We start from the raw sequence: 144,179 nt of genomic DNA on the forward strand, positions 1-144,179 counted from the left end.
TAACCCTTGTGCAGCAGCATATTATGGGGGGTATTTATGGGGCATCTTATGGGGCTGCATTAACCCTTGTGCAGCGCATATTATGGGGGGAATTTATGGAGCATCTTATGGAGCAGCATTAACCCTTGTGCAGCAGCATATGGGGGTATTTATGGAGCATCTTATGGGGCAACATTAACCCTTGTGCAGCAGCATATGGGGGGTATTTATGGAGCATCTTATGGGGCAGCATTAACCCTTGTGCAGCAGCATATTATGGGGGTATTTATGGAGCATCTTATGGGGCAGCATTAACTCTTGTGCAGCAGCATATGGGGGTATTTATAGAGCATCTCAGGCTACCTCTGGCGAGCACATGGAGGGCTGTGTGGCCCTCCAAAGAAATGCCACCCTACACCATTACTGACCCACTGCCAAACCTGTCATGCTGAAGGATGTTGCAGGCAGCAGGTTCACACTTAGCACATGTGACAGACGTGACAGAGTCTGGAGACGCCGTGGAGAGCGATCTGCTGCCTGCAACATCATTCAGCATGACCGGTTTGGCAGTGGGTCAGTAATGGTGTGGGGTGGCATTTCTTTGGAGGGCCACACAACCCTCCATATGCTCGCCAGAGGTAGCCTGACTGCCATTAGGTACCGAGATGTGATCCTCAGACCCCTTGTGAGACCATATGCTGGTGTGATTGGCCCTGGGTTCCTCCTAATGCAGGACAATGCCAAACCTCTTGTGGCTGGAGAGTGTCAGCAGTTCCTGCAAGATGAAGGCATTGAAGCTAGGGCCTGGTCTGCCCATTCCCCAGACCTGAATCCGATTGAGCACATCTGGGACAGCATGTCTCGCTCCATCCACCAACGTCACGTTGCACCACAGACTGTCCAGGAACTGACGGATGCTTTAGTCCAGGTTTGGGAGGAGACTCCTCAGGAGAACATCCGCAACCTCATCAGGAGCATGCCCAGGCGTTGTAGGGAGTTCATACAGGCACGTGGAGGCCACGCACAATACTGAGTATCATTTTGACTTGTTTCCACTTTAATTTTGTCTTGTTTTGATTTTCATTTTGACTTGTTTCTACTTTCATTTTATGGGTCTCTCCAAATCCAGGCCTCCATTGGTTCAAAAATTTGATTTCCATTGATGATTTTTGTGTGATTATGTTGAGAGCACATTCAACTTTGTACAGAACAAAGTATTCAATGAGAATATTTCATTCATTTAGATTTAGGATGTGTTATTTGAGTGTTCCCTTTATTTTTTTGAGCAGTGTATATACACTGCTCAAAAAAGTAAAGGGAACACTCAAATACCACATCCTAGATGTCACTGAATGAAATATTCCAGTTATAAATCTTTATTCATTACATAGTGGAATGCATTGAGAATGATAAAACATAAAAATGATCAATGTAAATCAAAATTAATATTCCTTGGAGGTCTGGATTTGGAATGATACTCAAAATCAAAGTGGAAAATCAAATTACAGGCTGATCCAACTTCAGTGGAAATGCCTCAAGACAAATAAATGAAGCTCAGTAGTGTGTGTGGCCTCCACATGCCTGTATGACCTTTCAATGCCTGGGCATGGTCCTGATGAGGCAGCGGATGTTCTCCTGAAAGATCTCCTCCCAGACCTGGATTAAAGCAACAACTCCTGGACAGTCTGTGGTGCACAGTGGCGTTAGTGGATGGAACGAGTCATGATGTGCTCGATTGGATTCAGGTCTGGGGAAAGGGCAGGCCAGTCCATAGCATCAATGCCTTCATCATGCAGGAACTGCTGACACACTTCAGCCACATGATGGTTAGCATTGTCATGCATCAGAAGGAACCCAGAGCCCAGTGCACCTGCATGTGGTTTCAAAATGGGTCTGAAAATCTCATCCTGGTACCTAATGCAGCCAGGGTACCTCTGGCTAGGGCATGGAGGGCTGTGGTGCCCTTCAAAGAAATGCCTCCTCACACCATTACTGACCCACTGCCAAACCAGTCATGCTGGAGGATGTTGCAGGCAGCAGAACATTCTCCGCAGTGTCTCCGGACTTTGTCATGTCTATCACAAGTGTTCAGTGTGAACCTGCTCTTATCTGTGAAGAGAACAGGGCGTCAATTTCAAATCTATCAAACACGGTTTTCTCTGACAAACGCCAATCATCCAGCACGATGTTGGGCTGTGAGCACAACCCCCATCTGTGGACGTTGGGCACTCAGACCATCCTCATGGAGTCGGTTTCTATCCATTTGTGCAGACACATGCACATTTGTGGCCTTATGGAGGTCATTTTGCAGGGCTCCACCTGTTCCTCCTTGCACAAAGGCTGAGGTAGCGGTCCTGCTGCTGGGTTGTTGCCCTCCTACAGCCCCCTCCACATCTCCTGGTGTACTGGCCTGTCTCCTGGTAGCGCCTCCAGCCTCTGGACACTACGCTGACAGACACAGCAAACCTTCTTGCCACAGCTCGCATTGATGTGCTATCCTGGATGAGCTGCACTACCCGAGCTACTTGTGTGGGTTGTAGAGTCCATCTCAGGCTACCATGAGTGTGAAAGCACATTCAACATTCAAAAGCGACCAAAACATCAGCCAGAAAGCATTGGTACTGAGATGTGGTCTGTGGTCCCCCCCTGCAGAACCACTCCTTTATTGAGCGTGTCTTGATAATTGCCAATAATTTCCATCTGTGTCTATTCCATTTGCACAACAGCATGTGAAATTGATTGTTAATCAGTGTTGCCTCCAAAGTGAAGTTTGATTTCACAGAAGTTTGATTTACTTGGAGTTATATTCTGTTGTTTAAGTGTTCCCTTTATTTTTTTTCAGCAGTGTTTATATATATTTTTTTTTCCATATTGTGACATTTAACCAAAACGCAGCATTACTTGCAAACTCCGTTTGGAACAGTAGGATTTGTAATTTTCTGTGGCTTTATTTAGCTTTAGTGCCTATACATTTTGATTATTATCTCCAGTACTTTGCAACTTTTCTTACCTTTGTTATTGAATTTTGCACTTAGCACTTTAATTTGAGAAAATGGATTAGTTTATTCCTAACAGTTGCATCTGCTACATTATTCTTTTTCTTATTGGTGTGGATCCACTGTATGCACTTTTTTCTTCTTGCAGTTTGTACCAGTTAGCTCAATGGAGCAGTTTAGTTTTAATTTTTGAACTACATGATTTTATAACAGGTTGGTGTCATGCCGCCAATGTATACTCACCCGGCCTCTGCTACTACGCCAGAGGCCCCCGCCCCACAGCTGCGGCGGTCCCTTCTGACAGGTCCACGGCCGACGGCGTCTCTGCATGCAATGCGCCTGTGCTATAGGCCGCGGCCGCGCCTCCCTCCTGTCACTTGTGCTCCAGCAATGCCCTGATCTGAAAGCACTGTCGGACCAATGGCAGACCAGACAGGGGTATATCAGGCCGTTCCCCTTTCAGGGAGGCGCCTGATCGTCGTGTTTGCTGGCACACTGGGCCCTGCTCCCTCGTGTACTCACTGGTCTCCCGCAGTCCGGTATTCCGTGGTTCCTGCTGCAGTCTCGCAGTCCTGTATTCCGTGGTTCCTGCTGTCTATGTTCCAGGCCCGCAGTCCTACTCCAGTCCTGCCTCCCGTGTTCCTGCTCCTTCCTGCTGTCTATGTTCCAGTCCCGCAGTCCTACTCCTGTCCTGCCTCCCGTGTTCCTGCTCCGTCCTCATGTCTATGCTCCAGTCCCGCAGTCCTACTCCAGTCCTGCCTCCTGTGTTCCTGCTCAGTCCTCCTGTCTATGCTCCAGGCCAGCAGTCCTACTCCAGTCCTGCCTCCCGTGTTCCTGCTCCGTCCTGCTGTCTATGCTCCAGTCCCGCAGTCCTACTCCTGTCCTGCCTCCCGTGTTCCTGCTCCGTCCTCATGTCTATGCTCCAGTCCCGCAGTCCTACTCCAGTCCTGTCTCCTGTGTTCCTGCTCTGTCCTGCTGTCTATGCTCCAGTCCCGCAGTCCTACTCCAGTCCTGCCTCCTGTGTTCCTGCTCAGTCCTGCTGTCTATGCTCCAGTCCCGCAGTCCTACTCCAGTCCTGTCTCCTGTGTTCTTGCTCAGTCCTGCTGTCTATGCTCCAGTCCCGCAGTCCTACTCCAGACCTGACTCCCGTGTTCCTGCTCCGTCCTGCTGTGTATGCTCCAGTCCCGCAGTCCTACTCCAGTCCTGCCTTCTGTGTTCCTGCTCAGTCCTGCTGTCTATGCTCCAGTCCCGCAGTCCTACTCCAGTCCTGCCTCCCGTGTTCCTGCTCTGTCTTGCTGTCTATGCTCCAGTCCTGCAGTCCTACTCCGGTCCTATCTCCAGTGATCCTGCTGTTTCCTGCTGTCTATGCTCCAGTCCCGCAGTCCTACTCCAGTCCTGCCTCCTGTGTTCCTGCTCTGTATGCTTCAGTCCCGCAGTCCTACTCCAGTCCTGCCTCCTGTGTTCCTGCTCTGTCATGCTGTCTATGCTCCAGTCCCGCAGTCCTACTCCAGTCCTGCCTCCTGTGTTCCTGCTCTGTCCTGCTGTCTATGCTCCAGTCCCGCAGTCCTACTCCAGTCCTGCCTCCTGTGTTCCTGCTCCGTCTTGCTGTCTATGCTCCAGTCCCGCAGTCCTACTCCAGTCCTGACTCCTGTGTTCCTGCTCTGTCCTGCTGTCCGTGGTCCGGCCCTGCAATCTTACTCTGGTCCTACCTTCTACAGTCTCGTGCTCCTACTCCAGTCTGTTCTGAGCCGTCCCTTTCGGGTTTTCAATGGGTTTAATTATTTTGATGATGGCAACTTGCTGATTAATTCCCTGTTGCATTACCCTGAGCATTAATTTTAATTTTGTTATCTACTATTTCTCTACATAGAGTTCAACCATTATACTAATCTTGAATTTTAGTGCAATACCCTGTGCCTGCAGCGTTTTTTTTTATCTGTGTCCCCATCATTTTAAAATGTATTGTATCTTAAATGTTTAATAAAATATATTCAAGTTTTTTTCTAATCATTTGGCATATGCTTCCATTATTTGTAGGATTTTGTTGATTGGAAGTGCCAGATATCTAGGCCTATTAATTGGTTATACCATCTTTCTCTATCGCTTCATTGGGGGACACAGGCACCATGGGGTGCATGCTGCTGCCACTAGGAGGCTGACACTATGTAGAAGTTAGCTCCTCCTCCGCAGTGTACACCCCACCGCCCGGAACTAGGATATGCAGTTTAGCTTGGTGTCAGTAGGCGGTGGACCCGGGTCTTTCCCTAGACCCATAGCTACCTCAGTGTGCGTCGTTTCTTTTCAGGTACACGGAGGGATACAGTGTGAACAGTCACTACTGTACGCCCACGCAGAGACTCTTTGTATGGCGTGTACTGCCACCTCGTATCCTCATAAGTCTGGCCGGCAGGACCCCAACCCCTAACACAGAAGCGTGGTCAGGTGATCCGGACCCGGTCCTGCCTCCGTCCCCTATCCACTCATCCACCAAAGCCTGTCAGTCTGAGGAGACGTGGACGTCCCACAGCAAGTGTTTAATGGCGTCCGATCGTTCCTGGATGGGGAGGTAAATTTCTGTCCTCTCCCCTAGGTGCGAGAAGCGACATGGAGAAGACCCGAAGGAAGAATATAGGGAAGAAGAGGGAAGAACCAGGGGAGAGAGATGGAGGGAAAAAATCTCCTTCTTACTTTACAGCTTCGCTGCATTAGTCCTAGGATCATTGAGGGCCTTTCTCCTTTATGTCCATTGGATCGGGGGCACTGGACCTACATTCTGCTGCATTTTTAGGCCTTACGCACCTCTCCCCCATGCTCCAGCGGTTACATTTACTCTAGCTCCCGGATTCTCCCGGGCCTAGTTTCATGGCTGGCTCCGCCCCTTCTTCCTGCACTTCAAGCGGGCTTTTTCCCTCCGGTCACTTATCTCCTCCCTCCCTGGGTAGCTCCACCTCCGCCCTGGGTAACCCCGCCCCTAGCCTGATATAGCTCCGCCCCCTTCTTTCTGCACTTTGAGCGGGCTTTTTCCCTCCGGTCACTTAGCTCCTCCCTCCCTGGGTAGCTCCACCTCCACCCTGGGTAGCCCCGCCCCTGGCCTGATATAGCTCCGCCCCTTGGCTTAATCTCTCTGCCTCTGAACCGGCACCATTTTAGCCTCCTGAACCCGGCGCTTGGCTCCGCCCCCTTCTTCCTGCACTTCAAGCGGGCTTTTTCCCTCCGGTCACTTAGCTCCTCCCTCCCTGGGTAGCTCCACCTCTGCCCTGGGTAGCCCCGCCCCGGTCTGTTATGGCCCCGCCCCGATATAGCTCCGCCCCTTGGCTTAATCTCTCTCTGCCCCTGACCCGGGCACCATCTTTAGCCTCCTGCACCCGGCGCTAGGCTCCGCCCCCTTCCAGCCTGTCAGCCTCCTAGCGGAGAGCGGGGTTTTTCAGCATACGTCCTTGCAGCACACGCTTTTTAACCTCCGGAGCCAAGGCGTCCTCTGACGGCTGCCATTTTTCTGCCTCCTGGGGCCGAATAGTACCTTTTCCTGCGGGACCTTCCTCTTCTGAGAAGTCCTGCAGCCTGGAAACTGACACCATGACGACTACTGTGAGGAGCTGTGCTGCAGACCCTCTGTATCTCCTGTCCCCTAGCCTTCTGGCACCTGTTTACTGCACAAGCCACGCACAGCAAAATAAGGCTCAGAGGGGCAGCAGTACCTGCAGGCTCAATGATTGGTGATCCATCATTCCCAGTGGTGCTGGCGTAATATCTGCTCTAGAGCCGCGCAGTGACCGGTGTAATAAATGCTCTAGAGCCGTGCAGTGACCAGTGTAATAAATGCTCTAGAGCAGTCAGTGACCAGTGTAATAAATGCTCTAGAGCAGTCAGTGACCAGTGTAATAAATGCTCTAGAGCAGTCAGTGACCAGTGTAATAAATGCTCTAGAGCAGTGCAGTGACCGGCGTAATAAATGCTCTAGAGCCGCGCAGTGACCGGCGTAATAAATGCTCTAGAGCCGCGCAGTGACCGGCATAATAAATGCTCTAGAGCCGCGCAGTGACCGGCGTAATAAATGCTCTAGAGCAGTGCAGTGACCGGTGTAATAAATGCTCTAGAACAGTGCAGTGACCGGTGTAATAAATGCTCTAAAACAGTGCAGTGACCGGTGTAATAAATGCTCTAGAGCCGTGCAGTGACCGGTGTAATAAATACTCTAGAGCCGTACAGGGACCGGTGTAATATCTGCTCTAGAGCCGTGCAGTGACCAGTGTAATAAATGCTCTAGAGCCGTGCAGTGACAGGTGTAATATCTGCTGTAGAGCCGTGCAGTGACCAGTGTAATAAATACTCTAGAGCCGTGCAGTTACCGGCGTAGTAAATACTCTAGAGCCGCACAGTTACCGGTGTAATAAATGCTCTAGAGCCGTGCAGTGACCGGTGTAATAAATGCTCTAGAGCCGCGCAGTGACCGGCGTAATAAATGCTCTAAAGCCGCGCAGTGACCGGCGTAATAAATGCTCTAGAGCAGTGCAGTGACCGGTGTAATAAATGCTCTAGAGCAGTGCAGTGACCGGTGTAATAAATGCTCTAGAGCAGTGACCGATGTAAAAAAAAAAAGAAAATGCTCTAGAGCAGTGCATTGACTGGTGTAATAAATGCTCTAGAGCAGTGCAGTGACTGGTGTAATAAATACTCTAGAACAGTGCAGTGACCGGTGTAATAAATACTCTAGAGCAGTGCAGTGACCGGTGTAATAAATGCTCTAGAGCAGTGCAGTGACCGGTGTAATAAATGCTGCAGTGCAGTGACTGGTGTAATAAATGCTCTAGAGCAGTCAGTGACCAGTGTAGTAAATGCTCTAGAGCCGTGCAGTCACTGGTGTAATAAATGCTCTAGAACAGTGCAGGGAACAGTGTAATAAATGCTCTAGAGCAGTCAGTGACCAGTGTAATAAATGCTCTAGAGCCGTGCGGTCACTGGTGTAATTTATGGTCTAGAGCAGCGCAGTCATTGGTGTATTATGTGCTCTGGAGCAGTGCAGTCAACAGCAATGGGTATTGCAGTACACCCCACGCTGCCGTCATCTGCACCACTGCCCACTCTGCGCCCTCCACTGGGAGATGGGTCGTTATAAAACCTGCCGTACACTCTTTTGCTCTGTAGGATTCTTCACTTACACGTTTCCACTCAGATTCCGTTACATCACACCGCTGAATATCTGTGCCGTGATCTCAGCAGAGCAAGGCTCGGCCATTACTCTAAACATACAGATTCTAGAGCTCTGGCATATCATACGCGTATATATCTCCTGCTCACAGGCACCCCCTACATCTCTCTGCAGCCCCTCTCCTGTTGTTAGCATTACTCTGCGCTAAGCAGAGAGCGGAGCTGCAACTTCCCCTTCACTTCTGCAGTGCTAGGACCAACTTCCAGCTGGGTAAAGTCTGTATTTTCCTGCAAGCTCTGCTGTGGCTCAGTGGACAAAGAAGGTGACCATAGATCACAGGCCCAAGGGTCTGTACCCAGGTGCACAACAGGGAGTAGAGCTTAGTCTCTCTCTGATTCCAAGCCTACTGTTCTACCTTCAGGAGAAATGACTGGTCAGGACAGACTTCGTGGGGCGGCTTACTACAGATGAGACTGTTAATCTGCCTAATGCCATCAGGTATCAGACCTAGACCACAACACAGATTTGGCTCTCTCCTATACCCTTCTCCAGGGTTCTCTCCTCGCCAATTTAGTAGCAGGATACTGAGAGCCGATTGCAGCAGTACTCTCTCCGCTATCCAGGTTTCAGGCGCACCACCTACCAGGTACAGTAAGGTATTTTGAAACTGCCATATTGTCAGTGGATCAGACGTCTTGGATGGACGGCTGCAGTGGTACTGGTGTTCTGTACTGTACTGTACTCAGGTGAGTCAGACGCACTCTCCTTTACGTTTCTCACGTTCGATTGCAGCAGTACTCTATCCGCTATCCAGAATTTAGATGTGTCATCTACCAGACACATTTTAGTTGATACCTTCCGTCTTTCCAGTAGTTCAGACGTCGATTGCTGCATCGGTCCTGCTCTTCTGTCCCAGAGTCGGTAAGTCAGAAGCGCCCTCTATCACGTACTTCAGGGTCTTTTGCAGCTTCTGCCCAGGTTCCCTTCTACTCACCACTCAGTGAGAAGTGCCCGGTATTCATCACTTCAGGTTGTCTGCCGCAGCGGTTACAGTCTGCTTTCAAGCGAGTCAGAGGCGCACCTTCTGCCGCATGTTTCATGGTCAATAACATCTGTGGTCTATTAGCAGCTAATCAGATAATCTGCCACGTACCACATGGTGGATCTAAGTATCACAGGGTGGATCTCAGCGGCAGTATAAGTGGCCAGTCCACTTTCAGGTAGGTCAGACACGCTGGTGTCAGGCACCGGATGGTTGCAATTTATTTTCTTCGGGCAGGCACTGGGCTCCGATTGCGGTTGGTCCCCGGGGGCCTTATTTTTTTGGAATCCTTATTCCAGCCGCTTCCAAAGAGAGAAGCATCTCGGTATCCTATATCTCTTCTCTCCTGGGTTCACTGCGAACTGGACCACTTCTCCGCCTATAGACCCTCCGTTTTTGAAATTTTCCTTCAATACAGCCCTTCATCTCCCAGAGTTAGCATCCCTTAATGATACCAATGGTGGACTAATAGAGTCCTTGGCAACATCAACCTTTGAAGTGACCACCGCTACATTGTGCCCTGCCTTTGCCTCCACCTGGGTAGCAAAGTTTATTGACGCGTGGGCTAAGCTGCTCCATCAGGGCATTCTTTCTGGAGAACGATGGGAGGAATCGTCCGTTGTTATGATTGGGTCATCGAGGAGCAAGCTAAGCCACAAGAAACCAGAGAGATTGGTAACTGTCATGATCCAGGTTGGATATGACAGGCTTTGAATAAGTAACCTTTTTTTTCCTTTGAGCTGGTTGCTTAGAGTTGGTTTTGCCCCCGGTGGCCATTAGGGTTATTACACAGTGGTGTCTTTTGTTCTAGTTTGCCCCCGATGGTGGTGAGTGTTATTGCACAGGAATCTCTAACAGGTGTGAGACTCTGGCTCCTAACTATAAAGGTGTGTCAGGTGTTCTCACTCACTGTTGGTGATATTGGTGTTTTCCAACCAACCTTGGTGAAGGAAGGAGCTAGAGAGAGTTCCTGGCAGCTCAGTCAGAATCCTGGAGTGGCAGCAATGTTGTCAGCGAGGAGTTCTGGCAAAGCTTGGAGGAGTGGCAGCTATGGTGTCAGTGAGGAGTTCTTGTAAAGCATGGTGGAGTGGCAGCTATGGTGTCAGTGAGGAGTTCTTGCAAAGCTTGGTGGAGTGGCAGCTATGGTGTCAGCGAGGAGATCTTGCAAAGCTTGGTGGAGTGTCAGTTATGGTGAAAGCTGCACTCAGATGCTGGACTGTTGGATTTGTGTTATAGTCTGCGGGGCTCACGCCAAACCTTCTATACCACCGAAGAAGCCGCCCCCTCCTGGTCGTGTGGAGGATGGCGACCAGGGAGTGTATACTTCCTCCATGTCCCCGTCCCCTTCTCCTCCAGTTGTTGGAAGAGAGCTGCACTCAGATGCTGGACTCTGTTGCTGGAAAGCTGCACTCAGATGCTGGACTCTGTTGGTGGAAAGCTGCACTCAGATGCTGGACTGTTGGTGGAAAGCTGCACTCGGATGCTGGACTCTGTTGCTGGAAAGCTGCACTCAGGTGTTGGATCCGGTTGGAGAAAAAGATGCACTCAGGTGTCGGACTCTGTTGCTTGGAGCATGAGCAACAGTGCAAAGCTAAGTGGTGTTTCCATGTTTGTCACTTTCCTCAATGTGTGTTTTAGAGCAGTTGTGGGATTAGTTTCTGCACTGTCCACTTCACTAGTAAGGGATTGTGTTGTGAGTTCATTTTCTGGTCTACCAGTTGTGAGTTTTCCTTCCAGGCTCCCTCTGGTGGTAACAGGAGGTAGTGAGGCTGATTTAATCAGTAGAGATCTGCCACCTGATAATGAGGATGACGATTGGACCTCAGGAATCTCAGATTGGATTTAAGACAGCCGACACCCTACTCTGGTGCTGGTGATTCCTTCTGCTTGTCAGGTCTTGGTTCTCAGCTCTGTTCCAGTCAGCTCAAGCTAAGTTTTTCTGCTAATGTTCGCACTTGATTTTTTCCACTCTTATTTATCTGTATTTGCCAATTTGCTTTTTGTCCCTTATTAGATTGGCCTCTTTTTGCTCTGTCTCAGAATATTTCAGAGTGCTGACACAGTGGGAGAAGTCTAGTGACTTCAGGGTTAATTTTGTTATCAGAAGTGTTGGACATTATTTTGTAGGGTTTTGGGCAGATTGCAGGCAGTGTCTTTCCTTTCCTCTCCTTTCTAGTTAGTTTGGGCCCCATCGTTTGCTCAGCCTATTTTCCTGCCTGTGTTTGTGTTTTCATCTTGTTTCACCATCAATACATGTGTGGGGGCTGTCTATTCCTTTGGGGTCTGCTCTGGGGCAGTTAGTTTTCCCCTTTCCTTGCTTTAAGTTCATCGTAGGTACGCTCCACGGCTGCTGCTAGTTGTGTGGTTAGGATCAGGGATCTGCAATCTGCATACTTACCAATCTCTGGTTTTTCTGGGGCTTAGCTTGTTTAGGTTTTTTCCTCCTTGGTGACCCATTCATAACAGGATTGGTTCAGGGCAAGCTAGGGATTTCAGGTATCCTGATCGGCGCCCGATGCGGAACCAGCCTAGGGATCATTAGGATTGTAGAGACACTGACTCAGGAGAGTGCAGGAGGTCTCCACGTCCCCGTTCCCTATCGCAGGGCCACCATTGTAATTGTTTTTCTGGTTTTCCCCTTTATTCTGAAATTTGCCCTGCTGGAGGCGGTGTATCCAGAAATACGTGTACTTCTGAAATTCGCCTGCTGGAGGCGGTGTATCTGGCTGCACGTTCTATTATTTAAATACGCCCTTCTGGAGGCGGTGTATCCAGGGTCACGCGAGTCATATAAATTCGCCCTGCTGGAGGCGGTGTGTCCAGTCACACGTGACCATGACAGTAACTAAGTGGATTGCAGACCCCTGATCCACACAACTATATTTTGCACATCGCACACTGCACTTTTTATGATTGTGATTTATTTTGTCATAATTATAATTAATTTTATGTATTTGCTCTTTTTATATATTATATAACCCCTTTTGAAAAATGGTCACTTTATAATATATGAGGTATGCATATTTTATATGTAATTGGGTCCAATTTTATTTTACAACAGTGAATCTTGATAGCCTCTCTGTTTTATTATACACTGTATTACATCACACTGCTCATTAGTAGTACAGATACGCTTTGCTCTCACCATTTCACCATATAGGATCACCATAATTGTATGCTTAGGATGACATCTATCTGCCCTGAGTATGGTATTACCGGTAGTTGTATTAACCCTTCCTATACCAGAATTTGCTATTAATAAAATGTCCAAATGCCTATATACCCACATACACTTCCTGCCTACCTAGTACTGCAATCTATATACCCTGTAATTAGTCCTTAAAAGGACTGTCGATTTTGCTGGGTTTGTGTATTGTATTATAGTATACCCCCACTAACTTATAAATCCACAAATCTGACCCTATCTCGGCAGCAGCTCTCCCTACAGTAGCGGATTCCGGAGCTGAGTGTGACGAGCAGGGCGGTGCCAGGTCACTTATAGACCTGATGACGCTGTGCAGCCAGCCAATCACTGTAATACCACATCCAAAATGGCTGCGGAATTACTGCGAGTATTAGGCTGTGCCCACGTTGCGCTTTTTTTTAAGCATTTTCGCAGCGTTTGTGCCGGCTCAGACGCTGCAGAAATGCTTAAAAGCTTCACATTAATTTGCATGCGTCTTTGGCTTTTTGTGCCAATGCATGTGTTTTTAAACACTCAGGAATCGCTTAGCGGCTAAAAACGCAGCATGCTCATTAATTTCTGAATTGCTGAGCGTTTTTAGCCTTCCCCAATGTTCCCAGAAAACGTGCGTCAGAAACGCGTCAAAAACGCGCATATTTTGTGCAAAAAACGTGCAAGAAACGTGCGGAAAAAAGACGCGCGTTTTCTGGGAAGGGGATCAGTTTCCTGAGCGTTTAAAAACGCTAACGTGGGCACATAGCCTCAGTGCGTATGCTTGCTCATCACTAATAATTACTCAAAATAAGACACATGTAGAATTAATCACAATCCAGACTCACCCCATCGGTAATGCATGTTACATTCATACATCACCGCCGCCGGCGTCTAACAAACTTTGTTTCGCATGTCCGTGAAATTATCACTCCCAGTAAGAAACACCATGCATGTGTATGGCCGCACTGAAGCGACCAGCGCCATATTGGTAAATGTTTGATCCATGATTCTGTGATAAGGGAACATTATTTATTCCAACATTAGATTATATGTAACACACAAATCACTTTATATCTTTAGATTTTGGCGTATTGTTAACGATTCTTCATGTAACTGATGTGCCTATATACAGTCATATGTTAAAGTTTGGGCACCCCTATTAATGTTAACCTTTTTTCTTTATAACAATTTTGGTTTTTGCAATAGCTATTTCAGTTTCATATATCTAATAACTGATGGACTCAGTTATATTTCTGGATTCAAATGAGGTTTATTGTACTAACAGAAAATGTGCAATCTGCATTTTAACAAAATTTGACCGGTGCAAAAGTATGGGCACCTCAACATAAAAGTGACATCAATATTTCGTAGATCCTCCTTTTGCAAAAATAACAGCCTCTAGTCACTTCCTGTAGCTATTAATGAGTTCCTGGATCCTGGATGAAGGTATTTGTGACCACTCCTGTTTACAAAACAATTCCAGTTCAGTTAAGTTTGATGGTCGTCAAGCATGGACAGCCCGCTTCAAACATCCCACAGATGTTCAATGATATTCAGGTCTGGGGACTGGGATGGCCATTCCAGAACATTGCAATTGTTCCTCTGCATGAATGCCTGAGTAGATTTGGAGCGGTGTTTTGGATCATTGTCTTGCTGAAATATCCATCCCCTGCGTAACTTCAACTTCGTCACTGATTCTTGCACATTATTGTCAAGAATCTGCTAATACTGAGTTGAATCCATGCGACCCTCAACTTTAACAAGATTCCCGGTGCCTTCATTGACCACACAGCCCCAAAGCATGATGGAACCCCCACCAAATTTTACTGTCGGTAGCAAGTGTTTTTCTTGGAATGCTGTGTTTTTTAGCCTCCATGCATAACGCCTTTTTGTATGACCAAACAACTCAATCTTTGTTTCATCAGTCCACAGGACCTTCTTCCAAAATGGAACTGGCTTGTCCAAATGTGCTTTTGCAGACCTCAGGCGACTCTGTTTGTGGCGTGCTTGCAGAAACGGCTTCTTTCGCATCACTCTCCCATACAGCTTCTCCTTGTGCACAGTGCGCTGTATTGTTGACCGATGCACAATGACACCATCTGCAGCAAGATGATGCTGCAGGTCTTTGGAGGTGGTCTGTGGATTGTCCTTGACAGTTCTCACCATTCTCCTTCTCTGCCTTTCTGATATTTTTCTTGGCCTGCCACCTCTGGGCTTAACAAGAACTGTACCTGTGTTCTTCCATTTCCTTACTATGTTCCTCACAGTGGAAACTGACAGGTTAAATCTCTGAGACAACTTTTTGTATCCTTCCCCTGAAAAGCTATGTTGAATAATCTTTGTTTTCAGATCATCTGAGAGTTGTTTTGAGGAGCCCATGATGCCACTCTTCATAGGAGAATCAAATAGGAAAACTACTTGCAAGTGGCCACCTTAACCCCTTTCTGCCATTAGACGTACTATCCCGTCCATGTGCCCTGGGACTTAATTCCCCAAGGACGGGATAGTACGTCTAATGCGATCAGCGGCGCCCACGTGGTGAGCGCCGCTGATCGCGGCCGGGTGTCAGCTGATTATCACAGCTGACACCCGGCACAATATGTCAGGGGCAGTCACGGGCCGCCCCCGACACGCTAACCCCTTGTACACCGCGATCAAACACGATCGCGGTGTACCGGGAGTTAAAGGGAAGCATCGGCAGGGAGGGGGCTCCCTCCGTGCTTCCCTGAGCCCCCCACGGCAGCGCAATGTGCAGCGCTGCTGCGGGGGACTCTTTCCCTACAGCCCCCGGATCCAAGATGGCGACGGGGGCCTTCGGGGGCCTGTAGGGAGCTGACTTCCTCACTGCCTGCAAAGCGCAGGCATGAGGAAGTCTGCAGAACTGCCTGTGACAGATTACTGATCTGTCACATTGATCTGTGATGTGACAGATCAGCGATCTGTCACAGGACAGTGATGTCCCACCTGGAACTATATAATAAAGTAAAAAAAAGTGTAAAAATAATTTTTAAAAAATCGCTAAATAAATTAGTAAAAAAAAAAATATTCCCCAATAAATTCATTTTTTGAAAATAAAAAACCCAAAAACAATATAAGTACACATATTTGTTATCGCCGCGTCCATAGCGACCCGCCCTAATAAACTGTCCCATTAGTTAACCCCTTTAGCGAACCCCTTAAAAAATAAAAATAAAAAACGAAGTAAAAAAATAATGATTTATCATACCACCGAACAAAAAGTGCAATAACACGCAATCAAAAAGACGCATATAAATATCCATGGTACCGCTGAAAACGTCATCTTGTCCCGCAAAAAATGAGCCGCCATACAGCATCATCCGCAAAAAAATAAAAAAGTTATAGCTCGCAGAATAAAGCGATGCAAAAATAATTATTTTTTATATAAAATTGTTTTCATTGCAAAAATCCAACAAAACATAAAAAAACGACCTAAATGAGGTATCGCTGTAACCGTACTGACCCGAAGAATAAAACCGCTTTATCAATTTTACTGCACGCGGAACGGTGTAAACGCACCCCCCAAAAAGAAATTCATGAAACGCTGGTTTTTGTTCATTCTGCGTCCCAAAAATCGGAATAAAAAGCGATCAAAAAATGTCACGTGCCTAAAAATGGTGCCGATAAAAACGTCAACTCATCCCACAAAGAATAAGACCTCATATGACTCGGTGGGTCAAAATACGGAAAAATTATAGCTCTCAATATGTGGTGATGCAAAAACTATTTTTACAATAAAAAGCGTCTTTTAGCGTGCGACAGCCGCCACATATAAAAACCGCCATAAATAGTAAATCAAACCCCCCGTTATCACCCCCTTAGTTAGGGAAAAATAATAAAATTAAAAAAAGTATTTATTTCCATTTTCCCATTAGGGTTAGGGCTCAGATTAGGGTTAGGGGTGTGTTGGGGTTAGGGCTGGAGTTATAATTGGGGGGTTTCCACTGTTTGGGCACATCAGGGGCTCTCCAAATGCAACATGGTGTCTGATCTCAATTCCAGCCAATTCTGCGTTGAAAAAGTCAAATGGTGCTCCTTCCCTTCCAAGCTCTGCCATGCGCCCAAACAGTGTTTTACCCCCACATATAGGGTATCAGCATACTCAGGACAAATTGCAAAACAACTTTTGGGGTCCAATTTCTCCTGTTACCCTTAGGAAAATAAAAAATTGGGGGCAAAAATATCATTTTTGTGGAAAAAAATGATTTTTTTATTTTCACGCCCAGGCGTTATAAACTTCTGTGAAGCACTTGGGGGTTCAAAGTGCTCACCACACATCTAGATAAGTTCCTTGGGGGGTCTAGTTTCCAAAATGGGGTCACTTGTGGGGAGTTTCAATAGTTTAGGTACATCAGGGGCTCTCCAAACGCACATGACACCCTCAGACCAATCCATCAAAGTCTGCATTCCAAAACGTCACTACTTCCCTTCCGAGCCCCGACGTGTGCCCATACAGTAGTTTTCTCCCACATATGAGGTATCAGCGTACTCAGGACAAATTGGACAACAACTTTTGGGGTCCAATTTATCCTGTTACCCTTGGGAAAATAAAAAAATGGGTACTAAAAGATGATGTTTGTTGAAAAAATACGATATTTTTATTTTCACGCCCGGTCGTTATAAACTTCTGTGAAGCACTGGGGGGTTCAAAGTGCTCACCACACATCTAGTTAAGTTCCTTAAGGGGTCTAGTTTCCAAAATGAGGTCACTAGTGGGGGGTTTCCACTGTTTAGGTACATCAGGGGCTCTCCAAAAGCAACATGACACCCGCAGACCATTCCATCAAAGTCTGCATTCCAAAACATCACTACTTCCCTTCCGAGCCCCGACGTGTGTCCATACAGTAGTTTTCTCCCACATATGAGGTATCAGCATACTCAGGACAAATTGGACAACAACTTTTGGGGTCCAATTTCTCCTTGTACCCTTGGGAAAATAAAAAAATTGGTGACTAAAAGATCATGTTTGTGGAAAAAATACGATTTTTGTATTTTCACGCACGGGCGTTATAAACTTCTGTGAAGCACTGGGGGGTTCAAAGTACTCACCACACATCTAGATAAGTTCCTTGGGGGGTCTAGTTTCCAAAATGGTGTCATTTATGGGGGGTTTCTACTGTTTTGGTACATCAGGGACTTTCCAAACGCGACATGGTGTCCGATCTCAATTCCAGCCAAAAACGTCAAATGGCGCTGCTTCCCTTCCGAGCTCTGCCATGCGCCCAAATAGTGGTTTACCCCCACATGTGGGGTATCAGCGCACTCAGGACAAATTGCACAATATCTTTTAGGGTCCTGTTACCCTTGGAAAAAAAAGAATTGAGGGTGAAAAGATCATTTTTGTGGAAAAAATATGATTTTTTAATTGTACGGCTGTATGTTATAAACTTCTGTGAAGCCCTTGTGGGTTCAAACTTCTCACCACATATCTAGATAAGTTCCTTGGGGGGTCTAGTTTCCAAAATGGGGTCAGTTGGGGGGGTTTCCACTGTTTAGGTACATCAGGGGCTCTCCAAACACGACATGGCGTCCGATCTGAATTCCAGCCAATTTTGCATTGAAAAAGTCAAATGGCGCTCTTTCCCTGCTGAGGTCTGCCATGCGCCGAAACAGTGGTTCCTCCCCCACATATCAGGTATCGGCGTACTCAGGACAAATTGCACAATAACTTTTGCAGTCCAATTTCTCCTATTACCCTTGGTAAATTAAAAAAAATTGAACCTGAAGTATTTTTTTAGTGAAAAAAAGTTAAATGTTCATTTTTTTTTTAAATATTCAAAAAATTCCTGTGACGCACCTAAAGGGTTAATAAACTTCTTGAATGTGGTTTTGAGCACCTTAAGGGGTGCAGTTTTTAGAATGGCGTCACTTTTGGGTATTTTCTATCATATAGACCCCTCAAAGTGGCTTCAAATGTGATGTGGTCCGTAAAAATAAAATGGTGTTGCAAAAATGAGAAATCGCTGGTCAACTTTTAACCCTTACAACTTCCTAACAAAAAAAAATTTTGGTTTCAAAATTGTGCTGATGTAAAGTAAACATGTGGGAAATGTTACTTATTCAGTTTTTTATGTGCTATATCTCTGTGATTTAAGGGCATAAAAATTCAAAGTTGGAAAATTGCGAAATTTTCAAAATTGTCACCAAATTTCCGTTTTTTTCACAAATAAACGCAAGTTATTTGAAATTTTACCACTATCATGAAGTACAATATGTCACGAAAACAATGTCAGAATCACTGGTATCCATGGAAGCGTTTCAGAGTTATTACCTCATAAAGGGACAGTGGTCAGAATTGTAAAAATTGGCCTGGTCATTAACGTGAAAACCACCCTTGGGGCTTAAGGGGTTAAATACCTTTTCTCCTGATTTGATACACCTGGCTATGAAGTTCAAAGCTAAATGAGGTTACAAAACCAATTTAGTGCTTCAGGAAGTCAGTAAAAAGTAGTTAGGAGTGTTCAAATCAAGAAAATGATAAGGGTGCCCATACTTTTGCACCGGTGAAATTTTGTTTAAATGCAGATTGCACATTTTCTGTTAGTACAATAAACCTCATTTGAATCCAGAAATATAACTGAGTCCATCAGTTATTAGATATATGAAACTGAAATAGCTGTTGCAAAAAACAAAATTGTTAAAAAAAAAGGTTAACATTAATAGGGGTGCCCAAACTTTAACATATGACTGTATCTGATGATATACACTTATACTTTGCTTGAGAAAGGTTCACACATGAACCAAAACTTTGCCATGTCGGGCAAATAAACGCCATCATTGTTTTGGAATTGGAGTGCTGCTATTCCTTTTTTATACATATCTATAGGATTGGGTTTGCCTGGGAAGCTTTGCACCCACACATGATAAGTGAAGTAATAAACTCTGAAGTTTGGGGAGGGGTAAAGTTAATCAGAAATTAACTGGATTAAAAAAAAAAGATCCATCCTATGTTAAAGCTTCCAAATCAATGAAACATAAGGGGCGCTATTCATCATTTGCAATATTTTTAAGTCACTTTTTATTTTTTTGTCCTGTGGTATTTATTGATGATTTTGCATCATATTCTTCAAAATGGGGCACACGGTTCATGGATTTTGCACATAAGCAAAAATGTTCTTTGTTTTCGTCTTTAATGTTTTGGCAACTTTTTAGCACAAAATGTCACACGTTCCTCTACAATGGTGTAGAATTTGTAGAAAGTTTCAGGAATGGACGGGAAAACATTTGTATAAAAATGTAACTTTTTAAAAAGTACCCAAAGCCTTGTTTGTTAAAATGCCGCCCCTCTATAGAGAGGAGAAAGACCAACAAGACCCAAATTTTCCAAATGGCCCTGTAGGAGCCATAAAGGCGGCCTCTATATTCCCCCAAAAAGGTGTTAGATTGGCAGATTGTAAAATATCATAGATTAAAAACACTTATGGCGGCTTTATTCATGCATAGAACTAATGGCAGCTGTAGCATATTTATCGCTTTTATTTTTTTTGATACTTGACCATTTACATTTTAAATAAGTCAAGTTATCAGGTGGCCGTTTTAGCAAATGACTAATCTATCTCAAATGTTTACTAATACCTGAATCCTATTGGCTGCTGGAAGTCCCTCCCCTTTAGAATGTTCGAGTAGGGACCTTGTAATCGTCGTCGTGGAAACAAACTGTTGATGGAGTGAAGGAGGTTGGAGAGACAGCATCTCTTGTTGCGGTTTCTCATATCTTTTACGCTTTTTGGTATTTATTTCTTTTTTTTCTCCTCATTTATTGAGTTGAGGTTTTCTAGAAGAACATTTCTCCTCATTTATTGAGTTGAGATTATATAGGACACTTATCCTCATTTATTGAGTTGAGGTTTTCCAGCAGGACAGAAAGTCATCATGTCAGGTCAGACCATACGGCTAGTAACATAATCTATCACTGTCACTACTTACAGCATATAGCATGAATATTGAATAGGACCTGTCCCTTTATATGTCATACTTGGTTTGGTTTCCTTTACCTAGTGTAAATGGCACCTGTCTCCTTAATCTTGCTCTCTCTTTATTTTGCTCCTGCGTCTCTTGGCTTCTGAGATATGCCCACTTGTCTCTGTATATAAATCCAGTCATTTTTAGCCAAGTAGGCGTGATCCCCAACTCTTGTCTGTGGGCGTGTTCTTGAGAATCATGCCCAGTTGGCTAACAAGACTAGATTAAGAAGAGGGGGTCAAATTTCGGGAACAGGGAGGAGCAGGAAGAAACAAAAAGAACACTGGATTCAGGAGAAGAGCGGCATTTCTATCCGGTAAAACAAGGCATGATGGTGGCAAATGTCTTCTTTAAAAGTATTTTAAAGGCAGGTAAAGCCATGATATATAGCTACCAGGTAACATGTATTTGGTCATAGATGTCTGACATAAGGAGGCAACCAATGGTCGTTGGGCTCTTCCATGACATTTATGAAACTAAAAAAAACAAACAAGTATGACCAATTTTTATTGCCCCAAAATGGCCAATGCAGTTTCTTACGGCCTCCCTCTCTTATTTACAGCTATAATTTTACAAAAAAAGAAACAAATACATTCAGCTGCATGTCCATAGAGCTAGGTTTAACTATTCATCCACATTTTCCATCATTATCTCCTAAAAAGTGACTAGAAATGACCCATTAATATAGATGGATAAGTGAAGGCGCTTAGATAAGGCGTTATCTGAGCATGCTCGCGTGTTAACAGCGTGTATTCGGCGTCCTCAAATAATATGTTCGAGTCCCCACGCCTGCAGCTCTCACAGCTGTTGGACACCCGGAACACTTGCCGAGAATGTCTGTTTGTTAGCCCCTGCATGTGTTGTGGCTGTGGAGCAGCGGAGACTTGAACATATTTTTAGAGCACGCCGAAGACACTCGGTTAGCACCAGAGCATGCTCAGATAACACCTTATTCGAGCACGTTCACACATCACTAATAAGAGTTCAAATCCCACCAAGGACAACATCTGCAAAGAGTTTGTATGTTCTCCCCGTGTTTGCATGGGTTTCCTCCGAATTCTCCATTTTCTTCCAAAGACATACTGATAGGGAATTTAGATTGTGAGCTCCAATGGGGACAGTGATGATGATGATGAGGTCTTTGAAGCACTGTGGAATCATTGATGCTATATACATGGGTAAAATAAATACAAATAAATACACTTGCAGATGATTAAAGATCTAATACAAGCCAATAATTCTTTAGCTTTAGTTGCAGCAGACTGGGATTGGGTACTATAACTTAGAAACCTACTCCTTAAACTGTAATCATTCCCAAAATATCTCAAATGTAAAAAATTGACACCCTGATTTCTCTGTGTATATTCCGTATCTTCCTCCATAAGTAATAATTTTAATATTTATTTTCTATAGGCATTAACATTCTGCTAGGGCAAATCCAGGCACAAGAGAGGGCCGCTATACCATACAGTGCCATGGAACAAAGAAGAATTATTCTCCAAAGGCTGAGAGCTCTTGTGGCGGCCCATCCTTATAGAAGGAACAGGCGACGAGCCATATAGATATGCGGATAAATGGTATGTCAGAGCCTTATACATGACCCCATACCAACGGGCCAATTCTTGAGGATTAGAAGGATATGCTCCGATCATTATAAATTAATTTTTATATTTTTAATTGTTTTAATGTATTTATTGTAGGTAGTTCGTTTGTCCTTGTTTTTATTTACTTGTCCTTATTATCTCTACATCTTTTTTAGTTTAGTAATATTCTATACATATCCATATATACCTACCTGGTGTGGATGGCTCGGATTATGGAGGATGTCGCTTGTTGTGGAATTCGTATCAAGTCATGAATGCGTCATATTGCTGAAAGAAAGAAGATTAATGAAAATTAATGCACAGCACTTTATAGTTATTCATGTATATTTATATATTTAGTTTATTTATTGACACTTGTATTTATTAAAGCTTTTTGGACGCTATATTTTCACCTTTCATTTTTATCAATATTAATTTTTTTACTTTCATTCCAGTCCCCGGTTTGGGGTCACCTATCCCTGTGGGTTATTAATTCACGTTTCTACTCCTTTTCATTATGTGTATTGGTCTATTTTATTTCTATTTTTTATTTTCAGATTTATTTTTTATTTTTTTTTTATCAAATATTATTTATTACAACAGATAACATATTGTAATACAGTCTGACACAAACTCCAGACAGATACAAAATGTAATGTAAAAAGCAGATTAATACATTTTCCTTTTTTAACATAAGAGGTTAGTTAACTCAGTATTACCGTATATACTCGTGTAGAAGCCGAGATTTTCAGCCCATTTTTTGGACTGAAAGTTCCCCCTCTCGGCTTATACGCGAGTCATATACCAGAGATGGGCGGGGGAGGGGGAGCGGAGGTGTCACAGACCATACTCACCCCCTCCTGGCACGTCTCTGCAGCCCCTGCTTCTCCCTCGGTCATCTGCTTCCTGCGTTCAGCGATCACGTGGTACCGCTCATTAAACTCATAAATTTGCGCATATTTATGAGTTTAATGAGCGGTACCATGTGACCGCTGAATGTAGGAAGCAGACAACCGATGGAGAAGCACGGGCTGCAGAGAAGACCGTGCACCAGGAGGGGGGTGAGTATGAGGGGGCAGAGCAATATTCACCTGTCCCCGTTCCATCGCTATGCACCGCTGTGTCTCCGGGGCCTGCTGTGACATTCAGGTCAGAGGGCGCGATGACGTAGTCAGTGCGAGCCCTCTGCTGAACGTCACTGCAGAGACCAGGGAGACTCAGCGGTGGATGGCGAAGGAACAGGGATTGGTAAATATCGCCGGTGCCAGGGGCTCATGACACTGGCACCTGGACCCCAGCGACGGAGAGGTGAGTATGTAATTTTTTTTTTAATTGTAGAAGCAGCGGCAGCAGCAAATAAGGGGTATTTATGGAGCATCTTATGGGGCAGCATTAACCCTTGTGCAGCAGCATATGGGGGGTATTTATGTAGCATCTTATGGGGCAGCATTAACCCTTGTTCAGCAGCATATGGGGGGGTATTTATGGAGCATCTTATGGGGCAGCATTAACCCTTGTGCAGCAGCATATTATGGGGGTATTTATGGAGCATCTTATGGGGCAGCAATTAACCCTTGTGCAGCAGCATATGGGGGTTTTTATGGAGCATCTCAGGCTACCTCTGGTGAGCACATGGAGGGCTGTGTGGCCCTCCAAAGAAATGCCACCTTACACCATTACTGACCCACTGCCAAACCTGTCATGCTGAAGGATGTTGCAGGCAGCAGGTTCACACTCAGCACATGTGACAGAGTCTGGAGACGCTGTGGATAGCGATCTGCTGCATGCAACAACCTTCAGCATGACCGGTTGGGCAGTGGGTCAGTAATGGTGTGGGGTGGCATTTCTTTGGAGGGCCACACAGCCCTCCATATGCTCGCCAGAGGTAGCCTGACTGCCATTAGGTACCGAGATGTGATCCTCAGACCCCTTGTGAGACCATATGCTGGTGTGGTTGGCCCTGGGTTCCTCCTAATGCAAGACAATGCCAAACGTCATGTGGTTGGATTGTGTCAGCAGTTCCTGCAAGATGAAGGCATTGAAGCTATGAACTGGTCTGCCCGTTCCCCAGACCTGAATCCGATTGAGCACATCTGGGACAGCATGTCTCGCTCCATCCACCGTCACGTTGCACCACAGACTGTCCAGGAACTGACGGATGCTTTAGTCCAGGTTTAGGAGGAGACTCCTCAGGAGAACATCCGCAACCTCATCAGGAGCATGCCCAGGCGTTGTAGGGAGTTCATACAGGCACGTGGAGGCCACGCACAATACTGAGCATCATTTTGACTTGTTTCCACTTTAATTTTGTCTTGTTTTGATTTTCATTTTGACTTGTTTCTACTTTCATTTTGGGGGTCTCTCCAAATCCAGGCCTCCATTGATTCAAAAATGTGATTTCCATTGATGATTTTTGTGTGATTATGTTGACAGCACATTCAACTTTGTACAGAACAAAGTATTCAATGAGAATATTTCATTCATTTAGATCTAGGATGTGTTATTTGAGTGTTCCCTTTTATTTTTTTGAGCAGTGTATATACACTGCTCAAAAAAGTAAAGGGAACACTAAAATACCACATCCTGGATGTCACTGAATGAAATATTCCAGTTATAAATCTTTATTCATTACATAGTGGAATTCATTGAGAATGATAAAACATAAAAATGATCAATGTTAATCAAAATTAATATTCCTTGGAGGTCTGGATTTGGAATGATACTCAAAATCAAAGTGGAAAATCAAATTACAGGCTGATCCAACTTCAGTGGAAATGCCTCAAGACAAATAAATAAAGCTCAGTAGTGTGTGTGGCCTCCACATGCCTGTACGACCTCCTTTCAATGCCTGGGCATGGTCCTGATGAGGCAGCGGATGTTCTCCTGAGGGATCTCCCAGACCTGGATTAAAGCAACAACTCCTGGACAGTCTGTGGTGCACAGTGGCGTTAGTGGAAGGAACGAGTCATGATGTGCTCGATTGGATTCAGGTCTGGGGAAAGGGCAGGCCAGTCCATAGCATCAATGCCTTCATCATGCAGGAACTGCTGACACACTTCAGCCACATGATGTCATGCATCAGAAGGAACCCAGAGCCCGGTGCACCTGCATGTGGTTTCAAAATGGGTCTGAGAATCTCATCCTGGTACCTAGTGCAGCCAGGGTACCTCTGGCAAGGGCATGGAGGGCTGTGGTGCCCATCAAAGATATGCCTCCTCACACCATTACTGACCCACTGCCAAACCAGTCATGCTGGAGGATGTTGCAGGCAGCAGAACATTCTCCGCGGTGTCTCCAGATTTTGTCATGTCTATCACAAGTGTTCAGTGTGAACCTGCTCTTATCTGTGAAGAGAACAGGGCATCAATTTCAAATCTATCAAACACTGTGTTCTCTGACAAACGCCAAGCATCCAGCACGATGTTGGGCTGTGAGCACAACCCCCATCTGTGGACGTTGGGCACTCAGACCATCCTCATGGAGTCGGTTTCTAACCATTTGTGCAGACACATGCACATTTGTGGCCTGATGGAGGTCATTTTGCAGGGCTCCTCCTGTTCCTCCTTGCACAAAGGCTGAGGAAGCGGTCCTGCTGCTAGGTTGATGCCCTCCTACGGCCCCCTCCACATCTCCTGGTGTACTGGCCTGTCTCCTGGTAGCGCCTCCAGCCTCTGGACACTACGCTGACAGACACAGCAATCCTTCTTGCCACAGCTCGCATTGATGTGCTATCCTGGATAAGCTGCACTACCCGAGCTACTTGTGTGGGTTGTAGAGTCCGTCTCAGGCTACCACGAGTGTGAAAGCACATTCAACATTCAAAAGCGACCAAAACATCAGCCAGAAAGCATTGGTACTGAGATGTGGTCTGTGGTCCCCACCTGCAGAACCACTCCTTTATTGAGCGTGTCTTGATAATTGCCAATAATTTCCATCTGTTGTCTGTCCCATTTGCACAACAGCATGTGAAATTGATTGTTAATCAGTGTTGCTTCCTAAGTGAAGTTTGATTTCACAGAAGTTTGATTTACTTGGAGTTATATTCTGTTGTTTAAGTGTTCCCTTTATTTTTTTTCAGCAGTGTTTATATATATATATATTTTTTTTTCCATATTGTGACATTTAACCAAAACGCAGCATTACTTGCAAACTCTGTTTGGAACAGTAGGATTTGTAATTTTCTGTGGCTTTATTTAGCTTTAGTGCCTGTACATTTTGATTATCTCCAGTACTTTGCAACTTTTCTTACCTTTGTTATTGAATTTTGCACTTAGTACTTTAATAGGTTTGAGAAAATGGATTAGTTTATTCCTAACAGTTGCATCTGCTGCATTATTCTTTTTCTTATTGGTGTGTATCCACTGTATGCACTTTGGCACTTTTTTCTTCTTGCACTTTGTACCAGTTAGCTCAATGGAGCAGTTTAATTCTAATTTTTGAACTACATGATTTAATAACAGGTTGGTGTCATGCCGCCACTGTATACTCACCCGGCCTCTGCTCCTACGCCAGAGCCCCCCGCCGCCCGGCAGCCACGGCGGTCCCTTCTGACAGGTCCATGGCCGACGGCGTCTCTGCATGCAATGCGCCTGTGCTATAGGCCGCGGCCGCGCCTCCCTCCTGTCACTTGTGCTCCAGCAATGCCCTGATCTGAAAGCACTGTCGGACCAATGGCAGACCAGACAGGGGTATATCAGGCCGTTCCCCTTTCAGGGAGGCGCCTGATCGTCGTGTTTGCTAGCACACTGGGCCCTGCTTCCTCGTGCACTCACTGGTCTCCCGCAGTCCAGTATTCCGTGGTTCCTGCTGCAGTCTCGCAGTCCTGTATTCCGTGGTTCCTGCTGTCCATGTTCCAGGCCCGCAGTCCTACTGCAGTCCTGCCTCCCGTGTTCCTGCTCCGTCCTGCTGTGTATGCTCCAGTCCCGCAGTCCTACTCCTGTCCTGCCTCCCGTGTTCCTGCTCCGTCCTGCTGTCTATGCTCCAGTCCCGCAGTCCTACTCCAGTCCTGCCTCCTGTGTTCCTGCTCTGTCCTGCTGTCTATGCTCCAGTCCCGCAGTCCTACTCCGGTCCTGTCTCCAGTGATCCTGCTGTCCGTGGTCCAGCCCTGCAATCTTACTCTGGTCCTACCTTCTACAGTCTCGTGCTCCTACTCACAGTCCTACTCCAGTCCTGACTCCTGTGTTCCTGCTCTGTCCTGCTGTGTATGCTCCAGTCCCGCAGTCCTACTCCAGTCCTACCTCCCGTGTTCCTGCTCCGTCCTGCTGTCTATGCTCCAGTCCCGCAGTCCTACTCCAGTCCTGCCTCCCGTGTTCCTGCTCCGTCCTCATGTTTATGCTCCAGTCCCTCAGTCCTACTCCAGTCCTGCCTCCCGTGTTCCTGCTCCGTCCTCATGTCTATGCTCCAGTCCCGCAGTCCTACTCCGGTCCTGTCTCCAGTGATCCTGCTTTGTCCTGCTGTCCATGGTCCAGCCTGCAATCTTACTCTGGTCCTACCTTCTACAGTCTCGTGCTCCTACTCGCAGTCCTACTCCAGTCCTGACTCCTGTGTTCCTGCTCTGTCCTGCTGTGTGTGCTCCAGTCCCGCAGTCCTACTCAAGTCCTGTCTCCAGTGATCCTGCTCTGTCCTCATGTCTATGCTCCAGTCCCTCAGTCCTACTCCAGTCCTGCCTCCCGTGTTCCTGCTCCGTCCTCATGTCTATGCTCCAGTCCCGCAGTCCTACTCCGGTCCTGTCTCCAGTGATCCTGCTTTGTCCTGCTGTCCGTGGTCCAGCCCTGCAATCTTACTCTGGTCCTACCTTCTACAGTCTCGTGCTCCTACTCGCAGTCCTACTCCAGTCCTGCCTCCTCTGTTCCTGCTCTGTCCTGCTGTCTATGCTCCAGTCTCGCAGTCCTACTCCAGTCCTGCCTCCTGTGTTCCTACTCTGTCCTGCTGTCTATGCTCCAGTCCCGCAGTCCTACTCCAGTCCTGCCTCCAGTGTTCCTGCTCTGTCCTGCTGTCTATGCTCCAGTCCCGCAGTCCTACTCCAGTTCTGCCTCCTGTGTTCCTGCTGTCCTGCTGTCTATTCTCCAGTCCCGCAGTCCTACTCCAGTCCTGCCTCCGTGTTCCTGCTCTGTCCTGCTGTCTATGCTCCAGTCCCACAGTCCTACTCCAGTCCTGCCTCCCGTGTTCCTGCTCTGTCCTGCTGTCTATGCTCCAGTCCCGCAGTCCTACTCCAGTCCTGCCTCCCGTGTTCCTGCTCTGTCCTGCTGTCTATGCTCCAGTCCCGCAGTCCTACTCCAGTCCTGCCTCCTGTGTTCCTGCTGTCCTGCTGTCTATGCTCCAGTCCCGCAGTCCTACTCCAGTCCTGCCTCCGTGTTCCTGCTCTGTCCTGCTGTCTATGCTCCAGTCGCGCAGTCCTACTCCAGTCCTGCCTCCCGTGTTCCTGCTCTGTCCTGCTGTCTATGCTCCAGTCCCGCAGTCCTACTCCAGTCCTGCCTCCTGTGTTCCTGCTCTGTCATGCTGTCTATGCTCCAGTCCCGCAGTCCTACTCCAGTCCTGCCTCCTGTGTTCCTGCTCTGTCCTGCTGTCTATGCTCCAGTCCCGCAGTCCTACTCCAGTCCTGACTCCGGTGTTCCTGCTCTGTCCTGCTGTCCGTGGTCCGGCCCTGCAATCTTACTCTGGTCCTACCTTCTACAGTCTCGTGCTCCTACTCCAGTCTGTTCTGAGCCGTCTCTCTCGGGTTTTCAATGGGTTTAATTATTTTGATGATGGCAACTTGCTGATTAATTCCCTATTGCATTACCCTGAGTATTAATTTTTATTTTTTTGTGATCTACTATTTCTCTACATAGAGTTCAACCATTATACTAATCTTGAATTATATAGTATTGCAATACCCTGTGCTTGCAGTGCTTTTTTACCTGTGTCCCCATCATTTTTAAATGTATTGTATCTTAAATGTTTAATAAAATATATTCATGTTTTTTTCCAATCATTTGGCATATGCTTCCATTATTTGTAGGATTTTGTTGATTGGAAGTGCCAGATATCTAGGCCTATTAATTGGTTATACCATCTTTCTCTATCGCTTCATTGGGGGACACAGGCACCATGGGGTGCATGCTGCTGCCACTAGGAGGCTGACACTATGTAGAAGTTAGCTCCTCCTCCGCAGTGTACACCCCACCGCCCGGAACTAGGATATGCAGTTTAGCTTGGTGTCAGTAGGCGGTGGACCCGGGTCTTTCCCTAGACCCATAGCTACCTCAGTGTGCGTCGTTTCTTTTCAGGTACACGGAGGGATACAGTGTGAACAGTCACTACTGTACGCCCACGCAGAGACTCTTTGTATGGCGTGTACTGCCACCTCGTATCCTCATAAGTCTGGCCGGCAGGACCCCAACCCCTAACACAGAAGCGTGGTCAGGTGATCCGGACCCGGTCCTGCCTCCGTCCCCTATCCACTCATCCACCAAAGCCTGTCAGTCTGAGGAGACGTGGACGTCCCACAGCAAGTGTTTAATGGCGTCCGATCGTTCCTGGATGGGGAGGTAAATTTCTGTCCTCTCCCCTAGGTGCGAGAAGCGACATGGAGAAGACCCGAAGGAAGAATATAGGGAAGAAGAGGGAAGAACCAGGGGAGAGAGATGGAGGGAAAAAATCTCCTTCTTACTTTACAGCTTCGCTGCATTAGTCCTAGGATCATTGAGGGCCTTTCTCCTTTATGTCCATTGGATCGGGGGCACTGAACCTACATTCTGCTGCATTTTTAGGCCTTACGCACCTCTCCCCCATGCTCCAGCGGTTACATTTACTCTAGCTCCCGGATTCTCCCGGGCCTAGTTTCATGGCTGGCTCCGCCCCTTCTTCCTGCACTTCAAGCGGGCTTTTTCCCTCCGGTCACTTAGCTCCTCCCTCCCTGGGAAGCTCCACCTCCGCCCTGGGTAGCCCCGCCTCCGCCCTGGGTAACCCCGCCCCTGTCTGTTATGGCCCGCCCCTAGCCTGATATAGCTCCGCCCCTTCTTCCTGCACTTCAAGCGGGCTTTTTCCCTCTGGTCACTTAGCTCCTCCCTCCCTGGGTAGCTCCACCTCCGCCCTAGGTAGCCCCGCCTCCGCCCTGGGTAACCCCGCCCCTAGCCTGATATAGCTCCGCCCCCTTTCTGCACTTCAAGCGGGCTTTTTCCCTCCGGTCACTTAGTTCCTCCCTCCCTGGGTAGCTCCACCTCCGCCCTGGGTAGCCCCGCCTCCGCCCTGGGTAACCCCGCCCCTGTCTGTTATGGCCCGCCCCTAGCCTGATATAGCTCCGCCCCTTCTTCCTGCACTTCAAGCGGGCTTTTTCCCTCTGGTCACTTAGCTCCTCCCTCCCTGGGTAGCTCCACCTCCGCCCTAGGTAGCCCCGCCTCCGCCCTGGGTAACCCCGCCCCTAGCCTGATATAGCTCCGCCCCCTTCTTTCTGCACTTCAAGCGGGCTTTTTCCCTCCGGTCACTTAGTTCCTCCCTGCCTGGGTAGCTCCACCTCCGCCCTGGGTAGCTCCACCTCTGCCCTGGGTAGCCCCGCCCCGGTCTGATATAGCTACGCCCCTTCTTCCTGCACTTCAAGCGGGCTTTTTCCCTCCGGTCACTTAGTTCCTCCCTCCCTGGGTAGCTCCACCTCCACCCTGGGTAGCCCCGCCCCTGGCCTGATATAGCTCCGCCCCTTGGCTTAATCTCTCTGCCTCTGAACCGGCACCATTTTAGCCTCCTGAACCCGGCGCTTGGCTCCGCCCCCTTCTTCCTGCACTTCAAGCGGGCTTTTTCCCTCCGGTCACTTAGTTCCTCCCTCCCTGGGTAGCTCCACCTCTGCCCTGGGTAGCCCCACCCCGGTCTGTTATGGCCCCGCCCCGATATAGCTCCGCCCCTTGGCTTAATCTCTCTCTTCCCCTGACCCGGGCACCATCTTTAGCCTCCTGCACCCGGCGCTAGGCTCCGCCCCCTTCCAGCCTGTCAGCCTCCTAGCGGAGAGCGGGGTTTTTCAGCATACGTCCTTGCAGCACACGCTTTTTAACCTCCGGAGCCAAGGCGTCCTCTGACGGCTGCCATTTTTCTGCCTCCTGGGGCCGAATAGTACCTTTTCCTGCGGGACCTTCCTCTTCTGAGAAGTCCTGCAGCCTGGAAACTGACACCATGACGACTACTGTGAGGAGCTGTGCTGCAGACCCTCTGTATCTCCTGTCCCCTAGCCTTCTGGCACCTGTTTACTGCACAAGCCACGCACAGCAAAATAAGGCTCAGAGGGGCAGCAGTACCTGCAGGCTCAATGATTGGTGATCCATCATTCCCAGTGGTGCTGGCGTAATATCTGCTCTAGAGCCGCGCAGTGACCGGTGTAATAAATGCTCTAGAGCCGTGCAGTGACCAGTGTAATAAATGCTCTAGAGCAGTGCAGTGACCAGTGTAATAAATGCTCTAGAGCAGTCAGTGACCAGTGTAATAAATGCTCTAGAGCAGTCAGTGACCAGTGTAATAAATGCTCTAGAGCAGTCAGTGACCAGTGTAATAAATGCTCTAGAGCAGTCAGTGACCAGTGTAATAAATGCTCTAGAGCAGTCAGTGACCAGTGTAATGCTCTAGAGCAGTGCAGTGACCAGTGTAATAAATGCTCTAGAGCAGTCAGTGACCAGTGTAATAAATGCTCTAGAGCAGTCAGTGACCAGTGTAATAAATGCTCTAGAGCAGTCAGTGACGGCGTAATATCTGCTCTAGAGCCGCGCAGTGACCGGCGTAATAAATGTTCTAGAGCCGCGCAGTGACCGGTGTAATAAATGTTCTAGAGCCGTGCAGTGACCGGTGTAATAAATGCTCTAGAGCAGTCAGTGACCGGTGTAATAAATGCTCTAGAGCAGTCAGTGACCGGTGTAATAAATGCTCTAGAGCCGCGCAGTGACCGGTGTAATAAATGCTCTAGAGCCGTGCAGTGACCGGTGTAATAAATGCTCTAGAGCAGTCAGTGACCAGTGTAATAAATGCTCTAGAGCAGTCAGTGACCGGTGTAATAAATGCTCTAGAGCAGTCAGTGACCGGTGTAATAAATGCTCTAGAGCCGCGCAGTGACCGGTGTAATAAATGCTCTAGAGCAGTCAGTGACCGGCGTAATAAATGCTCCAGAGCCGCGCAGTGACGGCGTAATAAATGCTCTAGAGCCGCGCAGTGACCGGCGTAATAAATGCTCTAGAACCGTGCAGTGACCGGCGTAATATCTGCTCTAGAGCCGTGCAGTGACCGGCGTAATAAATGCTCTAGAGCCGTGTAGTGATCGGTGCAGTAAATGCTCTAGAGCAGTCAGTGACCGGCGTAATAAATGCTCTAGAGCCGTGCAGTGACCGGTGTAATAAATGCTCTAGCGCCGCGCACTGACCGGTGTAATAAATGCGTTAGAGCCGCGCAGTGACCGGTGTAATAAATGCTCTAGAGCAGTCAGTGACCGGTGTAATAAATGCTCTAGAGCCGCGCAGTGACCGGTGTAATAAATGCTCTAGAGCCACGCAGTGACCGGCGTAATAAATGCTCTAGAGCCGCGCAGTGACCGGCGTAATAAATGCTCTAGAGCCGCGCAGTGACCGGTGTAATAAATGCTCTAGAGCAGTGCAGTGACCAGTGTAATAAATGCTCTAGAGCCGCGCAGTGACCGGTGTAATAAATGCTCTAGAGCAGTGCAGTGACCGGTGCAATATCTGCTCTAGAGCCGCGCAGTGACCGGTGTAATAAATGCTCTAGAGCAGTCAGTGACCGACGTAATAAATGCTCTAGAGCCGTGCAGTGACCGGTGTAATAAATGCTCTAGAGCCGTGCAGTGACCGGTGTAATAAATGCTCTAGAGCCGTGCAGTGACAGGTGTAATAAATGCTCTAGAGCAGTGCAGTGACCGGCGTAATAAATACTCTAGAGCAGTGCAGTGACCGGTGTAATAAATGCTCTAGAGCAGTCAGTGACCGACGTAATAAATGCTCTAGAGCCGCGCAGTGACCGGTGTAATAAATACTCTAGAGCAGTGCAGTGACCGGTGTAATAAATGCTCTAGAGCCGTGCAGTGACCGGTGTAATAAATACTCTAGAGCACTGCAGTGACCGGTGTAATAAATGCTCTAGAGCCGTGCAGTGACCGGTGTAATAAATACTCTAGAGCACTGCAGTGACCGGTGTAATAAATGCTCTAGAGCAGTCAGTGACCGGTGTAATAAAAGCTCTAGAGCCGTGCAGTGACCGGCGTAATAAATGCTCTAGAGCACCGCAGTGACCGGTGTAATAAATGCTCTAGAGCCGTGCAGCGACTGGTGTAATATCTGCTCTAGAGCCGTGCAGTGACCGGTGTAATAAATGTTCTAGAGCCGTGCAGTGACCGGCGTAATAAATGCTCTAGAGCCTGCACTGACCGGCGTAATAAATGCTCTAGAGCCGTGCACTGACCGGCGTAATAAATGCTCTAGAGCCGTGCAGTGACCGGTGTAATAAATGCTCTAGAGCCGTGCAGTGACCGGTGTAATATCTGCTCTAGAGCCGCGCAGTGACCGGTGTAATAAATGCTCTAGAGCCGCGCAGTGACAGGTGTAATAAATGCTCTAGAGCCGTGCAGTGGCCGGTGTAATAAATGCTCTAGAGCATTCAGTGACCGGTGTAATATCTGCTCTAGAGCCATGCAGTGACTGGTGTAATAAATGCTCTAGAGCCGTGCAGTGACCGGTGTAATAAATGCTCTAGAGCCGCGCAGTAACCGGCGTAATAAATGCTCTAGAGCCGTGCAGTGACCGGTGTAATAAATGCTCTAGAGCAGTGACCGGTGTAATAAATGCTCTAGAGCTGTGCAGTGACCGGTGTAATAAATGCTCTAGAGCCGTGCAGTGACCGGTGTAATAAGTGCTCTAGATCAGTGCAGTGTCCGGTGTGAAAAATGCTCTAGAGCAGTGCACTGACTGGTGTAATAAATGCTCTAGAGCAGTGCAGTGACTGGTGTAATAAATACTCTAGAACAGTGCAGTGACCTGTGTAATAAAAACTCTAGAGCAGTGCAGTGACCGGTGTCATAAATACTCTAGAGCAGTGCAGTGACCGGTGTCATAAATGCTCTAGAGCAGTGCAGTGACTGGTGTAATAAATGCTCTAGTGCAGTGCAGTGACCGGTGTAATAAATGCTGCAGTGCAGTGACTGGTGTAATAAATGCTCTAGAGCAGTCAGTGACCAGTGTAATAAATGCTCTAGAGCCGTGCAGTCACTGGTGTAATTTATGGTCTAGAGCAGCGCAGTCACTGGTGTAATTTATGGTCTAGAGCCGTGCAGTCACTGGTGTAATTTATGGTCTAGAGCAGCGCAGTCACTGGTGTAATTTATGGTCTAGAGCAGCGCAGTCATTGGTGTATTATGTGCTCTGGAGCAGTGCAGTCAACAGCAATGGGTATTGCAGTACACCCCACGCTGCCGTCATCTGCACCACTGCCCACTCTGCGCCCTCCACTGGGAGATGGGTCGTTATAAAACCTGCCGTACACTCTTTTGCTCTGTAGGATTCTTCACTTACACGTTTCCACTCAGATTCCGTTACATCACACCGCTGAATATCTGTGCCGTGATCTCAGCAGAGCAAGGCTCGGCCATTACTCTAAACATACAGATTCTAGAGCTCTGGCATATCATACGCGTATATATCTCCTGCTCACAGGCACCCCCTACATCTCTCTGCAGCCCCTCTCCTGTTGTTAGCATTACTCTGCGCTAAGCAGAGAGCGGAGCTGCAACTTCCCCTTCACTTCTGCAGTGCTAGGACCAACTTCCAGCAGGGTAAAGTCTGTATTTTCCTGCAAGCTCTGCTGTGGCTCAGTGGACAAAGAAGGTGACCATAGATCACAGGCCCAAGGGTCTGTACCCAGGTGCACAACAGGGAGTAGAGTTTAGTCTCTCTCTGATTCCAAGCCTACTGTTCTACCTTCAGGAGAAATGACTGGTCAGGACAGACTTCGTGGGGCGGCTTACTACACATGAGACTGTTAATCTGCCTAATGCCATCAGGTATCCAGACCTAGACCACAACACAGATTTGGCTCTCTCCTATACCCTTCTCCTGGGTTCTCTCCTCGCCAATTTAGTAGCAGGATACTGAGAGCCGATTGCAGCAGTACTCTCTCCGCTATCCAGGTTTCAGACGAACCACCTACCAGGTACAGTAAGGTATTTTGAAACTGCCATATTGTCAGTGGATCAGACGTCTTGGATGGACGGCTGCAGTGGTACTGGTGTTCTGTACTGTACTGTACTCAGGTGAGTCAGACGCACTCTCCTTTACGTTTCTCACGTTCGATTGCAGCAGTACTCTATCCGCTATCCAGAATTTAGATGTGTCATCTACCAGACACATTTTAGTTGATACCTTCCGTCTTTCCAGTAGTTCAGATGTCGATTGCTGCATCGGTCCTGCTCTTCTGTCCCAGAGTCGGTAAGTCAGAAGCGCCCTCTATCACGTACTTCAGGGTCTTTTGCAGCTTCTGCCCAGGTTCCCTTCTACTCACCACTCAGTGAGAAGTGCCCGGTATTCATCACTTCAGGTTGTCTGCCGCAGCGGTTACAGTCTGCTTTCAAGCGAGTCAGAGGCGCACCTTCTGCCGCATGTTTCATGGTCAATAACATCTGTGGTCTATTAGCAGATAATCAGATAATCTGCCACGTACCACATGGTGGATCTAAGTATCACAGGGTGGATCTCAGCGTCAGTATAAGTGGCCAGTCCACTTTCAGGTAGGTCAGACACGCTGGTGTCAGGCACCGGATGGTTGCAATTTTTTTTCTTCGGGCAGGCACTGGGCTCCGATTGCGGTTGGTCCCCGGGGGCCTTATTTTTTTGGAATCCTTATTCCAGCCGCTTCCAAAGAGAGAAGCATCTCGGTATCCTATATCTCTTCTCTCCTGGGTTCACTGCGAACTGGACCACTTCTCCGCCTATAGACCCTCCGTTTTCGAGATTTTCCTTCAATACAGCCCTTCATCTCCCAGAGTTAGCATCCCTTAATGATACCAATGGTGGACTAATAGAGTCCTTGGCAACATCAACCTTTGAAGTGTCCACCGCTACATTGTGCCCTGCCTTTGTCTCCACCTGGGTAGCAAAGTTTATTGACGCGTGGGCTAAGCTGCTCCATCAGGGCATTCTTTCTGGAGAACGATGGGAGGAATCGTCCGTTGTTATGATTGGGTCATCGAGGAGCAAGCTAAGCCACAAGAAACCAGAGAGATTGGTAACTGTCATGATCCAGGTTGGATATGACAGGCTTTGAATAAGTAACCTTTTTTTTTCCTTTGAGCTGGTTGCTTAGAGTTGGTTTTGTCCCCGGTGGCCATTAGGGTTATTACACAGTGGTGTCTTTTGTTCTAGTTTGCCCCCGATGGTGGTGAGTGTTAACTATAAGGGTGTGTCAGGTGTTCTCACTCACTGTTGGTGATATTGGTGTTTTCCAACCAACCTTGGTGAAGGAAGGAGCTAGAGAGAGTTCCTGTCAGCTCAGTCAGAATCCTGGAGTGGCAGCAATGTTGTCAGCGAGGAGTTCTGGCAAAGCTTGGAGGAGTGGCAGCTATGGTGTCAGCAAGGAGTTCTTGTAAAGCATGGTGGAGTGGCAGCTATGGTGTCAGTGAGGAGTTCTTGCAAAGCTTGGTGGAGTGGCAGCTATGGTGTCAGCGAGGAGATCTTGCAAAGCTTGGTGGAGTGTCAGTTATGGTGAAAGCTGCACTCAGATGCTGGACTGTTGGATCTGTGTTATAGTCTGCGGGGCTCACGCCAAACCTTCTATACCACCGAAGAAGCCGCCCCCTCCTGGTCGTGTGGAGGACGGCGACCAGGGAGTGTATACTTCCTCCATGTCCCCGTCCCCTTCTCCTCCAGTTGTTGGAAGAGAGCTGCACTCAGATGCTGGACTCTGTTGGTGGAAAGCTGCACTCAGATGCTGGACTGTTGGTGGAAAGCTGCACTCGGATGCTGGACTCTGTTGCTGGAAAGCTGCACTCAGGTGTTGGATCCGGTTGGAGAAAAAGATGCACTCAGGTGTCGGACTCTGTTGCTTGGAGCATGAGCAACAGTGCAAAGCTAAGTGGCGTTTCCATGTTTGTCACTTTCCTCAATGTGTGTTTTAGAGCAGTTGTGGGATTAGTTTCTGCACTGTCCACTTCACTAGTAAGGGATTGTGTTGTGAGTTCATTTTCTGGTCTACCAGTTGTGAGTTTTCCTTCCAGGCTCCCTCTGGTGGTAACAGGAGGTAGTGAGGCTGATTTAATCAGTAGAGATCTGCCACCTGATAATGAGGATGACGATTGGACCTCAGGAATCTCAGATTGGATTTAAGACAGCCGACACCCAACTCTGGTGCTGGTGATTCCTTCCGCTTGTCAGGTCTTGGTTCTCAGCTCTGTTCCAGTCAGCTCAAGCTAAGTTTTTCTGCTAATGTTCGCACTTGATTTTTTCCACTCTTATTTATCTGTATTTGCCAATTTGCTTTTTCTCCCTTATTAGATTGGCCTCTTTTTGCTCTGTCTCAGAATATTTCAGAGTGCTGACACAGTGGGAGAAGTCTAGTGACTTCAGGGTTAATTTTGTTATCAGAAGTGTTGGACATTATTTTGTAGGGTTTTGGGCAGATTGCAGACAGTGTCTTTCCTTTCCTCTCCTTTCTAGTTAGTTTGGGCCCCATCGTTTTCTCAGCCTATTTTCCTGCCTGTGTTTGTGTTTTCATCTTGTTTCACCGTCAATACATGTGTGGGGGCTGTCTATTCCTTTGGGGTCTGCTCTGGGGCAGTTAGTTTTCCCCTTTCCTTGCTTTAGTTTCATCGTAGGTACGCTCCACGGCTGCTGCTAGTTGTGTGGTTAGGATCAGGGATCTGCAATCTGCATACTTACCAATCTCTGGTTTTTCTGGGGCTTAGCTTGTTTAGGTTTTTTCCTCCTTGGTGACCCATTCATAACAGGATTGGTTCAGGGCGAGCTAGGGATTTCAGGTATCCTGATCGGCGCCCGGTGCGGAACCAGCCTAGGGATCATTAGGATTGTAGAGACACTGACTCAGGAGAGTGCAGAAGGTCTCCACGTCCCCATTCCCTATCGCAGGGCCACCATTGTAATTGTTTTCCTGGTTTTCCCCTTTATTCTGAAATTTGCCTTGCTGGAGGCGGTGTATCCAGAAATACGTGTACTTCTGAAATTCGCCTGCTGGAGGCGGTGTATCCGGCTGCACGTTCTATTATTTAAATACGCCCTTCTGGAGGCGGTGTATCCAGGGTCACGCGAGTCATATAAATTCGCCCTGCTGGAGGCGGTGTGTCCAGTCACACGTGACCATGACAGTAACTAAGTGGATTGCAGACCCCTGATCCACACAACTATATTTTGCACATCGCACACTGCACTTTTTATGATTGTGATTTATTTTGTCATAATTAAAATTAATTTTATGTATTTGCTCTTTTTATATATTATATAACCCCTTTTGAAAAATGGTCACTTTATAATATATGAGGTATGCATATTTTATATGTAATTGGGTCCAATTTTATTTTACAACAGTGAATCTTGATAGCCTCTCTGTTTTATTATACACTGTATTACATCACACTGCTCATTAGTAGTACAGATACGCTTTGCTCTCACCATTTCACCATATAGGATCACCATAATTGTATGCTTAGGATGACATCTATCTGCCCTGAGTATGGTATTACCGGCAGTAGGCTTGCAGTAAATAGTTGTATTAACCCTTCCTATACCAGAATCTGCTATTAATAAAATGTCCAAATGCCTATATACCCACATACACTTCCTGCCTACCTAGTACTGCAATCTATATACCCTGTAATTAGTCCTTAAAAGGACTGTCGATTTTGCTGGGTTTGTGTATTGTATTATAGTATACCCACACTAACTTATAAACCCACAAATCTGACCCTATCTCGGCAGCAGCTCTCCCTACAGTAGCGGATTCCGGAGCTGAGTGTGACGAGCAGGGCGGTGCCAGGTCACTTATAGACCTGATGACGCTGTGCAGCCAGCCAATCACTGTAATACCACATCCAAAAGGGCTGCGGAATTACTGCGAGTATTAGGCTGTGCCCACGTTGCGCTTTTTTTTAAGCATTTTTGCAGCGTTTGTGCCGGCTCAGACGCTGCAGAAACGCTTAAAAGAAGCTTCACATTAATTTGCATGCGTCTTTGGCTTTTTGTGCCAATGCATGCGTTTTTAAATGCTCAGGAATCGCTTAGCGGCTAAAAACGCAGCATGCTCATTAATTTCTGAATTGCTGAGCGTTTTTAGCCTTCCCCAATGTTCCCAGAAAACGTGCGTCAGAAACGCGTCAAAAACGCGCATATTTTGTGCAAAAAAACGTGCAAGAAACGTGCGGAAAAAAGACGCGTGTTTTCTGGGAAGGGGATGTTTCCTGAGCTTTTAAAAACGCTAACGTGGGCACATAGCCTCAGTGCGTATGCTTGCTCATCACTAATAATTACTCAAAATAAGACACATGTAGAATTAATCACAATCCAGACTCACCCCATCGGTAATGCATGTTACATTCATATATCACCGCCGCCGGCGTCTAACAAACTTTGCTGCGCATGTCCGTGAAATTATCGCTCCCAGTAAGAAACACCATGCATGTGTATGGCCGCACTGTGGTAAGGGAACATTAATTATTCCAACATTAGATTATATGTAACACACAAATCACTTTATATCTTTAGATTTTGGCGTATTGTTAACGATTCTTCATGTAACTGATGTGCCTATATACAGTCATATGTTAAAGTTTGGGCACCCCTATTAATGTTAACCTTTTTTCTTTATAACAATTTTGGTTTTTGCAACAGCTATTTCAGTTTCATATATCTAATAACTGATGGACTCAGTTATATTTCTGGATTCAAATGAGGTTTATTGTACTAACAGAAAATGTGCAATCTGCATTTTAACAAAATTTGACCGGTGCAAAAGTATGGGCACCTCAACATAAAAGTGACATTAATATTTCGTAGATCCTCCTTTTGCAAAAATAACAGCCTCTAGTCACTTCCTGTAGCTATTAATGAGTTCCTGGATCCTGGATGAAGGTATTTGTGACCACTCCTGTTTACAAAACAATTCCAGTTCAGTCAAGTTTGATGGTCGCCGAGCATGGACAGCCCGCTTCAAACATCCCACAGATGTTCAATGATATTCAGGTCTGGGGACTGGGATGGCCATTCCAGAACATTGCAATTGTTCCTCTGCATGAATGCCTGAGTAGATTTGGAGTGGTGTTTTGGATCATTGTCTTGCTGAAATATCCATCCCCTGCGTAACTTCAACTTCGTCACTGATTCTTGCACATTATTGTCAAGAATCTGCTAGTACTGAGTTGAATCCATGCGACCCTCAACTTTAACAAGATTCCCGGTGCCGGCATTGACCACACAGCCCCAAAGCATGATGGAACCCCCACCAAATTTTACTGTGGGTAGCAAGTGTTTTTCTTGGAATGCTGTGTTTTTTAGCCTCCATGCATAACGCCTTTTTGTATGACCAAACAACTCAATCTTTGTTTCATCAGTCCACAGGACCTTCTTCCAAAATGGAACTGGCTTGTCCAAATGTGCTTTTGCAGACCTCAGGCGACTCTGTTTGTGGCGTGCTTGCAGAAACGGCTTCTTTCGCATCACTCTCCCATACAGCTTCTCCTTGTGCAAAGTGCGCTGTATTGTTGACCGATGCACAGTGACACCATCTGCAGCAAGATGATGCTGCAGGTCTTTGGAGGTGGTCTGTGGATTGTCCTTGACTGCTCTCACCATTCTTCTTCTCAGCCTTTCTGATATTTTTCTTGGCCTGTCACTTCTGGGCTAACAAGAACTGTACCTGTGTTCTTCCATTTCCTTACTATGTTCCTCACAGTGGAAACTGACAGGTTAAATCTCTGAGACAACTTTTTGTATCCTTCCCCTGAAAAGCTATGTTGAATAATCTTTGTTTTCAGATCATTTGACAGTTGTTTTGAGGAGCCCATGATGCCACTCTTCATAGGAGAATCAAATAGGAAAACTACTTGCAAGTGGCCACCTTAACCCCTTTCTGCCATTAGACGTACTATCCCGTCCATGTGCCCTGGGACTTAATTCCCCAAGGACGGGATAGTACGTCTAATGCGATCAGCGGCGCCCACGTGGTGAGCGCCGCTGATCGCGGCCGGGTGTCAGCTGATTATCACAGCTGACACCCGGCACAATGTGTCAGGGGCAGTCACGGGCCGCCCCCGACACGCTAACCCCTTGTACACCGCGATCAAACACGATCGCGGTGTACCGGGAGTTAAAGGGAAGCATCGGCAGGGAGGGGGCTCCCTCCGTGCTTCCCTGAGCCCCCCACGGCAGCGCAATGTGCAGCGCTGCTGCGGGGGACTCTTTCCCTACAGGCCCCGGATCCAAGATGGCGACGGGGGCCTTCGGGGGCCTGTAGGGAGCTGACTTCCTCACTGCCTGCAAAGCGCAGGCATGAGGAAGTTTGCAGAACTGCCTGTGACAGATTGCTGATCTGTCACATTGATCTGTGATGTGACTGATCAGCGATCTGTCAAAGGACAGTGATGTCCCACCTGGAACTATATAATAAAGTAAAAAAAAAAAATAAAAAAGTGTAAAAATAATTTTTAAAAAAATCGCTAAATAAATTAGTAAAAAAAAAAATATTCCCCAATAAATTCATTTTTTGAAAATAAAAAAAAACCAAAAACAATATAAGTACACATATTTGGTATCGCCGCGTCCGTAGCGACCCGCCCTATAAAACTGTCCCATTAGTTAACCCCTTTAGCGAACCCCTTAAAAAATAAAAATAAAAAACGAAGTAAAAAATAATGATTTATTATCATACCACCGAACAAAAAGTGCAATAACACGCGATCAAAAAGACGCATATAAATATCCATGGTACCGCTGAAAACGTCATCTTGTCCCGCAAAAAATGAGCCGCCATACAGCATCATCCGCAAAAAAATAAAAAAGTTATAGCTCGCAGAATAAAGCCATGCAAAAATAATTATTTTTTATATAAAATTGTTTTCATTGCAAAAAACCGACAAAACATAAAAAAACGACCTAAATGAGGTATCGCTGTAACGGTACTGACCCGAAGAATAAAACCGCTTTATCAATTTTACTGCACGCGGAACGGTGTAAACGCACCCCCCAAAAAGAAATTCATGAAACGCTGGTTTTTGTTCATTCTGCGTCCCAAAAATCGGAATAAAAAGCGATCAAAAAATGTCACGTGCCTAAAAATGGTGCCGATAAAAACGTCAACTCATCCCGCAAAGAATAAGACCTCACATGACTCGGTGGGTCAAAATACGGAAAAATTATAGCTCTCAATATGTGGTGATGCAAAAACTATTTTTACAATAAAAAACGTCTTTTAGCGTGCGACAGCCGCCACACATAAAAACCGCCATAAATAGTAAATCAAACCCCCCGTTATCACCCCCTTAGTTAGGGAAAAATAATAAAATTAAAAAAAGTATTTATTTCCATTTTCCCATTAGGGTTAGGGCTAGGGTTAGGGCTCAGATTAGGGTTAGGGGTGTGTTGGGGTTAGGGCTGGAGTTATAATTGGGGGGTTTCCACTGTTTGGGCACATCAGGGGCTCTCCAAATGCAACATGGTGTCTGATCTCAATTCCAGCCAATTCTGCGTTGAAAAAGTCAAATGGTGCTCCTTCCCTTCCAAGCTCTGCCATGCGCCCAAACAGTGTTTTACCCCCACATATAGGGTATCAACATACTCAGGACAAATTGCAAAACAACTTTTGGGGTCCAATTTCTCCTGTTACCCTTAGGAAAATAAAAAATTGGGGGCAAAAATATCATTTTTGTGGAAAAAAATGATTTTTTTATTTTCACGCCCAGGCGTTATAAACTTCTGTGAAGCACTGGGGGGTTCAAAGTGCTCACCACACATCTAGATAAGTTCCTTAAGGGGTCTAGTTTCCAAAATGGGGTCACTTGTGGGGGGTTTCCACTGTTTAGGTACATCAGGGGCTCTCCAAAAGCAACATGACACCCGCAGACCAATCCATCAAAGTCTGCATTCCAAAACATCACTACTTCTCTTCCGAGCCCCGACGTGTGTCCATACAGTAGTTTTCTCCCACATATGAGGTATCAGCATACTCAGGACAAATTGGACAACAACTTTTGGGGTCCAATTTCTCCTTGTACCCTTGGGAAAATAAAAAAATTGGTGACTAAAAGATCATGTTTGTGGAAAAAATACGATTTTTGTATTTTCACGCACGGGCGTTATAAACTTCTGTGAAGCACTGGGGGGTTCAAAGTACTCACCACACATCTAGATAAGTTCCTTGGGGGGTCTAGTTTCCAAAATGGTGTCATGTATGGGGGGTTTCTACTGTTTTGGTACATCAGGGGCTTTCCAAACGCGACATGGTGTCCGATCTCAATTCCAGCCAAAAACGTCAAATGGCGCTGCTTCCCTTCCGAGCTCTGCCATGCGCCCAAATAGTGGTTTACCCCCACATGTGGGGTATCAGCGCACTCAGGACAAATTGCACAATATCTTTTAGGGTCCTGTTACCCTTGGAAAAAAAAGAATTGAGGGTGAAAAGATCATTTTTGTGGAAAAAATATGATTTTTTAATTGTACGGCTCTATGTTATAAACTTCTGTGAAGCCCTTGTGGGTTCAAACTTCTCACCACATATCTAGATAAGTTCCTTGGGGGGGTCTAGTTTCCAAAATGGGGTCACTTGGGGGGGTTTCCACTGTTTAGGTACATCAGGGGCTCTCCAAACACGACATGGCGTCCGATCTGAATTCCAGCCAATTTTGCATTGAAAAAGTCAAATGGCGCTCTTTCCCTGCTGAGGTCTGCCATGCGCCGAAACAGTGGTTCCCCGCCCACATATCAGGTATCGGTGTACTCAGGACAAATTGCACAATAACTTTTGCAGTCCAATTTCTCCTATTACCCTTGGTAAATTAAAAAAAATTGAACCTGAAGTATTTTTTTAGTGAAAAAAAGTTAAATGTTCATTTTTTTTTAAATATTCAAAAAATTCCTGTGATGCACCTAAAGGGTTAATAAACTTCTTGAATGTGGTTTTGAGCACCTTAAGGGGTGCAGTTTTTAGAATGGTGTCACTTTTGGGTATTTTCTATCATATAGACCCCTCAAAGTGGCTTCAAATGTGATGTGGTCCGTAAAAATAAAATGGTGTTGCAAAAATGAGAAATCGCTGGTCAACTTTTAACCCTTACAACTTCCTAACAAAAAAATTTTGGTTTCAAAATTGTGCTGATGTAAAGTAAACATATGGGAAATGTTACTTATTCAGTTTTTTATGTGCTATATCTCTGTGATTTAAGGGCATAAAAATTCAAAGTTGGAAAATTGCGAAATTTTCAAAATTTTCGCCAAATTTCCGTTTTTCTCACAAATAAACGCAAGTTATTTGAATGAAATTTTACCACTATCATGAAGTACAATATGTCACGAGAAAACAATGTCAGAATCACTGGTATCCATGGAAGCGTTTCAGAGTTATTACCTCATAAAGGGACAGTGGTCAGAATTGTAAAAATTGGCCTGGTCATTAACGTGAAAACCACCCTTGGGGCTTAAGGGGTTAAATACCTTTTCTCCTGATTTGATACACCTGGCTATGAAGTTCAAAGCTAAATGAGGTTACAAAACCAATTTAGTGCTTCAGGAAGTCAGTAAAAAGTAGTTAGGAGTGTTCAAATCAAGAAAATGATAAGGGTGCCCATACTTTTGCACCGGTGAAATTTTGTTTAAATGCAGATTGCACATTTTCTGTTAGTACAATAAACCTCATTTGAATCCAGAAATATAACTGAGTCCATCAGTTATTAGATATATGAAACTGAAATAGCTGTTGCAAAAAACAAAATTGTTAAAAAAAAAGGTTAACATTAATAGGGGTGCCCAAACTTTAACATATGACTGTATCTGATGATATACACTTATACTTTGCTTGAGAAAGGTTCACACATGAACCAAAACTTTGCCATGTCGGGCAAATAAACACCACGTGGGCGCCGCTGATCGCATTAGACGTACTATCCCGTCCTTGGGGAATTAAGTCCCAGGGCACATGGACGGGATAGTACGTCTAATGGCAGAAAGGGGTTAAGGTGGCCACTTGCAAGTAGTTTTCCTATTTGATTCTCCTATGAAGAGTGGCATCATGGGCTCCTCAAAACAACTGTCAAATGATCTGAAAACAAAGATTATTCAACATAGCTTTTCAGGGGAAGGATACAAAAAGTTGTCTCAGAGATTTAACCTGTCAGTTTCCACTGTGAGGAACATAGTAAGGAAATGGAAGAACACAGGTACAGTTCTTGTTAGCCCAGAAGTGACAGGCCAAGAAAAATATCAGAAAGGCTGAGAAGAAGAATGGTGAGAGCAGTCAAGGACAATCCACAGACCACCTCCAAAGACCTGCAGCATCATCTTGCTGCAGATGGTGTCACTGTGCATCGGTCAACAATACAGCGCACTTTGCACAAGGAGAAGCTGTATGGGAGAGTGATGCGAAAGAAGCCGTTTCTGCAAGCACGCCACAAACAGAGTCGCCTGAGGTCTGCAAAAGCACATTTGGACAAGCCAGTTCCATTTTGGAAGAAGGTCCTGTGGACTGATGAAACAAAGATTGAGTTGTTTGGTCATACAAAAAGGCGTTATGCATGGAGGCTAAAAAACACAGCATTCCAAGAAAAACACTTGCTACCCACAGTAAAATTTGGTGGGGGTTCCATCATGCTTTGGGGCTGTGTGGTCAATGCCGGCACCGGGAATCTTGTTAAAGTTGAGGGTCGCATGGATTCAACTCAGTATTAGCAGATTCTTGACAATAATGTGCAAGAATCAGTGACGAAGTTGAAGTTACGCAGGGGATGGATATTTCAGCAAGACAATGATCCAAAACACCACTCCAAATCTACTCAGGCATTCATGCAGAGGAACAATTGCAATGTTCTGGAATGGCCATCCCAGTCCCCAGACCTGAATATCATTGAACATCTGTGGGATGTTTGAAGCGGGCTGTCCATGCTCGGCGACCATCAAACTTGACTGAACTGGAATTGTTTTGTAAACAGGAGTGGTCACAAATACCTTCATCCAGGATCCAGGAACTCATTAATAGCTACAGGAAGTGACTAGAGGCTGTTATTTTTGCAAAAGGAGGATCTACGAAATATTAATGTCACTTTTATGTTGAGGTGCCCATACTTTTGCACCGGTCAAATTTTGTTAAAATGCAGATTGCACATTTTCTGTTAGTACAATAAACCTCATTTGAATCCAGAAATATAACTGAGTCCATCAGTTATTAGATATATGAAACTGAAATAGCTGTTGCAAAAAACAAAATTGTTAAAAAAAAAGGTTAACATTAATAGGGGTGCCCAAACTTTAACATATGACTGTATCTGATGATATACACTTATACTTTGCTTGAGAAAGGTTCACACATGAACCAAAACTTTGCCATGTCGGGCAAATAAACACCATCATTGTTTTGGAATTGGAGTGCTGCTATTCCTTTTTTATACATATCTATAGGATTGGGTTTGCCTGGGAAGCTTTGCACCCACACATGATAAGTGAAGTAATAAACTCTGAAGTTTGGGGAGGGGTAAAGTTAATCAGAAATTAACTGGATTAAAAAAAAAAGATCCATCCTATGTTAAAGCTTCCAAATCAATGAAACATAAGGGGCGCTATTCATCATTTGCAATATTTTTAAGTCACTTTTTATTTTTTTGTCCTGTGGTATTTATTGATGATTTTGCATCATATTCTTCAAAATGGGGCACACGGTTCATGGATTTTACACATAAGCAAAAATGTTCTTTGTTTTCGTCTTTAATGTTTTGGCAACTTTTTAGCACAAAATGTCACACGTTCCTCTACAATGGTGTAGAATTTGTAGAAAGTTTCAGGAATGGACGGGAAAACATTTGTATAAAAATGTAACTTTTTAAAAAGTACCCAAAGCCTTGTTTGTTAAAATGCCGCCCCTCTATAGAGAGGAGAAAGACCAACAAGACCCAAATTTTCCAAATGGCCCTGTAGGAGCCATAAAGGCGGCCTCTATATTCCCCCAAAAAGGTGTTAGATTGGCAGATTGTAAAATATCATAGATTAAAAACACTTATGGCGGCTTTATTCATGCATAGAACTAATGGCAGCTGTAGCATATTTATCGCTTTTATTTTTTTTGATACTTGACCATTTACATTTTAAATAAGTCAAGTTATCAGGTGGCCGTTTTAGCAAATGACTAATCTATCTAGAATGTTTACTAATACCTGAATCCTATTGGCTGCTGGAAGTCCCTCCCCTTTAGAATGTTCGAGTAGGGGACCTTGTAATCGTCGTCGTGGAAACAAACTGTTGTTGGAGTGAAGGTGGTTGGAGAGACAGCATCTCTTGTTGCGGTTTCTCATATCTTTTACGCTTTTTGGTATTTATTTCTCTTTTTCTCCTCATTTATTGAGTTGAGATTTTCTAGAAGAACATTTCTCCTCATTTATTGAGTTGAGATTATTTAGGACACTTTTTCTCATTTATTGAGTTGAGGTTTTCCAGCAGGACAGAAAGTCATCATGTCAGGTCAGACCATACGGCTAGTAACATAATCTATCACTGTCACTACTTACAGCATATAGCATGAATACTGAATAGGACCTGTCCCTTTATATGTCATACTTCATTCGGTTTCCTTTACCTAGTGTAAATGGCACCTGTCTCCTTAATCTTGCTCTCTCTTTATTTTGCTCCTGCGTCTCTTGGCTTCTGAGATATGCCCCCTGGTCTCTGTACATAAATCCAGTCATTTTTAGCCAAGTAGGTGTGATCCCCAACTCTTGTCTGTGGGCGTGTTCTTGAGAATCATGCCCAGTTGGCTAACAAGACTAGATTAAGAAGAGGGGGTCATATTTCGGGAACAGGGAGGAGCAGGAAGAAACAAAAAGAACGCTGGATTCAGGAGAAGAGCGGCATTTCTATCCGGTAAAACAAGGCATGATGGTGGCAAATGTCTTCTTTAAAAGTATTTTAAAGGCAGGTAAAGCCATGATATATAGCTACCAGGTAACATGTATTTGGTCATAGATGTCTGACATAAGGAGGCAACCAATGGTCGTTGGGCTCTTCCATGACATTTATGAAACTAAAAAAACAAACAAGTATGACCAATTTTTATTGCCCCAAAATGGCCAATGCAGTTTCTTACGGCCTCCCTCTCTTATTTGCAGCTATAATTTTACAAAAAAAAGAAACAAATACATTCAGCTGCATGTCCATAGAGCTAGGTTTAACTATTCATCCACATTTTCCATCATTATCTCCTAAAAAGTGACTAGAAATGACCCATTAATATAGATGGATAAGTGAAGGCGCTTAGATAAGGTGTTATCTGAGCATGCTCGCGTGTTAACAGCGTGTATTCGGCGTCCTCAAATAATATGTTCGAGTCCCCACGCCTGCAGCTCTCACGGCTGTTGGACACCCGGAACACTTGCAGGGAATGTCTGTTTGTTAGCCCCTGCATGTGTTGTGGCTGTCGAACAGCTGCGAGAAATGCAGCCGCGGAGACTTGAACTTATTTTTAGAGCACGCCGAAGACACTCGGTTAGCACCAGAGCATGCTCAGATAACACCTTATTCGAGCACGTTCACACATCACTAATAAGAGTTCAAATCCCACCAAGGACAACATCTGCAAAGAGTTTGTATGTTCTCCCCGTGTTTGCATGGGTTTCCTCCGAATTCTCCATTTTCTTCCAAAGACATACTGATAGGGAATTTAGATTGTGAGCTCCAATGGGGACAGTGATGATGATGATGAGGTCTTTGAAGCACTGTGGAATCATTGATGCTATATACATGGGTAAAATAAATACAAATAAATACACTTGCAGATGATTAAAGATCTAATACAAGCCAATAATTCTTTAGCTTTAGTTGCAGCAGACTGGGATTGGGTACTATAACTTAGAAACCTACTCCTTAAACTGTAATCATTCCCAAAATATCTCAAATTTAAAAAATAAACACCCTGATTTCTCTGTGTATATTCCGTATCTTCCTCCATAAGTAATAATTTTAATATTTATTTTCTATAGGCATTAACATTCTGCTAGGGCAAATCCAGGCACAAGAGAGGGCCGCTATACCATACAGTGCCATGGAACAAAGAAGAATTATTCTCCAAAGGCTGAGAGCTCTTGTGGCGGCCCATCCTTATAGAAGGAACAGGCGACGAGCCATATAGATATGCGGATAAATGGTATGTCAGAGCCTTATACATGACCCCATACCAACGGGCCAATTCTTGAGGATTAGAAGGATATGCTCCGATCATTATAAATTAATTTTTATATTTTTAATTGTTTTAATGTATTTATTGTAGGTAGTTCGTTTGTCCTTGTTTTTATTTACTTGTCCTTATTATCTCTACATCTTTTTCAGTTTAGTAATATTCTATACATATCCATATATACCTACCTGGTGTGGATGGCTCGGATTATGGAGGATGTCGCTTGTTGTGGAATTCGTGTCAAGTCATGAATGCGTCATATTGCTGAAAGAAAGATTAATGAAAATTAATGCACAGCACTTTATATTTATTCATGTATATTTATATATTTAGTTTATTTATTGACACTTGTATTTATTAAAGCTTTTTGGACGCTATATTTTCACCTTTCATTTTTATCAATATTAATTTTTTTACTTTCATTCCAGTCCCCGGTTTGGGGTCACCTATCCCTGTGGGTTATTAATTCACGTTTCTACTCCTTTTCATTATGTGTATTGGTCTATTTTATTTCTATTTTTTATTTTCAGATTTATTTTTTATTTTTTTTTTATCAAATATTATTTATTACAACAGATAACATATTGTGATACAGTCTGACACAAACTCCAGACAGATACAAAATGTAATGTAAAAAGCAGATTAATACATTTTCCTTTTTTAACATAAGAGGTTAGTTAACTCAGTATTACCGTATATACTCGTGTAGAAGCCGAGATTTTCAGCCCATTTTTTGGACTGAAAGTTCCCCCTCTCGGCTTATACGCGAGTCATATACCAGAGATGGGCGGGGGAGGGGGAGCGGAGGTGTCACAGACCATACTCACCCCCTCCTGGCACGTCTCTGCAGCCCCTGCTTCTCCCTCGGTCATCTGCTTCCTGCGTTCAGCGATCACGTGGTACCGCTCATTAAACTCATAAATTTGCACATATTTATGAGTTTAATGAGCGGTACCATGTGACCGCTTAATGTAGGAAGCAGACAACCGATGGAGAAGCACGGGCTGTAGAGAAGACCGTGCACCAGGAGGGGGGTGAGTATGAGGGGGCAGAGCAATATTCACCTGTCCCCGTTCCATCGCTATGCACCGCTGTGTCTCCGGGGCCTGCTGTGACATTCAGGTCAGAGGGCGCGATGACGTAGTCAGTGCGAGCCCTCTGCTGAACGTCACTGCAGAGACCCGGGAGACTCAGCGGTGGATGGCGATGGAACAGGGATTGGTAAATATCGCCGGTGCCAGGGGCTCATGACACTGGCACCTGGACCCCAGCGACGGAGAGGTGAGTATGTAATTTTTTTTTTAATTGTAGCAGCAGCGGCAGCAGCAAATAAGGGGTATTTATGGAGCATCTTATGGGGCAGCATTAACCCTTGTGCAGCAGCATATGGGGGGTATTTATGGAGCATCTTATGGGGCAGCATTAACCCTTGTGCAGCAGCATATGGGGGGGTATTTATGGAGCATCTTATGGGGCAGCATTAACCCTTGTGCAGCAGCATATTATGGGGGTATTTATGGAGCATCTTATGGGGCAGCAATTAACCCTTGTGCAGCAGCATATGGGGGTTTTTATGGAGCATCTCAGGCTACCTCTGGTGAGCACATGGAGGGCTGTGTGGCCCTCCAAAGAAATGCCACCTTACACCATTACTGACCCACTGCCAAACCTGTCATGCTGAAGGATGTTGCAGGCAGCAGGTTCACACTCAGCACATGTGACAGAGTCTGGAGACGCCGTGGATAGCGATCTGCTGCCTGCAACAACCTTCAGCATGACCGGTTGGGCAGTGGGTCAGTAATGGTGTGGGGTGGCATTTCTTTGGAGGGCCACACAACCCTCCATATGCTCGCCAGAGGTAGCCTGACTGCCATTAGGTACCGAGATGTGATCCTCAGACCCCTTGTGAGACTATATGCTGGTGTGGTTGGCCCTGGGTTCCTCCTAATGCAAGACAATGCCAAACGTCATGTGGTTGGATTGTGTCAGCAGTTCCTGCAAGATGAAGGCATTGAAGCTATGAACTGGTCTGCCCGTTCCCCAGATCTGAATCCGATTGAGCACATCTGGGACAGCATGTCTCGCTCCATCCACCGTCACGTTGCACCACAGACTGTCCAGGAACTGACGGATGCTTTAGTCCAGGTTTGGGAGGAGACTCCTCAGGAGAACATCCGCAACCTCATCAGGAGCATGCCCAGGCGTTGTAGGGAGTTCATACAGGCACGTGGAGGCCACGCACAATACTGAGCATCATTTTGACTTGTTTCCACTTTAATTTTGTCTTGTTTTGATTTTCATTTTGACTTGTTTCTACTTTCATTTTGGGGGTCTCTCCAAATCCAGGCCTCCATTGATTCAAAAATGTGATTTCCATTGATGATTTTTGTGTGATTATGTTGACAGCACATTCAACTTTGTACAGAACAAAGTATTCAATGAGAATATTTCATTCATTTAGATCTAGGATGTGTTATTTGAGTGTTCCCTTTTATTTTTTTGAGCAGTGTATATACACTGCTCAAAAAAGTAAAGGGAACACTAAAATACCACATCCTGGATGTCACTGAATGAAATATTCCAGTTATAAATCTTTATTCATTATATAGTGGAATGCATTGAGAATGATAAAACATAAAAATGATCAATGTTAATCAAAATTAATATTCCTTGGAGGTCTGGATTTGGAATGATACTCAAAATCAAAGTGGAAAATCAAATTACAGGCTGATCCAACTTCAGTGGAAATGCCTCAAGACAAATAAATAAAGCTCAGTAGTGTGTGTGGCCTCCACATGCCTGTATGACCTCCTTTCAATGCCTGGGCATGGTCCTGATGAGGCAGCGGATGTTCTCCTGAGGGATCTCCCAGACCTGGATTAAAGCAACAACTCCTGGACAGTCTGTGGTGCACAGTGGCGTTAGTGGAAGGAACGAGTCATGATGTGCTCGATTGGATTCTGGTCTGGGGAAAGGGCAGGCCAGTCCATAGTATCAATGCCTTCATCATGCAGGAACTGCTGACACAATTCAGCCACATGATGTCATGCATCAGAAGGAACCCAGAGCCCGGTGCACCTGCATGTGGTTTCAAAATGGGTCTGAGAATCTCATCCTGGTACCTAGTGCAGCCAGGGTACCTCTGGCAAGGGCATGGAGGGCTGTGGTGCCCATCAAAGAAATGCCTCCTCACACCATTACTGACCCACTGCCAAACCAGTCATGCTGGAGGATGTTGCAGGCAGCAGAACATTCTCCGCGGTGTCTCCAGACTTTGTCATGTCTATCACAAGTGTTCAGTGTGAACCTGCTCTTATCTGTGAAGAGAACAGGGCATCAATTTCAAATCTATCAAACACTGTGTTCTCTGACAAACGCCAAGCATCCAGCACGATGTTGGGCTGTGAGCACAACCCCCATCTGTGGACGTTGGGCACTCAGACCATCCTCATGGAGTCGGTTTCTAATCATTTGTGCAGACACATGCACATTTGTGGCCTGATGGAGGTCATTTTGCAGGGCTCCTCCTGTTCCTCCTTGCACAAAGGCTGAGGAAGCAGTCCTGCTGCTAGGTTGATGCCCTCCTACGGCCCCCTCCACATCTCCTGGTGTACTGGCCAGTCTCCTGGTAGCGCCTCCAGCCTCTGAACACTACGCTGACAGACACAGCAATCCTTCTTGCCACAGCTCGCATTGATGTGCTATCCTGGATGAGTTGCACTACCCGAGCTACTTGTGTGGGTTGTAGAGTCCGTCTCAGGATACCACGAGTGTGAAAGCACATTCAACATTCAAAAGCGACCAAAACATCAGCCAGAAAGCATTGGTACTGAGATGTGGTCTGTGGTCCCCCCCTGCAGAACCACTCCTTTATTGAGCGTGTCTTGATAATTGCCAATAATTTCCATCTGTTGTCTGTTCCATTTGCACAACAGCATGTGAAATTGATTGTTAATCAGTGTTGCTTCCTAAGTGAACAGTTTGATTTCACAGAAGTTTGATTTACTTGGAGTTATATTCTGTTGTTTAAGTGTTCCCTTTATTTTTTTTGAGCAGTGTATATATATATTTTTTTTTCCATATTGTGACATTTAACCAAAACGCAGCATTACTTGCAAACTCCGTTTGGAACAGTAGGATTTGTAATTTTCTGTGGCTTTATTTAGCTTTAGTGCCTGTACATTTTGATTATTATCTCCACTTTGCAACTTTTCTTACCTTTGTTATTGAATTTTGCACTTAGTACTTTAATAGGTTTGAGAAAATGGATTAGTTTATTCCTGACAGTTGCATCTGCTGCATTATTCTTTTTCTTCTTGGTGTGGATCCACTGTATGCACTTTGGCACTTTTTTCTTCTTGCACTTTGTACCAGTTAGCTCAATGGAGCAGTTTAATTCTAATTTTTGAACTACATGATTTAATAACAGGTTGGTGTCATGCCGCCACTGTATACTCACCCGGCCTCTGCTCCTACGCCAGAGCCCCCCGCCGCCCGGCAGCCACGGCGGTCCCTTCTGACAGGTCCATGGCCGACGGCGTCTCTGCATGCAATGCGCCTGTGCTGTAGGCCGCGGCCGCGCCTCCCTCCTGTCACTTGTGCTCCAGCAATGCCCAGATCTGAAAGCACTGTCGGACCAATGGCAGACCAGACAGGGGTATATCAGGCCGTTCCCCTTTCAGGGAGGCGCCTGATCGTCCTGTTTGCTAGCACACTGGGCCCTGCTTCCTCGTGCACTCACTGGTCTCCCGCAGTCCAGTATTCCGTGGTTCCTGCTGAAGTCTCGCAGTCCTGTATTCCGTGGTTCCTGCTATCTATGTTCCAGGCCCGCAGTCCAACTCCAGTCCTGCCTCCCGTGTTCCTGCTCCGTCCTGCTGTCTATGCTCCAGTCCCGCAGTCCTACTCCAGTCCTGCCTCCCGTGTTCCTGCTCCGTCCTGCTGTCTATGCTCCAGTCCCGCAGTCCTACTCCAGTCCTGCCTCCCGTGTTCCTACTCCGTCCTCATGTCTATGCTCCAGTCCCTCAGTCCTACTCCAGTCCTGCCTCCCGTGTTCCTGCTCCGTCCTCATGTCTATGCTCCAGTCCCGCAGTCCTACTCCGGTCCTGTCTCCAGTGATCCTGCTGTCCGTGGTCCAGCCCTGCAATCTTACTCTGGTCCTACCTTCTACAGTCTCGTGCTCCTACTCGCAGTCCTACTCCAGTCCTGACTCCTGTGTTCCTGCTCTGTCCTGCTGTGTATGCTCCAGTCCCGCAGTCCTACTCCAGTCCTGCCTCCCGTGTTCCTGCTCCGTCCTGCTGTCTATGCTCCAGTCCCGCAGTCCTACTCCAGTCCTGCCTCCCGTGTTCCTGCTCCGTCCTCATGTCTATGCTCCAGTCCCTCAGTCCTACTCCAGTCCTGCCTCCCGTATTCCTGCTCCATCCTCATGTCTATGCTCCAGTCCCGCAGTCCTACTCCAGTCCTGTCTCCAGTGATCCTGCTTTGTCCTGCTGTCCGTGGTCCAGCCCTGCAATCTTACTCTGGTCCTACCTTCTACAGTCTCGTGCTCCTACTCGCAGTCCTACTCCAGTCCTGCCTCCTGTGTTCCTGCTCTGTCCTGCTGTCTATGCTCCAGTCCCTCAGTCCTACTCCAGTCCTGCCTCCTGTGTTCCTACTCTGTCCTGCTGTCTATGCTCCAGTCCCGCAGTCCTACTCCAGTCCTGCTGTCTATGCTCCAGTCCCGCAGTCCTACTCCAGTCCTGCTGTCTATGCTCCAGTCCCGCAGTCCTACTCCAGTCCTGCCTCCCGTGTTCCTGCTCTGTTCTGCTGTCTATGCTCCAGTCCCGCAGTCCTACTCCAGTCCTGCCTCCTGTGTTCCTGCTCTGTCCTGCTGTCTATGCTCCAGTCCCGCAGTCCTACTCCAGTCCTGCCTCCTGTGTTCCTGCTCTGTCATGCTGTCTATGCTCCAGTCCCGCAGTCCTACTCCAGTCCTGTCTCCTGTGTTCCTGCTCTGTCCTGCTGTCTATGCTCCAGTCCCGCAGTCCTACTCCAGTCCTGCCTCCTGTGTTCCTGCTGTCTATGCTCCAGTCCCGCAGTCCTACTCCAGTCCTGCCTCCGTGTTCCTGATCTGTCCTGCTGTCTATGCTCCAGTCCCGCAGTCCTACTCCAGTCCTGCTGTCTATGCTCCAGTCCCGCAGTCCTACTCCAGTCCTGCCTCCCGTGTTCCTGCTCTGTTCTGCTGTCTATGCTCCAGTCCCGCAGTCCTACTCCAGTCCTGCCTCCTGTGTTCCTGCTCTGTCCTGCTGTCTATGCTCCAGTCCCGCAGTCCTACTCCAGTCCTGCCTCCTGTGTTCCTGCTCTGTCATGCTGTCTATGCTCCAGTCCCGCAGTCCTACTCCAGTCCTGCCTCCTGTGTTCCTGCTCTGTATGCTCCAGTCCCGCAGTCCTACTCCAGTCCTGCCTCCTGTGTTCCTGCTCTGTCCTGCTGTCTATGCTCCAGTCCCGCAGTCCTACTCCAGTCCTGCCTCCTGTGTTCCTGCTCTGTCATGCTGTCTATGCTCCAGTCCCGCAGTCCTACTCCAGTCCTGACTCCTGTGTTCCTGCTCTGTCCTGCTGTCCGTGGTCCGGCCCTGCAATCTTACTCTGGTCCTACCTTCTACAGTCTCGTGCTCCTACTCCAGTCTGTTCTGAGCCGTCCCTCTCGGGTTTTCAATGGGTTTAATTATTTTGATGATGGCAACTTGCTGATTAATTCCCTGTTGCATTACCCTGAGCATTAATTTTAATTTTATTGTTATCTACTATTTCTCTACATAGAGTTCAACCATTATACTAATCTTGAATTTTAGTGCAATACCCTGTGCCTGCAGCGTTTTTTTTATCTGTGTCCCCATCATTTTTAAATGTATTGTATCTTAAATGTTTAATAAAATATATTCAAGTTTTTTTCTAATCATTTGGCATATGCTTCCATTATTTGTAGGATTTTGTTGATTGGAAGTGCCAGATATCTAGGCCTATTAATTGGTTATACCATCTTTCTCTATCGCTTCATTGGGGGACACAGGCACCATGGGGTGCATGCTGCTGCCACTAGGAGGCTGACACTATGTAGAAGTTAGCTCCTCCTCCGCAGTGTACACCCCACCGCCCGGAACTAGGATATGCAGTTTAGCTTGGTGTCAGTAGGCGGTGGACCCGGGTCTTTCCCTAGACCCATAGCTACCTCAGTGTGCGTCGTTTCTTTTCAGGTACACGGAGGGATACAGTGTGAACAGTCACTACTGTACGCCCACGCAGAGACTCTTTGTATGGCGTGTACTGCCACCTCGTATCCTCATAAGTCTGGCCGGCAGGACCCCAACCCCTAACACAGAAGCGTGGTCAGGTGATCCGGACCCGGTCCTGCCTCCGTCCCCTATCCACTCATCCACCAAAGCCTGTCAGTCTGAGGAGACGTGGACGTCCCACAGCAAGTGTTTAATGGCGTCCGATCGTTCCTGGATGGGGAGGTAAATTTCTGTCCTCTCCCCTAGGTGCGAGAAGCGACATGGAGAAGACCCGAAGGAAGAATATAGGGAAGAAGAGGGAAGAACCAGGGGAGAGAGATGGAGGGAAAAAATCTCCTTCTTACTTTACAGCTTCGCTGCATTAGTCCTAGGATCATTGCGGGCCTTTCTCCTTTATGTCCATTGGATCGGGGGCACTGGACCTACATTCTGCTGCATTTTTAGGCCTTACGCACCTCTCCCCCATGCTCCAGCGGTTACATTTACTCTAGCTCCCGGATTCTCCCGGGCCTAGTTTCATGGCTGGCTCCGCCCCTTCTTCCTGCACTTCAAGCGGGCTTTTTCCCTCCGGTCACTTAGCTCCTCCCTCCCTGGGAAGCTCCACCTCCGCCCTGGGTAGCCCCGCCTCCGCCCTGGGTAACCCCGCCCCTAGCCTGATATAGCTCCGCCCCTTCTTTATGCACTTCAAGCGGGCTTTTTCCCTCCGGTCACTTAGCTCCTCCCTCCCTGGGAAGCTCCACCTCCGCCCTGGGTAGCCCCGCCTCCGCCCTGGGTAACCCCGCCCCTGTCTGTTATGGCCCGCCCCTAGCCTGATATAGCTCCGCCCCTTCTTCCTGCACTTCAAGCGGGCTTTTTCCCTCTGGTCACTTAGCTCCTCCCTCCCTGGGTAGCTCCACCTCCGCCCTAGGTAGCCCCGCCTCCGCCATGGGTAACCCCGCCCCTAGCCTGATATAGCTCCGCCCCCTTCTTTCTGCACTTTGAGCGGGCTTTTTCCCTCCGGTCACTTAGCTCCTCCCTCCCTGGGTAGCTCCACCTCCGCCCTGGGTAGCCCCGCCTCCGCCCTGGGTAACCCCGCCCCTGTCTGTTATGGCCCGCCCCTAGCCTGATATAGCTCCGCCCCTTCTTCCTGCACTTCAAGCGGGCTTTTTCCCTCCGGTCACTTAGCTCCTCCCTCCCTCGGTAGCTCCACCTCCGCCCTGGGTAACCCCGCCCCTAGCCTGATATAGCTCCGCCCCCTTCTTTCTGCACTTCAAGCGGGCTTTTTCCCTCCGGTCACTTAGCTCCTCCCTCCCTGGGTAGCTCCACCTCCGCCCTGGGTAACCCCGCCCCTGTCTGTTATGGCCCGCCCCTAGCCTGATATAGCTCCGCCCCCTTCTTTCTGCACTTCAAGCGGGCTTTTTCCCTCCGGTCACTTAGTTCCTCCCTCCCTGGGTAGCTCCACCTCCACCCTGGGTAGCCCCGCCCCTGGCCTGATATAGCTCCGCCCCTTGGCTTAATCTCTCTGCCTCTGAACCGGCACCATTTTAGCCTCCTGAACCCGGCGCTTGGCTCCGCCCCCTTCTTCCTGCACTTCAAGCGGGCTTTTTCCCTCCGGTCACTTAGCTCCTCCCTCCCTGGGTAGCTCCACCTCTGCCCTGGGTAGCCCCGCCCCGGTCTGTTATGGCCCCGCCCCGATATAGCTCCGCCCCTTGGCTTAATCTCTCTCTTCCCCTGACCCGGGCACCATCTTTAGCCTCCTGCACCCGGCGCTAGGCTCCGCCCCCTTCCAGCCTGTCAGCCTCCTAGCGGAGAGCGGGGTTTTTCAGCATACGTCCTTGCAGCACACGCTTTTTAACCTCCGGAGCCAAGGCGTCCTCTGACGGCTGCCATTTTTCTGCCTCCTGGGGCCGAATAGTACCTTTTCCTGCGGGACCTTCCTCTTCTGAGAAGTCCTGCAGCCTGGAAACTGACACCATGACGACTACTGTGAGGAGCTGTGCTGCAGACCCTCTGTATCTCCTGTCCCCTAGCCTTCTGGCACCTGTTTACTGCACAAGCCACGCACAGCAAAATAAGGCTCAGAGGGGCAGCAGTACCTGCAGGCTCAATGATTGGTGATCCATCATTCCCAGTGGTGCTGGCGTAATATCTGCTCTAGAGCCGCGCAGTGACCGGTGTAATAAATGCTCTAGAGCCGTGCAGTGACCAGTGTAATAAATGCTCTAGAGCAGTGCAGTGACCAGTGTAATAAATGCTCTAGAGCAGTCAGTGACCAGTGTAATAAATGCTCTAGAGCAGTCAGTGACCAGTGTAATAAATGCTCTAGAGCAGTCAGTGACCAGTGTAATAAATGCTCTAGAGCAGTCAGTGACCAGTGTAATAAATGCTCTAGAGCAGTCAGTGACCAGTGTAATAAATGCTCTAGAGCAGTGCAGTGACCGGCGTAATAAATGCTCTAGAGCCGCGCAGTGACCGGCGTAATAAATGCTCTAGAGCCGCGCAGTGACCGGCGTAATAAATGCTCTAGAGCCGCGCAGTGACCGGCATAATAAATGCTCTAGAGCAGTGCAGTGACCGGTGTAATAAATGCTCTAGAGCAGCGCAGTGACCGGTGTAATAAATGCTCTAGAGCCGTGCAGTGACCAGTGTAATAAATGCTCTAGAGCAGTCAGTGACCAGTGTAATAAATGCTCTAGAGCAGTCAGTGACCAGTGTAATAAATGCTCTAGAGCAGTCAGTGACCGGTGTAATAAATGCTCTAGAGCAGTGCAGTGACCAGTGTAATAAATGCTCTAGAGCAGTGCAGTGACCGGCGTAATATCTGCTCTAGAGCCGCGGAGTGACCGGTGTAATAAATGCTCTAGAGCAGTCAGTGACCAGTGTAATAAATGCTCTAGAGCAGTCAGTGACCAGTGTAATAAATGCTCTAGAGCAGTCAGTGACCGGTGTAATAAATGCTCTAGAGCAGTGCAGTGACCAGTGTAATAAATGCTCTAGAGCAGCGCAGTGACCGGCGTAATATCTGCTCTAGAGCCGTGCAGTGACCAGTGTAATAAATGCTCTAGAGCAGTCAGTGACCGGTGTAATAAATGCTCTAGAGCAGTGCAGTGACCGGTGTAATAAATGCTCTAGAGTCGCGCAGTGACGGCGTAATAAATGCTGTAGAGCCGCACAGTGACCAGTGTAATAAATGCTCTAGAGCAGTCAGTGACCGGTGTAATAAATGCTCTAGAGCCGTGCAGTGACCGGTGTAATAAATGCTCTAGAGCCGCGCAGTGACCGGTGTAATAAATGCTCTAGAGCCGTGCAGTGACCGGCGTAATAAATGCTCTAGAGCCGCGCAGTGACGGCGTAATAAATGCTCTAGAGCCGCACAGTGACCAGTGTAATAAATGCTCTAGAGCAGTCAGTGACCGGTGTAATAAATGCTCTAGAGCCACGCAGTGACAGGCGTAATAAATGCTCTAGAGCCGCGCAGTGACCGGTGTAATAAATGCTCTAGAGCCGTGCAGTGACCGGCGTAATATCTGCTCTAGAGCCGCGCAGTGACCGGCGTAATAAATGCTCTAGAGCCGTGCAGTGATCGGTGTAATAAATGCTCTAGAGCAGTCAGTGACCGGCGTAATAAATGCTCTAGAGCCGCGCAGTGACCGGTGTAATAAATGCTCTAGAGCCGTGCACTGACCGGTGTAATAAATGCTCTAGAGCAGTGACCGGTGTAATAAATGCTCTAGAGCAGTGCAGTGATCGGTGTAATAAATGCTCTAGAGCCGCGCAGTGACCAGTGTAATAAATGCTCTAGAGCCGTGCAGTGATCACTGTAATAAATGTTCTAGAGCCGTGCAGTGACCGCTGTAATAAATGCTCTAGAGCATCCAGTGACCGATGTAATAAATGCTCTAGAGCAGTGCAGTGACCGGTGTAATAAATGCTCTAGAGCAGTGCAGTGACTGGCGTAATAAATAAATGCTCTAGAGCCGCGCAGTGACCGGCGTAATAAATGCTCTAGAGCAGTGCAGTGACCGGTGTAATAAATGCTCTAGAGCCGCACAGTGACCGGCGTAATAAATGCTCTAGAGACGTGCAGTGACCGGCGTAATAAATGCTTTAGAGCCGCGCAGTGACCGGTGTAATAAATGCTCTAGAGCAGTGCAGTGACCGGTGTAATAACTACTCTAGAGCCGTGCACTGACCGGTGTAGTAAATGCTCTAGAGCAGTGCAGTGACCGGTGTAATAAATGCTCTAGAGCCGTGCAGTGACCGGTGTAATAAATGCTCTAGAGCCGTGCAGTGACCGGTGTAATAAATGCTCTAGAGCCGTGCAGTGATCAGTGTAATAACTACTCTAGAGCCGTGCAGTGACTGGTGTAATAAATGCTCTAGAGCCGTGCAGTGACCGGTGTAATAAATGCTCTAGAGCCGTGCAGTGACCGGTGTAATAAATACTCTAGAGCAGTGCAGTGACCGCTGTAATAACTACTCTAGAGCCCTGCACTGACCGGTGTAATAACTACTCTAGAGCCGTGCAGTGACTGGTGTAATAAATACGCTAGAGCCGTGCACTGACCGGTGTAATAAATGCTCTAGAGCCGTGCAGTGACCGGTGTAATAAATGCTCTAGAGCCGTGCACTGGCCGGTGTAATTACTCTAGAGCTGTGCAGTGACTGGTGTAATAAATGCTCTACAGCCGTGCACTGACCGTTGTAATAAATGCTCTAGAGCCGTGCAGTGACCGGTGTAATAAATACGCTAGAGCCGTGCACTGACCGGTGTAATAAATGCTCTAGAGCCGTGCAGTGACCAGTGTAATAAATGCTCTAGAGCAGTCAGTGACCAGTGTAATAAATGCTCTAGAGCAGTGCAGTGACCGGCGTAATATCTGCTCTAGAGCCGCGCAGTGACCGGTGTAATAAATGCTCTAGAGCAGTCAGTGACCAGTGTAATAAATGCTCTAGAGCAGTCAGTGACCAGTGTAATAAATGCTCTAGAGCAGTCAGTGACCGGTGTAATAAATGCTCTAGAGCAGTGCAGTGACCAGTGTAATAAATGCTCTAGAGCAGCGCAGTGACCGGCGTAATATCTGCTCTAGAGCCGTGCAGTGACCAGTGTAATAAATGCTCTAGAGCAGTCAGTGACCGTGTAATAAATGCTCTAGAGCAGTGCAGTGACCGGTGTAATAAATGCTCTAGAGTCGCGCAGTGACGGCGTAATAAATGCTGTAGAGCCGCACAGTGACCAGTGTAATAAATGCTCTAGAGCAGTCAGTGACCGGTGTAATAAATGCTCTAGAGCCGTGCAGTGACCGGTGTAATAAATGCTCTAGAGCCGCGCAGTGACCGGTGTAATAAATGCTCTAGAGCCGTGCAGTGACCGGCGTAATAAATGCTCTAGAGCCGCGCAGTGACGGCGTAATAAATGCTCTAGAGCCGCACAGTGACCAGTGTAATAAATGCTCTAGAGCAGTCAGTGACCGGTGTAATAAATGCTCTAGAGCCACGCAGTGACCGGCGTAATAAATGCTCTAGAGCCGCGCAGTGACCGGTGTAATAAATGCTCTAGAGTCGTGCAGTGACCGGCGTAATATCTGCTCTAGAGCCGCGCAGTGACCGGCGTAATAAATGCTCTAGAGCCGTGCAGTGATCGGTGTAATAAATGCTCTAGAGTAGTCAGTGACTGGCGTAATAAATGCTCTAGAGCCGCGCAGTGACCGGTGTAATAAATGCTCTAGAGCCGTGCACTGACCGGTGTAATAAATGCTCTAGAGCAGTGACCGGTGTAATAAATGCTCTAGAGCAGTGCAGTGATCGGTGTAATAAATGCTCTAGAGCCGCGCAGTGACCAGTGTAATAAATGCTCTAGAGCCGTGCAGTGATCACTGTAATAAATGCTCTAGAGCCGTGCAGTGACCGCTGTAATAAATGCTCTAGAGCATCCAGTGACCGATGTAATAAATGCTCTAGAGCAGTGCAGTGACCGGTGTAATAAATGCTCTAGAGCAGTGCAGTGACTGGCGTAATAAATAAATGCTCTAGAGCCGCGCAGTGACCGGCGTAATAAATGCTCTAGAGCAGTGCAGTGACCGGTGTAATAAATGCTCTAGAGCCGCACAGTGACCGGCGTAATAAATGCTCTAGAGCCGTGCAGTGACCGGCGTAATAAATGCTTTAGAGCCGCGCAGTGACCGGTGTAATAAATGCTCTAGAGCAGTGCAGTGACCGGTGTAATAACTACTCTAGAGCCGTGCACTGACCGGTGTAATAAATGCTCTAGAGCAGTGCAGTGACCGGTGTAATAAATGCTCTAGAGCCGTGCAGTGACCGGTGTAATAAATGCTCTAGAGCCGTGCAGTGACCGGTGTAATAAATGCTCTAGAGCCGTGCAGTGATCAGTGTAATAACTACTCTAGAGCCGTGCAGTGACTGGTGTAATAAATGCTCTAGAGCCATGCAGTGACCGGTGTAATAAATGCTCTAGAGCCGTGCAGTGACCGGTGTAATAAATACTCTAGAGCAGTGCAGTGACCGCTGTATTAACTACTCTAGAGCCGTGCACTGACCGGTGTAATAACTACTCTAGAGCCGTGCAGTGACTGGTGTAATAAATATGCTAGAGCCGTGCACTGACCGGTGTAATAAATGCTCTAGAGCCGTGCAGTGACCGGTGTAATAAATGCTCTAGAGCCGTGCACTGACCGGTGTAATTACTCTAGAGCTGTGCAGTGACTGGTGTAATAAATGCTCTACAGCCGTGCACTGACCGTTGTAATAAATGCTCTAGAGCCGTGCAGTGACCGGTGTAATAAATACGCTAGAGCCGTGCACTGACCGGTGTAATAAATGCTCTAGAGCCGTGCAGTGGCCGGTGTAATAAATGCTCTAGAGCCGTGCACTGACCAGTGTAATAAATGCTCTAGAGCCATGCAGTGACCGGTGTAATAAATGCTCTAGAGCCGTGCAGTGACCAGTGTAATAAATGCTCTAGAGCCGCCAGTGACCGGTGTAATAAATGCTCTAGAGCCGTGCAGTGACCGGTGTAATAAATGCTCTAGAGCCGTGCAGTGACCGGTGTAATAAATGCTCTAGAGCCGTGCAGTGACAGGTGTAATAAAAGCTCTACAGCCGTGCAGTCACAGGTGTAATAAATGCTCTAGAGCCGTGCAGTGACCACTGTAATAAATGCTCTAGAGCCGTGCAGTGACCACTGTAATAAATGCTCTAGAGCAGTGCAGTGACCGGTGTAATAAATGCTCAAGAGGAGTGCAGTGACCGGTGTAATAAATGCTCAAGAGGAGTGCAGTGACCAGTGTAATAAATACTCTAGAGCCGTGCAGTGACTGGTGTAATAAATGCTCAAGAGGAGTGCAGTGACCGGTGTAATAAATGCTCTAGAGCCTTGCAGTGACCGGTGTAATAAATGCTCTAGAGCCGTGCAGTGACTGGTGTAATAAATGCTCTAGAGCCGTGCAGTGACTGGTGTAATAAATGCTCAAGAGGAGTGCAGTGACCGCTGTAATAAATGCTCTAGAGCAGTGCAGTGACCAGTGTAATAAATGCTCTAGAGCCGTGCAGTGACTGGTGTAATAAATGCTCTAGAGCAGTGCAGTGACTGGTGTAATAAATGCTCTAAAGCCGTGCAGTGACCAGTGTAATAAATACTCTAGAGCCGTGCAGTCAATGGTGTAATTTATAGAAAGAACACCGTGAGCACAACTCAAGATGGTGCTAAGGTTAGGTTCCCAAACCGTTAAAGCAACAAATATAAACCTAGCACTCAACTTAAAGGTATTTGTAAGGCGGTTTATTGTAGTAGACGAGAAAAGACGTTTCGGTCAATGTGACCTTCTTCAGTTACGTGTGGTATATAGATTGTGTAGAGCTTTTAGGCATCTATCAGAAAGGACGATGGTACTTTAAGCGTTGAGGAGAATGATCTCTCTAAGATAATGAGCTTGTCATTATATAGGAGAGGGGCAAACGTGCCTCCAGATGCGGTGTCCACCGGCCAGCTGTGCTGCAGACCCTCTGTATCTTCTCCTGTCCCCTAGCCTTCTGGCACCTGTTTACTGCACAAGCCACGCACAGCAAAATAAAGCTCAGAGGGGCAGCAGTACCTGCAGGCTCAATGATTGGTGATCCATCATTCCCAATGGTGATGGCGTAATATCTGCTCTAGAGCAGTGCAGTGACCAGTGTAATAGTGCAGTGACCGCTGTAATAAATACTCTAGAGCAGTGCAGTGACCGGTGTAATAGTGCAGTGACCGGTGTAATAACTACTCTAGAGCCGTGCAGTGACTGGTGTAATAAATGCTCTAGAGCCATGCAGTGACCGGCGTAATAAATGCTCTAGAGCCGTGCAGTGACCGGCGTAATAAATGCTCTAGAGCTGTGCAGTGACCGGTGTAATAAATGCTCTAGAGCCGTGCAGTGACCGGTGTAATAAATGCTCTAGAGCTGTGCAGTGACTGGTGTAATAAATGCTCTAGAGCCGTGCAGTGACCATCGTAATAAATGCTCTAGAGCCATGCAGTGACCGGCGTAATAAATGCTCTAGAGCCGTGCAGTGACTGGTGTAATAAATGCTCTAGAGCAGTCAGTGACCGGTGTAATAAATGTTCTAGAGCCATGCAGTGACCGGTGTAATAAATGCTCTAGAGCCGTGCAGTGACCGGTGTAATAAATGCTATAGAGCCGTGCAGTGACCGGTGTAATAAATGCTCTAGAGCCTTGCAGTGACCGGTGTAATAAATGCTCTAGAGCCTTGCAGTGACCGGTGTAATAAATGCTCTAGAGCCGTGCAGTGACCGGTGTAATAAATGCTCTAGAGCCGTGTAGTGACTGGTATAATAAATGCTCTAGAGCCGTGCAGTGACAGGTGTAATAAATGCTCTAGAGCCGTGCAGTGACCGCTGTAATAAATGCTCTAGAGCAGTGCAGTGACCGGTGTAATAAATACTCTGGAGCAGTGCAGTGACTGGTGTAATAAATGCTCTAGAGCCGTGCAGTGACCGCTGTAATAAATGCTTTAGAGCCGTGCAGTGACCGGTGTAATAAATGCTCTAAAGCAGTGCAGTGACCGGTGTAATAAATGCTCTGGAGCAGTGCAGTGACCGGTGTAATATCTGCTCTTGAGCAGTGCAGTGACTGGCATAATATCCGCTCTAGGGCAGTGCAGTGACCGGTGTAGTAAATGCTCTAGAGCCGTGCAGTGACCGGTGTAATATCTGCTCTAGAGCAGTGCAGTGACCGGTGTAATAAATGCTCTAGAGCAGTGCAGTGACAGGTGTAATAAATGCTCTAGAGCAGTGCAGTGACCAGTGTAACAAATGCTCTAGAGCAGTGCAGTGACTGGTGTAATAAATGCTCTAGAGCAGTGCAGTGACCGGTGTAATAAATGCTCAAGAGGAGTGCAGTGACCGGTGTAATAAATGCTCAAGAGGAGTGCAGTGACCAGTGTAATAAATACTCTAGAGCCGTGCAGTGACCAGTGTAATAAATGCTCTAGAGCCGTGCAGTGACTGGTGTAATAAATGCTCTAGAGCCGTGCAGTGACCAGTGTAATAAATGCTCTAGAGCCGTGCAGTGACTGGTGTAATAAATGCTCTAGAGCCGTGCAGTGACCAGTGTAATTAATGCCCTAGAGCCGTGCAGTGACTGGTGTAATAAATGCTCTAGAGCCGTGTAGTGACTGGTGTAATAAATGCTCAAGAGGAATGCAGTGACCGGTGTAATAAATGCTCTAGAGCAGTGCAGTGACCAGTGTAATAAATGCTCTAGAGCCGTGCAGTGACCAGTGTAATAAATGCTCTAGAGCCGTGCAGTGACTGGTGTAATAAATGCTCTAGAGCCGTGCAGTGACTGGTGTAATAAATGCTCTAGAGCAGTGCAGTGACTGGTGTAATAAATGCTCTAAAGCCGTGCAGTGACCAGTGTAATAAATGCTCTAGAGCCGTGCAGTCAATGGTGTAATTTATAAAAAGAACACCGTGAGCACAACTCAAGATGGTGCTAAGGTTAGGTTCCCAAACCGCTAAAGCAACAAATATAAACCTAGCACTCATCTTAAAGGTATTTGTAAGGCAGTTTATTGTAGTAGACGAAAAAAGACGTTTCGGTCAATGTGACCTTCTTCAGTTACGTGTGGTATATAGATTGTGTAGAGCTTTTAGGCATCTATCAGAAAGGACGATGGTACTTTAAGCGTTGAGGAGAATGATCTCTCTAAGATAATGAGCTTGTCATTATATAGGAGAGGGGCAAACGTGCCTCCAGATGCGGTGTCCACCGGCCAGCTGTGCTGCAGACCCTCTGTATCTTCTCCTGTCCCCTAGCCTTCTGGCACCTGTTTACTGCACAAGCCACGCACAGCAAAATAAAGCTCAGAGGGGCAGCAGTACCTGCAGGCTCAATGATTGGTGATCCATCATTCCCAATGGTGATGGCGTAATATCTGCTCTAGAGCAGTGCAGTGACCAGTGTAATAGTGCAGTGACCGCTGTAATAAATACTCTAGAGCAGTGCAGTGACCGGTGTAATAGTGCAGTGACCGGTGTAATAACTACTCTAGAGCCGTGCAGTCACCGGCGTAATAAATGCTCTAGAGCCGTGCAGTGACCGGCGTAATAAATGCTCTAGAGCTGTGCAGTGACCGGTGTAATAAATGCTCTAGAGCCGTGCAGTGACTGGTGTAATAAATGCTCTAGAGCCGTGCAGTGACCAGCGTAATAAATGCTCTAGAGCCATGCAGTGACCGGCGTAATAAATGCTCTAGAGCCGTGCAGTGACTGGTGTAATAAATGCTCTAGAGCAGTCAGTGACCGGTGTAATAAATGCTCTAGAGCCGTGCAGTGACCGGTGTAATAAATGCTCTAGAGCCGTGCAGTGACCGGTGTAATAAATGCTTTAGAGCCGTGCAGTGACCGGTGTAATAAATGCTATAGAGCCTTGCAGTGACCGGTGTAATAAATGCTCTAGAGCCTTGCAGAGACCGGTGTAATAAATGCTCTAGAGCCGTGCAGTGACCGGTGTAATAAATGCTCTAGAGCCGTGTAGTGACTGGTGTAATAAATGCTCTAGAGCCGTGCAGTGACAGGTGTAATAAATGCTCTAGAGCCGTGCAGTGACCGCTGTAATAAATGCTCTAGAGCAGTGCAGTGACCGGTGTAATAAATACTCTGGAGCAGTGCAGTGACCGGTGTAATAAATGCTCTAGAGCCGTGCAGTGACCGCTGTAATAAATGCTTTAGAGCCGTGCAGTGACCGGTGTAATAAATGCTCTAAAGCAGTGCAGTGACCGGTGTAATAAATGCTCTGGAGCAGTGCAGTGACCGGTGTAATATCTGCTCTTGAGCAGTGCAGTGACTGGCATAATATCCGCTCTAGGGCAGTGCAGTGACCGGTGTAGTAAATGCTCTAGAGCCGTGCAGTGACCGGTGTAATATCTGCTCTAGAGCAGTGCAGTGACCGGTGTAATAAATGCTCTAGAGCAGTGCAGTGACAGGTGTAATAAATGCTCAAGAGGAGTGCAGTGACCGGTGTAATAAATGCTCAAGAGGAGTGCAGTGACCAGTGTAATAAATACTCTAGAGCCGTGCAGTGACCAGTGTAATAAATGCTCTAGAGCCGTGCAGTGACTGGTGTAATAAATGCTCTAGAGCCGTGCAGTGACCAGTGTAATAAATGCTCTAGAGCCGTGCAGTGACTGGTGTAATAAATGCTCTAGAGCCGTGCAGTGACCAGTGTAATTAATGCCCTAGAGCCGTGCAGTGAATGGTGTAATAAATGCTCTAGAGCCGTGTAGTGACTGGTGTAATAAATGCTCAAGAGGAGTGCAGTGACCGGTGTAATAAATGCTCTAGAGCAGTGCAGTGACCAGTGTAATAAATGCTCTAGAGCCGTGCAGTGACCGGTGTAATAAATGCTCTAGAGCCGTGCAGTGACTGGTGTAATAAATGCTCTAGAGCCGTGCAGTGACTGGTGTAATAAATGCTCTAGAGCAGTGCAGTGACTGGTGTAATAAATGCTCTAAAGCCGTGCAGTGACCAGTGTAATAAATGCTCTAGAGCCGTGCAGTCAATGGTGTAATTTATAGAAAGAACACCGTGAGCACAACTCAAGATGGTGCTAAGGTTAGGTTCCCAAACCGCTAACGCAACAAATATAAACCTAGCACTCATCTTAAAGGTATTTGTAAGGCAGTTTATTGTAGTAGACGAAAAAAGACGTTTCGGTCAATGTGACCTTCTTCAGTTACGTGTGGTATATAGATTGTGTAGAGCTTTTAAGCGTTGAGGAGAATGATCTCTCTAAGATAATGAGCTTGTCATTATATAGGAGAGGGGCAAACGTGCCTCCAGATGCGGTGTCCACCGGCCAGCTGTGCTGCAGACCCTCTGTATCTTCTCCTGTCCCCTAGCCTTCTGGCACCTGTTTACTGCACAAGCCACGCACAGCAAAATAAAGCTCAGAGGGGCAGCAGTACCTGCAGGCTCAATGATTGGTGATCCATCATTCCCAATGGTGATGGCGTAATATCTGCTCTAGAGCAGTGCAGTGACCAGTGTAATAGTGCAGTGACCGGTGTAATAAATACTCTAGAGCAGTGCAGTGACTGGTGTAATACATGCTCTAGAGCAGTCAGTGACCGGTGTAATAAATGCTCTAGAGCAGCGCAGTCACTGGTGTATTATGTGCTCTAGAGCAGTGCAGTGACAAGTGTAATAAATGCTCTAGTGCAGTGACCGGTGTAATAAAAGCTCTAGAGCAGTGCAGTGACCAGTGTAATAAATGCTATAGAGCAGTGCAGTGACCAGTGTAATAAATGCTTTAGAGCAGTGCAGTGACCAGTGTAATAAATGCTCTAGAGCAGTGCAGTGACTGGTGTAATAAATGCTCTAGTGCAGTGACCAGTGTAATAAATGCTCTAGAGCCGTGCAGTCACTGGTGTAATTTATGGTCTAGAGCAGCGCAGTCACTGGTGTATTATGTGCTCTGGAGCGGTGCAGTCAACAGCAATGGGTATTGCAGTACACCCCACGCTGCCGTCATCTGCACCACTGCCCACTCTGCGCCCTCCACTGGGAGATGGGTCGTTATAAAACCTGCCTTACGTTGTTTTGCTCTCTAGGATTCTTCACTCACACGTTTCCACTCAGATTCCGTTACATCACACCGCTGAATATCTGTGCCGTGATCTCAGCAGAGCAAGCTCGGCCATTACTCTCAGGGCTCATACTCACTTGTGAGAGACTCGCACGATTCTCGTGTGAGTGTCTCGCTTGAAAACCTGGCACTGCCGCCAGCATTCGGACCGGAGCGTGCAGCTGCTTAGAAATACATGTAGCCGCACACTCCAGTCCGAGTGTCGGCGGCAGTGCCAGGTTTTCATGCGAGAGACTCGTGCGAGTCTCTCGCAAGTGAGTAGGTGCCCTCAGGGTGTGTGCACACGTTGCGGATTCTGCTGGAGATTTTTCCTGCACAGATTTGTCTAAAGGCCCTTTTACATTTAGCGATGCACCAGTGATACGACCGGGTCAGGATCGCTGGTGCATTGCTAAATGATCGCTAGTGAGCTGCCACACAGGAAGATCTCACAGCGATGCAGCAGCGACGCAGCGCACGATACTCACCTTTCACACACAGCGATCCTAACGTCCTCCCGCCCGCCTCCAGCGTCTCACACAGCAGGAAGCCCAGCAGGAAGCAGACGATGAGAAATGGAGCCTCCCGATCAGCGATAACCAGCGGGGGAGCAGGTCGGAGGTAAGTATCACACATAGCGATATCGCTAGCAATATCGCTATAACGTCACAAAATCAGTGATGTTTTAGCGATATTGCTAGCGATATCGCTATGTGTAAAACCCCCTTTAATCCGCAGGTAAATCCTATCTGCAGATTAGCCTGCGGTTTGACACCTGTCATGGAGCAGGTGCCAAACCGCTGCGGATTCCGCACAAAGAATTGACCTGCTGCAGATTTAAAACAGCAGCAAATCCGCGCTGAAAATTCCGCACAGTGTGCACTGCGGTTTTTGATTTACATAGGTTATAATGGTACTGTATACCGCAGCAGAAACCGCAACGTGTGCACACACCCTAGACATAGAGATTCTAGAGCTCTGGCATATCATAAGCGTATATATCTCCTGCTCACAGGCACCCCCTACATCTCTCTGCAGCCCCTTTCCTGCTATTAGCATTACTCTGCGCTAAGCAGAGATCGGAGCTGCAACTTCCCCTTCACTACGGCGGCAGTGATGGGACCAACTTTCAGATGGGTAAAGTCTGTATTTTCCTGCAAGCTCTGCTGTGGCTCAGTGGACAAAGAAGGTGACCATAGATCACAGGCCCAAAGATCTCACCCAGGTGTACAACAGGGAGTAGAGTTTAGTCTCTCTCTGATTCCAAGCCTACTGTTCTACCTTCAGGAGAAATGACTGGTCAGGACAGACTTCGTGGGGCGGCTTACTACACATGAGACTGTTAATCTGCCTAATGCCATCAGGTATCAGACCTAGACTACAACACAGATTTGGCTCTCTCCTATACCCTTCTCCTGGGTACTCTCCTCGCCAATTTACTAGCAGGCTACTGAGAGCCGATTGCAGCAGTACTCTCTCCGCTATCCAGGTTTCAGGCGCACCACCTACTTGTCATATTTTCAGTGGATCGATTGCAGCAGAATTTAGATGTGTCATCTACCAGACAAATTTAGTCGATACCTGCTGTCTTTCCAGTGGTTCAGACGTATCAGAGGTCGATTGCTCTTCTGTCCCAGAGTCAGGTAAGTCAGAAGCGCCCTCTATCACGTATGTCACGGTCTTCTGCAGCTTCTGCCCAGGTTCCCTTCTACTCACCACTCAGTGAGAAGTGCCCGGTATTCATCACTTCTGGTTGGCTGCCGCAGGGGTTAGTCTGCTTTCAGGTGAGTCAGAGGCGCACCTTCTGCTCCATGTTTCATGGTCAATAACATCTGTGGTCTATTAGCAGCTAATCAGATAATCTGCCACATACTACATGGTGGATCTAAGTATCACAGGGTGGATCTCAGCAGCAATATAAATGGCCAGTCCACTTTCAGGTAGGTCAGAAACCCTGGTGTCAGGTACCGGATGGTCGCAGTTTTTTTCTTCAGTCAGGCACTGGGCTCCGATTGCGGTTGCTCCCCGGGGGCCTTTCCACACCATCTGATTATTTAGACCTACCACTAAAGGTACTGTCACACTTAGCGATGCACCAGCGATCCCGACCAGCGATATGACATGGTCAGGATCGCTGGTGCATCGCTAAGTGGTCGCTAGTGAGCTGCCACACAGGCAGATCTCACCAGCAACATAGCAGCGGTCGGGGGTTGCTAGTTACCTGTCAGACGAAACGATCCTGACGTCCGCCTGCCCGCGTCCGCACGTTGCTCATCGGCGCCACAGGAAGACCAGCAGGAAGCTGACGACGAGAAACGGTCCAGGACGTTCTCGCACGATCAGCGATAATCAGCGGGGGAGCCGGTCGGAGGTAAGTATCACATGCAGCAATATCGCTAGCAATATCGCTGCTACTTCACAAAACCAGTGACGTTACAGCGATATTGCTAGCGATATCGCTTAGTGTGACAGGCCCTTAACTGTCCAGTAGGTCAGCTTACAGTACTGTCCTCAGGCCAGCTACACTATCCAGTGCGTTACTCCTATCATAAATGATTTACCAATGCAGTTTATATGTTCTGGCTGTCTCTTACTGAGTCAGAGCTCATATGTAGACCTTGACTCTCATGACTATTCACTGCACTATTCTAGGGGCCTTTGAGCTACCTCAATATCAGAGCTCCCTATCTATTTGTCAGTACTTACCTCTTCTTTCTTATAGACACCGGATAAAGCCTCGAGCAATTCTGGGATTTTACTTCCGAGTATAGCAGTTCTCCCAACTTGGACAGGAATTGGATCTTACTCTGCGCAAGTGGGTCGCCCTCCCAGGGCTGTGGGGTACTCGGTACTCGGCCGGTGTCAGGGGGATGTGTCACAGCAGCGATGACCCGGTCCGTGGCCCTGGGCGCCCAAGCAATGAGGAGATGTAGTTAATGGTAGAATAGTTCGTGACGCCACCCGTGGTGTTTGGCAAATATGGTGTTAGGCCAACGCTGCATACAGATCCGCTGGGACTGATGGTATGTGCAGCTTAGATGGTAAAGCTCCCCACAGGTGGAGCTGTAGTCCCAGGACAGTGTAGATGTAGCTGGCATGGGCATGTAACAGTGCCGAAAGCATAGGGAACAGACAAGACAGTGGTTGTAGTTTCTGTACCTTTACTGAGTATATGCAGTCCAGAGTCCTGATTACAGATGGTATTGGAGCAGATTAGCCTGGAAGCAGATCAGGATTCTCTCTCAGCAGAAGGGCTGTGCAGTCTCCTTCCTTGCACTTTGTAGTGTGAAGCACTCCAGTACTTAGTTACTCAGAAATGCCTCTCTTCAGATGTTCCTAGAACTATACTTGTATGACAGACAGCTGTAGCCTCTCTCGGGGACTCCTCTCTTCAGTCCTGGCTCTCTATTCAATTGCTGTTGTGTCTCAAGTCTTTGCTGAGAGCAGGGCATTAACAGCCTCCTACTCCTCTGGTATCTGTGGTAGGACCATCAGTATCCGTACCACTGTGGAGACCAGGCTCCAGTTCTGTGCGCTCTCAAGCTGAGGGAGCTCGCCTTCTGCAGCTCAACCTCTCAGCTTCGCACCTCCCATCTGCACACTTCACCCTCTGCAGACTATCTGCCCCTTCTAACTCCTGGCCCTCAGAGGACACTCCTCTCCAGAATCCTGGTTCAGAGTTCCCCCTGCTGGCCCGGAGTGGGACTGTGTTGCATGCATTAGGTTAACTGCTGGAGAGACCCATCACTGCTTCCAAGCCTGACATTACCCTCCCCTGGAGGAAGGCAAAGCCAGTGTGGCGACCATACTCCTGGGGGCGCCACACAAGCATCGTCCAGTGTAGAAGGCTGCTTCAGGCCTGGATCTAATGACAACTTTTGTGATAACAAGTTCCTTCATTCAGCAGGCTTTGTATCCTTTTCACTGTTATCTTCGGTCATGTGGTTTCTTATACTTAGGTAAGTAGGTCCACACACTACAATCCTCTTCCCGGTCCAGAGGGTCCAGGACGGATAGGGTCGCCCATGTTGGCATAGGGAAGGATCTTCTTTTCGTCAGTCAAGTTTTCTTCTGAGATCTATGTACTCCTTCCTAGGGCCAAAATTCCATGGAGTTGACATACTACAGGTTTTTTTTCATGGACTCTCCTTCAACTGTCCATATCCTTGTGTACCTTACAATGCCCAACTAGACAACTTTTTCCATAGTCCTCTATAACCATCCTCATCCCTGTATGCTTGAATTTAGCTTCCTGATTGTTCTGAGCTGTTTTGTTGATGAAACAGAGCCTACATCGTTGTGTTTAGATCCAGGGTACCACTCGAGGTCCCCTTCAGTACATCTTCAGCGTCTTCAGCTCTCTAGGAGGATCGCAGTATCCTACTCTCAAGTATTTCTTTGTTATTTTCTCGGAATCCTTATTGCAGCCGCTTCCAAAGAGGGAAGTGTCTCGGCAGGGCCGGTTTTAGGCAAAGTGGGGCCTTAGGCAAAGTTTAAAATGGGGCCCCAAATGCTACCATTTTGCACTTCACACAGAAGCATTTCGGTTGTATTTACATGCGCTGGGTTCAGACCGCTAAATGAGTGTGATCGACAATATTGAAGTTGTTCAACACTTGTTTCCCGGTCTCTTTCCACCATCTGAGAAAGAATGATGGGGAAGAACGATCACTAATGGTTCACTAACAGATCACCGTACAGTATCATGTTATCAGCAACACATCTACAGTTTACACCCCGTAGTCCTCCATATAGTATAATGTGCCCCATAGTCCTCCATAAAATATAATGTGCCCCATAGTCATCCATATAGTATAATGTGCCCTATAGTCCTCCATATAGTATAATACACTCCTCAGTGATCCATATTGTATAAAGCACCGCCATAGTCATCCATGTAGTACAATTCACCACTTCCCATAGTATAATGCACCCCATAGTTCTTCATATAATGTAATCCCCATAGTCCTCGATACAGTATAATGCAGCCCACATACAGTATATTGCAGCCACCCCACAAAGTATAATGCAACCCCACCATACAATATAATGTAACCCCCATAGAATACAATGAAGCCACCCCACAGAGTATAATGCAGCCTCGACATACAATGTAATGTAACCCCCATAGAATATAGTGCAGCCCCCCACTTATAGTATAATGCAGCCACCCCACAGAGTATAATGCAGCCACTCCACAGAATATAATGTAACCCCCCCATAGAATATAATGCAGCCCCCCTCATATAGTATAATGCAGCCTCTCCATAGAATATATGGCAGCCCCCTCATAGAGTATATTGCAGCCCCCATAGAATATAATGCAGCCCCTTAGTATATTGTAGCCCCTCCTCCATAGAATACAGTGTAGCCCTCCTCATATAGTATAATGCAGCCCCCATAGAATATAATGTAGCCCCTCATAAAGTATAATGAAGTCACCATACAATATAATCAGCCCCCCACAGAATATAATGCAGCCCCCATAGAATACAATGTAGCCTCCTCATATAGTATAATGTAGCCCCCTCAGAGTATGATGCAATCACCCCCCATAGAATATAATAAATATAATACAGCCCACCTTCCCATAGAATATAATGCAGCCCAGCAGCCTCACCATGGTATATAGCCCAGCAGCCCCACCATGGTATATACAGCCCAACAGCCCCACATGGTATATACAGCCCAGCAGCCCCACATGATATATACAGCCCAGCAGCCCCACATGGTATATACAGCCCAGCAGCCCCACATGGTATTTGCAGCCCAGCAACCCCACATGGTATATACAGCCCAGCAGCCCCATATGGTATATACAGCCCAACAGCCCCACATGGTATATACAGCTCAGCAGCCCCACATGGTATTTTCAGCCCAGCAGCCCCACGTGGTATATACAGCCCAGCAGCCCCACATGGTATATATAGCCCAACGCACATAGCATACCCCCCCGAGAGTGGCCCCACAGTCCAGCACACACAATGATATATTTGCCTGCGCTACCCCCGGCTCCTGTCTCCTGCTCTGCCTGATACAGTACACAGTGAGAGCGAGATGACGTCATCGCGCACCCGCTGTGTCAGAAGCAGACCAGGGAATGATGGGAGAGGGAGCGTCAGCTGACGCTTTCTCCTCCATCATTGTGGCTGCGGGGGGAGTCGGCACCGGGGGCAGGCGGGCCCCCCTGCCTCACAGGGGCCCCATAGCGGTGGCATGATGTGCCACTAGCTGGTGGCCCCTGAAGGAGCGGGGGCCCTAGGCAGCTGCCTGGTCTGCCTGCCCCTAACGCCGGCCCTGCGTCTCGATATCCTATATCCCTTCTCTCCTGGGTTCACTGCGAACTGGACCGCTTCTCCGTCTATAGACACTCCGGTTTCCAGATTTTCCTTCAATACAGCCCTTCTTCCAGGGTTAGCATCGCTCAAGGATACCAACGGCGGACTAATAGAGTCCTTGGCAACATCAACCTTTGAAGTGTCCGCTGCTACATTGTGCCCTGCCTTTGTCTCCACCTGGGTAGAAAAGTTTATAGACGTATGGGCTAAGCTGCTCCATCAGGGCATTCTTTCTGAAGCACCACCGGAGGAATCAGTCGTCCTCTCAGACCAATTTACTTTTGCAGGGAAGTACATGGTATCTGCCTCCATGGACGTCGCTTCAGGTGCTGCTCGGTTATCCAGCAATATCATGGCCATCTGAAGGACTAAATAGGCTTAAGGTGTGACAGGCGAACTTATCCTCAGAGAAGTCCCTCACCAATTTGCCTTTCCAGGGTTTCCGTCGGTTTGGCTCCAAGTTGGACCAAATTATTAAGGAGGTCACTGGAGGGACAAGCTTTCCTTCCTCAGGCTTAACCTCATCGTTCTCCTGGTGGTTTTTTCCTCAGCGTGGCTCGTCGGGGATCCAAGATTGCTCAACGGAGGAGTCTATCCTTGTCTTTTCAGGATGAAATCTCTTCGTTCAGTAATTGCTTATGGGGGACGGCATGAGTTTTCCTTTGTCCAATGGAAGCCTTTGTCCAGGTCCTGATTTCTTCAGGGCATCCTGTGTCTTTGCGAGGGGCAGGTCCTTTTTCATTTAATAGCTTCCCTTTAGGGCTCTCAACCAATCCCAGAGTCTTGCAGAGTCTGTGGCAGCAATTTTGCATATCCTGTGGATCACAGGTTCGGTGCTCTCCCCGTACCTCGCAGAGGTTGTTCTCCATGGCTCTGTCCATCACTCTTGATTCCCTTCTTTTCGCCCGTCTTAGACTCACCCTTCGTAGCGCTCTTTCATCAGGCTATCTGGCCTGCGTGACATGCATCTATCCAGCTAAGGCTGCCCCTCCCCCCTTTTTTAGGTACACGGGCTCGGCGTATAGAGACCCTCCGGCCTCCAGCTCTGCGAATGCTCACTGAATCCGGTCAACAATTGTAGGTTTACCAGGTCAGAGCAGTGCGCCTTTTTCCGGGTTTAAGGCACACTCTACCTGGGCAGTGGGCGCCTCTTGGCAGTGCACATAGGGCCTCCGCCCTGCACTTCTGCAGAGCGATTATCGGCCCTCCAAATGCTCACAAAATTTTTCAGAGGCCATGCCTAGCTTCGGCAGATGCCGACTTAGGTAGAAAGACCTTGCAGGTGACGGTAGTGAGTTCTCCGACCTGATTGGAGTTGACCGCTGTTCCCTCCCCTTGGGTACTGCTTTGGGATGTCCCATGGTTTCCTGTGTCCCCCAATGAAGCGACAGAGAAAACAGGATTTTTGGTTGCTTACCGTAAAATCTGTTTCTCGGAGCCTTCATTGGGGGACTCAGCACCCACCCAAGTTGAACAGCTCTGTTTACTGTATTATACTGTTACAGTTTGAGTTTGTGTTTTTCTGTGGTTTCTGTCTCTTTTACAGATTGCTTTTCCTCCTTTCTCACTAACTGAATATCCTAGTTCTGGTTGTTGGGGTGTATTCTGCGGAGGAGGAGCTAACTTTTTTCTACATAGTGTCAGCCTCCTAGTGGCAGCAGCATACACCCCATGGTTTTCTGAGTCCCCCAATGAAGGCTCCGAGAAACAGATTTTACGGCAAGCGACCAAAAATCGTGTTATTATCTATCTGTGTATGGCCGGTGTCACACTTGCGAGTGTGATGCGAGAAATTCGCACGAGTCTCTCGAATCAACACTCAGGACTGCCTCCGGCCTCTTTGTAGAGATAGCAAGCCAGACTCTGGGCATAGGCCTCTTCCCCATCATCATTTGCAGTGCGGGACAGGTTGTTCAATATCCCAGTATTAGAGATGAGCGACTGTGAGTTTTTCAGGGTCGAGTCGGGTTTCATGAAACCCGACTTTCGCAAAAGTCAGGTAGAACGAAATCGGCCGACTGTAGGGAAAAGTCGGAGGCCGACTGAAACACGAAACCCATTGCAAGTCAATGGGGAAGCAAAGTCGGCAGGGAGTGAAGGACAGTAAACACACCTACAGTGCCCATTTCAATGCCAAAAACATCAATTCTTATTACAGAAGCTTGTCAACCTTAATTTACTTCAAAATAATAGTTACGCATTGAAAACTGGGGGTTATTTGGCTAAAGATGTGGGGGGGGGTAGGGTTGGCTCCAGGTTTTCATGTGCCCTGGGCCAAAGAGTGTCAGTGCGCCCCTTTAACACATACCACAACTTATGATGCTCCAATACGGCAGAGAAATATTGGTATAGTACAATGACAAATACTTCACTGCTTACATGACATGACTGATCTATCTTAAATTGTACAATAGCTCAAAAAAAGGACAGTATATTACTCCATACAGTATGGCCACCACATTGTGCGCCATACAGAATAATGAGCACCATATATTTCTCTATACAGAATAATTGGTCACATATGATGTTCCATACAGTATATGATGAGCTCCACATAATGCTACAGTATATGATGGTCCCCATGGACGATGCACCAGTGTGTTATGTGCCCAAATAATGCTCCATATATAATGGGCCCCATTTCTATGCTCCAGTTTATAATGTGCCCCATAGATGCTGCTCCAGTGTCTGATCTGCCCCATTTAGAATGCTCCAGTATATGATGGGCCCTATGGATGATGCTCCAGTGTATGATGGGCCCTAATAATGCTCCAAATATAATGGGCCTCATTTCTAATGCTCCAGTGTATAACGGGCCCTGTAAATGCTGCTCCAGTGTCTGATGTCCCCATCTGAAATGCTCCAATGTATGATGGGCCCAAATAACGCTCCATATATAATGGGCTCCATTTCTAATGCTCCAGTGTATAATGAGCCCTGTAAATGCTGCTCCAGTGTCTGATGTCCCCCATTTGGAATGCTCCAGTATATGATGGGCCCCATTTTTAATTAACTCAGGCATGGTATGTGAAAAGAGCTCCATGGAGTAATCTGAAGTGAGTGCTGCTGCATCTTTCACTTTTGGTGTGGGTGAAGGACACAAGGAAAGGGGTTGCTCCTGACCGGATGCCTGCACTGACGACTCAGTGCTTGCATTTTTTGAAACTTCAGAAGAGGAGGCAATAGAGCTGGAGGCTGTTTCAGCAATGTAAGCCAAAAACAGTTCCTGATGCTCCAGCTTTAAAAGCAGTCTATCTACTCCCAGAAAAGGAAGCCTTACAGGTCTTCCAGAGCTACACCATGATGCAGGCTCAACACTTCCTGCCTTAGCTGCTATTGTGTTTTTGGCACTACCAGCAGATGCACCACCACCACCATCAGTACCAGGTGGCCCCCCACGCCCATGTCCGCGCCCTCTTCCACCATACTTACTCATGTTTTGGAAAATGGACCCAAAATACCAGTATATATGGTACTGTATCAGCGCATACAGCTCTATACAGTCTTGGGATAACAGTAAATCTCTGTATATATTTCATGAGTCATACACAGACGCTCACAGGCTCAGTATGGAGTACACAATAAAAAAAAGTTGAAAAATTGTACAGTATCACCAGATAGAAGGTATATATAGTATAGTGTTAACATTCTGAATCTCCGTATATATTTCAGGAGGCAGACACAAACGCTCTCAGGCCCAGTATGGATTACACAAGAATATGAAAAGCTGTAAATGGGTAATGTAACACAAGTGTACAGCTGTATACAGTGTTGGGGTAATCTTAAATCTCCAAATATATTTTCGGAGTAACAGAAAGACGTTCACAGGCTCATTATGGATTACACCAGAATCAAAATGGCAAAAAAGGTTACTGTATCAGAAGCGTACAGCTGTATACAGTGTTGGCCAAATTTGATATCTCGGTATATATTTTCAGAGTCACCCTCAGACACTCACTCAGTCTGAGTTTGACCATAATAAAAAATGTTGTAAAAAAGGTACTGGATAACAAGATAGCAAGTATATATATTATAGGGTACAATTGAAATCTCCATATACATAGTCCCGTAGTTACTCTAAGACGCTTACCTAATATGGATTTGACCGTAATACTAAATGTCGAACAAAGGTACTGTATAACAAGATACAAGCTGTATCGAGTATAGGATAAAAATTGGTATCTCCGATTCACCGTATATATAGAAGGCGTAAACCACACACGCTCACTCACAATGGATGATACCGTAATAAAAAATTTTGAACAAAGGTACTGTATCAGTACATACTAGGTGTATCCAGTCTAGGGGTAATTGTAAATTTCCGTCTATACTTCCGGAGTCAGACACAGACACTCACAGACTCACTATGTATTACACCAGAATTTAAAAAGTAGAAAAAGGGAAAGGTATTCGAAGCGTACAACAGTATACAGTGTTGTGGTACTTTTAAATCTTCGTTTATATTTCAATCTCAGTAAGCCAGTCCAGACTCTCCGCTACTGGAAACCACATGGATACAAGTACAGACGGAAAGTCGAGTGTTAGCAGAAATTTGGGAATTACTCATCGCGGGAAAACCTCCCGGTAGATGTTGCAGAGGCGATGCAGACCTTCAATTACTGTGTCTGTGGAGACAGCGAAAATGGTTCTTTGTGAAGAAAGGATTGCTTTTTCGCAGTAGCGTGGATCACATCACCGTTACTCGTCTCCATTAAATTATTGTCACAGGGAGAGATGTAGACATGGTCCTCACTGCCTTTCATGATGTGTCTGGTCATTTTGGAGTGCAAAAGACAGAAGCCACAGGCCGTAGGCGATTCTATTGGATTGGCATGAGAGGAGACATTGAAAAATTGTGGCAGGAATGTCACGCGTCTGTGACTATCACAACTGTGAAAGGTGATCATAAATCACCAATGCATCCGCTTGTAAGTTGACGTCCATTACAAATGGTAGCCATTGATCATCTGAAAGTAGAGGCCAGCAGGACAGGCCATAGCTACATCTTAACCATCATCGATCAATACACCAATTTTCTATTGGCTGTCCCTGTGAAGGATTTAACTGCCCAGACTACACAGCGGTGGAGCAGGGAGAGGTAAATATTGCAACATGCAAGTGCTGTGGCCATGACCAAGCAGGGGGGGCACACTCGTGGTCGACGGTACTAGCACAGGGCCCCTCATAGTGCGCTGGTGTGTCTGACGGCGAGTGGGCCCCCCCCACCATCAGAGACACTGTATTGTACTATGAGGGGCCCTGTGCCAGTGCCGTCGGCCATCAGTGGGCCCATCCACCTGTTCAGAGCAACGGCACTTGCCCGGGTGCGCCAGGTGTTGACCCCAGCTCTTGGGGGGGGCAGCCCAGTTAGGAAGGTTTAAAAAATGGCATATGTTGATGTGTAGGCTGGACATTCAGCTGCTGCAAATGGCGGAATTGGGCAAGTCCGAGGAAGAGGAGGACAAAAGCGAGGCAGTTTTCTGGCAACCTATGTGTCATCAGGGGAAGGTGGGACAAAATCCTTTGAAACCCATGCATGGTTCATTTTAATTAAGGTTAGATCATCAACATTTTGGGTAGACAGACGGGTCCTTTTTTTCTGTCAAGATTGATCCAGCATCACTGAAGACACTTTCAGATAACACACTAGCAGCAGGGCAAGCGAGCTCCTGTAAGGCACATTGTGCCAATTCAGGCCAGGCGTCCAGTTTAGAGGCCCAATAGTCAAAGGGGAATGACCTGTGAGGGAGAACATCGATATGGGAGAAGTAGTTTGTAACCATAGTTGACAACTGCTGTCTCTTGTCATTTTTAATCGATGCAGTATTAGCAGTCGAGTGAGCGGTACTTGAGAAATCATTCCACAACATGGTCATTAAACCCCTGTTTAAACACCTCTTCCATTGTGCCCACTACGGCTCATGGGAGAACCAGCCTCAAACAAATGGTTTACCAGAGTTGCTTGTTTGTTAGCCAATATTATCTCTAGGTTCTCCTGTGGCATGATGTTGTGTAATTTGCCTTTGTAGCGTGGATCAAGGATGCTGGCCAGCCAGTAGTGATCATCCGTCATCATTTTGGCAATGTAGGGGTCCCTTTTTAGGATCCGCAAGGCATAATCGCACATGTGGGCCAATGTTCCAGGTGTCAATAATGCACTGCCACTGCGGGGTGAAGGAGCACTTTCTGGCAAATCCACATCCCTACAGTCACGCACAAACACTGTACCTGATGTTGGACCGCCATCATTTTCTCTTGTCCCCTGAGAAGCATCCTCCTGCCCAAAATAATCATCCCCCTCTTCCTCCTCCTCTTCCTCTTCTTCCTCCACCTCGTCCAGGACAGTTCCCTGACCAGACAATGGCTGACTGTCAGCGAGGCTTCCCTCCTCCTCCTCCTGTTCCTCCTTCGCTGCAGATGCAAGATCCTTAATGTGCGTCAAATTTTGCATGAGCAGACGCATAAGTGGGATGCTCATGCTTATGATGGCCTCATCTGCGCTTACCAGCCGTGTGCATTCCTCAAAACACTGAAGGAATTTACAGAGGTCTTTCAGCTTTGACCACTGCACACCCGACAATTCCATGTCTTCCCTCAAACTGCCTGCCCGTGTATCCTCCTACAAATGCATTACAGCCTGCCTCTGTTCGCACAGCCTCTCAACCATTTGCAGGATGGAGTTCCATCTTGTTGCAACATCTATGATTAGGCGGTGCTTGGGGAGGTGGAGCAATCGCTGCATTGTTCGATAGTGGGACACTTCATGTGCAACACTGCCAGCTGCAGATGGAATGCTCGTGCTCTGTGGATGAGATTTCGCTTATGGAGGAGAAGGATGGTCGAAAGTCTACAGCCAACTGTTTCCTATACCGTGAGCTAGGCAGCACTGTTCCACCGCCGCTGTCCCCTGTGGAGCCTGCATCCACCACATTAACCCAGTGCGCAGTGATGGACATGTAATGGCCCTGGCCATGCCGACTGGTCCATGCATCTGTTGTGAGGTGCACCTTTCCACTCACTGACTGTTTTAGTGCATGGACAATGCGGTCTTTCACATGTAGGTGGAGGGCAGGGATGGCTTTTCGAGAAAATAAGTGCCGACAGGGTAGGTCATAGCGTGGGACAGCGTAGGCCATGAGCTCGCAGAAAGCTTCGCTTTCAACCAAACGGTAGGACATCATCTCTAATGAGATTAGTTTGGCAATGTAGGCGTTCAAACACAGTGTACGCGGATGAGAGGATGAGTAATTTCTTGTCCTACTCAGTGTCTAGCAGGGTGAGCTGGACAGGAGAGCTGCATATGGGGTAAGTAATGGTGGACCGGATGGAATGAGAGGGGGTTGGTGATGTATTGGTGGTGATGGCCTAGATTCAGTGTTGTGTTTCAAAACCATTGTGATTCCCAGAGTGCTTTGGCCTTGTGACAACACCTCCACATTTAGTGCTGGTGGTGTGCTTAACGGTGCCGGTGGTCTTACAGTGGGGGAAGCGATGGAGCGTTGCCGGCTACCATCAGTCAGAGCAGGTGCACATGTGCTACCTGAGGTTTTGTGGTCTGTCCATACTTGCAAGTGCATGTTGGATAAATGTCTAAGCATGCAACTGGTATTCGAATTTCTGAGTTGTTTACCTCGGCTAAAGGTCCTTCCGCACTTCTTACAGGTAACCTTTGCCTCATCAGTAGGATTTTGGACAAAGAAATGCCACACTGCACTCTTCCTACTATGGTATACATTTTCTGGCCTTGCACGCTGTGCTAAGTTGACCATCTGGCCAGGCTGTCCTGCAAATCTTTTAGTTTTTGTTCCACATTTCTGGACAGCTACGGGCCTGCCAGATAACTGCTACTGCGATGTCAATGCCTGCTGCGGATCCTTATCCTTATCTGAAATATTGCCAGCGCCACCCTCCTCCCCCAATGGATGCCAATCCGGGTCAAGAACTGGGACATCCATCACATCCTCTTCAAAGTCATCTGCACCTTCCTCTTTACCTTCCTCTGTGTCACCGTGTAAGCTGGTGTAGCATGCGGGAAGGGGCACCTGAGTTTCATCAGGGTCAGATTCTGGTTCAGTAGACTGCGAGGGCAATGTAGTGTTCTGGGTCAATGTACCAGCAGAATCATCTAGCAGTGGCTGTGCATCAGTGCACTCCATGTCAGATTCATCTTGGACTGGGGAATTCTGGATTTGACTGGATAACCCAGGCATGGTATGTGAAAAGAGCTCCATAGAGTAATCTGAAGTGTGGGCTGCTGCATCCTTAACTTTTGGTGGGGTGAAGGACACAAAGAAAGGTGCTTTTCCTGACCAGAACCCTGCACTGACGACTCCGTGCTTGCAGGTTTCGAACGTTCAGAAGAGGAGGCAATAGAGCTGGTGGCTGTTTCGGCAATGAAAGCCAAAACCTGTTCCTGATGCTGCGGCTTTAAAAGCGGTTTTCCTACTCCAAGAAAAGGCAACCTTAAAGGCCATCTTGGGCCAGACGATGACGCAGCCTCAACACCTCCTGCCTTAGCTGCTATTGTACTTTTGCCAGAACCAGCTGATGCACCACCACCATCAGTACCAGCTGCGCCCCCCTACCCACGTCCGCGGCCTCTTCCACCATACTTCCTCATGTTTGGGAAAATGTACCAAAAATGTCAGCAGAGAGATGGTACTGTATGATGAGTATCCAGCTGTATAAGGTGTATTAAAAAAATTAAATCTACGTATATATTTTGTTAGTCACAGACGCTCTCCCAGTATGTCCCAGTGGTGGTAAGCTCCCTCCTGCAGCGGCCACACAGTGAGACTACTGCAGGCTGTGGTGAGATATCAAGCAGGAGTGTTGGGATGCTACTCTGCCCACGGAGCTCCTCTTCTTGAGTAGCCTCCTTTCCGGCAGAAGGCCGTGCTGGTGGTAGTGGTTGGTGACTTGTTGGGAAGATGGTCTAGCATCTTCTTCCCCTTCACCAACTGGGTCGACGTGGAACTTCGAGTCCGTGCCTGTCTCCTGCTCAGTTATGTTAGATTTGGTTCTGTATTTTAGCACATTTTTAAAAAAAAAAAATTACTATCATACCTTAAGGCCACGTGGCAAATGTGTGGTGTGCTGAATCATGCACTTACGGCCAGAGATCTAGAACTGGAGCGAATATATTTAAGCGGTCAAAGTAAATGTATTTGCACTTTTTGTGGCCCTCTGCCCCACTCCTGGCCCGTTTCTGGCGCTCTCTTCGGAACTGGTCACGGCAGCTCCGCCACCGTCTAGTAACATCACACACTGCAAAGCAACCCAACAAATGTTTGACATTGGGATCACAGTGTAAGCAAAGGAAAATGTAGGTTACAGTCTAATGTGGCATGCTACATAACAAGTGTAAATTGGTAAACAGGCATGATACCAAGCATAACATCACATATGATGATGTTAGGCAAAGTTTTATCTTTATTTTAACCCCTTTCTGCCATATGACGTACCCTCCCGTCCATGTGCCCTGGAACTTAATTCCCAGGGACGGGACAGTACGTCATAGCGATCAGCGGCGCCCACCTGGTGAGCGCCGCTGATCGCGGCCGGGTGTCAGCTGACACCCGGAACTATGTGTTAGGGGCGGTCACGGACCGCCCCCGACACATTAACCCCTGGCACACTGCGATCAAACACAATCGCAGTGTACCGGGGTTTAGGGAGGCATCGGGAGGGAGGGGGCTCCCTCCGTGCTTCCCTGAGACCCCCACAGCAGCGCAATGTGCAGCGCTGCTGCGGGGCTCTCCTTCCCTGCAGGTCCCCAAATCCAAAATGGCAGCGGGGACCTTTGGGGGCCTGCAGGGAGCCGGCTTCCTCAGTGCCTGCAAAGCGCAGGCACGAGGAAGCCTGCAGCACTGCCTGTGACAGATCGCTGATCTGTGATGTGACAGATCAGCGATCTGTCACATGACAATTATGTCCCCCCCTGGGACATTGTAATAAAATAAAAAAAAAAGTCTAAAAATAATTTATAAAAAATCGCTAAATCAATTACATAAAAAAAATTCCCTAATAAATTCATTTTTTCGAAATAAAAAAACCAAAAACAATAAAAGTACACATATTTGGTATCACCGCGTCCGTAACGACCCGCCCTATAAAACTGTGCCCTTAGTTAACTCCTTTAGTGAACCCCTTAAAAAATAAAAATCAAACCAAAAAATAAAGCTTTATCATCATACTGCTGAACAAAAAGTGCAATAACGCGTGATCAAAAAGACTGATATAAATAACCATGGTACCGCTGAAAACTTCATCTTGTCCCGCAGAAAACGAGCCACCATACAGCATCATCAGTGAAAAAATATAAAAGTTATAGCTCGCAAAATAAAACGATGCAAAAATAATTATTTTTTATATAAAATTGTTTTTATTGCATAAAAGAGCCATAACATAAAAAAACGACATAAATGAGGTATTGCTGTTACCGTACTGACCCGAAGAATAAAACCGCCTTATCAATTTAACTGCACGCGGAACGGTGTAAACGCACCCCCCAAAAGATATTCTTGAAATGCTGGTTTTTGTTCATTCTGCGTCCCAAAAATCGGAATAAAAATCGAACAAAAAATGACACGTGCCCGAAAAAGGTACCAGTAAAAACGACAACTCATCCCGCAAAAAACAAAACCTCACATGACTTGATGGGTCAAAATATGGAAAAATTATAGCTCTCAAAATGTGGTGATGCAAAAACTATTTTTACAATAAAAGCATCTTTTAGCGTATGACAGCTGCCAAACGTAAAAACCCGCTATAAATAGTAAATCAGATCCCCCATTATCACCCCCTTAGTTTGGGAAAAATAATAAAATAAAAAAAAATATTTATTTCCATTTTCCCATTAGGGTTAGGGATGGGGTTGGGGCTAGGGTTAGTGCTAGGGTTAGGGGTGTGTTGGGGTTAGGGCTGGAGTTAAAATTGGGTGGTTTCCACTGTTTGGGCACATCAGGTGCTCTCCAAACGCAACATGGCGTCTGATCTCAATTCCAGCCAATTCTGCGTTGAAAAAGTCAAATGGTGCTACTTCTCTTCCAAGCTCTGCCATGTGCCCAAACAGTGTTTTACCCCCACATATGGGGTATCAGCCTACTCCGGACAAATTGGACTAAATGATCATGTTTGTGGAAAAAATATGATTTTTTTATTTTCACGCCCGGGCGTTATAAACTTCTGTGAAGCCCTTGGGGGTTCAAAGTGCTCACCACACATCTAGATAAGTTCCTTGGGGAGTCTAATTTTCAAAATGGTGTCATTTGTGGGGGGTTTCCACTGTTTAGGTACATCAGGGGCTCTCCAAAGGCAACATGACACCCGCAGACCATTCCATCAAAGTCTGCATTCCAAAACGTCACTACTTCCTTTCGAGCCCCGACGTGTGCCCATACAGTAGTTTTCTCCCACATATGGGGTATCAGCGTACTCAGGACAAATTGGACAACAACTTTTGGGGTCCAATTTCTCCTGTTACCATTGGGAAAATAAAAAAATTGGGGACTAAAAGATCATGTTTGTGGAAAAAATATGATTTTTTTTATTTTCACGCCCGGGCGTTATAAACTTCTGTGAAGCCCTTGGGGGTTGAAAGTGCTCACCACACATCTAGATAAGTTCCTTGGGGGGTCTAGTTTTCAAAATGGTGTCATTTGTGGGGAGTTTCCACTGTTTAGGTACATCAGGGGCTTTCCAAACGCGACATGGTGTCCGATCTCAATTGCAGCCAAAAAAGTCAAATGGCGCTGCTTCCGTTCCGAGCTCTGCCATGCACCCAAATAGTCGTTTACACCCACATATTGGGGTATCAGCATACTCAGGACAAATTGCGCAATAACTATTAGGGTCCTGTTACCCTTGGGAAAACAAAAATTGGGGGCGAAAAGATCGTTTTTGTGGAAAAAATATGATTTTTTAATAGTACCGCTGTACGTTATAAACTTCTGTGAAGCCCTTGTGGGTTCAAAGTTCTCACCACATATCTAGATAAGTTACTTGGGGGGTCTAGTTTCCAAAATGGGGTTACTTGTTGGGGGTTTCCACTGTTTAGGTACGTCAGGGGCTCGCCAAACGTGACATGGCGTCCGATCTGAATTCCAGCCAATTTTGCATTGAAAATGTCAAAACGGTGCTCCTTCCCTTCTGAGCTCTGCCATGCGCCGAAACAGTGGTTCCCCCCACATATCAGGTATCAGCATACTCAGAACAAATTGCACAATAACTTTTGCAGTCCAATTTCTCCTGCTACCCTTGGTAAAATAAAAAAATTGGACCTGAAATAATTTTTTTGTAAAAAAAGTTAAATGTTCATTTTTTTAAACATTCAAAAAATTCCTGTGAAGCACCTGAAGGGTTAATAAACTCCTTGAATGTGGTTTTGAGCACCTTGAGGGGTGCAGTTTTTAGAATGGTGTCACTTTTGGGTATTTTCTATCATATAGATCCCTCAAAGTGGCTTCAAATGTGATGTGGACCATAAAAATAAAATGGTGTTGCAAAAATGAGAAATCGCTGGTCAACTTTTAACCCTTATAACTTCCTAACAAAAAAAAAAATTTTGGTTCCAAAATTGTGCTGATGCAAAGTAAACATATGTGAAATGTTATTTATTAAGTTTTTTGTGTGCCGTATCGCTGTGATTTAAGGGCATAAAAATTCAAAGTTGGAAAATTGAGAAATTTTAAAAATTTCACTAAATTTCCGTTTTTTTCACAAATAAACGCAAGTTTTTTTAATGACATTTTACCACTAACATGAAGTACAGTATGTCACGAGAAAACAGTGTCAGAATCACTGGGATGCATGGAAGCGTTTCAGAGTTATTACCTCATAAAGGGACAGTGGTCAGAATTGTAAAAATTGGCCCGGTCATGAACGTGCAAACCACCATTGGGGGTTAAGGGGTTAAACAAAGCATTTGTTTTTATGTTTAGGATAGTACTTACTCATTTCATGCTGAACCTCAGGTGTACTTTCTTTTCTTTGAGGCATCTTTGCGAGCACGGTCAGCATAATGCGCATCACGTAAATCCCAAAGTTCTGGCCTCTCCTGCACCAGAACGATCAGAAGGTCGACATTAATTGGCCTGGCCATCTTGCTGTACTCCGTGGAGGCGTGATGGTGGCTTGTTCTAGAACTTCCCAGGCTAATTAGCATGCCAAAGCTTCCTTAATAATGACTGAGGCAATTTCCTGTCACCTGGTCAATGCCTGCGTATTTCTCGCAAGTCAAACGCATGGTCCGTGTGTAATCCATTTGTTTATCGCAACCATAGACTTGCATTGGCGAGTCTCGGCCGAGATACGCGAACAATCGCAGCATGCTGTGATTTCTCTCGTATAAAACGTGCGAGAAAAAAACGGGTGATGCGAGCTGCTCCATAGAGTAATATTGGGACGAGTGCTAGGCGATTTTTTTTATCGCCTAGCACTCGTCCGTATCCTATGGTAGTGTGACTCCGGCCTACTGCTAGGGATTTACACAGATACCGAAGAAACAGAACTGTTCACCTGCGAGAAGGCCCTGACACCTATCCGTACCCCGCAGAGGACAATGATGTACCTGAATTCCTTTAATCCAGATGCTTTCATGCGACAAAGCAAATGAAACAGAATATAAAAATATACACATCGGAGTTTCATGAATGAAGAGTACAAAGAAACCACTGGAGCCATAGGCGGAGGAGGACATGACTTGGGGATTGGTGGAACTTTACTCCTGCAGCTTTTTTGGTGTAGTGGTGTAGATTTTAACCCCTTCCTGACATCAGACGTACTATCCCGTCCATGGGACCCGGGCCCCAATGCCCATGGACGGGATAGTACGTCTACCGCGATCAGCGGCGCCCACGTGGTGAGCGCCGCTGATCGCGGCCGGGTGTCAGCTGATTATCACAGCTGACACCTGGCACAATGTGTCAGGGGCAGTCACGGACCGCCCCCGACACGTTAATCCCTTGCACACCGCGATCAAACATGATTGCGGTGTACCGGGGGTTAAAGGGAAGCATCGGCAGGGAGGGGGCTCCCTCCGTCCTTCCCTGAGCCCCCCACAGCAGCGCAATGTGCAGCGCTGCTGCGGGGGGCTCTTTCCCTGCAGGCCCCCGGATCCAAGATGGCGACGGGGACCCTCGGGGGCCTGCAGGGAGCTGACTTCCTCAGTGCCTGCAAAGCGCAGGCATGAGGAAGTCTGCAGCAGTGCCTGTGACAAATTGCTGATCTGTCACAGTGATCTGTGATGTGACAGATCAGCAATCTGTCACAGGACAGTGATGTCCCACCTGGGACTATGTAGTAAAGTTAAAAAAAAAAAAAAGTGTTAAAATAATTAAAAAAAAAATCGCCAAATAAATTAGAAAAAAAAAAAAATATTCCCCCAATAAATCCATTTTTTGGAAATAAAAAAAACAAAACAATAAAAGTACACATATTAGGTATCGCCGCGTCCGTAACGACCTGCCCTATAACTAATGGGACAGTTTTAACCCCTTTAGCTAACCCCTTAAAAAATAAAAATAAAAAACGAAGCAAAAAATAATGATTTATTATCATACCGCCAAACAAAAAGTGCAATAACGCGCAATCAAAAAGACGCATATAAATATCCATAGTACCGCTGAATACGTCATCTTGTCCCGCAAAAAACAAGCCACCATACAGCATCATCAGCAAAAAAATATAAAAGTTATAGCTTGCAGAATAAAGCGATGCAAAAATAATTATTTTTTATATAAAATAGTTTTCATTGCATAAAACCGACAAAACATAAAAAAAGACCTAAATGAGGTATCGCTGTAACCATACTGACCCGAAGAATAAAACCGCTTTATCAATTTTACCGCACGCGGAATGGTGTAAACGCACCCCCCAAAAGAAATTCATGAAACGCTGGTTTTTGTTCATTCTGCGTCCCAAAAATTGGAATAAAAAGCGATCAAAAAATGTCACATGCCCAAAAATGGTACCAATAAAAACGTCAACTCGTCCCGCAAAAAATAAGATCTCACATGACTCTGTGGGTCAAAATATGGAAAAATTATAGCTCTCAATATGTGGTCATGCAAAAACTATTTTTACAATAAAAAGCTTTAGCGTATGACAGCTGCCAAAAATAAAAACCGCCATAAATAGTAAATCAAATCCCCCGTTATCACCCCCTTAGTAAGGGAAAAATAATAAAATTAAAAGAAAATGTATTTATTTCCATTTTCCCATTAGGGTTAGGGCCAGGGCTAGGGTTAGGGTTAGGGCTAGGGCTAGGGTTAGGGCTGAGATTAGGGTTAGGGGTGTGTTGGGGCTCGGGTTGGAGTTAGAATTGGGGTTTTCCACTGTTTGGGCACATCAGGTGCTCTCCAAATGCAACATGGCGTCTGATCTCAATTCCAGCCAATTCTGAGTTGAAAAAGTCAAATGGTGCTCCTTCCCTTCCAAGCTCTGCCATGCGCCCAAACAGTGTTTTACCCCCACATGTATGGTATCCGCCTACTCTGGAAAAATTGCAAAATAACTTTTGGGGTCCAATTTCTCCTGTTACCCTTAGGAAAATAAAAAATTGGGGACAAAAATATCATGTTTGTGGAAAAAATACAATTTTTTTATTTTCATGCCCGGGCGTTATAAACTTCTGTGAAGCCCTTGGGGGTTCAAACTGATCACCACACATCTTGATAAGTTCCATAGGGGGTCTAGTGTCCAAAATGGGGTCATTTGTGGGGAGTTTCAATAGCTTAGGTACATCAGGGGCTCTCCAAAAGCAACATGACACCCGCAGACCATTCCATCAAAGTCTGCATTCCAAAACGTCACTACTTCCCTTCCGAGCCCCGACATGTGCCCATACAATAGTTTTCTCCCACATATGGGGTATCAGTGTACTCAGGACAAATTGGACAACAACTTTTGGGGTCCAATTTCTCCCGTTACCCTTGGGAAAATAAAAAAAATTGGGGACTAATTGATCATGTTTGTGGAAAAAATATGATTTTTTTCATTTTCATGCCCGGGCATTATAAACTTCTGTGAAGCCCTTGGGGGTTCAAAGTGCTCACCACACATCTAGATAAGTTTCTTAGGGGGTCTAGTTTCCAAAATGAGGTAATTTGTGGGGGTTTCCACTGTTTAGGTACATTAGGGGCTCTCCAAAGGCAACATGACACCCGCAGACCATTCCATCAAAGTCTGCATTCCAAAACGTCACTACTTCCCTTCCGAGCCCCGACGTGTGTCCATACAGTAGTTTTCTCCCACATATGGGGTGTCAGCGTACTCAGGACAAATTGGACTACAACTTTTGGGGTTCAGTTTCTCCTGTTACCCTTGGGAAAATAAAATAAATTGGGGACTAATTGATCATGTTTGTGGAAAAAATACGATTTTTTTATTTTCATGCCTGGGCATTATAAACTTCTGTGAAGCCCTTGGGGGTTCAAAGTGCTCACCACACATCTAGATAAGTTCCTTAGGGGGTCTAGTTTCCAAAATGGTGTCATTTGTGGGGGGTTTCCACTGTTTTGGTACATCAGGGGTTTTCCAATTGCGACATGGTGTCTGATCTCAATTCCAGCCAAAAACGTCAAATGGCGCTGCTTCCCTTCCAAGCTCTGCCATGTGCTCAAATAGTGGTTTACCCCCACATGTTGGGTATCAGCGTACTCAGGACAAATTGCACAATAACTTTTAGGGTCCTGTTACCCTTGGAAAAATAAAAATTGGGGGTGAAAAGATAATTTTTGTGGAAAAAATATGATTTTTTAATTGTACCGCTGTACGTTATAAACTTCTGTGAAGCCCTTGTGGGTTCAAAGTTCTCACCACATATCTAGATAAGTTCCTTAGGTGGTCTAGTTTCCAAAATGGGGTCACTTGTGGGGGGTTTCCACTGTTTAGGTACATCAGGGGCTCTCCAATCGTGACATGGCGTCTGATCTGAATTCCAGCCAATTTTGCATTGAAAAAGTCAAACGGCGCTCCTTCCCTTCTGAGCTCTGCCATGCGCCGAAACAGTGGTTCCCCCCCACATATCAGGTATCAGCGTACTCAAGACAAATTGCACAATAACTTTTGCAGTCCAATTTCTCCTGTTACCCTTGGTAAAATAAAAAAAATTGAACCTGAATTTTTTTTTTGTGAAAAAAAGTTAGATGTTCATTTTTTTAAATATTCAAAAAATTCCTGTGACGCACCTAAAGGGTTAATAAACTTCTTGAATGTGGTTTTGAGCACCTTAAGGGGTGCAGTTTTTAGAATGGTGTCACTTTTGGGTATTTTCTATCATATAGACCCCTCAAAGTGGCTTCAAATGTGATGTGGTCCGTAAAAATAAAATGGTGTTGCAAAAATGAGAAATCGCTGGTCAATTTTAAACCCTTATAACTTCCTAACAGAAAAAAATTTTGGTTCCAAAATTGTGCTGATGTAAAGTAAACATGTGGGAAATGTTAGTTATTAAGTTTTTTGTGTGTTGTATCTCTGTGATTTAAGGGCATAAAAATTCAAAGTTGGAAAATTGCGAAATTTTTAAAATTTTCGCCAAATTTCCATTTTTTTCACAAATAAACGCAAGTTTTTTGAATGAAATTTTACCACTATCATGAATTATAATATGTCACGAGAAATCATTGTCAGAATCACCGGGATCCATGGAAGCGTTCCAGAGTTATGACCTCATAAAGGGACAGTGGTCAGAATTGTAAAAATTGGCCCGGGAGTTAACGTGCAAACCACCCTTGGAGGTGAAGGGGTTAAGCAAGTGTGATGTTGCTTTCAGAGTAAGAAGCACAGTATGTCGGTGCCTGGTGGGTTACTGTGAGGAGGGAGGCTTATATAGAACAGGAAATCTGTCTCTCTCCCTCTTTCTTGCACAGGATGAACTGGAGGAAGCATGTCTGCAGTTTCAGGGAGTATAAGGCCAGTTTCACATTAGCGCTTTTTAAGTGCACGCACGGCCGGGGGTAGCTCCGCCCCCGAGCCGGCTCTCTGCCCGGCGTGCCCGCCCCTTGCTTGTAGCGCCGCCTCCTAGCGCACAGCGGCGCCTGCGATCGGCGCACCCTATCTTTAGCATAGGGTGCGCAGATCGTGCGCAGGCCGTGCGCTAGTTGCACTTTGACCTGCGCTGCGCACTTTTGATGGTGCGCCATGTGCGCCAAAATCAAACTTTTCGGATTTTGGCGCGCATGGCGCACCGTCAAAAGTGCGCAGCGCAGGTCAAAGCGCAACTAGCGCACGGCCTGCGCACGATCTGCGCACCCTATGCTAAAGATAGGGTGCGCCGATCGCAGGTGCCGCTGTGCGCTAGGAGGCGGCGCTACAAGCAAGGGGCGGGCACGCCGGGCAGAGAGCCGGCTCGGGGGCGGAGCTACCCCCGGCCGTGCGTGCGCTTAAAAAGCGCTAATGTGAAACCGGCCTAATACTGGGGTTATCACCTCACATGACAGATGATAGGAGCACATTCACCTCAGACATCATGTACTAGTGTAGTATCAGCTCCTACATTATGTATGGGATCAATATTACCTCAGCAATTCATGTAGCTGCCATGTCCCTCATGTGCATGCTACATTTTCCTCACAGACTGTGAGACAACTTCTGTGTGACCTCCCTGCAGACATGTTTCATATACTACTCTGCATTCACCTCAGACATTGTGTAGTGTGTACTAGTGTAGTATCAGCTCCTACATTATGTATGGGATCAATAATACCTCAGCAATTCATGTAGCTGCCATGTCCCTCATGTGCATGCTACATTTTCCTCACAGACTGAGACAACTTCTGTGTGACCTCCCTGCAGACATGTTTCATATACTACTCTGCATTCACCTCAGACATTGTGTAGTGTGTACTAGGGTAGTATCAGCTCCTACATCATATCTGGGATCAAGATTACCTCAGCAATTCATGTAGCTGCCATGTCCCTCATGTGCATGCTACATTTTCCTCACAGTCCGTAACACAACTTCTGTGTGACCTCCCTGCAGACATGTTTCATATACTACTCTGCACTCACCTCAGACATTGTGTAGTGTGTACTAGTGTAGTATCAGCTCCTACATCATATCTGGGATCAAGATTACCTCAGAAATTCATGTAGCTGCCATGTCCCCTCACTTATTGCAGAGGCAGCTTTTGTGTGACCTCCCTGCAGACATTTCTGATATACCACATTACTGCTGTATTATACAGAGTCTGCATGAGTTCTGGGTTTATGTATGATAGGAGAGAGCAGGGACACATACAGTGTCTGCCATTACTATGGTGGAGCTGGGCAGTCACATGTATTAGAGACACTGGTGAGAGGAGCAGTCGGGGGATGGTGTATGTATGATAGGACAGAGCAGGGATGCATGAAGTGTCTGCCATTACTATGGTGGAGCTGAGCAGTCACATGTATTAGAGACACTGGTGAGAGGAGCAGTCGGGGGATGGTATATGTATGATGATGGGAGGCTGCACTTCATGTCAGTGCACTGTATACTGACCCTGCTGTGTGCGGATTATCCCCCCTTCCCAGTTATGGAGTCTGATGATCTGTATGTGACCTCATCTCAGTTACATACTTTGAGGCTGGGTGTGCAGATCCAGTGTAACCAGGTTACTCACTATAGGTGATATATGTGTAACGGCTCTATTCCTGTGCTGTATACTTAACCTGTACCACAGGTCTGTATACATGATATCACTCCTCACTCTGCTGTATACGGATCATGCTGGGTACAGACATCCTGTGTCTCCAGGTCATTTTCCTGGCTGTACATATAACCTGGACATGACTTCCAGCTTAGTGCTTACTTTCTGTAGCTATTGCTGCCTTTAGTCCTCTTATGTTACATGCTGGCCTGCCGGATATATCCATCCTGTTTCTGTATATTGTCTCCCTCATATGTTGCATGATCAGAGTATACCTACCAAGAGCTTATTTTATATTACCTAAGATGGTGGATAGCACAGGCCTGAATGGATTATGTTTTATCATGTGTAAAATAAATAATCGGGGAGTAACTCGGCACATTTGAGTGGGCACTAATAACACAGCACATGGCGGGCAGTGAGTGGGCTCTCCTAGTGTGAGGCTGCACATTGCTCTGGAGGGCACATCATGGGCCCAGTTTTCAGCCCTGTCTCTCGTCTATTGTAAGTGTATGTAGTAGAGTGACTGACTGGGATACAGAACTTGCAGTTTTCTGCTCACACACCTATGGCTGCAGGCAGCTTATATTAGACCTACATATTTCTTACCATTTATGTGCAGCTGGTGATTAGAGTCTGTCTGTAACTGCTGTAGAGGAGCAGGCGGCTTCTCATTTATTGATACTGCATATAACACAGCATTGCCCATCTCTGTCTATTTCTGGACCTTACGATGGGATATTTTCCATTATTAACCTGTTGTATACCTTGGTTGTAAACCTGCATGGGTTTCACCCTCACTTATCTCACATCTTGTGCAGTTGGAGGGGTCCTTGAAGTTGGTTAAATATGGTCTGGGGATCCAATGGGATATGGTTTCCTCCTTTTGGAATTTAATATGGTTCTGGATCTGGTGAATGGTGGAGGGGAGTTTCGGCAAGGGTTTGTCGGATACCCAGGAAATTCAAGTGAACACTGGAACCCTTGTGGTTATGGTGCTCCCGAGCTAGTGGGGTAACGGCTGGGAGTAATTGCTGGTACATTTTATGTTCACTTTATGTTTGGTAATCACCAGATTTTGGGAGCTTCCAGGACTCCTACCAGCGTGTTAATATTATTTATGCTTTGATGTTTTATTGTATGTTTGTTTTAATAAAGGCGTGAATAGAAAAAAAAAAAGGGATCGGTGTATACCCACCAAGTGCTTATTTTATATTACTTAAGATGGCAGATAGCACAGGCCTGAGTGGATTACCTGGAGCCTGGTGGTTGGGGGGGTCCTTGAAGTTGGTTAGAAATTGGTCTGGGGGATCCATTGGGATATGGATTCCTCTTTTTGGAAGTTAATATGGTTCTCGACCTGGTGAAATGTGGAGGGGAGTTTCGGCAAGGGTTTGTCGGATCCCCAGGAAATTCAAGTGAACATTGGAACCCTTGTAGCTATGGTGCTCCCCATCTAGTGGGGTAACGGCTGGGAGTAATTGTTGGTACATTTTATGTTTGGTAATCACCAGATTTGGGAGCTTCAAGGACTCCCCCCAGCGTGTTAATGTTATTTATGCTTTGATGTTTATTTTAATAAGAACATGAATTAAAAATTTAAAAAACAAAAAACAAAAAAAAACAACAGTTATTTGTTTTCCTTTTAGTGGGTCCTTGAAGTTATTTATAAATTGGTCATTAGGGGTAACCATATCAAGTATGGACGTCTGGTTTGGGGGGGTGTTCATCACAGTATGACCCCCCTGGGTTTGGAAGGGTAACCATTTCAGGTATGGCACCCTGGTTTTGAGGGGTTATCATCTCAGATATGGCCCCCTGGTGTGGAGGGTAACCATCTCGTGTATGGCCCCCTGGTGTGGAGGGGGTAACCATCTCGGGTATGGCCCCCTGGTATGGAGGGGTGACCATCACGGTATGGCCCCCTGGTCTCCAGAAGCATTTATATTTTATAGCACCCTGTTAGGGTAAAGTCCCTGGGGTCATGGCAATCATATTTTGCATGCCTACAGAATAAATTGGTTCCTCTGAGCCAGGAACAGCGGCTGGAGGGGAGAAGAGAACAAGGTAGGCATGCTTTTCAATACAATCTATATCTTCAAGGACCCTCTCTTTTTTCATGTGACTTGAGAATGCTGAGGCACTGTTTATATTGACCAAACCATGTTTCTTTCAAGGTTGTCGTCAATGCAGTTATCTAGTGCATGAAACTAAAGAGCAATGTATCTAATATGTGTGCCTTTGAGTCAATGTGAGTGACCAAGGGTAAAGTAATCAAGTGCATTAACATGAAGGGCAATATTCCTATTCCCGATGCCCTTGAGCTGGTGGGAGAGGCTAAGGGTATAATCTAGTGCATTAACACAAAGGGCAGTATGCCTATTCCTGATGCCCTTGAGCCAATGGGAGCTGCTAAGGGTATAATCAAGTGCATTAACACAAAGGGCAGTATGCCTACTCCCGGTGCCCTTGAGCCAGTGGAAGCAGCTAAGGGTAAAGTAATCAAGTGCATTAGCACGAAGGGCAATATGCCTATTCCCAATGCCTTTGACCCAGTTGGAGAGGTCAACAGTAAATGTTATGAAGTGCATGAAAAACAATTAACAATGGCGTGGCAGGATTATTAATAATGCCTTTGTAGACTTTTTCTGCTTTAGGTTTATTTAAATGACTACTTCCAGATGTTCTGAACGTTATTTTATGGTCGGTTATAATGTTGATGTTGTATTGTGTATAGTTTTTAATTACTCCCTATTTATAATATCTTTCTATTTTATATGTTCATCACTTTTCGGGTAGTGATAGTAAGTGGGTTTAAGAAATTTTACTACACAGCTACTGTAAATAATTGTGGTTTTTAGAACTAAAATCTGTGAATTGGTGAATTATTAGAGCTGGCTACAATACATGCAGTATAATAGTTTTTTGAGGCATGACAGATGTCATTATACAGGTATTCAGATTGTAGCTACAACCTTAATTATGGTTTACTTTCCACATTCCCCATTATGGGATCCTCATTGTAGGATGTTTAGCAACTGTTATTTTGCGGTAGTTACCGTATTATCAATCATAACTTGGTAGCATGGCATTGATAAAATTAATCTGTCGGAGCTCTGGAATTTTATTTATTTATTTTTTTTACTTGTATGCACAGTCTTTTCATAGCATGAAGAAATGGTTGATGGTTTTATTAGGCATGGTTGATGGGGGTCGAGTCCATTTAAGGTGTCAAATGGCCTCTCTGGTGGCGGTTTAGGAGTCAGGTGGAAGTTGCAGACAAGTTAAGGTGGACGCATTTTAACTAATAGAGGATGTAAAACCTCATGGTGGTGAACCGGCTCGGCTTTGGTGGCCAGCCTCAAGGACGTTGTAATGGTAACGTCAATCAAAGGAGTGAGGATAATAGGGTCATTGGTGCCCTGAAAGTTTACTGGCTCTGCTTGAATGGCAAGCCAGAGCGTGCCGCCCGTTTATGGCTGTCTGTCCTGGTTCTGTAGGGGAAAAAAAAACACAATACATTGAGGGAGTTCATCTAGGCATTATTTAAATATTGGCGATTTAAAAAAATGGGGGTTATGGAATATTTGCCTATTAATCAAGATTGTAAAGCACTTTTTCCCTTTCCCTATTTTCTCAATACAAATACATAAGGTCATTGCGAAAAATCAATCCAAAAGGAATTCTGGTATTAAGTTTCATAATCCATAATGCTTCATGTTTTAATAATATTTTTCTCCAATTACCTAACATTTTTGGTCTGTCTATTCTTACTCTACCAAAAAATGCAACATTTTCCAGGCTCCCAGCATGTTTTTCACAAAAATGTTTGGCAGAAAATTTTCCCTTTTTTATATCTGCAATGTGTTCAGCAATCCTTACCTTCAAACGACGTATAGTACACCCCACATATATGAGATTGCATTGTGTGCACATGTAGGGTCGTGGGCCGGGCTGGGGGGTGGTCCCTCTGTATACCGCGCAGTGATGTACAGACACAAGATGAGGCAGGTTTCGGGTGCAACAGGTCCAAGTTTATTTTCCACCGTCCGACTGATGGCCCTCAAAGCACACCGCAATATCTTTCTCACGGCCCTCCGTGTCCAGGGCCGCTTCACACACCGTACTTTACACCAGGGACGTATTTATACGTACCGCCCCTTTTTCACTCTCTGACGATCCTGTCAGCTCAGTCACTGTGGCCGCCTTAGGCCCGTACACCATCAGCACTTTACTGGTCAGTTTCGTCGTTCCAAATACGGTGTCCTTCACCCCGTGCTTCGTCTATACTGCGGTTCTTCCTGTCAGGACCACACCCCTTACGTTCTCTCTCCTCAGTCCCCCTGGTTTAGTTTCCCTCACAGTGCACAAACTGTCATAGTCCTCCTGTCACTGGAGCTCTCCCTGGGGACTGGAACTTTCTGGAACCCTCCTGTCAAATTTATATCATTCCCGGTTCCCTGTAACTCCGCCCCCCATGACCATCGTTTTCCTAAGCCCTAAGCTGATGTCAAGTCCTTTGCTCACACTGCTCCCTGCCCTCTAATGGTCAACCCAAGGTACTGCACATCCACTACACTTTCCTAGCTGTTTCCCCACTGTACTAACTGACACCTGTCTAAACTGTGCAAACCTTCCTTTCTCTATTCTGACAAGTCCGTCCGTCAGGTCACCTTCCCTACACTCTCCCTTCCTTTGTCTATTGTCGTCCTCGACAATCGTAATCCCTGCCTTTGTCGTTCTGAAGCTTACCCTACCTTCTGTTGTCGGACAAGCTGTTGGGCCAAACCCACTACCCGCGGGGGGCCGAACCAAACCGGTGGCACCATGCTCTGAGCAGCCTACTGCTACTCACCAGCGCGCACGCCACATGACAACGTCTTTCAAATTGGGCTAGGTACACCCATATTTTCTCTATGGCGTGTGCCCTCCCCTACTCTCCCCTTCTGTCACATTCCACTGTCCGGTGCGCCATGATCGAGGCCTCACACCTACCAGATCATTGCCTGCGTCCACCTTCCTCTTTCAGGGGTGTCCGTGGAGTAGGGGACCTGACCTAGGATGGCTGTCTTTCTCACGTCTTCCATCTCTTTTATCTTTCTTTTAGTTACATGTCATGGTCGGCGTCTCGGTCTCCCAGACCCTCTTCACACATAGACCCCTTTTTGGATCTCACACTTCCCTTACCCGGACCTGTTGCATTTTCTTGTGCATATTATACAACAACATAACTTTATAATATCACAAATGCCCCATTTTATATATATTTTTTTTCTTTTTCTCTTGCTTCAAAAAAAAAAATCAACATACAACAATGAAACTACACATGTTATCCTCCCCCCTTCCTTGGACATGGACACTCCCTCTGCTCTTCGTATCCCCGCTCTGTCAGGATATGACATTTTTAAAAAAAACAACACATTTTTCTATTAACATGGACGTAGATCTGTCCTGTAAACTGCACAACGGTGCCTTAAACTCCCAACAGTCTAATCCGCTTTTGGTGGTCAGAAGTGAGGGGCTCCACAGCCGTGGAGCTCCTAGAATACCGAGGGTGTCCACACACGTCCTCTTCTATGGGGGTTCGCATTCTTCGGGCTCTGCAATTACAGTCACCACATAATAACTGAGGGGGCAGTATTCTTTGTGATAAGACACTACGTCTCCTTCTTGCAGAGCCCGGCCGTGACGTACGGAGGTCACATTTATATAGACTTTTTGACCAGTCTCATCCCGGATGAAGCCGTTAGCTTTTGCAACGTTGGTGTACACCAGCTGTCCCCTCGATCTCTTAGCCGCCATACCTGCCTCTCCCTTTTCATGAAGCAGGTTCCATATCTCTTGCTCCCGTGCCTTCTTCCTCTTAATAACCTCCGCAACCCAAACGGAGGGTACAGCGCAGGCTCTAGAGTCCGATGGGCGGGGCTCCACCGAAGAAGAGAGCAGGGCAGAGGCAGCCGATGGTTTCTGCAGCCCAGCAGCTGCTGGAGCCAAAAGGCGGATGGGAACAGCCGTGTTCTCTGTAGGCTGGGTTACAGGGTCGGCCAAATAGGATGCAGCCGGTTCCAGCACCGGCATAACCGTGGCCACCGGGTACTCCACACTTGATGTTTCAGCCGTTGCCGGGGTAGCGACCGATTTTAGAGATGGGGTCACCAGTGGCAGGGGAAGTGCAACAGCGCCCTCTGAGATCAGGCTCCGCTCCGGCGGTACCGTGCGTGGTTTCTCTGGGCAGGGTGGTGCAGGACTCGGAGCGGGGGTCCCGCTCAATTCAGCATAGAGGGGAGGGCCTCTGGTGACCGGTCTTTCAGGTACACAGGCTGCTGCATGCTGCAGCCGAATGGTGGGGGCCACTTGCGGAGCCACTGTCGGGGCCGGAGGAGCTCTCACCTTCCCCGGCGCCGCGGCCTCCGTTACATCATCACGCGACTCCTTCCACAGTTTCCTCTCTTCACCCCACTGTCCGGCGGGGCTAACCTTCTGGCCCAGGGGTTCCACAGGTAGGCTCTCCGCTGGCAACTTCTGTAGCCGCTCCCACTGGTTCCGCACCGGCTCTGCTTTCCCGCTCACCGTCCTGCTGCCTGCTCGTGACTCTGAAAGGAATGTTTCCTGGCGTGACTCGACCTCCCGGCGCCACCGCCACTCCAGGCACCCGATGCCCCAACTTCCACAGCGTCTCATATCGTCCGATGGGCAGCACTCGAATGGCGCCAAACAGCTGCAGCCAAACTTTTTCCCTGTGCCACTCCCTCTGCTGGGTGGGGCAATGGCAGGTCTTTCCACCCACTTGTCAGGGTCCAGTATGTGGGAGCATCGGCCTCCCGTTACATAGCGCTGGCCCCCGGGGTACATAAGAGGGGGCCCCAGTCCATTGGAAACTACAGCAAACACCTGGATCTCTCCTCTGCGCTGAAGCAGCACCACCATCTTGCACCAGTCCTGGTACCTCCCCGCATCTTCTGCAGGCGACGCAGATACGCCACAGCGCTTCCAATTTGTAATCCACAGGTGGGTAATTTGTATTCCACAGGTGTTTGTAATCCAAGCAGTGTAGTCCAAGTCTTTAGGGCAGGCCTGCCGCAGAAGATGACGTATTAGCGGCGGCGATCCTGCCGACTACGCCAAGTGTAGGGTCGTGGGCCGGGCTGGGGGGTGGTCCCTCTGTATACCGTGCAGTGATGTACAGACACAAGATGAGGCAGGTTTCGGGTGAAACAGGTCCAAGTTTATTTTCCACCGTCCGACTGACGGCCCTCACAGCACACCGCAATATCTTTCTCACGGCCCTCCGTGTCCAGGGCCGCTTCACACACCGTACTTTTCGCCAGGGACGTATTTATACGTACCGCACCTTTTTCACTCTCTGACGATCCTGTCAGCTCAGTCACTGTGGCCACCTTAGGCCCGTACACCATCAGCACTTTACTGGTCAGTTTCGTCATTCCAAATACGGTGTCCTTCACCCCGTGCCTCGTCTATACTGCGGTTCTTCCTGTCAGGACCACCCCCCTGACGTTCTCTCTCCTCAGTCCCCCTGGTTTGGTTTTCCTCACAGTGCACAAACTGTCGTAGTCCTCCTGTCACTGGAGCTCCCCCTGGGGACTGGAACTTTCTGGAACCCTCCTGTCAAATTTATATTATTCCCGGTTCCCTGTAACTCCGCCCCCCCATGACCAACGGTTTCCTAAGCCCTAAGCTGATGTCAAGTCCTTTGCTCACACTCCTCCCTGCCCTCTAATGGTCAACCCAAGGTACTGCACGTCCACTACACTTTCCTAGCTGTTTCCCCACTGTACTAACTGACACCTGTCTAAACTGTGCAAACCTTCCTTTCTCTATTCTGACAAGTCCGTCCGTCCGTCAGGTCACCTTCCCTACACGCATAATAACATATATAACATATGTACTCTCACAATTGATAAAACTTCTAAGGCTATGTGCACACGTTGCGGATTTGATGCAAATCCGGGAGGAAAAACGCTGTGGATCTGTGTCAAATCCGTAGTGCACTGGCAACGTTAGTCTATGGTAATTGAAGAATTGCTGTGCACATGCTGCGGGAATATCCACGCAGATTAGCAGCGGTTTTTTTTCCGCAGCATGTCAATTCTTTTTGCGGATCTCTCTCTTTCCCTTTCTCTCTCTCTTTCTCTCTCTCTCCTCCAGAAGCACAAGGGAGAAAATTCACAAATCTGCACACCAAAAACACATTACAATCTGCAGGAAATCTGCATCACTTCTGCATGAAATCCGCAAGCATTTTCAGCTGCGTTTTCTACCAAGAGATGTAAATTTTGTGCAGAAAATTCCGCAGACTAATCTGCAACGTGCGCACATACCACAATAGAATAAACATCAGAATTCTGTCCATTTCCAAATTTTTGTGTTTTAAACACATATTGACGTACCGAACACTGATTTAATCCACATTTGAAAAATCCTGTTACCGACAGCCAGGTTTTTTTTTTAGCATTTTCATGAAATAAACTTGGGAATAAAAAATCACCCAGAGATCTACCTTTCTTGGCTATAAAGTTGCATCCAGATTTTAAAATGGGTGCAAAAGTTTCATCTTGGTTTAGAACTGGTTAATAATTAGGCATTATATGTTTAATTTCGTTGAACTGTTTACTGTAAAGTCCCCGTCACACACAGCGATCTCGCTAGCGAGATCGCTGTAGAATCACAAGTTTTGTGACGCAACAGCGATCTCACCAGCGAGATCGCTGTGTGTGACACTTACCAGCGACTGGCCCCCCTGCCGGTTATCGCTGATCGTCCTGGAATAGCCAGGACATTTTTTTGATCGCTGGTCTCCCGCTGGCCAGTGTGGCAGGCGGGAGACCAGCAATCAGTGTGCTGGAGATGGTAACCAAGGTAAACATCGGGTTTGTACGCGGCAGGCAGCACTTAGAAACCCTATGTGTACCTTAGTTACCAGCGTGCTGGTGCAGGGAGCTGGTACCCAAGGTACACATCAGGTTTCTAAGTGCCGAAACCCAATGTGTACCTTGGTTACCAGCTTCCTGCACCAGCGCGCTGGTAACTAAGGTACACGGTGGGTAATTAAGCGACGTGTGTTGCTTGTTACCCGCATGTCGCTGGTGCTGATCGCTGGTGAAGCTGCCTGTTTGACAGCTCACCAGCGATCATGTAGCGACACACCAGCGATCCTGACAAGGTCATATAGTTGTTGGGATTGCTGGTGAGTCGCCATGTGTGACGGGGCCCTAAACTGTGATAAAACTAATTGCGTGCTGACCATTATCTATCCCAATAGAAGATTTCTTATTTTTATTTGCATTGAGTTTAGAGATGCAATCAGCTTTGCCATTTTTTTAAATGTTGTAGTTCCCTTGTTGAACAATAGATCAGACCTAGCAAAACAGTAGGTGCCACATAATCATCTCCAAAACATCTCGCAATGTGTTTCTTTGTGTGGCCTTTCTCACAGCTGTGAAATCACTGCAAAATGTCTGCTGGTAAAGGGACATGTAATCACACCAGAGCTGTTAATCAGTATTCTTGCACTAAAAACATGCATATTAGAAAGCTATTTTTTAATTGGAATGGGCTAATGGTTAGGTTTGGTCACATGCTCCACCATTGACTACCATTTTGAAAATAGTAATGATGTGCAGTGTTTCAGGTAGGCTGTAGTGACAAGTTTAGGAGGATAACCTGTAACATTTATTACTAAGTGCCAAAAATGTCATGTTCCAAATGCCATTGTAGGGATCTGTACTCACTCAGGTCTTGAGGTAGTCACAGGAGGCGGTTTATATGCAATAGTTCAGGCCAGTTTATTTAACTCCATAAACCGCTCCGGATGGCAAAACAAAATATAGTTTTTCTGGCACAAAGTGAAAACAAACTGAAAACAAATAGTCCATATGGTATTACAGGTCCGCCTGCTCATGTCAGTGCCTTTAGCAACACACACTGATGTTAAACACGAACTGCAGGTAAATAATCCATATAGCTCTGCGGGTCCAACCACTCAGGTCAGTGTTTTTGGTCTCCTCACCTCCAGCCACAGACACTGAATGAGAGACTCGGGCTCCATTTTATCTGCCAAACCATGCCCCTTGGGTTGGGATATGTGAGTGGTCATTCCCACCCATCTCTTATGACCGCTAGTAACACCCGGCCCTGGAATGGTCCAAATATCTCTCTCAGCACTATAGGTGCTGACACATATCTCCCTCAAAGGACTTGTCCGGCGGCCATCTTACACCATAAAGTGAGCAACTCCTTTAATACAGGTAGATGATGCTCACAGAAATACAGTACTGTGCTAAAGTGTTGATCAGGTATGTAAAAAATCAAATAGAAATAAAGAATGCTTTTAAAAATAGAAGTGTTAATTGTTTATTTTTATCAACTAATAAAATGCAAAGTGAATGATCAAAAGAGATATCTAAATATAATCAATATTTGGTGAGACCAACCTGTCTTCAGAACAGCATCAAATGTCAATTCTTTTAAGTAAACTTGCAAAGAAATCAGGGATTTTGCAGGATTATTGTTGGATGTATGAATAACCAATTATATCAAACATAGCCTCCCTGCTAACACCCTTGCACCTCTCCAGTCCATTCTCAACTCTGCCGCCCGACTAATTCATCTCCTCGCTACTCCTCTGCTTCTCCCCTCTGAAAATCTCTTCACTGGCTCCCATTCCCTCAGCGTATCCAGTTCAAATTACTAATACTGACCTACAAGGCCATCTACAACCTGTCTCCTCCATACATCTCTGAACTAATCTCCAGATACCTTCCCTCAAGGAATCTCCGGTCCTCCCAAGACCTCCTTCTCTCCTCCACACTTATTCGCTCCTCACCCAACCGCCTCCAAGACTTCTCCCGAATTGCCCCATCCTCTGGAATTCCCTGTCCCAACACTTCCGGCTATCAACCACACTCGGATCTTTCAGACAGAACCTGAAAACCCACCTCTTGAGGAAAGCTTACAGCCTGCAGTGATCCCCGCTGCTTCCTCACCACTACCGGAGATATCACCTCACCATCACTGGAACTGCTGTAACCCCCCAACCTACTGTCTCCTTCCCCACCATCCTGTAGCATGTAAGCCCGAAAGGGCAGGGTCCTCTCTCCCCTCTATATCAGTCTGTGATTGTTAGTTTGTTTGCTGTAAGTGATATCTGTAATCTGTATGTAACCCCTTCTCATGTACAGCACCATGGAACCAATGGTGCTATATAAATAAATAATAATATAATAATGATCATAATTTTCATATCCAGATTGAAACTTATTAGCTGAAATAAAAACAGCTGTGTAGGAGGCTTAAAACTGGGTGAGAAACAACCAATCTATACAATGATGAGGCTGTTGAAGACAGTTTCATGTCACAAGTGATCAAACATGGCAAGACTAAACACAGCAGCAAGACACAAGATAGCATCATCAAAGTCTCTCTCAGGCAAAACTTTCAAAGCAGATATCTTTCAAGATATAATGAATATAATACAACCAGTAGCGCTGCGTTTAGGGATATACGAGCTGCAAATTATCAGACAACACCACATTTTTGTCTGACTGATAAAACAATTAAAACCTTAAAAAATAATTGCGCTAATATAACCCACTAGAATACAGTTTATCACTCAATAGCGATCCATAGTAAAATTAACCAAATGATCTCAAAAGACCGAAATATCTCCCAGAAGTTTATGTGGATAGCGCAAATAATAAAGAAATCTCCTAAAAATGTTGTCAAGATAATAATGATAATAATAATGCCAGCAACCGTGGGTCTCTTAACACGAGGAGACAATTTAAATGACCGTCCAGGTCACTGTTCACAACACGTGCGTTATTAAAAGTTCAACTTGCACAAATGTTTCTCCTACCTTACCACTATAGGCTGGGATGATAACGCATTCCACAATGCCAATGTTGTATTTGTAGAAAATTCAATAGAGATTTGGTTAATTTTACTATGGATCGCTATTTGAGTGATAAACTGTATTCTAGTGGGTTATATTAGCGCAATTATTTTTTAAGGTTTTAATTATTTTTTAAGGTTTTAAATCTTTCAAGATATAATATTCAAGCTCTTGAAGAATAAGCAATATTGAGGACCATAGATACAGTGGTAAGCCAAAGAAACGTAGAGGATCAGATGAAAGACACACCATGGTTAGCTACCTTCAAAATTGAAAGATGTCTAGCAGTATCATCAGCTCAAAACTGGCAGCAAGTAGTGGAACCCAGCTTCCCCAACTACTGTTCTGATAAGTCAAACAAATGTCCTAAATAATTTTCACACCACCTCAATAGCAATTATGAAAATACCATATCTACCACCATTAAAGGGCAGAAAAAGAGGCATGGAATAAAATTTCAACAATGTTTATTACATAACAGTTTTCACAATATTCATATTCAACAACGAAAGTACACATAAAATAGCGCCATGGGTACATGTGAAGAAACACATTGAGGATAAAAATATATAGGACTAGTACCAACACTTTCTCAATGAGATTGGAAAAATTGAGCAAAAAACTCTATAGTTATTAAATTGGCACCACAAAAAATCCGATGCATATTATCAAAAAATATAAAATTCTGGTTACTGTGAATCAACAGTAGACCTAGAATATTCCAATTGATCCAATCTCTACATAATGAGAATTAATTGTATCCACAGCAATGTGGATTCTAATACCAAGAGCAATGTTCCAAATCATCTGTATTTAATTGCTGCGATACAATAAAGGCACATAAAACAAGTCCAAAAAGGTGAGGAAAATTTCCATTACTGCAATACACTTGCTAGCCACCAAAATGTAAAGAGAATCCTTCACTTACATGTACAGTGCTTCTTAGATAAGCGCCCACAGCCACCCCTGACAGCGCCTTTTCGCCACATAGGCTTCCTCCATGTGGGGCATGTGTGTTCTCTTCAGTGCCCGGCTTTAAATACACCTCCCCACAGCTGATCACAATATCAGCGTCATGGGCTTCACATTGCGCATGCACCGGTCCACTGACTTCCTCCACACAAGAGACTTCCTGCTCACCGTGCCGGGAATGCCAGTGTAAACACTGCACGTTGCCATGGAGAGCGGGGCAGAAAGTCATGAGGTTGTCATGACCCACGCATGCGCTACAGCCCAGCGCCGAGATCGCTGCAATGAGTACTAAATGTAACCAAGAAAACTATATAAAATGGCCAGTGAATAATAAAACCACATATATTGTGAGCTAAAGGGATGATGTGAATACAAGTGATATACATCTTAATACAATATAAGGTTAACAATATCATAAATATACATAATACCATTAAAATATATATAGCCATATTATAGCCATAATGTGTTTAATTACAACATATCATATGTTTTTAATTACAATATGTCATATATAAAAGGTGAAATTATAACACCTAAAACACCAAATTATATATAAAATTACATTAACATTAAACAATGTGACATATATAACAATTATTCCATATACAAAAATTGATGCAAAAGGTGCCTAAAAACACCAAATATACCATCCCAACGCCCAATTATATTAATTCAACGACCAAACAATTATTCCACTAATATGCAGATAGGTCGAAATTGAGAAATCTTGTCGAACTCAATTAAATTCAATGATGATGGACCTATCTTCCATAGGATAATTTTCCGGAAGAATGCAGCATGCTGATGTTAATATCTAGGCTGAATATAATAAAGAAAATTAAATAGAATTAATTACAAACAAAACACACAACTAAAAACGGGATCCATAAAAATGGACGATTGGAAAATTGGACTAATTAATCTATAAAAATGCACTGAAACCCATAGTTTCATTCAGACCCTGCGGGGCCATGGTACCCAGTAGATAAATCCATCGGCTCTCTTTTTGTGCAAGAATCTTACTGAGATTCCCTCCCCTACTAGCTAAACATATTTGGTCAATAGCTTTGATCTTAAGACCTGAGGGGTCACACTTATGATATCGCTTAAAGTGCCTAGGGAGAGTCTTTAACCCTTCCAGGTCATCAATAGTTGCAGCCTTCTCAATGTCTCTTACATGTTCCCTGGTTCTGAGTTTTAATTCACGTGTGGTTAACCCTATGTATATTTTCCCACAAGGGCAATGGGTATGATAGATTACCCCCTTGGTAGTGCATGTCAACATCTTACGAATGTCAACATCTTATGAATATCAAATTCCCTGTATCCATCCTGATTTTCAAAGGTCCTTCTCCTTACATGGTTACCACATGCCTTACAAGAATTGCAAGGAAAAAAGGCTTTTAACTCAGAACCAGAGGAGCCACCCGAAACACCAGAATAATGACTATGCACTAGAAAGTCCTTGAGATTTTTTGATCTCCTAGGTACCATAGAAGGAGTTTTTGGCAACCCCTTTTTTTAACACAGGGTCAGATAACAAAACTGCCCAATGTTTACATATAATATGGGTTAGTTCAGGCCACTGTTTGTTATACCCAGTAATAAATCTAATTTGATTTTCCATGGGCTTCTTATTCTTCTTCCCACTACTGTAAAGCAATTCATTCCTTGTTATATTTTGTGCTTTTTTAAAACCTCTTTTGATCTGTTTCTTACTCTATCCCCTATCAGTGAACCTATGAACCAAATCCAAAACTTGATCTTCATAATCCTTACTTTGGGTACAAATTCTCTTGACCCGCATAAATTGGCCTGTTGGAATACCATTTAAAGTTGGTCTATAATAGGTAGAAGTGGCATGCAGCAGAGTATTTGTTGCTGTTGGCTTTCTAAACACATTGGTAGTTATTTTTCCATCAGGTTGAACTTCAATGTTCAAATCCAGAAACTCCACTTTTCTGCCAAAATTATAGGTCAACTTAATATTGTTATTATTATGATTCAATCTCTCCATCAGGGATACGAGATCAGTTGTGGTGTTCTCCCAAATGAAGATCACGTTGTCAATGTAACGACTCCAGCCACGTATGGCTTCAATACAAGCAATTCCATCACTCTGAAAAATAATTCTTTCCCAGTACACCATAAATAAATTTGCATATGCAGGGGCACAAGTGGCCCCCATCGCGGTCCCCTGCTGTTGCAAATAAATGTCTCTGTTAAATGTAAATACATTATGCTCAAGGACAAACTTTAATAGGATCAAAATCAACTCATTCAGCAGTGGATCCAAATTACTCTCATATAAGTAGTGGGAAACGGCAGCCAGACCATCCTCATGTTTAATTGAAGAATACAAAGCTACATCAGCTGTAACAAGAATTGCATCCCCCTCCAATTGTAATGAGTCCAGTCTCTGCAACATCATGGTTGTATCCCTAATATATGAGGGTAATGTCAAAACTAATGGCTGTAGGTAATGGTTAATCACCTTACATACTATTTCACATAAACCACCAAGACCAGAAACTATTGACCTCCCTGGTGGGTCCAATGGATCTTTATGCAATTTTGGTAACAAATAAAATATGGCTAATTTCGGTTGCAATTTCCTGACCACCTCCACCATCTTTTTAGGGATAATCCCATCCTCGTATGCAGTTTCCAAAATGCCTATTAGCTCATGCTGGAATTTCGTTAGGGGATTATACTGTAGTTTTTTATAGCATTTTACATTTCCCAAAATCTTTTCAGCCTGCCTCTCATATAATGCACTGGGCCACAGGACCGTGTTACCCCCTTTATCGGCCTGTTTTATTACTATACATTCTAAAGCCTGCAACTCTTTTAATGCCTTCATTTCCTCATAATTTAAATTGGATTTCCAATTTGGAATTGGGGGCAGGCTTTCAACATCTTCTGTCACCATTTTAGTGAAGATTTCCACCGCAGCACAGGTATTCAAACTAGGGAATTTACTGGATTTACTCATCAAATGAATAGGGAACTTACCCTCCTTATCATCATCGCCTTCCCCCAAAAGCTCCTCCAGATCCCGTAGAGCTTATTTTTCTACCAAAGTAGGAAACATAGCATCCATACTACTCCCATGATGTAATTTTTGCAAAATGATTTTACGTGCAAATAGATGTAAGTAGAGTTGAGCGAAATGGGTCGGTCATATTCAAAAGTCGTCTACTTTCGCTGAAGTCGGGTTCCATGAAATGAAACCTGATCATAGCGTGAGGTTGGCCATGAGGTCGGTGACCAGAGCGCCAAAGTCGCGTTTCAAAAGATGCTTCCAGCACCCTTTTTCAGCCAATGATGGAGGACGCACACTGTGGGCAACGCGATGACATAGGCATCGGTCACCACCATCTTTGAGAAGGGCATGCAAGTGATTGGCTGGCTTTGTGTGGCGTCACAGGGGTTATAAAAGGGCATGAACGCCGACCGCCATCTTACTTCTGCCGATATTAGCATTAGGGAGAGGTTGCTGCTGCTGATTCAGAATAAGGGAGAGTGTTAGGCAGGGAAGAAGAACCAAAAAACTGCTTCTGCTGTTGGCGATTTCCACTTACAACACAACACTTTGTGTGCAGTGACAGGGGAGGCTCTATTTTTGTGCATCAGCTCTGTTGGTTATTAGGCTGCCTTATAAGGCTCCCTGATAGCTGCATTGCTGTTTGCACACTGCTGTGCAAACTGCTTTTTTAAAAGCAAAAATACTTTTCTTCCTCTTTTCTTCACAGTTACCAAGCGTTCATTTTTCAACTCAACCCTTTTGTGTATGCAGCAGTCCTGCTTATTAGGCTGTCTGCGTCCATACTTGGACTGAGAGCATCATTGTCAGCGTCCTCAAGTCTCTAGTGAGATCCAAATTCTCACCAATCCTATAGACACCCTCCACCTTGTCATACACCATCCAATTTCAGCCTTTTACATTGAGGTATAATCTCTCCTGGGCCTGAGACAATAGTTCAGCGTCCTCAAATCTATAGTGAGATTCAAATTCTCACCAATCCTATAGACACCCTCCACCTTGTCATACACCATCCAATTTCAGCCTGTTACATTGAGGTGTAATCTCTTCTGGGCCTGAGACAATAGTTCTGCATCTTCAAATCTATAGTGAGATTCAAATTCTCACCAATCCTATAGACACCCTCCACCTTGTCATACACCATCCAATTTCTGCCTGTTACATTGAGGTGTAATCTCTACTGGGCCTGAGACAATAGTTCGGCGTCCTCAAATCTATAGTGAGATTCAAATTCTCACCAATCCTATAGACACCCTCCACCTTGTCATACACCATCCAATTTCAGCCTGTTACATTGAGGTGTAATCTCTACGGGGCCTGAGACAATAGTTCTGCGTCCTCAAATCTATAGTGAGATTCAAATTCTCACAAATAGTAGATACACCTTCTACCTTGTTTTACAGTACCATATAGCTGGTGGTATTTTGGGTACATTTTCACAAAAATGAGAAAGTATGGTGGAAGACGCCATGGAAGTGGGCAGGGGCTGCCAGCTGGTCCCGATGGTGGTGGTGTTGCATCTGTTGGTAGTGGCAAAAGCACAATAGCACCGAAGGCAGGAGGTGTTGAGCCTGCATCATCATCTGGCTCCACAAGGCCGCGAAGGCTCTCTTTTCTGGGAGTAGGTAAACCACTTTTAAAGCCGGAGCTTCAGGAACAAGTTTTGGCTTACATTGCTGACACAGCCTCCAGCTCTCTCGCCTCCTCTTCTGAAGTTCCAAAAAATAAAAGCACTGAGTTGTCAGTGGAGGCTCTTGGTCAGGAACAACACCTTTCCTTGTGTCCTTCACCCCTACCAAAAGTGAAGGATGTGGCAGGCCACACTACCGATTACTCCATGGAGCTCTTTTCACATACCATGCCTGGGTTAGCAAGTCAAGTCGTGAATTCCCCAGTCCAAGAGGAATCTGACATGGAGTGCACTGATGCACAGCCACTGCTAGATTTTTCTGCTGGTACATTCACTCACAGCACTACATTGCCCTCGCAGTGTACTGAGGCAGAATCAGACCCTGATGAAAATCAGGTGCCCCTTCCCGTATACTATACCACCTTACACGGTGACACAGAGGAAGGTGCACATGAAATTGAAGAGGAGGTGATGGATGACCCAGTTGTTGACCCAGATTGGCATCCATTGGGGGAAGAGGGTGCCGCTGCCAATAGCTCAGAAGAGGAGGAGGAGAATCCACATCAGGCAACGACATCGCAACAGCTGTTATCTGGCATGACCGTAGCAGTCCAAAAACGTGTTACAAAAGCCAAAAGAGTTGCAGGACAGCTTGGCCAGATGGTCAAATTAGCACAGCGTGCAAGGCCTCAAAATGTCTTCCATAGTAGGAAGAGTACAGTGTGGCACTTTTTTGAACAAAATCCTAATGATCAGGCAAAATTTATCTGTAAGAAGTGCGCAAAGACCTTTAGCCGAGGGAAAAATCTGAGAAATTTGAATACCAGTTGCATGCTTAGACATTTAACCACCATGCACTTGCAAGTGTGGATGGACTACCAAACCTCACGTACCACATGTGCACCTGTTCCGAATGAAGGTAGTCAGCAACGCTACATCGCTTGCCCCACTGTAAGCCCACTGGTTAGCACACCACCAGCAGCAAATGTTGAGGTGTCGTCGCAAGGGCAAAGCAGTAATTGAATCACAATGTTATTGCTACGTAAGACTCAATCTAGGCCATCAGCAACACCACCAACACCATCACCAACCCTCTCTCAGTCCGCCATGTCCACCCCTAGTTCCACCATATGCAGCTCTCAAGTCCAGCTCACCCTACCATAGACTCTGAGTAGGACAAGAAAGTACTCATCCTCTCATCCACGTACACTGGCTTTGAACGCCCACATTGCCAAACTAATCTCGTTAGAGATGATGCCCTACCGATTGGTTGAAAGCAAAGCTTTCCACGAGCTCATGGCCTACACAGTACCACGCTATGACCTATCCAGTCGGCACTTCTTTTCACGAAAAGCAATCCCAGCCCTCCATGTGCTTGTGTAAGACCGCATTGTCCATGCACTCAAGCAATCAGTGAGTGGAAAGGTGCACCTCACAACAGATGCATGGTCCAGTAGGCATGGCCAGGGCCGTTACGTGTCCATCACTGCGCACTGGGTTAATGTGGTGGATGCAGGGTCCACAGGGGACAGCGGCGGTGGGACAGTGCTGCCTAGCCCACGGTATAGGAAACAGTTGGCTGTAGGCGTTCGACCCTCCTCCTCCTCCAGAAGTGAAATCTCGTCCACAGTGCGCAGTCACACGAGCACTCCATCTGCAGCTGCCATTGTTGCACACGAGTTGTCCCACTATCGAACAACTAGTGGTAAGCGTCAGCAGGCTGTGTTGAAGATGATATGTTTGGGGCACAACAGACACACCGCGGAGGTACTGGCCGACTACTTGCAGCGACAAACTGAGTCATGGCTGGGCAGTCAACATCTTGAGGCAGGCAAGGTAGTTAGTGATAACAGCTGCAATTTTGTGGCAGCCATAGCCCTTTCAAAACTCAGACACATACCTTGCCTGGCTCACACCTTGAACCTGGTGGTGCAGTGCTTCCTCAATAATTATCCGGAGTTAACACCCCTGCTCTATAAGGAGCGAAGACTGTGCTCGCACATCCGCCAGTCGCCCGTACACTCCAGTCGTATGCAGAAACTGCAGCGATTGCTCCACCTTCCCAAGCACCGCCTAATTATCGACGTTGCAACAAGGTGGAACTCCATCCTGCGCATGGTTTAGAGGCTGTGCGAACAGAGGCAGGCTGTAAATCATTTGTGGGAGGATACAAGGGCAGGCAGTTTGTAGGCAGACATGGAGTTGTCTAGTGTGCAGTGGTCGAAGCTGAAAGACCTCTGTAAAGTCCTTTAGTGTTTTGAGGAATGCACACGGCTGGTAAGTGCAGACGACGCCATCATAAGCATGAGCATCCCACTTATGCGTTTGCTCATGCAAACTTTGACGCACATTAAGGATCAGGCGTCTGCAGACGAGGAGGAAGAGGAGGAGGGAAGCCTTGATGACAGTCAGCCATTATCTGCTCAGGGAAGTCTCGTGGACAAGGTGGAGGAAGAAGAGGAAGAGGAGGATGATAGGGATGATTATTTTTGGGAGGAAGTTGCTTCTCAGGGGGCAAGAAAATATGTTGGCGTGGCAAGGTTAGGTACAGGGTTTGTGCGTGACTGGAGGGATGTTGATTTGCCAGAAAGTGCTCCTCCACCCAGCACTCACAGTGCATCATTGACACCTGGAACATTGGCCCACATGTCTGATTATGCCTTGCAGATCCTGAGAAGGGACCCCCGCATTGCCAAAATGATGAACGATGATGACTACTGGTTGGCCAGCATCCTGGATTCACGATATAAAGGCAAATTTCAAAACATCATGCCACAGGAGAACCTAGAGCTAATATTGGCTAACAAACAAGCAACTCTGGCAAACCGTTTGAGGCATTCCCAGCACACAGCGGCGGTGATGTTTTTCCAACGAGCCATAGCGGGCAACATGGAAGAGGTGTTCGTGGTGCACACAGCTGAAGTGGCGTTGGACACAGGGGTTTCATGACCATGTTGTGGACTGATTTTTCAAGTACTGCTCACACTACTGGTAATACTGCATCGGTCGAAAGTGACAGGAGACAGCAGTTGTCAACTATGGTAATAAACTACTCCTCCCATATCGATGTTCTCCCTCACTGGTCATTCCCCTTTGACTATTGGGCCAGTAAACTTGACACCTGGCCTGAATTGGCACAATATGCCTTACAGGAGCTCGCTTGCCCTGCTGCTAGTGTTTTATCTGAACGAGTCTTCAGTGCTGCTGGATCAATCCTGGCAGAAAAAAGGACCCATCTGTTGACCCAAAATAATGTGGATGATCTAACCTTCATTAAAGTGAACCATGCATGGGTTTCAAAGGATTTTGTCCCACCCTCCCCTGCTGACACGTAGGTTGCCAGAAAAATGGCTTGCTTTTGTCCTCCTCTTCCGCGGACTTCTCCAATTACTCCATTTGCAGCTGCTGAATGTCCAACATCAACATATGCCATTTTTTCCACCTCCCTAACTGCGCTGCCTCCCCCCACAGGGCCGGGGTCACCACCTGGAGCACGCACCCATGTGAGTGCTGTTGCCCTGGACAGGTGGGTGGGCACACTCTTTGACAACGGCACTGGCACAATGTCCCTCATAGTAGAATCAAGTGTCTCTGACGGTGGGGGTGCACACCCGCTGTCAGACACACCGGCATACTATGAGGGGCCCTGTGCCAGTACCGCCGCCCATGAATGGGCCCCCCTGCTTGCTCAGTGCACGAGAACTTGCAATACTTACCTCTCCCTGCTCCACCACTGTGTAGTCTGGCATGTTAAATACTTCACTGGGACTGCCAATACAAATTTGGTGAAATGCTAGATGATGGTTAAGACATAGCTATGCCCTGTCCTGCTGGGCTCTATCTTCAGATGATCAATGGCTTCCATTTGTTATGGACGTCGACTCACAATGAGATGCAGTGGTGGTTTATCATCAGCTTTCACGGTTTTCCGACTCACAGACGTGTGACATTTCTGCCCACATTTTTAAATGTGTCCTCTCATGCCAATCCAATAGAATCACCTACGACATGTGGCTTGTGTCTTTTGCACTCTAAAGTTACCTGACAGATCATGATAGGCAGTGAGGACAATGTCTACATCTGTCCCTGTGATCACAATTTGATGGAGATGAGTAACGGTGATGGGTTCCACGGTACTGCGATACAGCAAACCTTTCTTCACAAGAACTGTTTTCGCTGTCTCCACAGACAAAGTAATTGAGGGTCAGCTTCGCCTCTGAGAATTCTCCCGGGAGTTTTTACTGTGATTAGTAATTCTAAAATTCCTGCAATCAGTTGACTTTCCGTCTGTATTTGTATCCATCTCGTTTCCTCTTATGGAGAGTCCTTACTGTCTTACTGAGACTGAAATATATATGAAGATTGAAAAATGCCCCAACAGTGTATACTGGTGTACGCTTCGAATACAGAACCCTTTTTCTACTTTTTAGATTCTTGTCCAATCCATACTGAGGCTGTGAGTGCCTTTGTCGGACTCTGGAAATATACACGCAGATTTTTAATGTTTAAACTATGCTATATATACCTGTTATCCGGTGATACTGTACCCTTTCTCAACATTGTACAATCACGTCAAATCCATACTGGGCCTGAGACCCTCTGAGTCTGCCTCCTGATATATAGACATAGGTTTTTCATGTGTAAACTATGCTACATATATACCTGTTATCGGGTGATACTGTACGTCTGAGTCTGCCTCCTGATTAGAGATGAGACGGGTTCGAGTCGACCTGTTCGCCAAGTTAAAATTCCAGCTGTTTTGGGCGGTGTTCGAGCCGTTTGTCAAACTCGAACACTTTGCTTAAAATTCGGCTGTTCGAGGTTCCGTTCGAGAACGGTTCGTTCACCAAAAGTGTAACTTCATTTTCACATTAATAATGGTTTTCAATGTTAATAGACTGTTTCATGGCATAGTAGCGGTGTGTGGTAGCAAGCGGTGTTATTTTTTACCGCATCTTGTCCAGAAAATCCTTTTGGGCCTTGTAGCACTATCTGCTACTCAGCAGAGGAGCCCACAAGTGAACCAAGCTATGCCGCCTGTTTATGTAAGAACTGCGTGCTACTCAGCATAGGAGCCCAGCTGTTAAGCAAGCTACAGCACCTGTGGTTTGGACACCTAATTTTTTCATTTTTTCTGGAATTCCGGTTAGGCCTAATTCTGGAATTCCGGTTGACCTGCACTTACTAGGAAATCCTCGTTTGCGGGGAAGAATTGTAATCCCTGATCCCCATCACTAACGGGGTTCAGTGGGTTATCTGCACCTGTAAGCGACACACGCTGGACCTTTTTAGTGTAGTGCGCATGCAGCCCCGGACATGTAAGGGCATGACAGACCTGTTATTGATCGATCTTGCGTGCCAGAGCCTCGCGTGTCCCTCTAGTAAGCTTGACGCATACCGCGGGGCATACCGGAGTCTCGATCGTTAACGGAATTAAGCTGACAAATCGCTAGCACAACTAAAAACGGACATCCACCACCACCCACAGAATCAACAAAGCTTGCAATCTGTCAATATTTTCTGTAGCTGGCATGGTTGAGGTTTCCCGGGTGGAGTCGAATTAAGCCGTAGGCTCCACTCCTGGTGGTGCCCTTCTGGACATTCCTTTAAGGTTCAGCTTTGCAACCATACTGCCCCTGGAAACCAAACACTTTGCCTTCATGGACGCTGTTCAGAGGTTCGTGGGAATAACGCCGCCCGATCAGCAGTTGGCCTAATTTATGATGGGAAGTCCAACGGTATATGATCGTCTTCGATTTCAGATTTTTACTGTTTTTTGGTATTTTACATTTCTATTCCAGCCTTTCTTGTCTTCATAAGCGCATGACATGCCTATATCTGTGTCACCTCCTCCTCCTTTTACTCCTCCACCTCTTTTCTATATGTAGTTGCCGTTTTCCATATGTTATTTTTGTATTCTGAGCACTTTATCTGCTTTGGGACACCTTTTAAGGTGTTTTGTAATTGTTTTCTATGTGTTTGTGTGTGTTTGTGTTTGCCTGCCATTGTTTTCAACTGTGTTCGACGTTGTTCGTCGAACGTTCAACAAACATTCGACGAACTTGCCTCGTGTTCGACGAACCAAAACGAACTGGAACACTAGCGGGGTGGCTCAACACTACTCCTGAATATATAGACATACATTTTTAATGTTTAAACTATGCTATCTGGTGATACTGTACCCTTTCTGCCAGGAAGTCCTCCTCCACCCACCACTCTAAGTGTATCATTGACACCTGGAACATTGTCCCACATGTGTGATTATTTCTTGCGGATCTTCTTGTTATATTGTGGTGTGATCCATCCTGAGCGTGTGACAGTCTGTGTGTTACCCCTGCAATTTAGATGTACATTTAAAAATTACCCCAACACTAGTGTATACAGCTCTACGCTTGTGATACATTACCCATTTACTGCTTTTTATATTCTGGTCTAATCCAAACTGACCAAGTGAGAGTTATTTTCTGACTGTGGAAATAAATACTGAGATTGACAACAATGACCCCTACACTGTGTACAGCTGTACTCTTCAGATCCATTACCGTTTTACGGCTTTTTATATTGTGCTGTAATAAATAATGAGCCTGAGAGCGTCTGTGTCTGCCTCCTGAAATATCTACGGAGATTTAGAATGTTTAAACTATACTATATATACCTGCTATCTGATGATACTGTACACTTTTTCTACTTTTTATATTCTTGTCTAATCCATACTGAGCCTGTGAGCGTCTCTGTGTGACTGATGATATATATAGGGAGATTGACAATCATCCTTTGACTGTATAGAGCTGTAAGTTCCAGATACAGAACCATATATCTGATGTTATTTTGTGTTCATGTTCTGCCACATTTTGAAGTTTGGTGGAATAGGCTGCGGACGTGGGCGTGGGGGGGCCAGCTGGTGCTGATGGTGGTGGTGCATCTGCTGGTAGTGGCAAAAGCACAATAGCAGCTAAGGCAGGAGGTGTTGAGCCTGCGTCATGGTCTGGCTCCGGAAGGCCTGGAAGGCTACCTTTTCTGGGAGAAGGTTAACCGCTTTTAAAGCCGAAGCATCAGGAACTGGTTTTGGCTTACATTGCCGAAACAGACTCCAGCAAATATGCCCTCCTCTTCTGAAGTTTCAAAAAATGCAAGCACTGAGTCGTCAAGTGCTGGCTCCTGGTCAGGAAGAACCCCTTTCCTTGTGTCCTTCACCCCCACCAAAAGTGAATGATGTAGCAGCCCACACTTCACATTAGTCCATGTAGCTCTTTCTATCATACCATGCCTGGGTTATCAAGTCAAATCGTGATTTCCCCAGTCCAAGATGAATCTGACATGGAGTGTGGGTGGCCAGCCAGGGCAGTGGGGTTAATCGGTACCGGGCTGGGGTCTCAGAGGGATGTGTCACGTTGGTGGTGATGACCCGTTCCGTGGCCCTGGGTGTCCATGCAAAGGGGTGAATAATATTTATAGGTGAATGATGCGTGACGCCACCTGTGGTTTCTGATCAGATTGACCCGCGCTGCAGTGTCGCTTCTAAGGGACAGATGTTGTGCAGCAAAGATGTAGAAGCCCTGCACAGGTAGGGCCGTAGTCGCAGGGCAGATGAAGGAGTTGGTAGATGGTGTGCAGTGCAGGATGTAGCAGAGCCGTGCACCAGGCGCAGGAGAAAGATGACAGACACAGTCGTGCAGTTCCTTTACCTGTACTTGGTAAGTGCCGTCCAGGACCCAGAGTACAGATGGAGAAGGAGTTGGTCAGCTTGGAAGCAAATTTGGAATTCTCTCTCTGCAGATAGGTAGTGGGGCCTCCGTTCTAGCGCTTATCTGAGGTACTCGCAGTACTGAGTTCACTGAAGTTCCCCCTGTTGACTCTCTTTTGGAACTTTCTCGGATGACAGGCAGCCATAGCCTTTTCCTTCTGGCTCACACACGTCGCTGCTGGGGCCTCCGAGCCTTAGTTGGGAACAGAGCATTTACAGCTGCTACCTCCTCCGGTTTCTGCTGCAGGACTGTCAGTGTCCCTACAAACTCGGAGACCGGAATCCCGACCATGCGCTCCAGCTAGGAGTGAGCCTTAACTCTGCTCATCCTCCAGCTCCCCTTCTCACGTCCACACACTTCCCCTTTCCTTCACAGACTGCCCTAACTTACCTCCTCCCGACCATAGAGAGCAGCTCCTCAGCAGTCAGGTTCGGAGGTCTCCCTGCTGGCCTGGAGTGGGAACTGTGTTGTGTGTTGGTTTAACTGCTAGAGAGATCCTTCGTTGCTCCCAAGCATGACATCACACTACCTAGGAGGAAGGTAATGCCACTGTGGCGACCGTACTCCTGGGGACGCCACAAGTGCACTGATGCCCAGCCACTGCTAGATGATTCTGCTGGTACATTGACCCAGACCACTACATTCCCCTCGCACTCTACACAGCCAGAATCTGACCCTGATGAAACTCAGGTTCCCCTTCCCGCATACTATACCACCTTACACGGTGACAAAGAGGAAGGTGCAGATGAAAGTGCAGGTTCCTTGAGCAGGTGGGGGGGCATACTCATGGGTGACGACACTGGCACAGGGCCCCTCATAGTACGCAAAAGTGTCTCTGCCGGTGCCACCTGACGTCAGACACACCGCCGTACTATGAGGGGCCCTGTTCCAGTGCCGTCGCCAACCACTGGTCCCCCCTGCTTGCTCAGGATCACAGCACTTGCAAAGTTTAAATACTTACCTCTCCCTGCTCCACCGCCGTGATGTCTTCCGCGTTTCCTGACAGTGACATTCTGGTCAGAGAGCGCAATGACATCATGTCTGTACGCCCTCTGCCTAAACAGTCCAAGTGCAGTGAGATGGAAGATGGGGACGACGAGGAGTCCAGACTAGTACAGGGATTCCCTAGCGAGGAGACTTATTTAATTGTTTTTCAATGTTGGGACATTTATTTTTGGGGAGCACTATACTCTGGAGAATGTTATGAGGCCCACCATGCACTGGCGCATTCCAAAGGTGGACATCAGACATTGGAGCAGCATTTACAGGGCCCATTATGCACTGGAGCATTAGAAATGGGGCCCATTATATATGGAGCATTATTTGGGCCCATGACACAGTGGAGCTTCATCCATTGGGACCAACATACAGTGGGGAAAAAAAGTATTTAGTAAGTCAGCAATAGTGCAAGTTCCACCACTTAAAAAGATGAGAGGCGTCTGTAATTTACATCATAGGTAGACCTCAACTATGGGAGACAAACTGAGAAAAAAACATCCAGAAAATCACATTGTCTGTTTTTTTTTCATTTTATTTGCATATTATGGTGGAAAATAAGTATTTGGTCAGAAACAAAATTTCATCTCAATACTTTGTGATATATCCTTTGTTGGCAATGACAGAGGTCAAACGTTTTCTGTAAGTCTTCACAAGGTTGCCACACACTGTTGTTGGTATGTTGGCCCATTCCTCCATGCAGATCTCCTCTAGAGCAGTGAAGTTTTTGGCTTTTCGCTTGGCAACACGGACTTTCAACTCCCTCCAAAGGTTTTCTATAGGGTTGAGATCTGGAGACTGGCTAGGCCACTCCAGGACCTTGAAATGCTTCTTACAAAGCCACTCCTTCGTTGCCCTGGCGGTGTGCTTTGGATCATTGTCATGTTGAAAGGCCCAGCCACGTTTCATCTTCAATGCCCTTGCTGATGGAAGGAGGTTTGCACTCAAAATCTCACGATACATGGCCCCATTCATTCTTTCATGTACCCGGATCAGTCGTCCTGGCCCCTTTGCAGAGAAGCAGCCCCAAAGCATGATGTTTCCACCACCATGCTTTACAGTAGGTATGGTGTTTGATGGATGCAACTCAGTATTCTTTTTCCTCCAAACACGACAAGTTGTGTTTCTACCAAACAGTTCCAGTTTGGTTTCATCAGACCATAGGACATTCTCCCAAAACTCCTCTGGATCATCCAAATGCTCTCTAGCAAACTTCAGACGGGCCCGGACATGCACAGGCTTAAGCAGTGGGACATGTCTGGCACTGCAGGATCTGAGTCCATGGTGGCGTAGTGTGTTACTTATGGTAGGCCTTGTTACATTGGTCCCAGCTCTCTGCAGTTCATTCACTAGGTCCCCCCGCATGGTTCTGGGATTTTTGCTCACCGTTCTTGTGATCATTCTGACCCCACGGGGTGGGATTTTGCGTGGAGCACCAGATCGAGGGAGATTATCAGTGGTCTTGTATGTCTTCCATTTTCTAATTATTGCTCCCACAGTTGATTTCTTCACTCCAAGCTGGTTGGCTATTGCAGATTCAGTCTTCCCAGCCTGGTGCAGGACTACAATTTTGTTTCTGGTGTCCTTTGACAGCTCTTTGGTCTTCACCATAGTGGAGTTTGGAGTCAGACTGTTTGAGGGTGTGCACAGGTGTCTTTTTATACTGATAACAAGTTTAAACAGGTGCCATTACTACAGGTAATGAGTGGAGGAAAGAGGAGACTCTTAAAGAAGAAGTTACAGGTCTGTGAGAGCCAGAAATCTTGATTGCTTGTTTCTGACCAAATACTTATTTTCCACCATAATATGCAAATAAAATGAAAAAAAAAACAGACAATGTGATTTTCTGGATTTTTTTTTCTCAGTTTGTCTCCCATAGTTGAGGTCTACCTATGATGTAAATTACAGACGCCTCTCATCTTTTTAAGTGGTGGAACTTGCACTATTGCTGACTGACTAAATACTTTTTTTCCCCACTGTATACTGTTTCAAACATTAAATGGGACTAATGATTTGTATGGAGAAATATATGGGCCTCACTACTCTGTATAGTGAACTATGCGGTGGCCATAATACTGTATGGAGTAATATACTGTCCGTTTTTGGAGCTATTGGAGAATTTAAAATGATTATCAGTCATGAGATGTAAGAAGTGAAGTACAGTATTTTTCATTGTACTATACCGCTATTTCTCTGCCGTATCAGAGGATCATGAATGGCTGCATGTGTTAAAAGAGCCCAGTGACACTCTTTGGCCCAGGGCCCACGAAAATCTGGAGCCAGCCCTATCCCCCCACAACTTTAGCCAAATAACCCCCAGTTTTCAATGCCTAACTATTATTATTAAGTAAATTAAGGTTGACAAGCTTAAGTAATAAGAATTGATGATTTTGTCATTAAAACGGGCACTGTAGGTGTGTTTCCTGTCCTCCACTCACTGCCGACCTTGGTTCCCCATTGACTTGCATTGGGTTTCGTGTTTCAGACGGCCTTCGACTTTTTACAATAATCGGCCGATTTCGTTCAACCCGACTTTTGAGAAAGTCGGGTTTCATGAAACCCGACTTGACCCGAAAAAGGCAAAGTCGCTCATCTCTAGATGTAAGTCCTTCACTACTTGAAACTTATCTAGAGGCGAGGAAGGGGAAAAAGTCAAACCCTTTTCAAGCAAGCTAACCTGTGCAGTTGTTAAAACATAATCAGACAAATTAATTACCTTAGATTTATCGTTTTGTCGTGTATTCATTTTCCTCTGATGAAAAATGTTAGAGTATTTCCTATTTTCCCGGTTGCTATTTCTTGTATTGACAGGATAGTCACTAATGTAGTACTTTCTGCTTCACTACATGAAGTACTGCTTTCAGCTTGAGACACCTGATCTTGTCCTGAGCTGTTGAATTTACCAGCGGTAATCATGGCCTTTTTCTTAGGGAGTTGCCACCTAAAAATTTTATTTGTTTCAAAATCAGTAGAATCTCTCACTTATTTTTTTATTTTTAATTCACTGATTTCATTCTCCCATTTGTCAATATCTTTATCCAATATTTTGACAAAGTTTTCCAATTTATCTACCGTCAAATGTTTTTTCAAATTTTTATATATCTTTTCAATTTCATTGTCCAGGACGTTCATACTAGCTGTATTCTTATCAATGATAATTTTAATAAATTCTAATGAACATGATATAGCTGCCTTTTTCCACCTCTGGATCAAATCAGAATCTTCTAATTCATAAGAAGGGTACACCTGCACCCTAAGACCCCTGGGAACAATATTTTGAGCCAAATAGTTCTCTGTAGAGTTGAGCGACTTTTGGTTTTTTAGGGTCGCGTTTCGTTTTGTGAAACCCGACTTTTCCAAAAGTCGGGTCGAGCAAGATCGTCCGATTATAGGGAAAAGGCGGGGTCGTCCCGAAACACGAAACCCAATGTAAGTCAATGGGGAATAAAAGTCGGCAGTGAGAGGAGGACAGGAAACACACCTACAGTGCCCATTTGAATGCCAAAAGCATCAATTCTTCTTACTTAAGCTTGTCAACCTTAATTAACTTCATAATACAAGTTACGCACTGAAAAATGGGGGTTATTTGGCTAAAGTTGTGGGGGGGGGGGGGAGGGCTGGCTGCAGGTTTTCATGTGCCCTGGGCGAAAGAGCGCCCCTTTAACACATACCACAACTCATCATGCTCCGATACGGCAGATAAATAGCGGTATAGAACAATGAAAAATACCTCACTTTTTACATCTCATGACGAGGCCCATCTATTTCTCCATACAGAATCATTGGTCCCATATAATGTTTGAAACAGTATATGATGAGCTCCACATAATGCTACAGTATATGTTGGTCCCCATGGATGAAGCTCCACTGTCTTATGGGCCCAAATAATGCTCCAAACATAATGGGCCCCATTTCTAATGCTCTAGTGTATAATGGGCCCTGTAAATGCTGCTCCAGTGTCTGATGTCCACCTTTGGAATGTTCCAGTGTATGGTGGGCCCCATCTATCATTCTCCAGAGTATAGTGCTCCCCAAAAATTGCTGTCCCAACATTGAAAACAATCAAATAAGTCTCCTCGCTAGGGAATCCCTGTACTTGTCTGGACAGGTGCTGTAGCTTGCTTAACAGCTCGCCAGCCGTTCTCACGCCCAGTATGGATTGCACGTGATTGCACAAAGGTTAGAAAGGGTACCGTATCCCTGGATAACATTTATGGATAGCGTACACATTCAAAATATATGTCTCAGGAGGCAGGCTCAGACGGTGTCAGGCCCAGTATGGATTGCACGTGATTGCACAAAGGTTAGAAAGGGTACCGTATCCCCGGATAACATGTATAGATAGCGTACACATTCAAAATATATGTCTCAGGAGGCAGGCTCAGACGGTGTTAGGCCCAGTATGGATTGCACGTGATTGCACAAAGGTTAGAAAGGGTACCGTATCCCTGGATAACATGTATGGATAGCGTACACATTCAAAATATATGTCTCAGGAGGCAGGCTCAGACGGTGTCAGGCACAGTATGGATTGCACGAGATTGCACAAAGGTTAGAAAGGGTACCGTATCCCCGGATAACATGTATGGATAGCGTACACATTCAAAATATATGTCTCAGGAGGCAGGCTCAGACGGTGTCAGGCACAGTATGGATTTGACGGCCCAGATTACACAGCGGAGGAGCAGGGAGAGGTAAAGATTGCAAATGCTGGGGCCCTGCCCAAGCAAGGGGGGCCCACTCGTGGGCGTCGGTACTGGCACTGGGCCCCTCATAGTACAGCGGTGTGTCTGACGGCGGGTGTGCACCACCACCGTCAGAGACACTTGATTGCACTATGAGGGACCCTGTGCCAGTGCCCGCGCCCAAGAGTTGGCCTACCCACCTGTCCAGGGCAACGGCACTCGCACGGTGTCGTGCGGTAGGTGGTGACCCCGGCCATGGGGGGGGAGGCAGCACAGTTAGGGAGTTTTAGAAAGTGGCATATGTTGATGTTGGACATTCAGCTGATGCAAAAGGCGAAATAGGTGAAGTACCAGGAAGAGGTGGACCAAAGCAAGCCATTTTTCTGTCACCCTATGTGTCATCAGGGGAAGGTGGGACAAAATCCTTGGAAACCCATGCGTGGTTCATTTTAATGAAGGTTAGATCATCCACATTTTGGGTTGACAGACGGGTCCTTTTTTCTGTCAGGATTGATCCAGCTGCACTGAAGACTCTTTCCGATAGTACACTTGCAGCTGGGCAAGCGAGCTCCTGTAAGGCATATTGGGCCAATTCAGGGCAGGTGTCCAGTTTAGCGGCCCAATAGTCAAAGGGGAATGACCTGTGTGGGAGAACATCGATATGGGAGGAAAAGTAGTTTGTAACCATAGTTGACAACTGCTGTCTCCTGTCACTTTCCATCGATGCAGTATTACCAGTTGTGTGAGCGGTATTTGAAAAATCAGTCCACAACATTGTCATGAAACCCCTGTCTCCAACGCCACTTCTGCTGTGTGCACCACGAACACCTCTGCCAAGCTGCCCCCGGCCCGTACGGCTCGTGTGAGAACCATCACCGCTGCTGTGTGCTGGGAATGCCTCAAGCAACCGATTTACCAGAGTTGCTTGTTTATTAGCCAATATTAGGTCAAGGTTCTCCTGTGGCATGATGTTTTGTAATTTGCCTTTATAGCGTGGATCCAGGATGCTGGCCAACCAGTAGTCGTCATCGTTCAACATTTTGGCAATGCGGGGGTCCCTTTTTAGGATCCGCAAGGCATAATCTGACATGTGGACCAATGTTCCCGGTGTCAATGATGCACTGCGAGTGCTGGGTGGAGGAGCACTTTCTGGCAAATCCACATCCCTCCAGTCACGCACAAACCCTGTACCAGACCTTGCCATGCCAACATTTTCACTTGCCCCATGAGATGCATCCTCCTCCCCTAAGTAATCATCCCCATCATCCTCCTCCTCCTCCTCTTCTTCCTCCACCTCGTCCAGGAGAGGTCCCTGAGCAGACAATGGCTGAATGTCATCAAGGATTCCCTCCTCCTCTTCCTCCTCATCAACATTGGCTGCAGACGCCTGCTCCTTAAGGTGCGTCAAAGTTTGCATGAGCAGACGCATAAGTGGGATGCTCATGCTAAGGATGGCGTTGTCTGCGCTTACCAGCCGTGTGCATTCCTCAAAACACTGAAGGACTTTACAAAGGTCTTTCAGCTTCGACCACTGCACGCCTGTCAACTCCATGTCTGCTCTCAAAGTGCCTGGCCGTGTATCCTCCCACAAATGCATTATGGCCTGCCTCTGCTCGCACAGCCGCTCCACCATGTGCAGGGTGGAGTTCCACCTTGTTGCAATGTCGATAATGAGGCGGTGGTTGGGAAGGTGGCGCAATCACTGCAGCTTCTGCATACGAACGGAGTGTACAGGCGACCGGCGGATGTGCGCGCACAGTCTTCGCACCTTCTGGAGCAGGGCTGTTAACTCCGGTAATTTTTGAGGAAGCACTGCACCACCAGGTTCAAGGTGTGAGCCAAGCAAGGTATGTGGCTGAGTTTTGAAAGGGCTATGGCTGCCACAAAATTACGGCCGTTATCACTAACTACCTTGCCTGCCTCAAGATGTACACTGCCCAGCCATGACTCAGTTTGTCGCTTCAAGTACTCGGCCAGCACCTCGGTGGTGTGTCTGTCGCCCAAACACATCATCTGCAACACAGCCTGCTGACGCTTTCCACTAGCTGCTCGATAGGGGGACACATCGTGTGCAACAGTGGCAGCTGCAGATGGAGTGCTCGTACGACTGCGCTCTGTGGACGAGCTTTCGCTTCTGGAGGAGGAGGAGGAGGGTCGAACGCCTACAGCCAACTGTTTCCTATACCGTGGGCTAGGCAGCACTGTCCCACCACCGCTGTCCCCTGTGGACCCTGCATCCACCACATTAACCCAGTGCGCAGTGATGGACACGTAACGGCCCTGGCCATGCCGACTGGACCATGCATCAGTTGTGAGGTGCACCTTTCCGCTCACTGACTGCTTGAGTGCATGGACAATGCGGTCTTTCACATGATGGTGGAGGGCTGGGATGGCTTTGCGAGAGAAGAAGTGGCGACTGGGTAGGTCATAGCGTGGTACTGCATAGGCCATGAGTTCGCGGAAAGCTGTGCTTTCCACCAACCGAAAGGGCATCATCTCAAACGAGATTAGTTTGGCAATGTGGGCGTTCAAACCCAGTGTACGCGGATGAGAGACTGAGTACTTTCTTGACCTACTCATAGTGTCTGGGAGGGTGAGCTGGACTTGAGAGCTGCATATGGTGGAAGTAGCGGTGGACAGGGCGGACTGAGAGAGGGTTGATGATGGTGATGGAGTTGGTGTTCTTTCTGATGGCCTAGAATCAGTCTTTCGTTGATATAACAGTGGGATTCCCTGACTGCTGTGGTCTTGCAACGACACCTCAACATTTGCTGCTGTGCTAACCGGTGGGCTTACAGTGGGGGAAACAATGTAGCGTTGCTGACTACCTTCGTTGTGATCAGTTGCACATGTGGCACTTGAGGTTTGGTGTTGTGTCCACGCTTGCAAGTGCATGCTGGTTAAATGTCTAAGCATGCAACTGGTATTCAAATTTTTCAGATTTTTCCCTCGGCTAAAGGTCTTTGCGCACTTCTTACAGATAACCTTGGCCTGATCATGAGGATTTTGTTCAAAAAAGTGCCACACTGCACTCTTCCTACTTTGGCAGACATTTTGCGGCCTAGCACGCTGTGATCTTTTGACCCTCTGGACAAGCTGTCCAGCAACTCTTTTGATGTTTGGAACCTGTCTTTGGAGTGCTCCGGGCCTGCCAGATAACAGCTGTTGCGATGTCGATGTCTGCTGTGGATGCTCCTCATCTGAGCTATTGGAAGCAGCACCCTCTTCCCCCAATGGATGCCAATCTGGGTCGACAACTGGGTCATCCATCACTTCCTCGTCTATGTCATGTGCACCTTTCTCTGTGTCACCGTGTATGGTGGTATAGTGTGCGGGAAGGGGCACCTGAGTCTCATCAGGGTCAAAATCTGGCTCTGTACACTGCGAGGACAATGTAGTGCTCTGAGTGAATGTACCAGCAGAATCATCCATCAGCGGCTGTGCATCAGTGCACTCCATGTCAGATTCATCTTGGCCTGGGTAATTCACCATTTCACTTGATAATCCAGGCATGGTATGTGAAAACAGCTCCATGGAGTAATCAGTAGTATGGCCTGCGTCATCCTTCAATCTTGGTTGGGGTGAAGGACACAAGGAAAGGTGTGGTTCATGAACATGAGCCTCCAATGACGACTCAGTGCTTTTACTTTTTACAACTGAAGAAGAGGAGGCGATAGAGCTGGAGGCTGAGTCAGCAATGTAAGACAAAACTTTTTCCTGATGCTCTGCCTTTAAAAGCGGTTTGCCAACTCCTAGAAAACTAAGCGTTCGAGGCCTTATGTAGCCAGACGATGACGCAGGGTCAGCACCTCCTGCATTCGGTCCTATTTTGCTCTTGCCACTACCATCAGATCCACCACCAACACCATCATTACCAGCTGCCAACCCCCGCCCAATTCCACGGCCTCTTCCACCAGCCTTCCTCATTTTTGGTAGAAATGTAGACAAAATCCAACAAACTATATAGTAATGTAAAACAAGGTACAAGGTGTCTATAGGACAGGGGAGATTTAGAATTTCTGCACACACTTGTGGACAGTGGACACTTTTGGATTGTGTGAGGCCCACTGATATCTGAGCGCTATGTGACAGGCTCGATGGCACAGCTGCCTGTGACAAAAGTGACGAGAGGATAATGGAGATTTTGAATCTCTGCGCACACTTTTGGACACTGGACACTTGTGGATTGTGTGAGGCCCACTGATATCTGAGCGCTATGTGACAGGCTCGATGGCACAGCTGTGACCAAAGTGACGAGAGGATAATGGAGATTTTGAATCTCTGCGCACACTTTTGGACACTGGACACTTGTGGATTGTGTGAGGCCCACTGATATCTGAGCGCTATGTGACACGCTCGATGGCACAGCTGCCTGTGACCAAAGTGACGAGAGGATAATGGAGATTTTGAATCTCTGCGCACACTTTTGGACACTGGACACTTGTGGATTGTGTGAGGCCCACTGATATCTGAGCGCTATGTGACAGGCTCGATGGCACAGCTGTGACAAAAGTGACTAGAGGATATGGGAGATTGGATTGCTTTTAAAAAAGCAGTTTGCGGAGCAGTGGGTAAACAGCAATGCCAGCGTGTCAGGAAGCCTTAAAAGGCAGCCCAACAACCAACACCACTGATACACCACAATATAGCCTCCCCTTGCACTGCACACACAGTGACTTGTGTGTTGTGCAGGCCAAATCGCTAGCAGCAGAAGCAGTTTTTTTGTCTTCTTCCCTGCCTAACGCTCTCCCTACAGAATCAGCAGCAACCTCTCCCTATACTAAGATCGGCAGAAGTAAGATGGCGGTCGGCGTGCACGCCCTTTTATACCCCCTGTGACGCCCACCAAAGCAAGCCAATCACTTGCATGCCCTTCTGAAAGATGGTGGTGACCCGTGCCTAGGTCATCACGTTGCCCACAGTGTCCGTGGATCCTGATTGGCTGAAAAAGAGCGCAAAACAAACTTTTGAAACGCGACTTTGGCGCGTAAGTCGCCGACCTCGTGGCCGACCTCATCCTAGGGTCGGGTTTCGTTTCATGAAACCCGACTTTGCTTAAAGTCGGCGACTTTTGAATTTTTTCGACCCGTTTCGCTCAACTCTAGTTCTCTAATGTGGTTTTGTTCCACCATAACTTAGTCTTTCTATGAACCTCATTTCTATATCTTAATGATAGGTGCTTATTTTCCACTGTTAGTTCCTGTAATCCTGGTGTACTCCCTTGTTTAAATAAATCAGAAGCTTTGGACCGCCAAGTGGTCTCCCTGGCTTTCAGGTCCATCCTAAATAAAGCGGACAATCTGTTAGCAAACAAACCAACAATATTATACATGTCAAACAAATGTCCTAAATAATTTTCACACCATCTCAATAACAATTATGAAAATACCATATCTACCACCAATAAAGGGCAGAAAAAGAGGCATGGAATAAAATTTCAACAATGTTTATTACATAGCAATTTTCACAATATTCATATTCAACAACGAAAGTACACATAAAATAGCGCCATGGGTACATGTGAAGAAACACATTGAGGATAAAAATATATAGGACTAGTACCAACACTTTCTCAATGAGATTGGAAAAATTGAGCAAAAAACTCTATAGTTATTAAATTGGCACCACAAAAAATCCGATGCATATTATCAAAAAATATAAAATTCTGGTTACTGTGAATCAACAGTAGACCTAGAATATTCCAATTGATCCAATCTCTACATAATGAGAATTAATTGTATCCACAGCAATGTGGATTCTAATACCAAGAGCAATGTTCCAAATCATCTGTATTTAATTGCTGCGATACAATAAAGGCACATAAAACAAGTCCAGAAAGGTGAGGAAAATTTCCATTACTGCAATACACTTGCTAGCCACCAAAATGTAAAGAGAATCCTTCACTTACATGTACAGTGCTTCTTAGATAAATGCCCACAGCCACCCCTGACAGCGCCGTTTCGCCACATAGGCTTCCTCCATGAGGGTCATGTGTGTTCTCTGCAGTGCCCGACTTTAAATGCACCTCCCTACAGCTGATCACAATATCAGCATCATGGGCTTCAAATTGCGCATGCGCCGGTCCACTGACTTCCTCCACACAAGAGACTTCCTGCTCACCGCGCCGGGAACGCCAGTGTAAACACTGTACGTTGCCATAGAGAAACACTGGCGGCTGATGTATATTTTACCTGATGAAGGCTTTTTTAAGCCGAAACGCGTTGTTGTTTTTACTGCTTTACTTCAGAATAAAGATCTTTTAAAAATTTTTTTTTAAGTGAACCGATCCCCAAATTTCACTTTTTTCGCGAGCGCCGGCATCAGACTGGATTTTTTTTTCTTTTATCTTGTATCTGCGGACGAGAGGATCGCTCCGTTGACCAGGAGCCGTGCAGCAAACCAAATAATTAGGACCTTGGTTTGGGACATTCCCCCAGGGCCAATACGTTGTTCCTTCAACATCAATTTGGTGAATGCATCAGCTTTGTATTTTTGTTTGGGACATTTTTAATATTGCACTTAGATCCTGCGCGGTGCTGTCCCTTTTATATTCCCTATCCTCAGGGTACTATATAAATAATGCCTGTGACTGGCGGTATTCTTTTACCGCCAGTCAGAGCTGCTGCTTCACACACTGTCTTTTTGTAAGGGAGGGACAGGACTGTAGTCGTGACCTGAATTACTGTTATATTCATGTCCAGTCCTTCCCCTACAGGAAAATGTACTATTCTCTTCTGCATACCTGCATCTCCAGGATCAGCTTCCTCTGGGCACTTCCCAGGCAAAAACGGTCCCTCTTCCAGGCGACCCCCAGCAATGGAGACAGCCCAAGTCAACTTTAACACTTTCTTTACTGAGTATTTCACATATTACATTCACAGTTGGTACATGGCGACATTTGCTTGTTTCCTCAATTTTCCCTTGCTGGCTGTTACTTCTGTGCAGTACACGCCCAGACCGAACTGTCCTAGACTGCTCTCCAGTTCCTTTCCGGCCTAACCGCACCATGATGACAATTCATTCTGCCTGTTTCACCCCAGACTCAAAATCATCAGTCATCAGGTTCGGTTACCTCTGGGAAAGCATCTGGCCCGTCTGTACCAAACTCATTGAAGTCCCAGCTTCCGTCACTTCATCTGTCCAGCCAACTCCTGCCATAAAAGCATTGACCCAGGCAACAAGTCGCCACATCTTTCCGTTTTTGTGCTGGCCCACTACTGTGACACACAGTGACCGTGGATAACGTGGGCTGCAGCACTTGAACATTGCGTGGCTGCCAAGCTGTCTGGGCCTACAGCCCAAGTGAACACTAGGGCATCCTGTCCCCATTTGACCTAACTCCCTATGAGGTCCCCACTTACTACTCGGCAGCCCCTCCTACTCTTAACCCTCTATGAACGTCCTATCAGCTATATCTATAGAGCCCACTATTGTGCCCCCATCTAGTGGCCCGCCACTGAACTACACTTACCCATGAATATGTAAACTATATACTAAAGTGCCTTCCTCTAATGTTCCCAAAGGATGCACTAACTTTCCATAACTGTACTTACACAACATGTACATTATATTATACAATAATATAACACTTAAATACAAGACAATGTTACAACTTTCTACATAATGGTAACATATACACGTGGCAATACCATTAAAGACTAGCGATAACACATCATTAAATGTAGCAGTATCGCTGGTGTTAATCATAAGCATTAAAGCAGCACTATATACACAACAACATGGGAAGGGGAAATCTGAGGAATTTGAGGAAGGGAAGCAAGAAAGGCATCATATCTCACTCCCTTACACTTTGACAGCATGGGAACCACAGCGCTTTGATCAACGGTAATGATGTTCCCGCCTATCAGAGCTGGTGTTTCCCACTCTGTCACGCAGATGACAGGGGGACTGGTTTCAGGTTTGAGTCTGGGTAAAGTTCAGGTACCTGAACTGAATTTTCTTTAAATGTTTGGCATAACGCGCTGGACCCCAACATCCACGGGTTTGTCCATCTTTAATCTTTAGGCAACAGTGAAGCATGGTAGAAGTTACTTACAAGTTTATAGCTGCATTTAAGCACATAGAGGTGATGATTTTGTCAGGATTAATGGTGTCTTCAATGCTGAGAAATGCAGGCATATACAGTAACTAACCATCGTGCAGTACCATCAGGGAAGTGTCTGATTTGCTTCAAATTTATTTTGCAACAGTTCAAACACCACAAACATACAGTTAATGTCATTAAGAACCATTTTCAGTGTAAAAACGAACAAGGAGTAACAAGGAGCCCTGGAAGTGATGATTATACCTCCACAGTAACCTGATCTCAACTTTATCGAGTCTATTGTGTTTACATGAAGAGATGAAAGGATTTCTGCAAGACAATATACACAGAAGGTCTAGTTCTAGTTAGTTCTCCAAGATATTTGGACCAACCACCCTACTAAGTTCCTTCAAAATCTTTTTGCAAGAATACATAAAATAATTAATACTGTTTCGGAGGTTATTTTGTTCTTTCACTTTGCGCTTTGTTAATTGATTAAAACAAACTAATAACACTTAATTTTGTAACCCCTTCACAACTGATGACTTATAGATACAGTGGCATGTAAAAGTTTGGGCACCCCTGGTCAAAAGTACTGTTATTGTGAACAGTGAAACAAGTTGAAGATGAAATGATCTCTAAAAAAGGTTAAAGATGACACATTTGTTTTGTATTTTAGCAAAAAAAAAATTTTTTACATTTTAAAAATTACAAGAAGGAAAATGGCCAGATGCAAACATTTGGGCACCCTTAGAAATTTGTATACTCAGATAACTGTGACCAAGGTTTCAGACCTTAATTGGCCTGTTAGGATGACGGCTTTTTCACTATCATTATTAGGAAAGGCCAAGTGATGCAAATTTTTCAGCTTTAGAAAAATGAAGCCTCCTCTAACCTTGTGCCAAAAAAGAACAACCATGGGTTCTTCTAAGCAGTAGCAAAGCACTCTGAAAATGAAAATGGTGGAGGCCCACAATGCAGGAGAAGGCTATAAGATTCAAAATGTAATTGAGAATTGGCATTTCACAGGAACAGTAGAGGTAAAGATAAAGTCTTGAAGATTAAGCAAAATTTCAGTGAGAGCTGCTCAAAGGTTTGCTAGAGAGGCAAATCAGAATCGCTGCTTGACTGCAAAAGACCTTCAGAAAGATTTAGCAGACTCTGGAGTTATGGTACATTGTTCTACTGTTCAGAGACACATGCAGAAATATGAACTCCCCTGTGTTCTCACTAAAAAATTCAGCATAATAAGTATGCAAAATAACATTTAAAAAGCCCTATGCATTTTTAAACAAGTAATGTGGACTTATGAGGTTAAAATAGAACTCTTTGGCCACAATGATCAAAGGTATTTGTGCAGAGAAAAGGCAGTAGAATTTCAGGAAAAGAGCATCTCGCCAATAATTAAGCATGGGGGTGGCTCAATCATGCTTTTTGGGGTTGTGTTTCAGCCAATGGCACGGGGAACATTTCACAGAGCCATGGCATGGGGAACATTTCACGGATAGAGGGAAAAATGGATTCAATGAAATTTCAACAAATTCATCATGTAAACATAACACCATCTGCAAAAAAGCTAAAGTTGAAAAGAGGATGGCTTCTAAAAATGGATATTGATACTAAATACACGTCAAAATCCACAACAGACTTCCTCAAAAGGCACAAGCTGAAGGTTTTACAATGGCCCTCATAGTCCCCTGATCTGAGCATCATTGAAAAATCTGTTACTCGACCTCAAAATAGCAGTGCAGCAAGATGACCCAAGAATCTCATAGAACTGGAAGAATTTACAAGGAAGAATGAATGAATGAAAATCCCTCAAACAAGAATTGAAAGTCTCTTGGCTGGCTACAAAAAGCATTTACAAGCTGTGATACATGTAAAAGGGGTGCTAATAGCTACTAACCATGCAGGGTGTGTAGTGCAGCAGGGTTTGTGTAGTGCGACAGATAGGCAGGGACCATATAAAAGTTCAAAGCAAATGTCTCTAATGTCTTAAAGAAACTCACAAATGGGAAGCAAATGGTATCCTCTGGATCGCATCCGGGGCATCAAGACAGTCCGTATCCGAGACCAGTTGCCATGGACGACTGCACTGCTGAGTCATGCTGAGGTGTGCCAGGCATTTTTGCTTCTGTTGGCTCAGTGTTGCTTCACACAAGCCGGGAGTTGTAGAGCCACCTGCTCTGCAGTTTGCAAACCAAGACTGACACACCCAAACCTTTGCTGAAGGGTTTTTAAATCGAATTTGTGGCCATGGGCTACTTGTAAGAGGTCTGGAGGGAGCGAACTGCACCACTACCATCCTGTAGTTCGTTCCAAAAATAAAAGCCCTTAACAGGTTTTCCTAAACATTGCCTTGGTTAAATAACTTGACCAGGTTCACATTTACTATTATTTTTCACTGCAGCCACAGCTATGCCTGTGAATGCAATGCACTTAATTAGAGTTTAATAAGACTCTGTTCACTTCTTCGGGGACACATATCGACCCTCGCATATGATCCCCCTCTATGCCTCACATATTACCTCCCTCTGTTCAAACTTGTTGGGTTGAACACTTGTCACCATATAGGGTGACCAGGACAGAGCATCCACAATCCCTTGTGTCTTCCCTGCATGATGTTCCACAGCAAAATTTAAATTTTGCAAGGACAGGAACCATCTGGTGACCCATGCATTCCTCTCCTTGGCACTTCTCATTCAGACCAAGGATGAATGATCTGTCACCAATCGAAATGGTCGACCTAGCAAACAATAGCATGGGGACTCCAAGGTCCACTAATGGTCAGACGCTACTTCTCTACTATGTTGTAATTTTTCTCATCTGGGTGAGTTTCTTACTTAGGTAGGATGTTCTTCTCCGTTCATTTCCTGTGACAGGACTGCTACTAGGCCAACGATTCATCCATCTGCACAATGAAGTCTCTCTTGAATTTGGGGCTGATGAGGATGGGCTGTCCGCACAGCGCCACCTTCATAGACTGGTATGCTTCCTGTGCTTGAGGGTTCCACCTCGCCATGACCGATTTCTTTCCCTTTAGGAGATCTGTTAGGGGTGTTGTTCTCCCAGAGAAATTAGGCATAAATAGAGATGAGCGACTTTGCCTTTTTTAGGGTCGAACGAAATCGGCCGACTATAGGGAAAAGTCGGGGGTCCGACTAAAACATGAAAACCCAATGCAAGTCAATGGGGAAGCAAAGTCGGCAGGGAGTGGAGGACAGTAAACACACCTACCGTGCTCATTTTAATGCCAAAAACATCAATTCTTATTACTGAAGCTTGTCAACCTTAATTTACTTTATAATAATAGTTATGCACTGAAAACTGGGGGTTATTTGGATAAAGTTGTGGGAGGGTAGGGCTGGCTCCAGGTTTTCATGAGCCCTGGGCCAAAGAGCGCCCCTTTAACACATACCACAACTCATGGTGCTCCGATATGGCACAGGAATATAAGTATAGTACAATGACAAATACTTCACTGCTTACATGACATGACTGATCTATTTTAAATTCTACAATAGCTCAAAAAAGGACAGTATATTACTCCATACAGTATTATGGCCACCACATTGTGTGCCATACAGAATAATGAGCCCCATATATTTCTCCATAGAGAATAATTGGTCACATATAATGTTCCATACAGTATATGATGAGCTCCACATAATGCTACAGTATATGATGGTCCCCATGGACGATGCTCCAGTGTGTTATGTGCCCAAATAATGCTTTATATATAATGGGCCCATTTCTAATGCTCCAGTGTATAATGGGCCCCTTAGATGCTGCTCCAGTGTCTGACCTGCCCCATTTAGAATGCTCCAGTATATGGTGGACCTCATGGATGATGCTCCAGTGTCAGATGTCCCCCATTTAGAATGCGCCAATATATAATGGGCCTCATGGATGATGCTCTAGTGTCAGATAGATGTCCCTCATTTTGAATGCTCCAGTATTTGATGGGCCCCATCTTTAATTAACCCAGGCATGGTATGTGAAAAGAGCTTCATGGATTAATCTGAAGTGTGTGCTGCCGCATCCTTCACTTTTGGTGTGGGTGAAGGACACAAGGAAAGTGGTTGCTCCTGACCAGAAGCCTGCACTTATGACTCAGTGTTTGCAATTTTTTTAAACTTAAGAAGAGGAGGCGATAGAGCTGGAGGCTGTTTCAGCAATGTAAGCCAAAAACAGCTCCTGATGCTCCGGCTTTAAAATCAGTCTACCTACTCCCATAAAATGGAGCCTTACAGGCCTTCCAGAGCTACACCATGACGCAGGCTCAACACCTCCTGCCTTAGCTGCTATTGTGTTTTTGGCACTCCCAGCAGATGCACCACCACCACCATCAGTACCAGGTGGCCCCCCCTCGCCCACGTCGGCATTCTCTTTAACCAAACTTCCTCATGTTTTAGAAAATAGACCCAAAATACCAGCAGATATATGGTACTGTATCAGAAGCATACAGCTCTATACAGTCTAGGGATAACAGTAAATCTCCGTATATATTTCATGAGTCATACACAGATGTGCACAGGCTCAGTATGGATTACCCAATAAAATAAAAAGGTGAAAAAGGGTACAGTATCACCAGATACAAGGTATATATAGTATAGTGTAAACATTCTGCATCTCCGTATACATTTCAGGAGGCCCAGTATGGAGAACACAAGAATATGAAAAGCTGTAAATGGGTAATGTAACACAAGCATATACCTGTATACAGTGTTGGGCAAATTTGAAATCTCGGTATATATTTCCGGGTTTGACCATAATAAAAAATGTTGTAAAAAAGGTACTGGATAACAAGATAGCAAGTATATATATTATAGGATACAATTGAAATCTCCGTAAACATAGTCTCAGTCAGTCTCAGACGCTTACTCAGTATGGATTTGACTGTAATACTAAATGTCGAACAAAGGTACTGTATAACAAGATACAAGGTGTATCGAGTATAGGGTAAAAATTGGTATTTCCGATTCACCGTATATATAGAAGGCGTAAACCACACACGCTCACACACGCTCACTCACTATGGATGATACCGTAATACAAAATTTGGAACAAAGGTACTGTATCAGCACATACCAGGTGTATCCAGTCTAGGGGTAATTGTAAATTTTCGTCTATACTTCCGGAGTCAGACATAGACGCTCACAGGCTCAGTATGTATTACACCAGAATTTAACAAGTAGAAAAAGGGAAAGGTATTTGAAGCGTACAACAGTATACAGTGTTGTGGTACTTTTAAATCTTTGTATATATATATCAATCTCAGTAAGGCAGTCCAGACTCTCCGCTACTGGAAACTACATGGTTACAAGTACAGACGGAAAGTCGAGTGTTATCAGAAATTTGGGAATTACTCATCGCGGGAAAACCTCCCGGTAGATGTTGCAGAGGCCATGCAGACCCTCAATTACTGTGTCTGTGGAGACAGCGAAAACGGTTCTTTGTGAAGAAAGGATTGCTTTATCGCAGTAGCGTGGATCACATCACCGTTACTCGTCTTCATCAAACTGTGATCACTGGGAGAGATGTACACATGGTCCTCACTGCCTATCATGATGTGTCTGGTCATTTTGGAGTGCCAAAGACAGAAGCCACAGGCCGTAGGCAATTCTATTGGATTGACATGAGAGGAGACATTGAAAAATGGTGGCAGGAATGTCACACGTCTGTGACAATCACAACTGTGAATGGTGATCATAAATCACCTCTGCATCCGCTTGTAAGTTGACATCCATTACAAATGGTAGCCATTGATCATCTGAAGGTAGAGGCCAGCAGGACAGGGCATAGCTACATCTTAACCATCATCGATCAATACACCAAATTTCTAGTGGCCGTCCCTGTGAAGAATTTAACTGCCCAGATTACACAGCGGTGGAGCAGGGAGAGGTAAGTATTGCAACTTGCAAGTGCTGTGGCCATGACCAAGCAGGGGGGGCATACTCATGTTCGACGGTACTGGCACAGGGCCCCTCATAGTACGCTGGTGTGTCTGACGGTGAGTGGGCCCCCCACAGTCAGAGACACTGTATTGTACTATGAGGGGCCCTGTGCCAGTGCCGCCGGCTATCTGTGGGCCCATCCACCTGTTCAGAGCAACGCCACTTGCCCGGGTGCGCCAGGTGTTGACCCCAGCCATTGGGGGGGTGGGCAGCCCACTTAGGGAGGTTTAAAAAATGGCATATGTTGATGTGTTGGCTGGACATTCAGCTGCTGCAAAGGGCGGAATTGGGCAAGTCCGAGGAAGAGGAGGACAAAAGCGAGGCAGTTTTCTGAGAACCTATGTGTAATCAGGGGAAGGTGGGACAAAATCCTTTGCAACCCATGCATGGTTCATTTTAATTAAAGTTAGATCATCAACATTTTGGGTAGAGAGATGGGTCCTTTTTTCTGTCAGAATTGATCCAGCAGCACTGAAGACTCTTTCAGATAACTCACTAGCAGCAGGGCAAGCGAGCTCCTGTAAGGCATATTGTGCCAATTCAGGCCAGGCGTCCAGTTTAGAGGCCCAATAGTCAAAGGGGAATGACTTGTGAGGGAGAACATCGATATGGGAGGAGAAGTTGTTTGTAACCATAGTTGACAACTGCTGTCTCCTGTCACTTTTAATCGATGCAGTATTAGCAGTCGTGTGAGCGTTACTTGAGAAATCATTCCACAACATGGTCATTAAACCCCTGTCTCCAACGCCACTTTGGCTGTGTGCACCACGAACACCTCTTCCATTGTGCCCACTACGGCTCATGGGAGAAACAGCACCGCTGCTGTGTGCTTGGAAAGCCTCAAACAACCTGTTTACCAGAGTTGCTTGTTTGTTAGCCAATATTATCTCTAGGTTCTCCTGTGGCATGATGTTGTGTAATTTGCCTTTGTAGCGTGGATTGAGGATGCTGGCCAGCCAGTAGTCGTCATCTCTCATCATTTTGGAAATGCGGGGGTCCCTTTTTAGGATCCGCAAGGCATAATCGCACATGTGGGCCAATGTTCCAGGTGTCAATGATGCATTGCCAGTGGTGGGTGGAGGAGCACTTTCTGGCAAATCCACATCCCTACAGTCACGCACAAACACTGTACCTGATCTTGGAATGCCATCATTTTCTCTTGCCCCCTGAGAAGCATCCTCCTGCCCAAAATAATCATCCCCCTCATCCTCCTCCTCTTCCTTTTCTTCCTCCACCTTGTCCAGGACAGTTCCCTGACCAGACAATGGCTGACTGTCATCAAGGCTTCCCTCCTCCTCCGCTGCAGGCGCCTGACCCTTAACGTGCGTCAAACTTTGCATGAGCAGACGCATAAGTGGGATGCTTGTGCTTATGATGGTGTCGTCTGCGCTTACCAGCCATGTGCATTCCTCAAAACACTGAAGGACTTTACAGAGGTCTTTCAGCTTTGACCACTGCACACCCAACAATTCCATGTCTTCCCTCAAACTGCCTGTATCCTCCCACAAATGCATTACAGGCTGCCTCTGTTCGCACAGCCTCTCAACCATGTGCAGGGTGGAGTTCCACCTTGCTGCAACGTCTATGATTAGGCGGTGCTTGGGGTGGTGGAGAAATCGCAGCAGTTTCTGCATACGACTGGAGTGTACGGCCGAGCGACGGATGTGCGAGCACAGTCTTCACACGTTATGGAGCAGGGATGTTAACTCCAGATAATTAAGGAAGCACTGCACCACCAGGTTCAAAGTGTGAGCCAAGCAAGGTATGTGTGTGTTTTGCACGGGCTATGGCTGCCACAAAATTACGGCCGTTATCACTGACTACCTTGCCTGCCTCAAGATGTAGACTGCCCAGCCATGACTCTGTTTGTCGCTGCAAGTAGTCGGCCAGTACCTCCGCGGTGTGTCTGTTGTCGCCCAAAGACATTATCTTTAACACAGCCTGCTGATGCTTACCACTAGCTGTTCAATAGTGGGACACCTCATGTGCAACACTGCCAGCTGCAGATGGAGAGCTTGTGTGACTGCACTCTGTGGACGAGCTTTCGCTGATGGAGGAGGAGGAGGAGGAGCGAATGCCTACAGCCAACTATTTCCTATACCGTGGGCTAGGCAGCACTGTTCCACCGCCGCTGTCCCCAGTGGAGCCTGCATTCACCACATTAACCCAGTGCGCAGTGATGGACACGTAATGGCCCTGGCCATGCCTACTGGTCCATGCATCTGTTGTGAGGTGCACCTTTCCACTCACTGACTGTTTTAGTGCATGGACAATGCGGTCTTTCACATACCGGTGGAGGGCAGGGATGGCTTTTCGAGAAAAGAAGTGCTGACTGTGTAGGTCATAGCGTGGGACAGCGTAGGCCATGAGGTCGTGGAAAGCTTCGCTTTCAACCAAACGGTAGGGCATTATCTCTAATGAGATTAGTTTGGCAATGTAGGCGTTCATACAAAGTGTACGCGGATGAGACGATGAGTACTTTCTTGTCCTACTCAGAGTGTCTGGTAGGGTGAGCTGGACTGCAGAGCTGCATATGGAGGAAGTAGCGGTGGATCGGATGGAGTGAGAGGGGGTTGGTGATGGTATTGGTGGTTATGGCCTAGATTCAGTGTTGTGTTGCAAAACCAATGCGATTCCCTGAGTGCTTTGGCCTTGCGACGACACCTCCACATTTAGTGCTGGTGGTGTGCTTAACGGTGGTGGTGTTCTTACAGTGGGCGAAGCGATGGAGCGTTGCTGGCTACCTTGAGTCGGAGCAGGTGCACACGTGCTACCTGAGGTTTTGTAGTCCGTCCACACTTGCAAGTGCATGTTGGTTAAATGTCTAAGCATGCAACTGGTATTCAAGTTTCTGAGTTGTTTACCTCGGCTAAAGGTCCTTCCGCACTTCTTACAGGTAACCTTTGCCTCATCAGTAGGATTTTGGACAAAGAAGTGCCACACTGCACTCTTCCTACTATGGTATACATTTTCTCGCCTTGAACGCTGTGCTAAGTTGACCATCTGGCCAAGTTGTCCTGCAACTATTTTAGTTTTTGGTCCACGTTTTTGAACAGCTACGGGCCTGCCAGATAACCGCTGCTGTGATGTCAATGCCTGTTGCGGATCCTTTTCCTTATCTGAACTATTGCCAGCGCCACCCTCCTCCCCAATGGATGCCAATCCGGGTCAAGAACTGGGTCATCCATCACCTCCTCTTCAAAGTCATCTGCACCTTCCTCGTTACCTTCCTCTGTGTCACCGTGTAAAGTGGTATAGTATGCGGGAAGGGGCACCTGAGTTTCATCAGGGTCAGATTCTGGCTCAATAGACTGCGAGGGCAATGTAGTGCTTTGGGTCGATGTACCAGCAGAATCATCTAGCAGTGGCTGTGCATCAGTGCACTCCATGTCAGATTCATCTTGGACTGGGGAATTCTGGATTTGACTGGATAACCCAGGCATGGTATGTGAAAAGAGCTCCATAGAGTAATCTGAAGTGTGGGCTGCTACATCCTTAACTTTTGGTGGGGGTGAAGGACACAAGGAAAGGTGTTTTTCCTGACCAGGACCCTGCA

General features: G+C 46.3%; 3 long non-coding RNA genes across 3 annotated transcripts; 1 reads left to right on the forward strand and 2 right to left on the reverse strand.

The window, feature by feature from the left end:
* The first annotated feature begins 5,221 nt into the window (after positions 1–5,221).
* On the forward strand, positions 5,222–22,311 carry LOC141052387 (uncharacterized). Its single transcript, XR_012220797.1, has 3 exons — positions 5,222–5,541; positions 21,738–21,901; positions 22,084–22,311. It is a non-coding gene; the product is annotated as an uncharacterized lncRNA (long non-coding RNA).
* LOC141052389 (uncharacterized) lies at positions 19,833–29,618 on the reverse strand. The gene is made up of 3 exons (XR_012220798.1): positions 29,559–29,618; positions 22,120–22,195; positions 19,833–21,490 (listed from the first exon to the last, which is right to left on the reverse strand). It is a non-coding gene; the product is annotated as an uncharacterized lncRNA (long non-coding RNA).
* Positions 29,619–48,621: 19,003 nt separating this feature from the next.
* On the reverse strand, positions 48,622–71,369 carry LOC141052390 (uncharacterized). Its single transcript, XR_012220799.1, has 3 exons — positions 71,247–71,369; positions 49,471–49,546; positions 48,622–48,841 (listed from the first exon to the last, which is right to left on the reverse strand). It is a non-coding gene; the product is annotated as an uncharacterized lncRNA (long non-coding RNA).
* Positions 71,370–144,179: the final 72,810 nt, after the last annotated feature.

Source organism: Dendrobates tinctorius, unplaced genomic scaffold (assembly GCF_039654945.1).
Source record: "Dendrobates tinctorius isolate UK_male_01 unplaced genomic scaffold, ASM3965494v1 ptg000160l, whole genome shotgun sequence".
Classification (NCBI taxonomy): domain Eukaryota; kingdom Metazoa; phylum Chordata; class Amphibia; order Anura; family Dendrobatidae; genus Dendrobates; species Dendrobates tinctorius.